General features: G+C 40.3%; 3 protein-coding genes and 2 pseudogenes across 6 annotated transcripts; 4 read left to right on the top strand and 1 right to left on the bottom strand.

The window, feature by feature from the left end:
* Window positions 1–8,852: 8,852 nt before the first annotated feature.
* On the top strand, window positions 8,853–10,059 carry LOC308236686 (RNA-binding motif, single-stranded-interacting protein 2-like; annotated as a pseudogene). The gene has a single exon. The product of its transcript is annotated as an RNA-binding motif, single-stranded-interacting protein 2-like (transcript).
* An 18,389-nt stretch (window positions 10,060–28,448) lies between these two features.
* XKR9 (XK related 9) lies at window positions 28,449–42,618 on the bottom strand (the record flags this gene model as incomplete). Its single annotated transcript, XM_080646369.1, has 3 exons — window positions 28,449–29,141; window positions 36,257–36,477; window positions 42,347–42,618. The coding sequence occupies 3 exons, from the start codon at window positions 42,616–42,618 to the stop codon at window positions 28,513–28,515; spliced, it is 1,122 nt and encodes a 373-aa protein (XP_080502495.1). The 3' UTR covers window positions 28,449–28,512.
* Window positions 42,619–47,252: 4,634 nt separating this feature from the next.
* LACTB2 (lactamase beta 2) lies at window positions 47,253–92,292 on the top strand. The gene is made up of 7 exons (XM_080646872.1): window positions 47,253–47,521; window positions 68,527–68,690; window positions 75,314–75,440; window positions 80,822–81,000; window positions 85,784–85,932; window positions 89,583–89,664; window positions 90,317–92,292. Exons 1-7 carry the CDS (start codon window positions 47,400–47,402, stop codon window positions 90,358–90,360), a joined length of 867 nt encoding a protein of 288 aa, XP_080502998.1. The 5' UTR covers window positions 47,253–47,399; the 3' UTR covers window positions 90,361–92,292.
* Window positions 92,293–108,135: 15,843 nt separating this feature from the next.
* LOC308236673 (large ribosomal subunit protein uL22-like) lies at window positions 108,136–108,819 on the top strand (annotated as a pseudogene). The gene has a single exon. The product of its transcript is annotated as a large ribosomal subunit protein uL22-like (transcript).
* A 2,464-nt stretch (window positions 108,820–111,283) lies between these two features.
* On the top strand, window positions 111,284–138,545 carry TRAM1 (translocation associated membrane protein 1). 2 transcript variants are annotated; one of them, XM_080646348.1, is made up of 11 exons: window positions 111,284–111,615; window positions 119,464–119,527; window positions 120,939–121,060; window positions 121,173–121,289; window positions 122,728–122,786; window positions 124,634–124,718; window positions 130,719–130,789; window positions 130,896–131,000; window positions 131,786–131,929; window positions 132,227–132,384; window positions 136,961–138,545. In XM_080646348.1, exons 1-11 carry the CDS (start codon window positions 111,493–111,495, stop codon window positions 137,032–137,034), a joined length of 1,122 nt encoding a protein of 373 aa, XP_080502474.1. In that variant the 5' UTR covers window positions 111,284–111,492; the 3' UTR covers window positions 137,035–138,545. The 2 variants fall into 2 exon arrangements, with proteins under 2 accessions (XP_080502474.1, XP_080502475.1); XM_080646349.1 differs by having other exon boundaries at window positions 111,357–111,615; window positions 120,942–121,060.
* The last annotated feature ends 5,634 nt before the right edge of the window (window positions 138,546–144,179 follow it).

The raw sequence follows: 144,179 nt of genomic DNA, 5'->3' as shown, positions 1-144,179 counted from the left end.
AAAATTAATTATAAAGTAGCCATTATTATTAATATAGTCATTAAAATGTTACTGACTGTTCTCTTTATTTCATATCCTATGCTCGTTATTTTATTTACTTGACTTTATAGATTATTTATAAGAACTTTTATAGGATCCTAAAAACTTGAATCTCTCTAACTCTATTTTTCTGATAATGTTTTATAAATTTTAACTACGAATTTTCCTACCAAAGAGTTTTTCAGAAACTTGGCCCTTTCAGAGAGAGAATTAGTGGGGTAAAGGCTTTTTTCCTGTTTGCATTTTCAGAGTGGGTAAAGTCTAAATCTGGGGTGGAGAACAGGGATGGAAAGAAACAAATCACATTTGCTACTAAAGCACCTTACTACTCAGAACCAACTTTTGCTGAGCACTGAAGTGTTCATTTCACCACCCTAGGGCAATCATTAAGTTAAATTGATTATCTAAACTACCGCCAGAAGATTAACCTAGTCCCCTTTTCTTTTCTTAAATTATGTTATTTATTATTATGAAATTAATTATTATAAAATATAATCAGTGAATTATATTTATATGTTTTGAGGCAAATGCAAGTAGTACAATAGTTTAAGGGGAAATTATCAGATTGAAATATAAAGAAAAGAGTCCTTCATGTCTACTTGTATAACTCATGACCACGAATATTCCAGTTCTTCCCAAATGACCTGAAGTAATTTTGACAAGATCTCCTTCTATGACAAATGATAAATGAACAAAATCTGTAATTAAACAAATAATATCTGTACTGATAAAATTTATAGAAGAAAAATAAGATTGTCTTTATTTTTATTTTTTCAATCCTCACCTGAGGATATTTTTTCCATTGATTTTTTAGAGAGTGGAAGGGAGGCAGGAGGGGGAGAGAGAGAAACATCAATGTGAGAGAGACACATCGATTTGCCTCCCGCATGGCCCAAACCGGGCTGGAGATCAAACCTGCAATTGAGGTATGTGCCCTTGACCTGGAATCAAATTTGTGACCCTTCGGTCTGCAGGCCAGCACTCTAACCACTGAGCAAAACTGGCCAGGACAAGATTGCTTTTCATCAAAATACTGTTGCTTAGGAAAAAACATTTTAAAATGTTATGCAAGACAATGAATTAAAATGATTGGTTCTGATTTTCTTTACAATGTGTTGAGTCTTTAAATTAAGGCATCTATAGCCCCCCTTAATAAATACTAACAATATTCATCCAGACATTCAAAAAAGGCATATCAGACAAAAGAAATAGTGACTTCATATGTTTACTCTCCCCTAAGGCCTTGGAATGTCTCCAGTGACATTTCCCTATCGCAATTTAGTGAAAACAAAAGTCCCAGACCATCCAACTACATGCTATCAGAAGCTTGTACTTCCAAAGGGGCCTTGTTACAAAGAGATATGACAAGGAAAAGAGTTTTATATGATCCAGCCTGTCTTTGAAGGTTAGCAGGCTGGAAGGTCACTTAAAAGACTCTAGGGTTTCTTTTCCACTTTCCTCCAAATCTCATCACACAGCCTGACACCTGTTCTGTCCACAAAATAAAACTGGGCCCTAGAGAAATGATTAACTAATGGTTGGAGAATGTCAACCTTTTCTTTAAAGAAAAGGTAGAAAAAAACTTGGCAAGAACAATAGTACTTTACATTTGCAAAGAGCTTCATGGGATACAAAGCACCTTCACATCCAGTATTTTACTCACTTCTTCAAACAGCTCTATAAGCTAGGTAGAGCAGCTGTTATTTCTATTTTACATAAGGAAATTGAGGCTCAGAAATATTAAGTGATTTTCCTAAAGTCCTCAAGTTGTTAAGCAACAGAGTCTTAATTCGAACCCTTCTTTAAATTCCAGGAACAATACTCTTAATCACCACTCAGGAAAGACTGAATACCATAACCAGTGGACAACTTCCTGTAAATATAGTCCAGTCTCTCAAAAAGAAAAGAATGGCAACTATTCATATGTTAATGTCATACTGAAGACTTCTAAGAGGTATGATTCTTTTTCTCAATTTTCCTAAAATTTCACTAAATATTTTCTTTCAAGAAAGCAACGGAGAAACAGGGTTATCTCAACTTTGAATCTCAAAGTGGAAAACTCTGAGCCATCTATAGGCATCTTATCAATAAGTCAGACACAGAGAGAAAACTGGAGGTGTTAAGAGACAAACCAGGAAATCTGTTTCCATGCAGAGCCGAACAAACAGCTCAAGGGAGTAAGAGAACAGATCCAGGCTGCCGTTCCTGGGCAGCCAGCTCTCTTTCTTCACAGCTTCCTGGTGTACGTCTCTGCCTGTAAGCAGTTATGAAATAGTGTGATTTTAATCAGCTTTGACTGTACCTTGCTCTAAAGGTTTATTCAGTGCAGTCCTTAGAGGCACATTACCATTCGGCCCTATTCCAGGGAAGAAGTCTGTTCTTCATCAGCTGTAGAAAGACAGGAGTGCTTTTGTCTCAACATTCCAGAGCAAGAGAAGGACCTAGGACACAGGCCTTGCCAAACTACAACCACACTGTAAATAGGCCAGTGTGTAACCCAATTCTCTAGTAATGACTTAGCAAAAGTATGTCAAAATGACACAGTCTCTAAGACCACTCAATCCCCAGTGACATTTCCCTATAGCAATTTAGTGAAAACAAAAGTCCCAGACTATCAAATATATTCTGCAAAACCCAGCACAAATGTTGTCTAATGCTACCAATGCGTATGGCCACTTGCTCCCAGATTTTATAGATATCTCCAGAATATCTGAGGACCTTTAGATATATTCATTCACTCATTCAACAAATAGTGCTAGACACTAGTTATATGGTCAAAAACACTCATAGTTTGTTGGTTATATTATAATAAATGAAAGTCATATCTCTATACCCATGAAGATTATAGTAAGAGATAGTCAATAAACAAGTAAGTTAGTAAATAAACAGATTGTAATTACAAAGTAAGAAAAGTGATATAAAAAATTTTAAATAAGTAAGACACTGTAGTAGGAAGTAACAGTGACTGGATGGGAAATGATTTTTAGAAAGGATGACTAGGGAAAGATGTTCTGAGGATTTAAGCTGAATTTTGAAGGATAAAAAAGAACTAATTACCTGGGGAAAATCACATTAAAAAGCACTCCAAGCAAATGACCTGAACAAAAATGCTAAAGCATAAAAGAGCATGGTATCTAAACACATGAGAGGAAATCATGGTGGATGAAGTATAATAAGCAAAGACAAGAACATTAAGATTAGTAAGGCAAGTATCATAGTGTAGAATATGTAAAACCTTATAGTCCATGACACAAAGTTTTAATTTTATTTATAAATACAATGGGAAATCTGTCAAGTATTTAAAGCTGAGAATTAACATAAACCTACCTATATTTTTATTTTTTTAATTTAATAAATCTTTATTGTTCAGATTATTACAATTGTTCCTCTTTTTTTTCCCCCCATAGCTCCCCTCCACCAGGTTCCTACCCCACCCTCTGCCCTTACCTCCCCCCCCCACTGACTTTATCCATAGATGTATGCTTTTTGTCCAGTCTCTTCCTGCACCCCCCACACCCCTTCTCCCCTGAGAATTGTCAGTCCACTCCCTTTCTATGCCCCTGATTCTATTATATTCACCAGTTAATACTGTTCATCAGATTTTTTATTCCCTTGGTTTTTAGATTCACTTGTTGATAGATACGTATTTGTTGCTCATAATTTTTATCTTTATCTTTTTCTTCTTCCTCCTCTTCTTAAAGAATACCTTTCAGCATTTCATATAATTCTGTTTTGGTGGTGATGAACTCCTTTAGCTTTTTCTTATCTGTGAAGCTCTTTATCTGACCTTCAATTCTGAATGATAGCTTTGCTGGGTAGAGTAATCTTGGTTGTAGTTTCTTGCTATTCATCACTTTGAATATTTTTTGCCACTCCCGTCTGGCCTGCATAGTTTCTGTTGAGAAATCAGCTGACAATCGTATGGGTGCTCCCTTGTAGGTAACTGTTTTTCTCTTGCTGCTTTTAATATTCTCTCTTTGTCTTCTGCTCTTGGCATTTTAATTATGATGTGCCTTGGTATGGTCCTCTTTGGATTCCTTTTGTTTGGGGTTCTGTGCGCTTCCTGGACTTATAAGTCTATTTCTTTCACCAAGTGGGGGAAGTTTTCAGTCACTATTTCTTCAAATAGGTTTTCAGTATCTTGCTCTCTCTCTTCTTCTGGCACCCCCATAATTCTGATGTTGGTACGCTTGAAGTTGTCCCAGAGGCTTCTTACACTATCTTCAACTTTTTGGATTCTTTTTTCTTTTTGCTTTTCCAGTTGAGTGTTTTATGCTTCTTTGTATTCCAAATCTTTGACTTGGTTCTTGCAATCCTCTAGTCTGCTTTTAGGTCTCTGTATAATATTTTTTATTTCAGTCAGTGTATGCTTAATTTCTAGTTGGTCCTTTTTCATATCCTTGAGGGTCTCATTAAATTTATTGGCCTTTTCTAGGAAATTCTTGAAAAACCTTATAACCGTGGTTTTGAACTCTATATCCAGTCATTTACTTTCCTCCATTTCCTTCATTTGTGACCTGCCTCTTTGTCTCTGCATTTTGGCTGCTTCCCTGAGTTGATGGAGTGGCTTTGTGTGCTAGGTGTCCTAGCAGGGCCCAGTGGCTCAGCCTCCCCAGTTACCTGAAGTGGACACTCTTGGTGCACCCCTTTGTGGGCTGTGTGTGCAGTCTTGTTGTAGTTAAGCCTAGATTGTTGTTAGTATCACTGGGAGTTGACCTCCAGGCCAATTGGCTGTGAGGATCAGCTGTTTCTCCACTGGGAGAGCTTCTGTGCTCAGCTTGGATGGGGCGGAGTCTCAGGGTGGAGCAGACAGCCTTGGTTTCCCATCAGCCCCGCCCTACCAGGCGGGTGTCTCAGTGTCCCGTGGCAATGGCTGCGCGCACCTCTGAGAGAAGGCTGCCCTCGAGCTTCACCCGCTGCCAGACAGTCCAGTTTCTCCCCGAATGAGTCTGGGTACCCAAAGTCTCACCCGGAACTGGATTTCAGTGCAGTCGGGAGGTTTTGTTTCCCTCCCAAACGTGACAGCTAGCCACGTGCTTGCTGCCCGCCCTCTCCGCGCGCTGCGAGTAAGCCAGCCGCGTATTCAGCCACCCGCCCTTTCCGCACGCGGGTCTCCGCACCTCTGTCCTCCACAGCTCCTCTGGGTCTCAGTGTCCTTTGATCTTTCCTTCTAGTTATAGAATTTCCACTCAGCCAGCTTTCCGGTGGTTCTGGACGATGTCCGCTCTGTCTTCCAGTTGCAGTTTTGAAATTGTTGTGCGAGGCAGCAGTATAGGTGTCTACCTATGCCGCCATCTTGGTTTCTCCCCTACCTATATTTTTAAAAGACCATTCACTCTCACTGATATTTGGAAATGGACTGGAAGAAGATAAGACAAGAAGAAAAATACCAGTTTGATGCCACTGTTGCAGTTTATGCAAAAAAAATGATGGTAGATTGATTAAGATAATGTCAGCAAAGATAGAGAAATGCAAACAAATTCAAAATATATTTTAGAAATAAACTTTGAAAGTCTTATTGATGGACTAAAGGAATGGAGTGAAAGTTGAGGGAGAGAAAAAAACACAGATGACTCCTAGGTTTCTGGCTTGAATGATGTAAATTACTTAGAATTACTTAGAAGAAGATTAAAGGTAGAACAGGTATTAGCAAGAATGGTCAAATGGGGATGCGGATTAAAATTTATGTTTGGGGCATATTAATTTGGCAATACCTGTGAAACATTCAAGAGGAGATATCAAGTAGGCAGCTATTTGTGTCAGAGAAGAAACTATGCTAAAGACATAAATCTCAGAATCATCAACATATAGCATATATAAAGTTATGGGACTAAATGATATCACCCAGGAAGAAAATATCTAGACACAGAATTGGACCTATGACCAAAACCTGAGGAACCCAAACACTTAGAATCTATATATATAAAAGCCTAAGCAACCAGCCAACCAGCCAACCAGGCCAACCAGCTGGTAGCTATGATGCGCACTGACCACCAGGGGGCAGACGCTCAACACAGGAGTGGAAACCACAGGCATGAAAACATGGAACAGACTGATGAATCTCAGAGGGAAGAGGGGAGGGGGGAGGGCAGGAAGAGATTAACCAAAGATCTTATATGCATACTAGAGGCCCGGTGCAAGGATTCGTGCACCGGTGGGGTCCCTCAATCTGGTCTGTGGGGCTCAGGCTAAAACCGATTCTCCGACATCCCTCAAGAGGTCCTGGATTGCAAGAGGGCCAGGCCAAAGGACCCCACCAGTGCACGAATCCATGCACTGGACCTCTAGTTCAAGAATAAAAAAACTGTCAAGGGATAGTTTTGCAGAACATTTGGTCCTATCTAAAATGTCCCTGGAGACATTTGGTCCATGCCAAAAAGTCCTTAAGATTTGGTCCTGCCCTAACCGGTTTGGCTCAGTGGATAGAGCGTCGGCCTGCGGACTGAAGGGTCCCAGGTTCTATTCCGGTCAAGGGCATGTACCTTGGTTGCGGGCACATCCCCAGTGGGGGGTGTGCAGGAGGCAGCTGATCGATGTTTCTCTCTCATCGATGTTTCTGACTCTCTATCCCTCTCCCTTCCTCTCTGTAAAAAATCAATAAAATATATTAAAAAAAAAAAAGATTTGGTCCTATACCAAAACATTCATGGAGAGATTTGGTCCATGTCAAAGCTTCTACCTCACTGTGTGCCATTACCAGCTAGGCTACAGAGGCAAGAAGGGTTATTATTGGCAATACAGCCACAGCTCAATTATTTAAAACTAGAGGACCGATGCACGAAATTCATGCAAGAGTAGGCCTTCCTTCCCCTGGCTGCTGGCACCAGCTTCCCTCTGGCTCCCAGGACCTGGGCTTCCTTCGCAGCCCCAGCTTTGTCCAGAAGGTCGTCCGGAAAGACATCTGGAAGGATGTCCGGTCTAATTAGCTTATTATGCTTCTATTATTATAGATTATTATAGATGAGGATATTTCTTATGTAGACATTCTATAAGCCAAAAGTACAAATAAACATTATGGGCACTTTGAACCCAGCGGTGTTTTCTAAGAATGGATGTTTTGGACAGAACCAAACTTTAAATACCTTTGGCATGGGTCAAATGTCTTCATGGACATTTTAAAAAGAAGCAAATGTCCACTTATCAAGGATAAAGAAAACAGAAGTCCAAGTAGAGGTTAAGTCATTTGGTCAATCTCAGACAGTCCCTTTGTAATAGCCGAGTTATATCTTATTGATATTGATCCTTATTATTCTCTTAGAAATTCTTCATATTTTTAAGACCAACTGGTTTCTAGAGATTTCCAGAGTAGATATCTTTCAGCCCCCCCACCCCCTTCTATCACAAACACCTCTCCACTACCCAAATACCTGGCCTGGGATTTAAGCATGCAGAATAGATGCTTACATGGAGCCATACTTGCATACACCTTCAAAAGAAACTAAGACTTCTGAATCTAATATAGATTTGTCTCATCCACATTCCTCCTTTTTTTCACTCTCAACACCCAGCCTCCCTCAGCATTGTCACAGTCACCTTTCCAATTCCTTGCCAAGAGTACCCCAACAGACGGAGCTCCTGCACTTTTCCTTCACCAAACATTTTATTTTTTTTTCATGTTTTTATTTGGGGGGGTGGGCAGATTGTGGGGGAGGGGGTTGTTCTTATTTTGTTTGATCTTTTTGTTTGTTTTTTTCACCACTTCACGGATTCATTAGTTGCTCAAATTGAAATCAGAAAAACTAGTTCATATGATTTGATGAGCCAATGTGTTTAGCTTCTATACCAGTTTGCTAGGCAATCACACATATTAGATCCAGCTACTATATAAAAACTCTTACTATAAAACATTTTTTAGAGAAAATCTTTATACCTTAGTACAAAACTCTTAGTGTAATTCCTTGGCCCCATTTGTTACTCATGGAAAATGTATCTACCACTTGCCTTTACAATATCCTGTATTTCCACGTTGTTTCCTAATGGTTATCTAACAACACCAGCAGTATGCCAGGTGTATGTTATACCATGTGTATGCTAAGACCTTTACATGCACAATGTCATTTAATTTCACTTAACGATAGTCCCATTTTGCAGATAAAACCACTCATAGCAAACATTTTTAAACTCCTTTCAGTGTCATAAATTTTATAGGATTCCTGACTTGTTAGGAATTCAAAGTTATTTCAGGGTCAGCACAAGGTGAAATTCAAATCATTAGGTTATTTTGTCATGAAGTATTGTCCCAAGCATACAACACTAAAAAGAAATGTACGTCATTTCCTTTGTGTTCTGTTTCACATGTATTTTGTTCAGAGATCAGCAAAGATCTACACTGACAGCAAACAGGTTAACATTTACAACATTCCAATTATCATAGTAAAGTCTGGGATTACATAAAGTGAGTAAGACATAGTCTTGGTCTCAGTTGCTTATAGTGTAGTAACGAAAACATACTTTAATTATGCAAAAATAGAGACAGTCTCATTGTGTTATGGTATTAACTTTCCATTGTATAATATAAGTTTGGTACTTGGCTGGACCATCTTAAATAAAGTCTAACTATAAAAGTGTTCAACAATACATTATACACAGCATACAAAACATTTTTGTTTTCTATATTCTGTTTCTCTAAAACCCATTTAGAAATTTTTCTTGTTTTTTTTTCATAAACCAATCAATGTTTTTTACTTTAAAAAAGTGATTCTTGAGCTCTCCCTTTCTCTTCTTTCCTTCCCTCTCTCTGTCTATCTCTCCCCCTCCCTCACTCATACCTCCCTGTCCCTCTCCTCTCTTAGCTCCCTAATATTAAAGAGAAAATGCTGCTATCAGTGACTTCCAGACCTGGGATTTCAACTTTTGGCTATAACAAGAACAACAAAAAGGCATATGTCTCAGCAGATGGCACCACCTAGTCCAAGCAACAGTACACCTAACAGCAGCAGAAAATGACCAGCTGAGCAAAACCAACCTCTACATCTGGGGTTTGCAACCAGGTACTACTGACCAGGACCTTGTCAAGTTGTGTCACTCATATGGCAAGATTGTCTCCACTAAGGCTATATTGGACAAGACCATAAACAAATGCAAAGGCTATGGCTTTGTGGAGTTTGACAGTCCTTCAGCCACACAGAAGGCTGTAACAGCACTGAAAACCAGTGGTGTCCAGACACAGATGGCAAAGCAACAGGAGCAGGACCCCACAAATTTATACATATCAAACCTCCCACTGTCAATGGATGAGCAAGAACTGGAGGGAATGCTGAAGCCCTTTGGACAATTTATCTCCACTCGAATCCTTCGAGACACCAGTGGGACCAGCTGAGGGGTTGGCTTTGCAAGGATGGAGTCCACAGAGAAGTGTGAAGCCATCATCACCCACTTTAATGGAAAATATATTAAGACGCCCTCTGGAGTACCAGCCCCATCAGATCCATTGCTTTGCAAATTTGCTGACAGTGGTCCAAAGAAATGACAGAACCAAGGAAAATTTTTGAAAAATTGATGGGCCTGGCCAAGGAATGGACATCGGTGGTATGGCCTTGACCTATGACCCCTCCACAGCTCTTCAGAATGGGTTTTACCCAGCTCCTTATAACATCACTCCCAACAGGATGCTCACTCAGTCTGCACTCTCCCCATATCTTCCATCTCCCATGTCTTTGTATCTGACAATAACTCAGACATCTCCCCTACAAGTACTTAAGTAATCCATCGTGGATGTACCACCAGTCATACCTCATACAGCCTTCAGGTTCAGTTCTGACACCAGGGATGGATCAGCCCTTTCTCTCCAGCCTGCCTCCATGATGGGACCTCTTACTCAGCAACTGGGCCACCTCTCCCTCAGCACCATAAGCGCGTATATGCCAATAGCTGCCACTATGCAAGGAGCTTACATCTCCCAGTACACCCCTGTGCCTTTTTCCAACATTTCAGTTGAGGAAAACAGCGGCCAGCAAAATCAGGTGACTATGGATGCTGCCTCAGACTATGGGGGTCTATTCTTTCCAGTTCAACAAGTAACAGTAGACTCCCCTCCCCATCTTTGTTGAATACAAATGAATTCTTGGAGATGCTGATGCTCCCAGACTCCAGATGGCTAACCAGGAATACAGATCATCTGTGGGCCCTGCTAACACCTAACACTTGGCCATCATTTTGCACAGGCCTGGGTCTGAGAAAGAAATCTCTGCTATTCCTCCATTCCTGTTGGAGCCTTGGGGAACCAGGGAACTGGCACTTTTTGTGTGCTACATTCAAAGAAATCAAAAAAACCTTTTTCTCTTTCTTTTGCAAATAAAGTTTTATGTGTTGCTGTTTGTCTTTTAAAGTGATTCTTGAAAAGATCTGTCCAAAATTATCTTTTTATAGCCAAAATTACCTTTTTGCCAGGTCTTAAAAGATTCATGCTACAGTCAAATTGGACCATCTATCTGCTTTACCCAAATCTCAGGAAATCAGAAACAGGGCTTGGCAAGTGAGAATGGATTCTTTGAAGGTCAGTCCACAAGAAATCATTAGTGAACACAGTCAAGGAACATTTCAGTTACTATCACCTTACCTATCAATGGATATAGACCATATTTTCTTCTGAGTTCATCTAACCCTATCTTCACTTATATGCTAAAGTCATATGGAAACCAAATTAACTAAAACAGGCACTTGATCCATAGAAATCAAGCAAAGTATTTTTGAAATATTTTGCTTTCCTCTTTTTTTATAGCATATAGACATCCATCTTCCTTGGGCAGTGGGGTGAGATTAGAACTGTTGCATAAAGGGAAATAATAGGTATGATCACTTGTTGAATTTTCAAGTAAATAGGACAAGAAATAGTCTTAAAAGTCAGGCTTTATATGAGAGAAAATTATTTTCTAAATTTCTTTATCTTACTGTTTAACAAATGAAGAGTCAGATCTGGCTGACTTAATCATAGATTTTTACATAAAGGGGTCCCTGATAAGGTAGCAAGAAATGTGAAAACCTATTCCTTCCTTTGCAGATGAATTTGGGGAAGAGGAAAAATGACAGGGGGTGGGTAGCAAAAGAAACAAGTATTTTCACACTTACATTCTCTAGGCTGAAGTCTCAGAGTAAAGAAACTTTTAGATAAGAGAAAAGAAATGTTGAGGGCAAATGGGGCTCTTTGGGACTCAAGAATGAAACTGCTATGCAAGGCAATCCTATGCTAATACAGTACATCCCAACAGAGTAAAGAAGGCAGAAAAGGGTAGTCAAGCAAAAAGAGGGCCTGATTATCATTCCTAATCTGTCACTTGGTGGAGTAATCCCAAAGGTTTCCACATACCCATGAGGAAAGAATGGAGAAGGTAACAGGATAGCAGTCATGATGTTGGGCCTTCTATAGTGAGGATCAAGGAGCCCCAAAGAAGAAGCTATATAGGAGGCAGCCAGCGTTATTTGCAGTACCTGGCAGAGACTTGAGACAAAGGCAACATGAGTGAGAGCCAAGGTAAAGCCATGCCACACAAAATGGACCACCATGTTGTGACAAAGTTAAGTATAAAGTTTCATCAGGAGTGATATCAGTTGTAGACTTCAGGAGCAGATGCCAATATAATATCTAGAAATGGAGGCCACTATATCTAGTTCACCAGTTATCAGCCAGTGTATACTAAAGGACCAGCACAAGGCCAGAGTTTAAGTCCCCATCCCCCATGCACTTGAATGCTAATTCAAAGAGGAGCAATGCCATTGTTTGCATTTGTACTTCAAATAGGAGGCAGAGAGAGCTCACTGGCCTTGTAGCTATACTAATAAAAGGGTAATACGCTAATTAGGGCAGATGTCCATCAGAATAAAGCCACAGCAGCTGCCTGAGGCTCAAGCAAGCTGCAGATGGTGGCTGCCGCTGCCCAGGGCCGGCCCAAGGATCAGGCAGCCATGGTGGCCACCAGTGGCAGTAGCAGCAGGGTGATGGGGGCAGTGCCTTCCCCTGATCTGCCAGGTCTCCTCTGGCACAGGGAGGTCAGACTGCAGCTTAGGCTGGGGGCCGAGGCAGAGGTGGTTAGGGGTGATCAGGCCGGCAGGAGGGCAAGGTAGGGATGATCAGGCCAGCAGGGGGGCAAGGTAGGGGCAATCAGGCTGGCAGGGGGTCAAGATAGGGGTGATCAGGCTGGCAGGGGGGCAGTTAGAGGTAATCAGGCAGGCAGGCAGAGGGGTTAGGGGCAATCAGGTAAGCAGGCAGGCAGGCAGGAAGAAAAGTTAGGGGAGATCAGGTAGGCAGGCAGAGGGGTTAGGGGCAATCGGGCAGGCAGGCAGGTGAGAGGTTAGGAGGCAGCGATCCCGAATTGTGAGGGATGTCCAACTGCCGTCACAGGGATCGGGCCTAAACCGGCAGTCAGACATCCTCTGAGGAGTCCCAAATTGGAGAGGGTGCAGGCTAGGCTGAGGGACCCCGCCCCCCCCCCCCTCCGCCTCCTGTGTACTAATTTCGTGCACCGGTCCTCTAGTCTACTATAAGATGACAAAGAAAAAAGAATTTTTTTCTTCAAAAATGAGTGCTAGATCTGATTTTTAATCTGAATATTTTCATTTGGTCTAAAAAGTTTAAACACCTATAAACTGAATATATACATTATAAAATATATACTTATGAAAATGATATATGTTATATGTAGAAGGAAAATATTACTGAGATCTCCCAAGAGCCAGAGCAGCCAGCTATGAATTCTCAAATTCTATTTCAAGTGAGGCCTGTAGGGGGATTCTGACTTCATACCCAACTCTGTAGAGATGCTTGAAATACAAACTGACAAAATATCCATTGGTATATTTTGAACTTTAGCTGGATGATCCCTGCTCTACCTTGCAAAAAGCCTCAGAAGGTCCCATGAACAAGTGGACTAAGTAAGGAAGACCACTGCCTCTCAACCTTTTTCAAAATTAATTACCATTTTTCTGAAGTAATGGTGAACCTTGTTTTACCCCTACATTTATTATGCTTTCACTCAAATTCTAGGCAGAGAATATACAGTAGGAATCCCTCAGTCCACTTTAGAGTGACCATAATTATCCCTCTCTATTTCTCATAGACCCCAGGCTGAGATTCTTTCTTATTCAGATCACGAAAGTAGTAGGAATTACTATACAATTATAATCTCCTTTTAGATCTTAAATCACAAAATTATTCAGATTCAACCTTTCTTTATCAAAAATCTACCACATATACTTCATAATTTCAATAGTGATTTCTATAGTTTTTTGTTGAAGGCTAAGAAGACTATAAAAAAAAACCTTATTTCTGCTTCTTAACTCAAATAAGTAAAGCTCACCAAGTTTTACAGCAGACTTGAGTCTATCACGAGTGACCGAATTTTCCTAAGACTTGGAGACTATAAGGGTCCTTTTTTAAAAAAAAAAAAAAGTTGTTTATTTATTTTTTTAAATATATTTTTATTGATTTCAGAGAGGAAGGGAGAGGGAGAGAGAGATAGAAACATTAATGGTGAGAGAATCATTGATCAGCTGCCTCCTGCACACCCCCAACTGGGGATCTAGCAGGCAACATGTACATGTACCCTTGACTGGAATCGAACCTGGGACCCTTCAGTCCGCTCCGACGCTCTGTCCACTGAACCAAACCGACTAGGGCGAGAAGCCTTACCATTTTACAAACTAGTTTGAGGTAAGTATACATTTTGCTCTTACTTAGAAGTAAACGAAATAAGAATGGATGAAAAATATGTTGTCATGTGAATTTAAAATAGCTCCAGAATGACAGCTGCTTGTTATGCTAGTTTCATAATTAAAATTGTTTAAAGTCACTAGAGTCGTTCTGTAACAAGTACCTTAACAAGTTAATATTAAAATACACATCATTTGAATGTAAAATATAAACGAATAAGGTGAAAACAAGCAAGTTAGAACACTATGTACTCCAAAGAGTTAAAACAAGCTGTAGCCTTTGAGTGTTCACCCTCTAGAACCATGTCTTCATAAATTTGATTCGTTTATAGAGTGTTTTTGATGATAGGCAATTCTTTGTTGAAAGTTAAGTGCTCTTTTATATGAATAAATAAAAACGGCTTTGGTTTGAACTAATATATTATTTTGACAAATGTTTATTAGAAACCCAATTATGGGTTCATAAATCAGGGTTATTTGTGGTCCATCAGGTGAGCTCACCAGTGTCATCAGATGTCACGGTGCATACCGATAGGGTAATTAAAACAACTCCATGGAATGCTGTCCCTCTCCTATACAGTGACAGTAGACAAAAAGGAGAAAAAAATGGCTTATCTTTAACTCACTGAAAATGCTATTGTAAGGTGTGCTGACCATTCCCTCAAGAAAAAGATATTGTTTTCTATTTAGTTGAATTAGAATGGCAAGGTCAAGAATGATGCATGATATGTCAGACAGATGATCTTCAAACATTCCTCACAATAAAAAAGGGGGGTGAGAGAGGGAATGCATATTCATATATCCCATGATTGAATTATGTCCTTAGAAGAATTATTTCTTTTTCTTTATTTCCTCCCATTCCCTTCCTTTTCCTCCACTCTGCTTTTTAAATAGCTATTATTTCCTGAAGAAGCAAGTCCTATCATTAATGGCTAGTGTACCTGGGCCAGTACACATTCAGCTGCATATTGCATGGACTGAGTTGTATGAAAAATTCCATCATAAAAGCTTACATTCTTCATTACCAAAAAGAGAACAATTGGCAAGACATTTCTTAAACTTAACATTGGAAACACTTTTTACTCTTAAGACCTTTGGAAGTCCCTATTTAACCCAAATGTACAAAAGGGAGGGGAATGAACCCCCTGGCAATGGGCAAGGAGACACCTGATGGGTGGTGTTGCTCTTATATCAATCAGGGGCAAAACAGATGTACAGTCCTTAGTTCATCCTAGCTTGATGCCTGTGTCAGTGGCCAGAGCTATTTCATGCCTGAGGCACATTAAAAAAAAAAAAAAAAAAAAAAAAAAAGGAGGGGAATGAGGTATTAAATGAAAGCATATATTTGCATATTATAGCCCAAAGTGAAAAATTTTCTTGACATTAGATTGTCTAAACCACAGTGGAAGATGTAAAAAGAAAATCAGATCTGAGTGATTAGCATGATATATAAAATAAAACCTAAGAATTCTGTCTCATCAATATTGCCAAATTTGTTATAACTCTAACTATTTTCAATCTTTCCTTGTTGTAAAATATCTCTTCCTTTATGGAGAGAATGATATGTATGATTTAAGATATTTAAGTATATTCTGTGGGAAACAGAAATTTTATGCTTTCTTATACCATATAGCTAAAAGTGGCTTCTTACCCTTTTTGTTTATGCATCACTATTTAGCAGTGGAAACTGAAGGATCTCTGCCTTTCACAGATTGCTAGACAGACTTCTGCATAATTCATCCCAAACAATTGTAAGTAACACAGGCCAGAACATAAAGAGATTTGCCTCCAGACCAGCCAGGCAGCTCCACATGAAGTGCCAGTAGGGTAAGGCCACACATGCAGAGCTCTGCTATTGCTCTATAACTGCACTGCCCAAGCCTTCTGGCTTGGCTATTGGTGATAATGTAAACAAGAGGGTGAATGACAACTTAAAATGCTAGCTGTTGATCTACTTTAATCTTAACCCATGAAATCATGTCGTCAAGACTGACTTAAAAAGGACAGTGTCTAAATACAGCTGTTATTTGTGAAAGAAAAAACAATGTTAGCATTGTATCAAAGAAAAGTATTTAGAAAGAACTGAACTTGGAACTGAGTCTCCTAGAGTGTCTTTGATTTGGGATTATCTGGGCAGCCTCCGATAAAGAAGAGTTCTGTTTAAATGGGTACTTGAAGAGCCCAATTCTATTTAATGAATCAAGAGACTCTCTTACTGGGCTGAGTTGTATGAATCTGTATAATGTCAGCTTAGTGGACAGTTGTCAAGAACAACAGACAGCTATGAATATTGGCATAGCAGCAGGAAGAGTTCCACACACGCACTCCCTAGTGAAACTGGTGAGAATTGTTAAAAAGCAAGCAATTAAAGCCTTTGGAAATGGTCCTAAGTGTAAACAGCAAATGAAGAAACATCTAGTCAAGGAAACCTAAGAAATTTTCTATAACGTGAAAGTCTGCAGTATTTGAATCAAGACCACTCCCCCTACCCCACACCCAGCACAGTGAGTCTGACACTCCACTGGAGACTGCTGCAGCCAGGAACACAGGGCTCCCTGTCCCCCAGTTCCTAGAGGGAGGGCTTTCTTCCTGGGAGTCAACGGGATTTCAGTGTTTCTCATCTAGCCCCCAGCTGCTTGTTTCTGGGAATAAGTCCCAGGCAAGTGCAGTCAAGAAATGGGGGCTCCCTTCTCTCTCCCAACTCTTACAGAGGCTCCTACTGTGGAGCGTCACCCAGAGAAAAGCTTGCCATTGTCCCTACCCCCAGCTCCCGAGATTTTTGCCTGGGGGAGAAGCAGTCATAAAACAGATAGCTCCTAACCTCTTCCAAAAAAAAACTGATTTCATTTGCAAAAGAGCTTGGAAAAGTTTAACCTAAGAGCACTCTCAAGTGGTTGGAGGTTGTGGTCAAAGGCAATTGGGAGGCGATTTGTATACCTAATAAAGAAAAAGCTGTGGCTGGCTAGTTTACAGGAGCGAACTGGGAATAAGACAGCTGGGAGGAGCCTTCCTGGGGTCAAAACAAATATCAAACACTGATCTCAGAACGTTTGGATTCATATATAGAAGAATTTATGCCCTGGGGCTTTTTTGTAAAAATAGAAAAATAAACTGATCGTCCAGCAATTAGGAAAATTTTAACAGCTGAGTGAGGTCAGAATGAAAGAGCCCTACCAAGTGCTGCTGTCATCTCAAAGTGACTGTGGGCACACCTAAAGCTGTGCCTCCCTGAAGAGCAACATCAGAGGCTTAACACTGGGGGGAGCGGATGAGGGGTTGGGAGAATAGAGACTTTACTAAAATAATTCAGACAATCACTAAACAAACATGTAAATAAGGGCCCAGTGCCCAGAATTGCTACAATATATTACCTAAAATGTTCAATTACCAAAAAAATTATAAAGCATGCAAAGAAACAGGGAACATGACCCATACTTCAGAAAACAAAAGCAGGCAACAGAAATTTCCTGTGAGAGTAACCAGATGTCTAATTTAACAGAAAAAAAAATACTTCGAGAGAGGAACCAAGATGGCGGCATAGGTAAATGCCGGTGCTTGCCACCTCCCAAAACCACATCAAAATTACAACTAAAATATAGAACAACCATCATTCAGAAAGTTGGCTGAGTGAAAGTCCTACAGCTAGAGAAGTAAAGAAAAAAAGCACACCGAGACTGGAAGGAGGGACAGAGGTACTGAATGGGCTGGTCTGACACACACGTGCAGCATGTTTTTATTCAGGAGAGATATCTAGGCTGCAGAGGCTTCCAGTGAGAAGAAAGGGGTCCCAGCCCCACACCAGACCCCTCAGCCCAGGGTTCCAGTGCTGGGAAGAAAAGTCCCTGTAACTTCAGACAGTAAAAACCAGTAAGGATGGTGACTAAGTGTCACAGAGGCTGCTGGAGACCCAGGCAGTCCCTCTTAAAGGGACAGAGTACAAACTTACTCAGACTCACTCCCTCTGAGCTCCAGCACTGAGGCAACATTGTTGAGGGATCTAGGGACATACGGGAAGGAACCAGATTGTCTGGCATTGGAGCAAGAACTCGGGGGCAGCTTTCTCTCAGACAGGGGTGTTCACAGGGGTCATTGTTCCTATGCCAAGACCTCCCCTGACACAGAGCTGACATGCAGCCATATCTGAGTTTCCATAAGCCTGCCTCACACTGTTTGCTCCACTCTAGTGATTCCCTGAGACCCCACCCCACCCAATTTGCAGCTCCACCCAAGCTTTTTGCAGCAGCTTTTCCATATAAATGGCCTGTACTGGCTCAGGCTTCAGAGATTTCCTAAAATCTCTCAAACAAGCAGCAGATGGCATCAGCATGCCCCTTATCTATCAATAAGAGGCCCAAGACAGCTTGGCCTTACCTAGGCATTTCCAAGCCCAACACAAGTAGCAGCCATCTGCAGATCGCTCTATAGCTCCTGCCAGGTGGCTCCAGGCAGTGGCTGACATTGCATCTCCAAGGAGGCTCCAGAGCCAGTGCACCCTATGGACAGCTTTAGACCATACCAGATTACAACACTACACATCCATCGTCAATACACTCAAGGGGAAGACTCAGTGAGCACCAAAGCCCCACTGAAGCAAGTCCTGCTCCATTGGGGTGTCTCCTGCACAGCAGCTCTTCCACAGTTGGTCCTCACAGCCAATGGACCTGAAGGTCAACTCCTCCCAGTGACACCAACAGTAATCAAGGCTCAACTACAACAAGACTGTGCACACAGCCCATACAGGAGTGCACCTAGAGTGCCACCTAGAGCTCAGGTGACTGGGGAGGCTGAGCCACTGGGCCCTACAGGACACCTATTACACAAGACTAGTCTACCAATTCCAGGAGATATAGCAACTTTACCTAATACATAGAAACAAACACAGGGAAGTAGCCAAAATGCAGAGACAAAGAAACATGTCACAAATGAAAGAACAGGAGAAATCTCCAGGAAAAGATCTAAATGAAATGGAAGCAAGCAAACTAATAGATACAGAGTTCAAAACAATGGTTATAAGGTTGCTCAAGGATCTTAATGAGAGCTTCAAGGGACTTATTGAGAATTTCAAGGATCTTAGTGAGAATTTCAAGAACCTTGATGAGAACATCAAAGACATGAAAAAGCATACACTAACTAAAATAAAGAATAATTTATAGGGACTCAAAAGTAGAGTAGAGGATTCTGAGGGTCAAATCCACAATTTGGAATATGAGGAAGCAAAAACACCCAAAAAGAAAAAAAAAAAGAATCCAAAAATATGAAAATAGTGTATGGAGCCTTTGGGACAACTTCAAGGGTACCAACATTCACATTATGGGGGTACGAGAAGGAGAAGAGAGAGAGCAAGATATTGAAAACCTATTTGAAGAATAAATGACAGAAAACTTCCCCTACCTGGTGAAAGAAATAGACTTACAAGTGCATGAAGCACAGAGAGTCCAAAACAAGAGGAACCCAAAGGGGCCCACACCAGGACACATCATAATTAAAATGCCAAAGGTTAAAGACAAAGAGAGAATCTTAAAAGTAGCAAGAGAAAAGCAGTTAGTTACAAGGGAGTGCCATATGACTGTCAGCTGATTTCTCAACAGAAACTTTGCAGGCCAAAAGAAAAAGAAAAAGAAACTTTGCAGGGCAGAAGGGAGTGGCAAGAAATATTCAAAATAATGAATAGCAAGGACCTACAACCAAGATTACTCTACCCAACAAAGCTATCAAGAAAAACGTAAAGGAGTTCATCACCACCAAAGCAGTATTACATGAAATGTTGAATGGTATTCTTTAAGAAGAGGAAGAAGTAGAAAGAGGAGGAGGAGGAGGAGGAGGAGAAAGAGAAGAATATGAACAATAAAATGGCAATGAATAAATATCTATCAAGAATTGAATCTAAAAATCAAAATAAACGAACAAGGAATTTCATGAACAAAATAAACTAATGAATAAAATAGAACCAGAGGCATGGAAACATGGAACAGACTGACAAATCTCAGAGGGAAGCGGGTAGGGCAGACGGGAAGAGATTAACCAAAGAACTTAAATGCTTTTATGCATTGCCTATGGACACAAACAATAGGGTGGTGAAAACCTGAGGCAGGACAGGAACTGGGTGAGCGGGGACATTGGGGGGGTGGTCATCTGTAATACTCTCAACAATAAAGATTTTTTTAAAAAGCACCTTACAAATCAGTAATAAAAGGACAAGTAAACCCAATTTAAAAAATGAGCAAAGGATCTGAATAGACATTTCCCCAAAGAAGATATACAAATGGCCATTAGTGAGTATATAAACTGATGCCTAACATCATTAATCATCAGGTAAATGCAAATCAAAATTACAATAAGATAACACTTCTTACCCACTAGGGTGGATAGAATCAAAAAGTCAGATAATTACAGTATTAGTGAAGATGTGGATCAATTGGAACGCTCATACACTACTGATAGGAATGTAAAATGATGCAGATGCTTTGGAAAACAATCTGGCAGTTCTTCAAATGATTAAATGCAGAGTTACCATATGGCCCAGCAATTCTACTCCCGACTATTTATTTACCCAAGTGAAATGAAAACATAAGTCTATACAGAAACTTGCATCAAATGTTTATTTTATATCAACATTATTCATAATAGCCAAATAGGGGAAACACCCAAATGGCTATTAACAGACAACTAGTGGTTTATTCATATAATGGAATATTATTCTGTATAAATAGAAATGAATACCAAAACATGCTACAACATAAATGAACCTTGAAAACAGTATCTTAAGTAAAAGAAGCCAGTCACAAAAGATGACATCCTATATAACTCCATTCATATGGAAGTCCAAATAGGGAAATCTATAAGCTTACATAGAAAGAGTATTAGAGATTGCTTAGGGCTGACAGTAGTGGAAGGGAAGATTGGGGGTTGTATTAGTGTTTTCCAGAGAACCAGAACCAATAAGATGTGTATATAGTTTAAAAAAAAAAAAAAAGACTTAAGGAATTGATACACAATTATGGAGGCTGGTAAGTAAAAAGTCTATAGTGTGGGCAGGCAGATTGAAGACCCATGATAATCTGATGTTTCAGATCAAGTCCAAGGGCCAGAATTCCTGCTTGCTCAGGAGACATAAGTGTTTTGTTCTATTCAAGTCTTTAACTGATTGGGTGAGGCCCACCCATGTTATGGAGGACAATCTGTTTTACTCAAAGTTCACCTATCTAAATGTTAATTTCATCTAAAAACACCTTCATAGAAACACTCAGATAGTGTTTGACCCCATATCTGGGCACTATGGCCCAGCCAACTTGACACACAAGTTAACCATAACAGAAGTGATAGATAAAAGTACAGGGTTTCTTTTTCTTTTTCTTTAATACTAGAGGCCCGCTGCATGAAAATTTGTGCACTCGGGGGGGTCCCTCAGCCTGGCCTGCACCCTCTCACAGTCCAGGAGCCCTCGGGGGTTGTCTGACTGACAGCTTAGGCCTGCTTCCCACGGGCCTACGCCCGCAGTCAGATATCCTTACCGCTGCCGTGGAGGTGGGACAGGCTCCTGCCACTGCCGCTGCACTTGCCAGCTGTGGGCCCAGCTCAGGGCTTCTGGCTGAGTGGCGCTCCCCCTGTGGGAGCACACTGACCACCAGGGGGCAGCTCCTGTGTTGAGTGTCTGCCCCCTGGTGGTCAGTGCACATCATAGCAACTGGTCGTTCTGCCGTTTGGTCAATTTGCATATTAGCCTTTTATAATATAGGATATTTTCATTGATTTCAGAGAGGAAGGGAGAGAGAGAAAGAGATAGGAACATCAGTGATGAGAGAGAATTATTGATCAGCTGACTTTTGCATGCCCCTCACTGGGGATCAAGCCCGCAACCCTGGCATGCACCCTGACCAGGAATCGAACCATGATCTTCTGGTTCATAGGTTGACGCTCAAACTCTGAGCCACCACGGCTGGCCAGGGTTTCTTTTTAAGATGATAAAAATACTCTAATATTGACTGTGGTAATGGTTGAACATGCCTGTGAATACACAAAAAAAAAAACACATTGAAATGTACACTTGAAATAGGTGAGTTGTATGCAAATTGTATCTCAATAAATCTGTTTGTTTGTTTTTAAAGAACAGACTATCACAGTAATCTTCATAAAATTTTTTAAAGCTCTTTCATCCACAGACCACCAGGAAAACACAAATTACTCTCTGGAGTGGTGATCAATTAATTAAGCAATAATTATTTACAAAGCCTTGTCATAGCACAGCAGTAAACACACAGATAGCCCTCAGAAGCACACATTGATGGATTGATTCGTTGCCCAAAGATGAATCAGATGATTTTCTAAATGGTCTCTGGAATAAAATACTCTTTTCACTTTCCAGGGGTTCAAAAAAAAAAAAAACAAAAAAGAACAGTACTCCGCTGCTATAGGAAGTCCCTGGAATCTCTATGCAAAGTTCTCTGAGGGACACACAGAAATACAATTCCTGGTCTATGTAAGCTTATAGTCTAGTTAGCAAGATATACTACTGGACACAAAATAAAAACAATAAGAAAAACCATTGTTTAATCTTAAAAGCAACCATAGCTAAGGGATTCTGTGGCCCAGAAAAAAAATAAGAGAAATAATACTTACCAATAAATATTTAATGAAATCCTACCATTCATAAATGTGCATGCACATTTATACACAGTGATTCATGCATACTTCCAATGGTCAGAAAATTATTTGCAATATAAGCCTTTATCCTGACCTCATTACTAACTAGTTGTATTTAGCAGAAAATATAATGATTATATTTTCTACACATGAGGAACAATACATACCACACAAGAGTCTAATGAAAAACTAAGATGTTATATGCAAAAGGATTAAACTTCTTTGCCAAATAATTCTAAATTTTTATGTGTATTGCTATTTTATACATATGGAAACAATTTTACAAAAATAATGACATCAAGACCAAGTCAAAATATACCACATATTGGAGAAAGAATGTAAAAAATAAAAAATTTCAGGAATAGTTATAATCTATAAAACACTATCACATATAATGTCTTACTGATTTTTCACAACAGCCCAGGAGATAGTTGTTGTTATTATGTAATGCTCACTCTACATATAGAGAAACTGAGATTTAGAGAGATTAAATGACTCATCAAGGTCTTCCAGGAAATAGTATCAGTCAATCAAACTCAGATCTTTGAGTTTTCATATCAAAATTTCTACAATACAATATGTTAGGATACAAAACTAGTCTCAATAATATTAAGAAGACTGAAAGCATATCAAGTATCTTCTCTGACCATAAGGCTATGAAACTTGAAATCAATCACAAGAAGAAAACATGGAGGCTAAATAACATGTTACTAAATAACAAAATGAAAAGATAATCTACTAAATGGGAGAACATATTCACTGATACATCTGATAAGGGGTTAATATCCAAAATTTATAAAGAACTTATAAAAATCAACCCTAAAAAAAACCCCAATCCAATTTAAAAATGGGCAAAGCACCCAAAAAGACACTTCTCCAAAGAGGGCATACAGATGGCCAATAGACATATGAAAAGATGTTCAATGTCACGAGTCATCAGAGAAATGCAAATTAAAACCACACCTGTCAGAATAGCTATCCTATATAATAAAAGCTTAGTATGCAAATTGTTCGACCAGGAATTCGACCAAAAGTTCAACCACTCGCTATGACATGCGCTGACCATCAGGGGGCAGCACAGAACATGGCGAGCGTCGGCAATGCGGCGCTGGCAGTGGGTGGCAGTGGAGGCGCTGCGGCCCCAATGAGCCCCGACGAGAGCAGGACTGCGGTGGGATGGTGGATCAGGTGAGCAGGCGGCACCAGGCCAAGGCGGGTGCAAGCAGGAGCCTGATCGCCCTGCTGATCGCCCCGCAGACTGCAACCAGGAGCAGCGGCAGGGGGCAGGGCCGCCACCCAGCACCCAGGCACTGAGGGAGCCAGGCGGGGGGGGGGGGGGGGGCCTGTCCCCAATCGATCACCCCGCAGGTGGGATGGTGGAGCATGTGAGGGGACAGTGCCAGGCCATGGCAGGGTGCCAGGTGGGGCTGCAGGGCTGCAAGGCTTGGGGTGCGAGCTGGGGCACAATCCCCACAGGCCACCCCAAGGAACCCCATCCGTGCACGAATTCGTGCACCAGGCCTCTAGTCATCAATAAATCAACAAACAACACATGATCTCACTCATTTGTGGATAATAAAAAACATTATAAACTGATGAACAAAAAGATAGATACAGAGGCAGTAAAGCATCAAGCAGACTGTCAAATTACAGTGGGAAGGTTAGGGGGAGGTGGGGAAATAAGAGATCAACCGAAGGACTTATATGCATGCATGTAAGAATAACCAACGGATGCAAAACATTGGGGGGTGAGGGCATGTGTGGGAGTCGGGGGGGGGGGGCCAATGGTAAGATATGTACACATATAATACCTTAATAAAAAAAATTAAAATAAATAAATAAATAAAAATAAATTAACAAACAACAAGTGTTGGAGAGGATGCGGAGAAAAGGGAATCCTTGTGCACTGTTGGTGGGAATACAGATTGGTGCACCACTGTGGAAAGCAGTATGGAGTTACCTCAAAAGATTAAAAATGGAACTGCCTTGTGACCCAGTGATTCCACATCTGGGAATTTATCCAAAGAAACCTGAAACACTAATTTGAAAGAATGTATGCACCCCTATTTCATTGCAGCATTATTTACAATAGCCAAGATTTAGAAACAGCTCAAGTGCCCATCAGTAGATGAGTGGATAAAAAAAGCTATGGTACATTTACATAATGGAATACCTCTCAGCCATAAAAGGGAAGAAAATTTTACCCTTTGTGACAGCATGGGTGGACCTGGGGAATGTTATGCTAAGTGAAATAAGCCATTCAGAGAAAGACAAGTACCATATAATTTTACTCATATGTGAAATTTAATGAACAAACTGGACTAATAATAAGCAAAAGAGAGACAGACTCAGATAGAGAGCAGGCAGGCAGCTCTAGTGGAGGGATATTGGGGGTGGGATTGAGAAGAAAAGAAAAAAGAAAGAACTCATGGACACGACAATAGTGTGATGATTGCAGGAGTCCGGGGGGAGGGGGGTGGGTGGAGGTGGAAAGGGTTAGGGGAGGATAAACGGTGATGAAAAATACTAAAATAAAATAAATAGAAAAATAATTTTCTACAATACCATGAAAAGCAATTGCTGATTCCAGCCAAGAACTAGGACTATTCAGAGAGGTGTATATGTCTATACACTAGATGTTAAAAGAAAAATTTTAAAGAGCAATTACTATAGCAGTAAAACTTTCAAGTTCCAGGTTAGGCAAAACGGAAATATAACAACATCCCTAAAAACTATATATTTTTCTTTTTTTCTGTAGTCATTTTCTACCATCAAAGCAATATTTCTAGGAGAAAGAAATTACAAATTCCCTATACTCTGTGGATCTTTATGTTCTATGAATTGAGGTTTAATACATACTAAGTTTAATATTTTTTAAACGTACTTTGGTCTCACTTTCACAAAATAAGACGTGCATGTCTTAAAACTAATAAATACAGCTAAAATGCAGAATTTTCTCCATAAGAAACTGAACCTATTATCAAAATGTAGTCTCTTCCCAATATATTGTGATCATGAAATGGGCATCGGCCAGAGTTAGAGTTCATTATACATCTCTGATTCCCACAACCGTAAGGACAAGCTTTGATTTCTATTACAATCGAGAATGAGCCTGAAGATACTTCTACAGGAAATTAACATTTGGCTTTGGTATTTTCCTGGCTTGTAGCAACAGTAGCATAAACTAGGGAACCTATTAAGCAGCACATCCAATTTGTCTGTGCCTTCATTGCCCTCTAGCGGCTATTTTGAAATTAGTTATCAAAAGTGGTATTAGCTTTCAAAAGTCAGTAGAGGTCCTCAAAGCAGATGGGCAGACCAGCAGCATCAACAACATCCAGGAACTTCTTAGACATACAAATTTCATGCTCCACCTAAGATCTACTAAAAAAATTGTGGATGGAAATCTAATAGATCCTCCAGATGTTTCTCATGTACACTAATGTTTAAGAACCACTAGTCACTAGTGTAAGGGAAGCCTTCTACTCATATTTCAAGTAGATATGAAAGTATGTAAGTGTATGGCAGTGGTCGGCAAACTCATTAGTCAACAGAGCCAAATATCAACAGTACAACGATTGAAATTTCTTTTGAGAGCCAAATTTTTTAAACTTAAACTTCTTCTAACGCCACTTCTTCAAAATAGACTCGCCCAGGCCGTGGTATTTTGTGGAAGAGCCACACTCAAGGGGCCAAAGAGCCGCATGTGGCTCGCGAGCCACAGTTTGCCGACCACTGGTGTATGGGAATGTGAATTTTATGTGTTAACTTGACTGGGCTAAGGGATGCTCAAATAGCTGGTAAAACATTATTTCTGTGTGTGTCTGTGAGGGTGTTTTTTCCTCAAATTAGCATTTGAATTGGTGAAGTGAGTGAAGCAAATGCTGTCCCCAGTGTGGGTGGTATCATCAATCTGTTGAGGGTCTAAATAGAACTGAAAAAGCGCAGGAAGAGCAAAATCACTCTGTCTGCCTGAGCTAAGATATCCATCTTCCCCTTCCCTCCGACACGGGTGCTCCTGGTTCTCTGGCTTTCAGGCTCAGATCAGGACATACACCATTGGCCCCACAATTCCTAGGCCTTCAGACTTGGACTCAATTACACCACGGGTTTTCATGGTTCTCCAACTTGCCAACAGAAATTGTGGCCTTCACAACCACCTGAGTTCCTATAACAAATATCCTCATATATATCTATATATATCCTATTGGTTCTGTTTCTCTGGAGAACCCTGAGAACCTCTGGAGTAGTACAATGCATATGACTGTTCTTTTATGAGAGTATTGCTCATAATTATTCCCATGCTTTTTCTACATTTCAAAATGCCTTTGATATGTGCAGAATAATCTAAAGAAGTATATAATTAGTTGGGAAGATTTAAAAGTGCTGCATATCCATGACTGAATGATATAAAAAAAATAGAATAAAATAAGTAAAAGTAAATCCATTAGATATTAAATATTCACTTTAAGAACTTGCTACCTAGCCAAGACATCTGACCAGGATCTACCCATTTGTTTCTTGGCTATAAAAATCAATGGGAAAATGTTGATGAAATGATCATTCAATCCATGTTTGTGTGGGGCATTTAATATTCAAGTTCATTAGTAGATATATATTGTTTTATAACCATTTTTCCATTACATAAATTGCTATGTCCAATATTCATGATAGCACTATTCATGATAGCCAAGAGGTAGAAGCAACCCAGTGATGGATAAGCAGAGAAAATGTGACATATACATAGACTATAATATTATTCAGCCTTAAAGAAGAAATTCCTGCCCAGAAGTGTGGCTCAGTGAACCTATGAACCATGAGTTCATGGTTCAATTCCTGGTCAGGGCACATGCCCGGGTTGCACGCTCAATCCCCAGTAGAGGGTGTGCAAGAGGCAGCTGATCCATGATTCTCTCTCATCATTGATGTTTCTATCTCTCTTTCCCTCTCTCTTCCTCTCTGAAATCAATCCTATATAATAAAAGCCTAATGTGCTAAGTGTCCAGTCATCCAGTCGTTCAACCAATCAAAGCATAATATGATAATAATATGCTAAGGCCACTCAACCACTCACTATGATGTGCACTGACCACCAGGGGGCTGACGCTCAATGCAGGAGCTATCCCCTGGTGGTCAGTGCACTCCCACAGGGGGAGCACTGCTCAGCCAGAAGCCCTTATCCAGGCTCACGGCTGGCGAGCACAGCGGCAGTGGCAGGAGCCTCTCCTGCCTCCATGGCAGCGCTAAGGATGTTCGACTGCCGGCTTGGGGAGTGGGCCTAAGCCATCAGTCGGACATCCCCCAAGGGCTCCTGGACAGCAAGAGGGTGCAGGCCAGGCTGAGGGACCCCCCCACCCCCGCCACCACCACCACCACCAAGTGCACAAATTTTGTGCACCGGCCTCTAGTACATATATATAAAATGCTGTCACACATGCTACAATATAAATGAATCTGAGGACATTATGCTAAGTGAAATAAGCCAGTCACAAAAATACAAATACTGTATAATTCCACTTACATGTGCTATCTGAAGTAGTTAAATTCATCAAAACAAAATAGAATTGCAATTGCCAGGAGCTGGAAAGATAGGGAAATGGGAAGTTGTTGTTCAGTAGGAACAGAGTCTATTTTGTAAGATGAAAAAGTTACAGAGATGTAAATATAATTAACACTACTGAACTATACACTAAAAATGGTTAAGATGGTAAATTTTATGTCTTGTTTTCTTCCTCTTCCCTTCCTTTTCCTTTTTCTTAACTCAATCCGTTCCCAACTCAATATATGCACTGAATCAAGAAAATGCAGGTGAGAACAAGTGTTCTGCTCTCTTCTTCCCTTTGCAGTTCTCCACAACAGGGGCATCAGTTTTAGCTCAGGAAAAATGAGGGGAAAGTTGGAGAGAAGCTCAATTCCAGCCTTCAAATTATGGGAAGCAGACCATTTCTTCCAATTCAGGCCCAACAACAGGCAAATATATCTAAGTTCTTAAGGTCTTCAAAACCAAATGAGAAATTAATTTAAATAATAAAAATATTAATATACTCACTCTCACATTCATAAATAATGTACCAGAACTGATCTCAAATTAAAGAAAGCAAAACTAAGAAATAACACACACATAGACACACATTTTCTTTACTAACCAATGAAACATAAAATAAGAAAATACATCTCATAAATGATAGCTTATTCCATTAGGAAATACTTCATTCTACATTCTATTTGCACTGATTTCCCATCAATTTCATCAGGTTTTGTTTCTTTACTTCTGTTTGGGTGCAAAGTCCCATAATAAACAATAAGAAAAATAATTCCAAGGAAAAGAGCAAGAGCTATAATAATACTAATAGGTACAAAATAGTCTGAATTAAAAATAGAAAGTGGGCAAACCCACAACACAATCAATATCCCCAGTGTGGCCAGTACCCTTACAATATAATAACAAGACATTGGACATTTGGTATTCTGACCCTGAATATTAAAAAATGTAAAAATAAGAACAAATCCAACAACAATCCTGTATAACAACTCCATACTTATGGAAGCACAAAACTTAGTTTGATTTTTAAATGCCCACAATATACCTAAAAACCAAAGAAATGACAACAGACATAAAGCAATCTTCACATTTAAGAATAAAAGAAGTACAACACTCAGCATCCAAGATAATAATGTAAAAAACTTGTAAAAGAGATATGTGAGTTTTCGACAGGGCCCAGTAAGGACATTTTTATCAGGTAAGGATTTTCTTAAAGATATTTGATAATCAACAGTCGACCAAGAAATAGCACAGCAAGAGACCATGAGGGCTGCATCTACAAAACAAAAAAAATTTAAAAGGTATATTGTTACAGGAATAAAATTTGCAATATTAAATTACCATATGCCATACATGCTTTATCTGTATTTACACATACCCACAAACACATGTCAGGTACTTTATATACTCATGTCATCTAATCCTTCGAGACAGATATTACTATTCCCATATTACATATGAAGGATTAATGCTTACAGAATATATATTATTTAACCCAAGTCATACAGCTAGCAAGTTGCAGTTAAGATTTGACTCTAAAGCTACCCAGTTCCAAAGATGGTGTACTTAACCACTGCATTAGACTGCTTTACAAGATTCTGAACTATACAAACTTTGGACACGTTTTATTGAGCAACTGATATAGTGAAAACTACATACTATACTCTGGAAATTCTCTAAGACATTACTGTTATAAACCTAGCTATTCCAGTCTTTGGCTTTGACCCTGGGCATATATCTAATTCACTAAGACACAGCATCATGCGAGAGAGGTAAGTGGGAAGGAAGGAAGGAATAAAGGAAGGATGGAAGGAAGGGAGGGAGGAGGGAGGGAAGGAGGAAGGAAAATTTAACTTAAGTATGAGTTGGATGTCAGCAAGCTCAATTTCCCTTCCTATATAATAAAAGCCTAATATGCTAAGTGTCCGACTGTTCGTCTGACCGTTTGACCAGTCACTATGATGCGCACTGACCACCAGGGGGCAGACGCTCCAACCAGTAGGTTAGCTTGCTGCTGGGGTCCGGCCGTAAGGACTGGGTGAGATGGCCAGACACACCCTGGAGCCCTCTTGCGGTCCCTCCCCGGCCCCAATCATGCACCTGTGGGGTCCCTCAGCCTAGCCTGAGCCCTCTCACAATCTGGGACCCCTTGGGGGATGTCGGAGAGCCAATATTAGCCCAATCCCTGCAGGCCAGGCCGAGGGACCCCACCAGTGCACTAATCCGTGCACCGGGCCTCTAGTCTATATATATTTTTATTAATTGCAGAGAGAGAGAAAGATAGAAACATCAATGGTGACAGAGAAGCATTGATCAGCTGCCTCTTGCATGCCCCACACTGGGGATTGAGCCCACAACCTGGGCATGTGCCCTGACCGGAAATCAAACTGTGACCTCCTGGTTCATAGGTCGATGCTCAACCACTGAGCCACACCAGCCAGGCTATCCAGTAGTCTTAGATATTTTCAGAGGGAGAGTAGCTTCAAATAATTTAGTCTGTGGTGGTAGAGCTGATTTACATAACCTAAGTTTTTCATCTGCTTTCCATCTTCTAAATACTTGTTGATATTTCTAATCTGCTATTCTACTCTGTATTCTATTTGTTCTTGTGGGTTTATATTATTTTTAATCCTTTACTCTCCTTATTAGTGTGGTTCAGGAAAGAGCAAAAATAAAAGAATATGTTCAATCTTCTGAAATACTTCTATAAGTAACCTGATTTTTTTTTTAACATTCTGAGTTATTCTTCCTGATTCTCAAAACAATACCTGGTTACTTTAGAATATTTGGAAATTCAGAGAAAAATGTAAAGAAGATTAAATAAATTCATTCATAATCTCACTACCCATAAGCAGCTACAGTTAACATTTTTCGTATTTTCTTCCAGATACTGTTCTATATAATAATTTCTTTGTATCCTTAAAAGTATGCTCATAGAAAATTTTATAAACTGTTTTTGTCTAAATTTTATTTTAGAATTTCTTCCCTGTGTCATTAAAAGTTATCACTATTTCCTGTGGCTAACAGTTTTTATAGTAACACTAGTAGCCCTGCGCACGAATCCGTGTGCCAGTAGCTCGCCGCCGCCCTCCAGTAGCTCTCCGCCCACTGCACTGCCCTCCTGTAGCTCCCTCTGCCCCCCCCGCCCCCCCCTCATAGCTTGCTGCCCCGTTCCCTCCTGCTGATCCGAGATCTGGTCGTTACATGGTCAGTCGTTACGCTTCATGGTGTAACAACCATTTGCATATTACATCTTTATTATATAGGATTGTACAGTAACTTATTTACTAATTCTTCTATTGTTAGACAATTGGCATTTATTTATTTATTTATTTATTTATTTATTTATTTATTTTGCTATTTTTAGTTAATACCTCAACTTCTTACTTCAAGGAGAAACTAAAGAATGAGGATAAAACCTCATAATATGAAGATAGTCACTAGATCCCATTGTGATCCAGATGCTATGTACTACTTGGAGTCATCAGCAGATCTACCATATGGTAGGCTATAAACTCTAAATGTTGAACTTCTAGTTTCAGTAACTATATGGCACAGAACATGTAAGTACCAACCCACAAATTATTTGCATCACAAGGAAAAAGAGAGAGAGAAACCAAGATGGCGGCATAGGTAAACACCTAAACTGCTGCCTCGCACAACAATTTCAAAACTACAACTAAAAGACAGAACGGACACCATCCAGAACCGCAGGAAAGCTGACTGAGTGAAAATTCTACAACTAGAAGGAAGGAGAAAAGCTCACAGAGAATTGGAGGTACGGCAAAGGGTCTTGGTGCGCGCAGAGAGGAAGGGCGGCGGAGTGCCTGGCTGGCTTTCTCTGGCGGAAGGGGGAAGGGAGCCCCCGACCGCATTGAACCCCAGTTCTGACTGCACTGAACACCTATTCTGGGCGAGCCCCTGGGGACCCACGCTCTTGTGGGGGGAGTCTGGACTCTCGGGCGGAGACTCGGGAGCCGGGGAAGGCGGAAGACTGAAAGTCTGCTCGCGCCAGTGCGCACAAAGGCTGCGGGAGGCTGCCACAGGCTTTCCCTAGCGGAAGGGAGTGAGAGGCTCCTGACGGCACAAAACCCCAGTTCTGACTGAAGTGAGCCCCAGTTCTGACTGCAGTGAACCCCAGTTCCAGGCGAGCCCCCGGGGACCCACGCTCTTGTGGGGGGAGTCTGGACTCTCGGGCGGAGACTCGGGAGCCGGGGAAGGCGGAAGACTGAAAGTCCGCTCGCGCCAGTGCGCACAAAGGCTGCGGGAGGCTGCCACAGGCTTTCCCTAGCGGAAGGGAGTGAGAGGCTCCTGACGGCACTGAACACCAGTTCTGACTGAAGTGAGCCCCAGTTCTGACTGCAGTGAACCCCAGTTCCAGGCGAGCCCCCGGAGACCCACGCTCTTGTGGGGGGAGTCTGGACTCTCGGGCGGAGAATCGGGAGCCGGGAAGGCAGAGGACTGAAGGCACACACGTGCTAGCAAGGGCAAGGCTGATGGGAAGCCAAGACTGAGACTCCACCCCATCCAAGCTGAGCACAGAGGCTATTGCAATTTGGCAAGTCTAATCCTATAAGGCTGTCTCCAGCACCGGACTTCTCCCAGCATAGACACAGCTGATCCTTACAGCCAACTGGCCTGGAGGTCAATTCTTCCCAGTGATACCAACAACAATAAAGACTTAATTACAACAAGGCTGTACACACAGTCCACAAAGGTGTGCACCAAGAGTGTCCACCTCAGGTTAACTGGGGAGGCAGACCCACTGGGCCAAATTGGAAACCTAGCACACAAATCTAACAACTCAGGGAAGCAGTGAAAATGCGGCGTCTAAGAATCAGATCACAAACGAAAGAAATGGAGGAAAACAAACGACTGGATATAGAATTCAAAACCACGGTTATAAGGCTTTTTAAGAATATCCTAGAAAAGGCCGATAAATATAACGAGACCCTCGAAGAGATGAAAAAGGACCAACTAGAAATTAAACATACACTGACTGAAATAAAAAATATTATACAGAGACCCAAAAACAGACAAGGGGAACACAAAAATCAAGTCAAAGAATTGAAATACAAAGAAGCAAAAAACACTCAACCGAAAAAGCAAAAAGCAAAAAAAAAAATCCAAAAAGTTGAAGATAATGTAAGAAGACTCTGGGACAACTTCAAGCGTACCAACATCAGAATTATGGGGGTGCCAGAAGAAGAGAGAGAGCAAAATACTGAAAACCTATTTGAAGAAATAATGACCGAAAACTTCCCCCACCTGGTGAAAGAAATAGACTTACAAGTCCAGGAAGCCCACAGAACCCCAAACAAAAGGAATCCAAAGAGGACTACACCAAGACACATCATAATTAAAATGCCAAGAGCAAAAGACAAAGAGAGAATATTAAAAGCAGCAAGAGAAAAACAGTTAATTACCTACAAGGGAGCACCCATACGACTGTCAGCTGACTTTTCAACAGAAACTATGCAGGCCAGACGGGAGTGGCAAGAAATTTTCAATGTGATGAATAGCAAGAACCTACAACCAAGATTACTCTACCCAGCAAAGCTATCATTCAGAATTGAAGGGCAGATAAAGAGTTTCACAGACAAGAAAAAGCTAAAGGAGTTCATCACCACCAAACCAGTATTATATGAAATGCTGAAAGGCATTCTTAAAGAAGAGGAAGAAGAAAAAAGGAAAGATAAAAATTATGAACAACAAATACATATCTATCAACAAGTGAACCTAAAAATCAAGTGAATTAAAAACCTGAGGAACAGAATAATCTGGTGAATACAATAGAATCAGGGGCATAGAAAGGGAGTGGACTGATAATTCTCAGGGGGAAAGGGGTATGGGGGCGTTCATAAAGAGACTGGACAAAAATCATACACCTATGGATGAGGACAGTGGGGGGTAGGTAAGGGCAGAAGGTGGGGTGGGAAATGGCTGGAGGGGAACTATGGGGGAAAAAAGGAGAAATAATTGTAATAATCTGAATAAAGATTTATTTAAAAAAAAAAAAGAATCAAGAAAAAATTATTGCATAATCAACCTATTGCTATCTTTTTTCATTTTAAAAATAAAACCCCTCAATAAACTATTAAAAAAAAAAAAAACAAGGAAAAAGAGGTCTTATACACAATAGGTTCATTTTAGTGTCTTATTAACAAGCAAGGTAAAAATAATATTAGAAGGGACCACAACATTGAAGTTTATGGGAAATTGGGAACAGAAATACTTAGGGAAAGAAACTGATCTCACAGGTGAGTCTAGCATAGAGGGAACACCAGGAAAGATGACAATCTGGTACTCTGAGATTAATCCAAGTCTGCATGAAACCTTAGTCATTACTATTTTTTAACATCTCAAATTAAACAACTATTAAATGGTGTGTTTTTTTAATGGAATTGTCAAACTGTCCTTTAAAATTGAATATTTTACCCTAACAATGAAATATCTCTATAATAAAGAGCCAGGGTGTAAGGACTGATCATGACCAAAGGCTGACCATCTGGAAGCGCTGGGTTGCCATGGCGACCCAGCACTGACTACTGCTGCTGCAGGCCAGGTGACCCAGCAGTGACTGCTGAGGGGGCTTTGAATCAGGCCCAGAAAGAGAACTAAAAAGAGAAGCAGGGGCTGATCTGTAGCATCTGAGGCAGCTTTTGACCAGCACTTGCCTCTCTCTTTCCCTCCGAGCCTGGCCAGTAGTCCCACATCCATTTCTCTCCAGGCCTCCATCGGGGCTGCTGATCAGCCCTGCCTTTCTGATCAGGCCCTGTTGATAGGCCCAGAGACGTAGACTGGCATAGAAACTGGCCAATCAGAACCAAATCTGGGTCAACTGTGAGGAGCCAATGGCTACCTAGGAGGTGGAGCTTTTGATGCTGACTGGCATAGAAACTGACCAATTAGAACCAAATCTGGGTCAACTGTGAGGAGCCAATAGCTGCCTAAGAGGTGGAGCTTTTGACACTGACTGGCATAGAAACTGACCAATTAGAACCAAATTGGCCAGCAGAGGAGGGCAGTTGGGGGCAAGATCAGGCTGGTAGGGGAGGGTACTTGGGGGCAACCAGTCTGGCAAAGGGAGGGCAGTTAGGGATGAGATCAGGCCAGCAGGAGAGGGCAGTTGGGGGCAACCAGGCTGGCAGGGGAGGGCAGTTGGCAGCAACCAGGCTGGCAGGGGAGGGCAGTTGGGGGTGATCAGGCAGGCAGAGGCATTAGGGGCGATCAGACAGGCAGGCAGGTGAGCGGTTAGGAGCCAGCAGTCCCAGATTGTGAGAGGGATGTCCGACTGCCGGTTTAGGCCCAATCGGGATTGGGCTTAAACCGGCAGTTCGACATCCCCCAAGGGGTCCCAGATTGGAGAGGGTGCAGGCTAGGCTGAGGGAACTGCACCCTCCATGCACGAATTTCGTGCACCGGGCCACTAGTGCTATAATAAAACAACATATTAGTCAACTTTCATGAGTTCTGTAGCATTTGCACTTTCATCTAATGATTGCAATTCTGAAAATTTACCCTATGGATATACTTTACACATGCATAAGATTATTTACAGCAGCATTTTTTGCCACAGTAAAATATTAGAAACAACCTAACAACATAAACTGGAGCTTGTTAAATAAATCATGGTATATCTATAATTTGTAATACTATTCAGATAATAAAAATGAATGAGGGAGCTCTTTCTGTACTGATATGAATAGATCTCCAAGACATACTGTTAAATACTGCAAAAAAAAAAAAAAAAAAAAAAAAAAGACTGTTTTTATTTTAAGTTACTATTTCTATAAAAAAAGGGGAAAGAAGAGAGAAAGGGAGAGACACAGACAAAGAGATAATTAATATAGGCCTTTTAAATTATTTTCTAAAAGAGTCACTGAAAACTGACAAGTTTCACCCTAACAGGTTTGGCTCAGTGGATAGAGCATCAGCTTATGGACTGAAGGGTCCCAGGTTCAATTCCAGCAAGGCCATGTACCTTGGTTGTGGGCACATCCCCAGTAGGGGGTGTGCAGGAGGCAGCTGATTGATGTTTCTCTCTCATCAATGTTTCTAACTCTCTATCCTTCTCCCTTCCTCTCTGTAAAAAATCAATAAAATATATTTTTTTAAAAAAGAAAATGTCTTCATTACAAAACATTTAAAAAAAAAGAAAAACTGACAAGTTTCCTTTCTGGGCAGACAAAAGAGGGAATGGGAATAAGAGGGAGGGAGGCTACATATCTTTATATACTTTTAAATATTTAAACCATGTTCTTCTTCTTAAAACTTAAACAATTCTATAAAGAAAAACAATAAAAAATTCTAAAACCTGCTCAAAAGTTATGTAGTTAACATAAGATCTCAGAGGCATCCATCTAACAAAAGGTGTTAAGAAAGACTTACACTGACTGATATTTGCTTGACCATGTTCCAGACAGGTGTAGAGCTGAAGAACAAGTTGTGGGCAGCCTTCCAGGTAGGTCTCAAATAGCCTGAGCATGCTCAAATCAGTCACTCCATCTATAACTTCTTTATGTGGATCAATTTGTTCTTCTATGAAGTTATCAGTTTTGCAGCTATATTTGAAAGCCACATGATAACCCTTTTTCAAGGCAAACCAATACCTGTAAACAAGAACATTTGTCTTGTGTAATATATACTTTATAACATGTATATTAATATACACAATAATTTGAAAAAAGTAGCATATGTTTAAGTACAGATTTTTCCCACAAACTTTCTCTACTACAAATTTTTTATGGTGGCTTTATTGAGATTCGAATTCCATTACCTTTTTTTTCATGTTTGATGTGCCATTTTGTGCTAGCACTGTTAAATATACATTACCCATTTCATCCTCACAATAATTGAGATGAGTAGGTATTATTCCCATTTTACAGATGGGGAAACTAAGGCTGAAAAACAGTAAGGTGATTCACTGACAGTTACACAGAGAATAAGGGGCAGACCTAAAGTCCAAACTGAGATCTTATGATTCCTAGTCTGAACCACTACTTTCTGAAAGACAAACTGCAATTTTCAATTCATGCAACTTATCTTTTTTTAAAAATTGATTTTAGAGAGAGGAACGGAGGGACGGAGAAAGTGAGAGAGAGAGAGAGAGAGAGAGAGAGAGAGAGAGAGAACAATGATGTGAGAAACATCGATCAGTTGCCTCCTTACAGGCCCAGAACCAGGGATCAAATCCACAACCTGAGTATGTGCCCTGACTGGGAATCTAACCCACCAACTTTTGGTGTATAAAACAACGATTCTACCAACTGAGCCACAGCACATGTGCACTAGGCTGCCCAACCCAGGCCCTGCTCCAGTCACAGACAACCAAATTAACAAGGAGCTGCCACACACATGTGCACACTGGGCCACCCCACACCCAACATAGGAGCCCCTAAACATATATAGCAAAAATTAACAGACAATATTACAATAATAGTGAGGGACTTTAATACCTAACTTACATCAATGGATATATCATGAGACAAGAAAATAAATAAGGAAACAAAGACCTTAATGTCACATTAGACCAAACTGACTCAATAGATTATTTATAGAATATTTCATCCAAAAACTGCAGGATATACATTTTTTTAATGTATTTTATTAATTTTTTACAGAGAGGAAGGGAGAGAGATAGAGAGTTAGAAACATCGATGAGAGAGAAACATCGATCAGCTGCCTCCTGCACACCTCCTACTGGGGTTGTGCCCGCAACCAAGGTACATGCCCTTGACCGGAATCGAACCTGGGACCTTCCAGTCTGCAGGCTGACGCTCTATCCACTGAGCCAAACCGGTTTCAGCAGGATATACATTTTTTTCAAGTGCACATAGAACATTCTCTAAGACTGATCACACATTAGACCACAAAACAAGTCTCAATAAATTCAAGAAGACTGAGCCGAAACTGGTTTGGCTCAGTGGATAGAGCGTCAGCCTGTGGACTGAAGGGTCCCAGGTTCGATTCCGGTCAAGGGCATGTACCTTGGTTGCGGGCACATCCCCAGTGGGGGGTGTGCAGGAGGCGGCTGATCGATGTTTCTCTCTCATCGATGTTTCTAACTCTCTATCCCTCTCCCTTCCTCTCTGTAAAAAATCAATAAAATATGTTTAAAACAACAACAACAACAAAAATATGTATTTAAAAAAAAAAAAAAATTCAAGAAGACTGAAATCATATCAAGCATTTTTTCAACCATATTATGAAACTAGAAATCAACTACAAGAATAAAACTGGAAAAATCAGAAACACGTGGAGATAAACAACATGCTATTAAACAACCAATTGATCAAAAAGGAAATCAAAAAATACCTGGAGACAAATTAAAATGAAAATACAACTTTCCAAAACCTATGGGATGCCCCAAAAGCAGTTTTAAGAGGGAAGTTCATAGCTATACAGGCCTATCTGGGTTGCAAGTTTCCTGCCCCAGTTGGGGTTTGTTTGGGAGGCAACCAATTAATGTGGCTCTCTTGCCTAGATATTTCTCTCTCACTCTCTCTCTCTCTCTCTGTCTTTCTCCTTCCCTCCTCCCTTCCATTGTCTCTAAAACCAACGGGAAAAATATCCTCCAGTGAGTATTAATCATAAAAAATTAAAAATTTAAAAATAAAATGAAAGAGAAGTTACAACTGATAACATCCTATATAATAAAAGCCTAGGTGACATCAGGCATGATGTCATCACAAGATGGCCTCCACAAGATGGCTGGCAGGGGAGGGCAGTTGTGGCCAATCAGGCCAGCAGGGGAGGGCAGTTGGGGCAACCAGGCTGGCAGGGGAGGGAAGTTGGGGGCCATCAGGCCAGCAGGAGAGGGCAGTTGGGGGTGATCAGGCTGGCAGGGGAGGGCAGTTGGGGGCGATTGGGCTGGCAGGCAGAAGCAGTTAGGGGCAATCAGGCAGGCCGGCAGGGGAGTGGTTAGGAGCCAGGAGTCCCAGATTGTGAGAAGGATGTCCGACTGCCAGTTTAGGCCCACAGGGATTGTGGACATCCACAAGGGGTCCCATTTTAGAGAGGGTGCAGGCCGGGCTGAGGGACACCTCTTCCCCCGCCCTTGCACGAATTTCGTGCACTGGGCCTCAGTAGAAATATAAAGGATCATTATATGCCAACCAATTGAACAGCCTAGAAGAAATGCACAAATTTCTAGAAAGATACAACCTTTCAAGACTGAATCAGGCTCACTGACTGAGCATCTACCTATGAACCAGAAGGTCACAGTTCGATTCCCAGTCAGTGCATATGCCCAGGTTGCAGGCTCAGTTCCAACTGTGGGGCGTGCAGGAGGCAGCTGATCAATGATTCTCTCTAATCATTGATATTTCTATCTCTCTCTTCTTCTCCTTTTCTCTATGAAATCAATAAAAAATATTTTTTAAAAAGACTGAATCAAGAAGCACCTCAAGACATGAATTTAAGTGTAGACCACATCTTACAGACACTATAGACATCTCCTAAGAATAAAATCAAAGTCTCTAGAGAGGACTTGGTGAAGGCCTCACAATTTTTTCAGGGGCAATCACCAGAACATAATCATGGATACTAGCCTAGGCATGCAAGAAACAAGGCAATATGAGTATCCAATAGTAGAAGCAGAGCCAGTAGTAACAAACTTGTAAAAGCTTCAGATATTGAAATTGTAAATAGAAAAGCTATGCTATGTTTAAAGATATAAATGGCAAGTCTGAAATATCTGCAGTGAACAGGAAACTACAAAAGGTGACATAGCAGACTTTTGAAAAGAACCAAATACAGCTTCTGTTGTAACAGTCTGTTAGATATAGTGAGAATATCTAACTTATATTTGCTTGCAGTCCCAGAAGGCAAAGAGACAAAAAATGTTAGAATGACTAAGAATTGTGCAAAAGTAATGGAAGTTTCAAAGAATCATGAGAACTAGCAAATCTCAAGCAAGAGACATAAATCTATACATAGATATATCATAATTAAACTGTAGAAAACCAAAGGTAAAGGAAAATATCATAAGAGCAACCAGAGGAAAAAAAGACTGTCACCTAACACTTCAAGAGAAACAATAAAAACCAAAAGACAAGAGAATGTAATATGAAAAGATAACTAACTACTCATCTCAAATTCTATAGCCACTAAAATGTCTCTCAAGAAAGCTAATGAAATACCGACATTTCTAGACAACCAAAAACTGAAAAATGATGTCACCAACAGACTCACAATAGATGCAATTCTGGACCTCAGGCAGGCAGAAGAAAAGTGATCCATAGTGGAAAGTCTGAGATTCAAGAAGGAATAAAAAATAAAGAGAATAGTAAATATATAGGTAAATATAAATAAAATGTAACTATATAAAACAGAAATAATAACACAATAATATGGTCTAGTGAGATTAAACACAAGAATTAAAATGCCAGCAATATTAATGTACAGTATATGTTAGGAATATGGTACATGGAATTCAAGTGTTTTGAGGTCTTTATATTATTTTTGAGAACAATAAAGGTTCTGTTCAACTTTAGACCTGGGATAATTTAAGACAGCACATTATGGGATAACTCAAGATTGCACTTTACGGACTATACTTCTATATAGGATGTAGTATACTGGAGCAGACCAATGCTCCTGCCAAAACAACTAAAGAAACTGGAAACTGAGCTGATGTTTCTGCAGATACTTGTTGCCTGGAGGTACAAGGGCAAGATGTTAAAAATATGGATTTTTCTCAGGTAGAGGGTTATTGTTAGAACAAAAAAAATAGCAGAGGTTTTAAAGATCTTGTAGGTCTAAAGATAGGGACCTCAAAAGCTCAGCCAGTTTTCCCCCAGGACATTTAACAAATTTTGAAACTATAAGATAAAGGCCAAACCCTAAGCAGAAAGTCTTGAAAAAGCAAAGCAGAATTTTTCTGACAGTCTTGTGGTGCCAAGGAGATAAGGACCTAGTAGTATTCAGGACATGCGGGAGGGAGCATGACTACACCAGACTCTCAGTGCCCTAGAAGGCTGTACCCTAGGAGCAAACCAAGAGTAGACGGAACCTCACTCTAAATGTCCAGGAGAGAAAATGAAAATAGTATTATCTGGAGCCTCTATAATTTTTATATATAATGTCTAGCATTCAATAAAAAATTACTAGGTATGTCAAAAGACAATGAAAATCAAGGCAATTTTGCCTTTCTTTTATAATACAATTTATAATTTATAACACAATGTCCTGCAGTACCTTCAAGCCATTATTTGAAATACCAAGGAAAATAGTTCTGTATATATGAAAATTTTACATTTATAGAATGGCAAATAAAGAATTTACCATATTTCTAAACTCTCAGCAAGGTAAATGTTATCCTTCTCTAAATATTATAACTACATAATTCTCATTATTGCTCATGCAAAATATTCATTAAATCTTATTTATTACACATTAAAAAGTTATCAGCACTTTTACTCCATCCCTTTAAACATTTTCATCTTATTGAAAACATACAGTTTCAAAACTAAACTCCAATATCTACACCTAAAGTACTTTCCAACTTCCCTAAAACCTGTACTTTTTTCTCATTGCATATTTTGTTTCTCTTACATGATATAACCTTACTAACTCTAGCTTTAAAAAGACAAAGTATGTGAAAATACTTTGAAAACTATAAATCTCCACACAAATTTAATGGCATTTATTATTACTATCAATTAACATATAAAAAGCCTGAAAATTTTTAATACTTTCAACTAGTCGCCATGAATATGTTGCTTTTTAACAGGAAAGAATCAGAAATTAACCTTTATGTAAGCTATTAAAATGGTCCAAATTCCAAAATTAAATGTAACAAAACAGTATGTTATCCTCTTAATGTGCTTTTAATTTTTCTCTTTTAAGATATACAGGTATCTTAAAAGTAAAGAGAAAAATTACTTTTAACAGAATTAAATCCCTTAAGGTGATATTGAAAAGGTCATATGAAATTAGATATACAGAGAATCATGAAATTCTTAAGGCCTATTTAGATATTAAGTTTCTTTAACTATTAGTTAAAGTTTTTGAGCATGATTCTTAAAGCTGTTTCTAGTTCTGTGCATGATTCTGTACCAGCTTACCACATGGCTACTACATTATTGCAGTAAATTTTTCATTTGGTTAAATCAATGGTACAATTAACTTAAAAATTAAGTGCTCTAGCAGAGTTGCAAGTGATAGACATGTTTGCACTATTGGGCTTTGAATATAAAACATAAGATCACAAAACATAGAAATTAGTCTTTTTTCTTCCCATAAAAAGTAAGCACATATCAGAAAAAGTAACTTAATTAGGTAAACTAAAACATAATAAACCTGGAAAATTCTGACAGTACAGCAATGACTCATACAAACAGCAACAATAAGGAGCAAGTAACCTTTGTGCTACATGCAAATAGGGGACCTTTGTACATTTGACAACCTAGATACAGAAAGGCAGTTTCTGTTCGAATAAAAGAAAAATTGTGTTAATGATCAAAAGTGTATGCTCACCTTGTAAAAATTCCTCCTTGCAAGCAGTGAAGTAGAAGAAAACGATGCTGACTTTCTTGGCCTGCTTTCTTTAAATCGGCCTTGTACCAAGAATAACTAAAACACTGGACCACAAGTGTTCCAACGAGCATAAAACTTACTGTTAAAACACCAAAAACATATTGTCCTTCATAGAAAAACCTAACAGATACCCAGATGTCCACAATTAAATCAGTTATATAGATTATAATGCCAGCAACTGACATCATAAAATTCGATTTAGTATATTTCATTATGAATCACTATAGCTTAGTTGTCTACTTTCTTTCTGATACAAACAGAAAAAAAAAACAGCTTTTGTATAGCACTGAATTTTATTTTCTACTCTCTAAATCTATTTAGAAGAATAAATATTATGAAATTGGAACACTTAAATCAAAATGACTAATTTTAACTTTCTTTTCTAAATCTCTAATCTAGGTTTAATGTTACAAGGCTTTATTCAATCTTCTGTTTCACAATGATCTTCATTACCGATGACAATACCTAAAATAAAACATATTTATATATATAAGATTCTTAAACTCTTGAGTATAATATTAAAAACCCTAGGTCATGAGTTTATCAAAGCTCTATTTAAATATATATATTTATATATAACCACTAAGTATACTAGTTATAATAGCTTTGGGAAAGTAAAGTCTCAACAAAACAATATACTAACAAATTGAAAACTTCCTCTCAAACTATTTACCCTTATTTTTTTTCCAGACCATTTACCTTTTAAGAAGGTTAACCTAGGTCTCTCTGCTCTTCACATGAGAAAATAGCCATCTGCAAACCAGGAAGTGGGCCTTTACCAGACACTGGATCTGTTTTTCACCTTGATCTTGGACTTCCTGCCTCTAAACCTTTCTTCTCAGATATGCTTCTCCTGGAAAAGGCTTCTCTACCCTAATTCTCATCTACTTGCCAACTAGAGAGCCTGAAACTCTCCACTAGAGATGGAATCCTCCAGGTTAAACATTCTCCTCTATTAAAATAAACATTGCACATATAGTGGAAGAGTAAATAGTAATAAAAGTAGCTACCATTTCTGAGTGTTTACTTCATGTGAAGTGTTTTACATATATTATTTCATTTAATCCTTACAAATCCTTATGAGAAGAATATAAGTGGCCCCATTTTACAACTGAGTTTAGAGAGATATTGGGCGTTTAGGTGAATTATCTCTAAAGAGCAAACCGTTTAATAGTAGATGATTCCTTTAAAATTACAAACTATAATACCTAAGCACTCCATACGGGCATTTCTTAATCACTCACCCCACACAGATAGCTTCCTTTACCTGGGATGGATATGAAAAACACTAGCAGTTTTGAATCAAGTTTTATAAGATGGGAAACTAATTTCTAAGAAACTTATTAATTGCATTATTGGTAGAATATCAGATTCAATAAACTAATCCAATATGACATCTTCCATATTCCTAATTAAGTGAGGCAGGGACATACCGCCAACTGGAGAGAAACCTACACGGCAAGGTAATAAATATAGCAGCTCTCATAAAGAAATCTCCAGCTCTTTCAGTAACCACGTATTTGTCTAACTTGCATGAAGGACAGTTCATCTCTATCCCTACAGTTGATCACTATTCCAATACCACCTTATGAGAAAAAATGCCACCTATAAAATTTGACTTCCTAGGAAACTCGTGGCATTAACTTAATACAACAGTTCCAATCCAAGTTTATTCAGAAGTCAACCCAGCTGTGTGGCTTCCTGGCTGTCAGCCAAAATATGTAACCTCTGCCCACTGTACATGATCTCTTTGCAATAAAGCAGATATTTAAAAAGTAAAAACTAGCAACCTTTCACTTGTCGACCAAATTTAACACACATAAAATACAGACTAGACTTACTTGTCAAATATAAAAAGCCTTCTTTAACTCAGTCTCTTCCAGAAAATCTTCGTTTCTTTTATTTCTTCTTCACTGTAAACAAGTATCATTAAAGAGTTTGTAAGCCTATAAGATCGAAGGCTAAAATGAAACTGAAATCACCTGTTAGTCATATATGGGATTTTTCTAATCTAGTGATAACAGAGTGATTCATTCTGACTACGATATAACCTTTTATAACCATCACTTTGGGAATAGGAATAACATGCCTTCTTTTATAGGTTGACTAGGTTACAAGCTTTCATTGTATTTATCAACTAAGTTTTAAGAAAATACAATTTGCCTCACAGCATATCCAAGTGAACAGATATGTAAGAAAAAGATTCTTGAATTTGAAATACTCTGAGAATTTACAACGCATTAAGTTAGCCCTATTTACCTTTTTAAACTGTATACCTTCTCAAACCCTATGATTATTGGTTTCTGTTCCCAAAAACATCCACTAAATGTCTTCTATTTCCAAGCCTATCTATAATGCCCTTCTACCTCCACCTATCTGATGAAATTCTATCAATCCTTTAAGAATAAGCTCAAAACCCATAATATTTAAGCTTTCCTAGATCTTCCCAGTCATTTTGATGCTCCCCTTCCTCCTTGCAATCCCATCACTTTAGCTTCTCCTCTAGGATTTACCCAAGTATGTTAAAATAAGACCATGTGTAACTGCTTTCTGGTTGTGTCTGGAAAGGGCCTACTATCTTTCATTTTTAATACCCTCCACAATATATCTACAAGACATACTTCGCATGTTGTAGGCAGATGATAAATGACTACAAATGTGAGTAGATAGAATGGAAAAATCTTTGGTCTTATTTCTTGGAGAGGAGGTCAACCTTCAAGTCACATTGCTAAACACATCAACAAAGACTCAATTTTGTATCTGTAGCTTAGATCCCTCTTCTGAATTCAACTCACATATCCAAACTATCTATAGGTATTATCAAGATATCCCACAATCACCTCAATTGCAACTTCTCTAAACCAAGTTTACTATCTACCCTCTGTTTCTGCTCTTCTGCTAGTGTCTCCTTGTATGACTCTACTTGTCATTTAACTTTTTTTTTAATCCTCACCTGAGGATATGCTTTCACTGATTTTTGAGAAAGAGAGAGAGAGAAATATTGATCAGTTGTCTGCCCTACATGCCTGATAAAGGATCAAACCTGAAACCTAGGTATATGCCCTGACCGGGAATTGAACCCACAACCTTTTGCTTTAGAGGACAACTTTCCAATGAAGTGAGCCACCCAGCCAGGGCAAGTCACTTAACTTTTAAATTATTTGTTGGGTCCATTTCTTCGTCTCTCAAATGAAGAGCTTAGTAGTGAACAAATGAAATCAAGATGGTAGGCACAAAGGAAATTCTAATGTAAAAAAAAAAAAGCTAAGGGATAAGAGCCGGGAGCTGTCCCTGAGTCTCAGGAAGAGCACTGTGGTGCAGAAATGCCTGTCCCACCCTCTTCTCAAAGGGTCTGCTGACTTTCCAGCCGAGTTCTTATGGTGAGGGAAGAGGGAGGTAACTTCCTGCCTGAATAGCCATTAATTCATGGCCACAAATACATACATATTGATGAGTTGATATTCCTAACCTAGGGAATTCTGATGGTTATTACAAGCATTTTTTAAAGGCATATTGCTTGGCTCTGGCCAGTTTGCTCAGTGATTAGAGCGTTGGCCCTCACGAGTTCCATTCCCAGTCAAGGGCATTAGCCTGGTTGCACAGTTGCCAGTTGCAAGCTCAAACCCAGCCCAGTCCGCCCCCCGCGGAAGACAACCAATGGATGTGTCTGTCTCACATGGATGTTTCTTCCCCCCCACCCACCCAATCCCCGCTTCAACGCTATCTAAAAGCAATGGAAAAATATCCTCAGGTGGGGATTATAAATAAATACTAAAAATAAAAGGCATATTGCCTGCCTTCCCTTTGCAAAGAGGATCGTTTACATGACTTCACTGAAGGTTTTTGAAACAGCGCTATTAAAAGGGCATCTTTGCCACACAAGGCAAAGAAATGTGTCACACACAATAAAAGTGTGTCTTTCAAGAAATCTGGAATATTCCACTGCTGGTTTGTAAAATAAACACTTTGTAAATTAATAGGAAATTGTCTTTTTCTTCAGAAGTACCTGCACAAGCAACGTTAAAATACTTGTACTAAATTTTAGAACTGCAAGCATCTCATGTGTCCATTTTTGGAGACGAGTTGAGCTGGGATGGTGGGTGTGTTCTGGAGAGAGAGAGAGAGAGAGAGAGAGAGAGAGAGAGGCACTTCTTGCAATTGTCCAAACTCGATGAAACCGATCATAGGATCTGTGCTTTTTTTTTTTCAGTAAACTGTGACTCAATTCTTTTAAAAAGGGAGCGGTAGTGAACATTGGGGCGGTTAATCTGCTAAACCCAGTTCTCCCGTCAAGGCCCACCTAGCGCTCTGGGCACAGGGAGGAACGGTGCTGCGAGGGTTAAATGAGATCATGTTTATAAAAAGCGCTTAGCAGATGGAAAGCGCTTGGTACACATTACTTACAACTGTTTATTATGAAAGATAAACAGGTTACTCCACACACACACACACACTCTCTCTCTCCAGTGCCCACAAACCTGACGAGCCCTGCTCCCGGATTTAGAACACAGTCACTACCCCCAACCTGCCTGCTGCCCTCTGCTCCAGCCCAAGATTCCCCAGGTTAAAACGTCTCTTGTCCACTGGGATGAACTCGCCCACCAGAACATAAACTCCTAGGAAGGCGCCTGGTTCGGTGACAAGAAGTAGCTCTCAAAACCAGCTTCGCCTCAGGCGCCTCACGCTTCCCTCGCGCCGCCATACTCGAGGCCCAGGCAGCGTCACGTGGCCTCTGGCCCCGCCCCCAGCTCGGCGGCTGATCCCGCCCCGCTCGGCTCGCGCTCCGGACACGTGGCCTCTGGCCCCGCCCCCAGCTCCTAGGCTGATCCCTCCCCGCTCGGCTCGCGCGGCGACACGTGAACTCTGGCCCCGCCCGCAGCGTAGAGGCGGATCCCTCTGCGCCCCGGTCAGGTGACTGCTGGCTCCGGCCTATATACGGTTCCGTGCTGCGGTCGCACCGTAAGCTACGTGCCCACAGGTGGCTTAAGCGGAGATGGCAGCCACGCTGCAGCGCATCGAGCGGCTGTCCAGTCGGGTGGTGCGCGTCCTGGGCTGTAACCCGGGCCCCATGACCCTGCAGGGCACCAACACCTACCTGGTAGGGACCGGCCCCAGGTAAACGCCCCTCGCCTCCCTCCTGCCCTCCTCACGCCCGCCACCTAAACACTGGCCTGCGGAACTTGTGGGCACAATTGCGACGTCCTACCCCGGCCAGGCGGGCCCACCAGAACCGTCCTCAGTTGCCCTGATCCTAGACCTCCCCTAAATCACGACCACCCGGGGTGGTAATCTCTCTTAAAAGTGGCTGGGAGATAAATTTTTTTTAACTTCCTGTTTCTGAAACCCAGCTTACTTTGCTTGATGTTGAATGCCAGAGTGAGTGTGTTTAAGTGGTTGAGAAATTACTATCGCCGGAGTTTTTAAGAATCCAGGAAAATGCTGACTTGGTTCACCTTCTGACTTTCACTCAAAATGTTTTGCCAGGAGTGTAACTTCCCCTTCACAAAAGCGGTTAATTGTGCCGAGACCTTTCTTTTAACTCAGCAGCAGGGGGCAGGGTTGTCTTGCTTCCAAATTCCTGGAGTCTGAAATCCAAAAAAGCACGCCCCCTCCCCCCTCCAGCCCTCGGGAAGGAAGAGCCTACTACTTTTGTTTTTGTTTGCTATTATTGTGTGAGTTTATTTAGGTTAATTTGTGGATGGAATAACCTATCTCTAAAAAAAAAAATTTCTCTTCGGCTACATTCTGTTTTATGCAGATGTGGTTTATTGCATCATACCTACATTGGACAACTTTTCTGTACTTAGTATAACCTAGATAATTCAAAATAGAAATAAGATAAGATATGCTTCTCCATGCCCTGGCTGGTTTGGCTCAGTGGATAGAGCATAGGCCTGCAGACTGAAGGGTCCCAGGTTCGGTTCCGGTCAAGGGCATGCACCTTGGTTGCGGGCACATCCCCAGTGGGGGGTGTGCAGGAGGCAGCTGATCAATGTTTCTCTGTCATCAATGTTTCTAACTCTCTATCCCTTCCCCTTCCTCTCTGTAAAAAAAAAATCAATAAAGTAAATTTTTTTAAAAAAAGGATATACTTCTCCTTGAGCCTGGAATTTAATTGTATAGTCAAAACGTGTTACAATTAATACAATACACTTGAATACTAAATACAGTTTAATACGTATAGTTTATTGAAGTATTTGCCTTTTCCAGCAAATCAGAATTTCGGAAGCAGCAGGATGGAGGAACTGAAGTATTGCAAGTGAAGCAGGCAAAAGGTGAAGTCCAGAGCAAACAAGGCAGGGTACGTTAGGTACAACGGCTTTAGGCTGCCTCCCAAATCTAGGAGGATAGAGAATTAGGCAGGAAAAAATACCTGATATCTAGGGTAGAGTCTCTCTTGGCTGGTACTCACTCACCCCATGAAGCCCATAGGCATTTTCATCTCTCGTCAGTGTATCATTTTAAATTAGTTCTAAAGTCAGTTCCTAACATGAAAATTGCAAGTAGTCCAAATTACCCTAGAAAGTCTCTATGTCAGAGATCAATATACTGTTTCTCAAGTTCATTGTGGCCTACTTTTCTCTCAACAATGAAACAGATGGCTGGTTCCATTTGAAAATCAGAGAAAGAAGTTGGCTTAAATGTTTAGGGGCCATGTTGTATGAAAAGTACATACTGTATCTTTTTTTTAAATATTTATTTCAGAGAGGGAGGGAGAGAGAGAAACATCAATGATGAGAGAGAATCATTGAATGGCTGTCTCCCGCACGCCTTCTACTGTGGATCAAGCTCAAGCCCACAACCCAGGCATGTGCCCTTGACCAGAATCGAACCCGGAACCCGATGCTCTGTCCACTATGTCAAACCGGCTAGGGCTACATACTACATCTTTTAAAACAACAGAATCACACTCAATGTAGCAAAGGGCGTGTGCTAAAAGAGACATAAAGAATCTGAAACTGAATGAGAAAAGACTAGATTCATAGTCTCCCATCTTAACTGTTTACACTATTACTCAGGTAAACTCATGGAGTGGAATGGCCAGTGGAATCACTCATATATGAGAGAGATGATGATGAGTCCATATATTGAGCAAGGATAACTCAATGTACAGCTGATGCTGCTCTGTAAAGTAGAAGTTAGGTGGCTCGAAATGATTATTGAGTCCAAGTAAGAGGTTCTGATACTGGTAGCCACTTGTTCCACTGCACAAAACAGTTCTAGGGTCACAGATGGCTTCTATATCACTAAACCCAAAGAATTTTTCCATTCCCATTGTATTTGAATTTCAGTATCTCTTGATACTGTTGACTACTCCTTCTTGATTTTTTTTTCTTTTTTTTTTTTTTTTTTTTTACTAAGGTATTATATGTGTACATATCTTACCATTGCCCCCCCACCCCACTCCCATACATGCCTCACCCCCCAATGTTTTGCATCCGTTGGTTACTCTTATATACATGCATATAAGTCCTTCAGTTGATCTCTTATTTCCCCCAACTCTTCCTAAACTTACTGCTGTAATTTGACAGTCTGTTTTATGCTTTACTGCCTCTGTATCTATCTTTTTCTTCATCAGTTTATAATGTTTTTCATTATCCCCAAATGAGTGAGATCATGTGGTATTTTTCTTTCATTGACTGGCTTATTTCACTTAGCATAATGTTCTCTAATTCCATCCAGGTGCCTACAAATGGTAGTAATACCTTCTTTTTTATGGCAGCATAGTATTCCATTGTGTAGATGTACCATAGTTTTCTGATCCAGTCATCTGCTGACGGGCACTTAGGCTGTTTCCAAATCTTAGCTATGGTAAATTGTGCTGCTATGAACATAGGGGTGCATATATCCTTTCTGATTGGTGTTTCTAGTTTCTTAGGATATATTCCCAGGAGTGGGATTACTGGGTCAAATGGGAGTTTCATTTTCAGTTTTTTGAGGAAACTCCATACTGTTCTCCACAGTGGCTGCACCAGTCTGCATTCCCACCAGCAGTGCACGAGGGTTCCTTTTTCTCCGCATCCTCGCCAACACTTGTCGTTTGTTGATTTGTTGATGATAGCCATTCTGACAGGTGTGAGATGGTATCGCATTGTCATTTTGATTTGCATCTCTCGGATAATTAGTGACTTTGAGCATGTTTTCATGTGTCTCTTGGCCTTCCTTCTGTCTTCTTTCGAAAAGATTCTATTTAGGTCTGTTGCCCATTTTTTTATTGGATCATTTATCTTCCTTTTATTAAGTTGTATAAGCTGCCTGTAGATGTTGGAGATTAAACCTTTATCAGTGATAACATTTGCAAATATGTTCTCCCATACAGTGGGGTTTCTTGTTGTTTTGTTGATGGTTTCTTTTGCTGTGCAAAAGCTTTTTATTTTGATGTAGTCCCATTTGTTTATTTTCTCTTTGGCTTCCAATGCCCTAGGGGCAGTATCAGTGAAAAAGTTCTTTTGGCATATGTCTGAGATTTTGCTGCCTGTGGATTCCTCCAGTATTTTTATGGTTTCACGTTTTATATTTAAGTCCTGTACCCATTTTGAGTTTATTTTTGTGTATGGTGTAAGTTGGTGATCTAGTTTCATTTTTTTGCATGTATCTGTCCAATTTTCCCAACACCATTTATTAAAGAGACTGTCTTGACTCCATTGTATGCTCATGCCTCCTTTGTCAAATATTAAATGCGCATATTGGTTTGGGTCGATATCTGGATTCTCTATTCTGTTCCATTGATCTATATGTCTGTTCTTGTGCCAGTACCAGGCTGTTTTGAGGACAGTGGCTTTGTAATACAGCTTGAAATCTGGTATTGAGATCCCTCCTACTTTATTCTTCTTTCTCAGGATTGCTGTGGCTATTCGGGGTCTTTTTTTATTCCAGATGAATTTTTGGAGAGTTCTTTCTAGGTCTGTGAAATACGCTGTTGGTATTTTAATGGGGAGTGCATTGAATCTATAATTGCTTTGGGTAGTATGGACATTTTAATGATATTGATTCTACCAATCCATGAACATGGTATGTTCTTCCATCTGTTTACATCTTCCTCTATCTCTTTTTTCAGTGTCCTGTAGTTTTCCGCATATAGGTCTTTTACCTCCTTGGTTAGGTTTATTCCTAAGTATCTTAATTTTTTTGGTGCAATGGAAAATGGGATTGCTTTTTTAGTCTCTCTTTCTGTAAGTTCACTGTTGGTGTATAGAAATGCCATAGATTTCTTGGTGTTAATTTTGTATCCTGCTACATTGCCGAATTCATTTATTAAGTCTGTTAGTTTTTTGATACAGTCTTTCGGGTTTTTTATGTACAATATCATGTCATCTGCAAATAAGGACAGCTTTACTTCTTCTTTTCCAATTTGGATGCCTTTTATTTCTTCTTCTTGTCTAATTGCAGTGGCTAATACTTCCAGTACTATGTCAAACAGGAGTGGTGAGAGTGGGCATCCCTGTCTTGTTCCTGTTCTTAGGGGAAATGGTTTTAGTTTTTGCCCATTGAGTATGATGTTAGCTGTGGGTTTATCATATATAGCTTTTATTATGTTGAGGTATGATCCTTCTATTCCCACCTTGTTGAGAGTTTTTATCAAGAAAGGGTGTTGGATTTTGTCAAATGCTTTTTCTGCATCAATTGATATGACTATGTGATTTTTATCTCTCAATTTGTTTATGTGATGTATCACATTTATTGATTTGCGGATATTGAACCATCCTTGCATTCCTGGGAAAAACCCTACTTGGTCATGGTGTATGATCTTTCTGATGTACTGCTGGATCCTATTTGCTAGAATTTTGTTGAGGATTTTGGCATCTACATTCATGAGGGATATTGGCCTGTAATTCTCCTTCATTGTGTTGTCTTTATCTGGTTTTGGTATTAGGGTGATGCTGGCTTCATAGAAGGAGCTTGGAAGTGTTCCTTCCACTTGAATTTTTTGGAATAGTCTGAGGAGGATAGGTTTTAGTTCTTCCTTGAATGTTTGGTAGAACTCTCCTGTGAAGCCATCTGGCCCCAGGCTTTTGTTTGCCGGAAGCTCTTTGATGACTGCTTCAATTTCTTCCATAGTTACTGGCATGTTGAGCTGTTTAGATTCTTCCTGATTGAGTTTTGGAAGGTTATATTTTTCTAGGAATATGTCCATTTCCTCCAGGTTGTCCAGTTTGTTGGAATAGAGTTGTTCGTAGTATTTTTTAACAATCCTTTGTATTTCGGCGGGATCTGTTGTTATTTCTCCTCTTTCATTTCTGATCTTGTTTATTTGGGTCCTCTCTCTTTGCTTCTTGGTGAGCCTGGGTAGAGGTTCATCAATCTTGTTTATCCTTTCAAAGAACCAGCTCTTGGTTTTGTTGATCTTTTGTATTGTTTCTTTGGTCTCTATGTTGTTTATCTGTGCTCTGATCTTTATTATTTCCTTCCTTCTGCTTACACTGGGCTTTTCTTGTTGCTCTTTTTCTAACTCTTTGAGTTGTTGGGTTAGGTAATTTATTACCCCTGTTTCTTGTTTTTTGCAGTAGGCTTGTAGAGCTATGAACTTCCCTCTCAAGACTGCTTTCGCTGTGTCCCATAGATTTTGGATTGTAGTGTTTTCATTGTCATTTGTTGTCATGATGTTTTTTATTTCTTCTTTGATCTCTCTGGTAACCCAGTCATGGTTTAATAGCATGCTGTTTAGTCTCCATGTGTTTGATTTCTTTGGGTTGTTTTTATTGTAGTTGATTTCCAGTTTTATGCCACTGTGGTCTGAGAAGATGCTTGATATGATTTCTATCTTCTTGAATTTGAAGAGACTTTGCCTATGTCCCAACATATGGTCTATCTTTGAAAATGACCCATGTGCACTTGAGAAGAATGTATATTCTGTGGCTTTGAGGTGAAATGTTCTGAAGATGTCAATTAATTCCATCTGGTCTAGTGAGTCATTTAGGATTGATGTTTATTTGCTGATGTTTTGTTTAGAGGATTTGTCCAATGGTGATAGTGGGGTATTAAAGTTCCTACTATGATTGTATTGCTGTCAATCTCTCCCTTGATATCCTCCAGGAGTTTTTTTATGTATTTGGGTGCTCCTGTATTGGGTGCATATATGTTTACCAGAGTTATTTCTTCTTGTTGGATTGCTCCCTTTAGTATTATGAAAAGGCCTTCCTTATCTCTTGTTATGTCCTTCAGTTTGAGATCTAATTTGTCAGAAATAAGTATTGCTACCCCAGCTTTTTTTTCAGTTCCATTTGCCTGGAAAACCTTTTTCCATCCCTTCACCCTCAGTCTGTGTGCGTCTTTTTTTCTGAGGTGGGTTTCTTGTAGACAGCAGATATATGGGTCGTGTTTTCTTATCCAATCCGTTACCCTATGTCTTTTGATTGGGGCATTTAATCCATTTACATTTAAAGTTATTATTGATAGGTACTTATTTGTCGCCATTCCTATTCTTTACCCCTGTGTTACTTCTTTGCTTCCTGTTTCTTTCTTTCTTTCTTTCTTTCTTTTTTTTTTTTTTTTTACAGCAGAGCCTTTAGCATTTCTTGCATTGCTGGTTTGGTGGTAATAAATTCCCTTAGTCCTTTTTTGTCTGTGAAGCTACTGATTTCACCTTCAATTTTGATTGACAGCCTTGCTGGGTACAGTATTCTTGGATTCAGACCCTTCCTTTGCATGACTGTATATTTCATTCCATTCCCTTCTGGCCTGATGAGTTTCTGTTGAGAAATCAGTTGCTAGTCTGATGTGGGTTTTTTTGTATGTAACTTTCTGTCTCTCTCTTGCTGCTTTTAAGATTCTTACTTTGTCATTGGTGTTTGCCAATTTAATTATAATGTACCTTGGCGTCGGTCTTTTGGGGTTCATTTTGCTTGGGACTCTGTGAGCTTCTTGGATTTGTGTGGGTTTTTTCTTCCCTATATCAGGGAAATTTTCTGTCATTATTTCTTCAAAGAGGTTTTCTATTCCTTGCTCAGCTTCCTTTCCTTCTGGAACCCCTATTATGCGGATGTTGTTTTGTTTCGTGTTGTCCCAAAGTTCCCTTAGACTCTCCTCCTGCCTTTTAATTTTTTTTCTAGAAGTTGCTCTACTTGGGTATTTTTTTCCATCTTGTCTTCTAGCTCACTGATGCGGTCCTCTGCTTCTTCTAGTCTACTCTTGATGCTTTCTATTGAGTTCTTTACAGCAGCAATGTCATTTTTCATTTCTTCTTGGTTCTTCTTCATTTCCTCTTGGTTCTTGCTCATATTGTCGAATTTGTCTTCCATTCTTTTCAGCCACCTTATGACCATTTCTCTGAATTCTTTTTCTGGAAGGTTGCTTGCCTCCATATCGTTTACTTCCTTTTCTGGTGATGCCTGCTTTTCTTTCATATGCGGGCTGTGTCTTTGTCTTCCCATGATCTCTCTTCTCTGGGTGTCTGGTTATGTAGTTCTCTCTCTCCTGGGTTGATTTAAAGGCACAAAATACAGCACTACCAGGTACAACTCACAAGGCACTGAACAGGAATGTATTCACGATATTAATAAACTCCAATAAAGGTGACCACCAGAGAAAGGCAAATTAGGTGATAGGAGAGAAAGAAGAAGAGGAAAAAAGAAAGAAAGAAAGAAAAAAGGAAAAAAGGAGTGTGAAAATGAAATTGGGAAAAGGGAAAGTAAAGAGAAAAAAAAAAGTAAGAGAGACAAGAAAGTTACTAAGAGAGAAAGGGGAACAGACTATATATATTGGGGATAAAATTCCAATAGAACAATCACTAATCCCAGCAAATGCCAGCAACAAGTGCCTGGGGATTAGTACAAACTACAACACCAACTAATATGGAGTGAGGCAAGGGAAAGCTGAAGCACAAAACAAACAAAAAAATAAAAGAAGAATAAGCAAAACAATCTCACAAAAAAAGCATAAAAATTCGATATAATCTACATTCAAGCAAACAACAAGAAAAGGACAGAGAGAAGAACAAGTTTATGGATAGCTCGGACAGCGAAGGGAGAGGTGTATGTGGACTTGGAGCAGGGGATTGGAGATTAGATATGTAAGTAGGGTGAAATTTTAACGAGGGGTAAACAGAAAGAATAGGGAAAATCTAAAGCATTAAAAGGGTAAGATAAACAGGACACTGAAAAGGGGGAGGTTAGGAAGAGAGTGATGGCCTAAAGGTAGAGTTGAGATAGAGTAGAACGATGCTAAAGGAAAGATAAAAATAGAATGTAGAACCCTAATCCCAAAATAAAATGAAGAGAAAATAAAATGACACTTTAAAAAAAAAAAAAAAGATAAAATAGCAGTAGTAATAATACGGATTGAAAATAAAAATGTAATAATTAAAAAGGTAAAATCAAGTGATGAAAAAAGAAAAAAAGTTTCTTGATTAAAAGATGCAAAAAAATGAAAATAAAAAAAATAAAAAAATAAAAAAATAAAAGGTAAAAATAAAATGTGAAGTAGTGAAGGTCATTCACTTCCTCTGTTTTTCTGTTTGGCACGCCTGTTTCTCAGTCCAGACAGTATTGCAGTTCCCTGCGATCCACTGCTCTTCAGTGTTGTAAGCCAGTCCTGATTTTAAGCAGGCGGTGTGTCTTAATTTCTCGTATTCCTTTATTTTTGATTACACAAGAGTCAATTTGTGATTCAGCCCCTGGGTGGCAGTGTTTCTGGATTGACTTCTGGGTCTATCTATGGCCTCTCTAGGGAGTGTTAGAGCCTTCTTTCCCTGTGGCACTCACTGCCGGTTTGTGGGAGTGGGCTGCCTCAGAGCTGACTCTCTGATGGTCATTCCCTGCTCCGATCCCCAGGTTCCAGAAAAACAACTTTCCCCTGCAGTCTCCCAGGGTGTCCCCAACTGGGTGATCCTATGTATTGGGCTTAGTAATCAGAAGCAAGAATTTCAAGAGGAAAAAGCCCAGTTGTGCGAACTCCGGGACTGCGCGTAAGCCCAGGCACCCAGGCAACGCAGGGGCTGCGCGTAAGTCTGGACTGCCTGAAATTCTTAGGGTGTCCCTGCACTTCAGATCAAAATGGGTTGCTTTTTAGAGTGCCCTTCTCTTAGCAGCTCTGAGGACCCCTTTCCACAATCACAGATCACGCCAGCCCCTACAGCCACGGATTTTTCTAGGCACAGACTTCCCTGGTCCTCCAGCTCCCGCAAAACGCGCGTTCCTCTCTCCCGCCGGGACCAGAGACCTCACCTTATCCCAGGCGAAATCTGATCTTTCCGTGGTGGAGTGTAGAGCTCCTCTGAACCCGTGTGTTTGCGCCAATTGGGGAGCGTTGTTCTGGGGCTTGCAGTCGTTCCTTGGGTGCCGCAGTTGTGGATTCTCAGGCTTCCGATAAGCTCCACTTTCCGGATCAAGATGGCGCAGACTCCGCGTCCAAGCCCACAGCTCCGGGAGGGGACCCAGCCGCAGTTGGTGCTGCCTGGTCAGGGGAACCCCGTTTAGCAGTCCCCCACCTCCTTCTGGAATTCAGCTGTCTCCCAACCAGCCAACAAACACTCCTTGTGCGACCCTCAGCTGTTCTTTCTTTCTGCTCCGGGACAAGGCTCGGAACACGTCTGTCTATTCCGCCGCCATTATTCCCTCTCTCCTTCTTGATTTAACACCAATTTCTCCTGGCTTCCTCTTACCTCTCTAGCTGCTCTTTCACAGTCTCCTTTATAGAGTCATCCTCTTTACCTTTTAAGGGTTTGAGTCCCTCAAGGTGCAATCCTCATCTTATGTTCTCGTGCTATATTCTCTACCTAAGTGATCTTGTCTACTTCCTTGGTTTGAACTGTTATCTGTTCATTAATAACTCCCAAATTTATTAGCACTCCAATTCACACAATATCCAAACTTGATCATCAGACCAAGGTAGCCAACTGCTTTCTTAAATCTACTTGGATGACTTGAAACTCGTTGTTACCCAAACTGAATTTATGGATTTTCCCACTAAACTTGATCCTCTTCCAGACACTCGTCCATATCTTGATAAACAGAATCACCCTCACATTTGATCAAGGCCAAATACTTAAGTATACTCCTCGACATTTTTTCTTTGCTTCTTGTACACACATCCAAGCCATTAGGAAGATCTCCCCAATTTCCACTGCTATCACCCTGTCCAAGCCAATACAACTTTTGCTTAGGCTTCTAAAATCGCCTCTAATCGACTCCTCTCCATCTACTTTTGTTCTGCTTCAATCCATCCTTCATCCTCCTTTATGTAGCCAGAGTAGAATTTTTTTTTAATGAAAATTAGAAAGCCGTGCATAGTCCAGCCCCACGCATCTCATCAACCTAATCTCAAACCTTTCCCATCACAGCCAGGTGAGTTGTATCCATTCTGGCTCAGGACATTCATGCATGCTTTCCTCTCTGTCTCCCATGTATAGCCTCTTTACCCAAGTAACCTCACTCATCCTTTAGAATTCAGTTAAAATGTCATTTTTCTCAAGAAAGCCTCCCTTCATCCCTTAGACTATGTTAGTTTAATGTAATACACTGCTTTAGCACTCCATACTTTTCATGGCCCTTGATAATAAAATGATTTTTGTATATTGTGTAAAACGAAGCTTAGCACATTTCTACTCCCCACTACAATATAAGTTCAATGAAGGCTTATTATTACTATTCCCCCACCACTAGCAAAGAGCCTTCTACACAGTACAAGTATTATTAGGAAATATTTGCTGAATGAGTGTGTTCTCTACATTTTTTCTTCATTTTCTCTGTTATGATTTCAGGACTGCTGAATAACTGCAATTTTAGCTAGTCTTCCAGCCTCATTCTGATCAGCCCGTGGATGCCAAATGAATTTCCCTAAAGCCCTCACTACTAGACCTACTGTGATGCCTAATACATAGGTCTCAATAAACACTTGAATGGACAAATAATAACCAAACTTTCCAAAGAGTATGTCCAGGTTCCTTGTCTGCCTAAGAACCTCTAGAAAGCTGCAATTTTAACCTTTGCTATCAAAATTGTAAATACCTTGAGAGCAAAAGCAGTCTAATGAAGTAGAGTTAAGACTCTGGACTCTGATTACCTAGATCCCAGTCCTGGCTTAAGATTTTGGAGAAGGCAGTTGATTCTCTAAGCTTCAGATTCCTTATACAATAAGGTTTGTATAGTATCTGTCTCCTAGGATGTTATGAGGGTTCGGTGAAATTTAAATGGAAAATCATATCAAAAGCACTTAACAAATTCTAGCATGTGGGAAGTATACAATGTTAGCTATTACTTTTATCACTTCTGCTTCCTTCATAGCATCCAGACAATTCTAGGTTCATAGTAGGTGCTCAGAAAATTCCTAATGATTTTGTAAGAGTGACAGCAAATTGACAGAGTGACCATTTAATAGCTATCTTAAAATTAATATAAAATACCTAAAAGAAGAAGTTGATTTTACTAACTTTCATCAGTTGAATTTTTTCTGTATTCACATAGCAGATTGTTACTATATGTCAAGCACTGTACTCTAGTGAGTAAATGGTAACAGACCTGTACAGATTCTCCTGCACTCTTGTTCCCTTTATTAGTAAACTTGTATTTGTAAAATGACCTCCTACAGTAGAGTATTTATTGCCTGTGGCCATGAAGAACAAAGTCAACCAGCCCAAATAGAGATAACTCTATCTAATCCTCTGCAATATTCACAGACATCATTGAAAGAATTGCTATTTGAGAACATTGTTTTTCTAATTTACAGCTGAAGTTTCATTTAGGTCACATGAAGAATGATTCTAGGTGCTTGCTAAGTAGTACCCCCCCGCTGGAGAGGCAGTATGTCTTTTTTTATTTATTTGTTTGTTTTTTAACACTAAATTAGAAGACATAACTGCTTTTAATAACTCAGATATACCCCAGTCTATAGTGTCCAGAAATTACTGCAGGGTTACTGGGATGTTTATTAAAAATAGTAGGATATCTGATGTCTTCTGAGTAGACAAGGTATTAAGTCTTGAATAGAGAAGTCATTGGACTTCGTATCTGAGTGTCTAGTGCTTCCCAGCACCACCTATTGCTGGGGCCTGGAGCAAATCACTTAGCCTTTCTGAAGACTAGTTTCCTCTGCTGTAAATAAAATAATAATAAATAATAGTACCTTCCTAGAGTTGATCTGAGGGTCAAAGAGATAATAAATATGTGAAAACGCCAAATGTTAGTTTAAATTGCTATGTTGGTCAATGTAAGATGTTACATTGTTACCCCATTCTGTAGGTTCCCTTTTCATTTTGTTGATAGTTTTCATTTTGTTGTTGGTTTCCTTTGCTGTGCAAAACTTTTTGGTTTTATGTTGTCCCGTTTCTTTATTTTCACTTTTGTTGGCATTGCCTGAGCAGACAGTTCCAAAAAATATTGCTAAGACTGGTGTCAAAAGAGTTTACTGCCTATGTTTTCTTCTATGAATTTTATGGTTTGGGGGGTCTTACATTTAAGTGTAATCCATTTTGAGTTTATTTTAGTATATGTTATAAAAAAAGTCCCATTTTCATTCTTCTACATATAGATGTTCAGTTTTCCCAATACTACTTGTTGAAAAGACTGTCTTTTCCTATTGTATATTCTTGCCTCCTTTATTTGTACATTAATTGAATACACACACACACACACATATATATGTATATGTATATGTATATGTATACACACACACACACACACATATATATATATACATGCATACATACACACACCAAGGGTTTATTTCTGAGATCTCTATTCTGTTCCATTGACCTGTTTGTCAGTTATTGATGAATTAATAAATGAATGAATGATCAGTCTTTTCATAAAGACTAAATCTTCTCTCCCGAAGCCTGAACTAGGGAAGTTCTACTATGAAACAACATGAATTACAAAGTTAATTACTTGGTTCTTGAGGAGGAAATGTCACCCTTATTTCTTTAGTTCAGGAAAACTTCTTAGAGAAAGACCATCATTCCAAAAAATAGTGATGAAGGGCAAAGTATATGAAGGTTCAGAACCAAAAGCAGAAATAAAATAATAGGGTTGTCTAAATAAAGAAACAAAGCAACTCAGACATTTCTCCCATGCTTTTCTACTGATTTCATTTTCATGTGTAAGGGAGCCAATGTAAAGCTTCAGGGATAAGTTTTGTATGTAGTGCAAAAGAGTAGGTTTCTTTAGGGGTGCCATTGAGTCAGATTCTTTCATGTCTCTGAGACATTTGAGGATATTGTAAAAGAACTCAAAGGCAGCCCAGCCAATGTGGCTCAGTGGTTGAGCATCAACGTATGAACCAGGAGGTCACGGTTTGATACCTGGTCAGGGCACATGCTCAGGTTTTGAGCTCAGTTCCCAGTAGGGAGCATGCAGGAGGCAGCCAATCAATGATTCTCTCTCATCATTGATGTTTCTATCTCTCCCTGTATCTTCCTCTCTGAAATCAATAACATATTTTTTTTAAAAAGAACTCAAAGGCAGAATAAATAAAAGCACATATTTTATGCCCCAGAATACCTGGGTTTGAATACCTGTTCTGCCATTTATTTGCAGAGTAATCTTGGGCGTGTTACTTAATTTCTGCATATAATAATGAAATACCTACCTTAAATAGTTACGAGGAATACAATTGTTAAAGTAAGGTTTTTGGAACAGTGCCATATTTAAAGTGCTAGGTTTAGTGTTCAATATTATTGCTACTGGAGGCCTGGTCATGCATTTGTGCACCGGTGGGGTCCCTCAGCCTGGCTTGCACCCTCTCACAATCCAGGTCCCCTCAGGGGATGTCAGAAGCCTGGTGCACAGATTCGGCCTGATCCCCACAGGCCAGGCTGAGGAACCCCACTGATGCACGAATCCATGTACTGGGCATGTTCTAGTATGCATATAAGATCTTTGGTTAATCTTTTCCCACCCTCCCCCTGCCACTCTTCCCTCTGAGATTCATCAGTCTGTTCCATGTTTCCATGCCTGTGCATTGAGGATCTGTGCATTGAGGATCTGCACCCTTGCGTGTCATAGCTACCAGTCGAATGGTCGCGTAGACTTTTATATATATACTAGAGGCCCAATGCACAAAGATTCGTGCAAGAATGGGCCTTCCTGCCCTAAACGGTTTGGCTCAGTGGATAAACCATTGGCCTGTGGACTCAAGGGTCCCAGGTTCGATTCTGGTCAAGGGCATGTACCTTGGTTGCGGGCACGTACCTAGTAGGGAGTGTGCAGGAGGCAGCTGATTGATGTTTCTCTCTCATCAATGTTTCTAACTCTCTATCCCTCTCCCTTCCTCTCTGTAAAAAATCAATAAAATATATTTAAAAAAGAAATTTAAAAAGAATGGGCCTTCCTTCCCTTGGCTGCCGACACCGCCTTCGCTCCAGCCCAGAGCCACCTTTCCGCTCCGGTCCGGAACTGCCTTTCCTCTTTGGCCTGGAGCCGCCTTTCCGCCTTCCTATGCTGTTCAGAGGCCTGGAGCGGCTAGGGTGGTGTGGAACGCCTGCAGGGTGGTGCGGAACGCCCCCCGTCACTCAGCGCCTGCATATGCAAATTAACCCACCATCTTTGTTGGGTTAATTTGCATACTCCTGATTGGCTGGTGGGCATAGCAAAAGTATGCTCAATCAGCATGTTACAATTTTATTAGGTAGAAGATACAGATTATTCCTTATTCAGACTTACATTTCACCATAAGAACTTTCTTAAAGTGAGATTTGTCTAGTTAAGCTGAAGTAACATATATCTGGTTTTTAAAGCAAAGCATTTTATGCAGTTTCTTAAATGTAAATTACCTGTGTGAGAAATATGCTAATAATGAGAGGAAAAAAATGGTGGCGGAATAGACAGACATGTCCCAAGCCTTGTCCCAGAATAGATAGAAAGAACAGCTAAGGGTCGCACGGGGAGTGTTTGTTGGTGAGTTGAGGAACGGCTATACTCCAGGAGACGGTGGGGGACTGCTGGACGGGGCTCCCCTGACTGGGCAGCCCCCACTGCTGCTGGGTTCCCTCCCGGAGCGACCGGCTCGGACACGGAGACTGCGCCATCTTGAAGGGGAAAGTGGGTGTTATTGGAAGCCTGAAAATCTACAACTGATTTTCACAGCACCCACCGAACAGCTGTCAATCCAGAGCACTGGTCCCCAATTAGCACAAACATGCGGATTCAGAGGAGCTCTACACTCCACCACGGAAAGGAGAGAGAGAACTACATAACCAGACACCCGGAGAAGAAAGACCATGGGGAGACAAAGAAACAGCCCGCATATGAAAGAAAAGCAGGCCTCACCGGAAAGGGAAGTAAATGAAATGGAGGCAAGCAACCTGCCAGAAAAAGAATTCAGAGAAATAGTCATAAGGTGGCTTAAAAGAATGGAAGACAAATTCGACAATATGAGCAAGAACCAAGAGGAAATGACGAAGAACCAAAAAGAAATGAAAAATGACATTGCTGCTGTAAAGAACTCAATAGAAAGCATCAAGAGTAGACTAGAAGATGCAGCGGACCACATCAGCGAGCTAGAAGACAGGGTAGGAAAAAATACCCAAGTAGAGCAGCTTCTAGAAAAAAACATTAAAAAGCAGGAGGAGAGCCTAAGGGAACTTTGGGACAGCACGAAACAAAACAACATCCACATAATAGGGGCTCCAGAAGGAGAGGAAATTGAGCAAAGAATAGAAAACCTGTTTGAAGAAATAATGACAGAAAACTTCCCTGATATAGGGAAGAAAAAACCCACACAAATCCAAGAAGCTCACAAAGTCCCAAGCAAAATGAACCCCAAAAGACTGACGCAAAGCACATTATAATTAAATTGGCAAACACCAACGACAAAGTAAGAATCTTAAAAGCGGCCAGAGAGAGACAGAAAGTTACCTACAAAGGAACCCCCATCAGACTAGCGACTGATTTCTCAACAGGAATTCATCAGGCCAGAAGGGAATGGAATGAAATATACAGTCATGCAAAGGAAGGGTCTGAATCCAAGAATACTGTACGCAGCAAGGCTATCAATCAAAATTGAAGGTGAAATCAGTAGCTTCACAGACAAAAAAGGACTATGGGAACTTATTACCACCAAACCAGCAATGCAAGAAATGCTAAAGGCTCTGCTGTAAAAAAAAAAAAAAAAAGAAAGAAAGAAAGAGGAAGCGAAGAAGGAACACAGGGGTAAAGAATAAAAATGGCGACAAATAAGCACCTATCAATAATAACTTTAAATGTAAATGGATTAAATGCCCCAATCAAAAGACATAGGGTAACGGATTGGATAAGAAAACACGACCCATATATCTGCTGTCTACAAGAAACCCACCTCAGTAAAAAAGATGCATACAGACTGAGGGTGAAGGGATGGAAAAAGGTTTTTCGGGCGAATGGAAGTGAAACAAAAAAAGCTGGGGTAGCAATGCTTATATCTGACAACTAGATCTCAAAGTGAAGGACATAACAAGAGATAAGGAAGGCCACTTCATAATACTAAAGGGAGCAATCCAACAAGAAGAAATAACTCTGGTAAGCATATACGCACCCAATACAGGAGCACCCAAATACATAAAAAAAACTCCTGGAGGATATCAAAGGAGAGATTGACAGCAATACAATCATAGTAGGAGACTTTAATACTCCACTATCACCATTGGACAAATCCTCTAAACAAAAAATCAGCAAATAAACATCAATCCTAAATGACTCACTAGACCAGATGGAATTAATTGACATCTTCAGAACATTTCACCTCAAAGCCACAGAATATACATTCTTCTCAAGTGCACATGGGTCATTTTCAAAGATAGACCATTTGTTGGGTTATAGGCAAAGTCTCTTCAAATTCAATAAGACAGAAATCATATCAAGTATCTTCTCAGATCACAGTAGCATAAAACTGGAAATCAACTACAATAAAAACAATCCAAAAAAAATCAAACACATGGAGACTAAACAGCATGCTATTAAACAATGACTGGGTTACCAGAGAGATCAAGGAAGAAATAAAAAAACATAATGGCAACAAATGACAATGAAAACACAACAATCCAAAATCTAATGGACACAGCGAAAGCAATCTTGAGAGGGAAGTTCATAGCTCTACAAGCCTACTGCAAAAAACAAGAAACATTGGTAATACATTACCTAACCCTACAACTCAAAGAGTTAGAAAGAGAGCAACAAGAAAATCCCAGTGTAAGTAGAAGGAAGGAAATAATAAAGATCAGAGTGGAGATAAACGACATTGAGACAAAAAAAAAAAAAAAAAACACAATACAAAAGATCAACAAAACCAAGAGCTGGTTCTTTGAAAGGATAAACAAGATTGATGAACCTCTAGCCAGGCTCACCAAGAAGCAAAGAGAGAGGACCCAAATAAACAAAATCAGAAATGAAAGAGGAGAGCCGAAACCAGTTTGGCTCAGTGGTAGAGCATCGGCCTGCGGACTGAAAGGTCCCAGGTTCGATTCCGGTCAAGAGCATGTACCTTGGTTGCGGGCATGTCCCCAGTGGGGGGTGTGCAGGAGGCAGCTGATCGATGTTTCTCTGTCATCGATGTTTCTAACTCTCTATCCCTCTCCCTTCCTCTCTGTAAAAAATCAATAAAATATATTTAAAAAAAAAAAGAAAAAAAAAGAAATGAAAGAGGAGAAATAACAACAGACCCCACCGAAATAGAAAGGATTGTTAAAAAATACTATGAACAACTCTATTCCAACAAACTAGACAAGCTGGAGGAAATGGACATATTTCTAGGAAAATATAACCATCCAAAACTCAATCAGGAAGAATCTAAACATCTCAATAGGCCTATAACTATGGAAGAAATTGAAGCAGTCATCAAAAAGCTTCCAGCAAACAAAAGCCCGAGGCCAGACAGCTTCACAGGGGAGTTTTACCAAACATTCAAGAAAGAACTAAAATCTATCCTCCTCAGACTATTCCAAAAAATTCAAGAGGAAGGAACACTTCCAAGCTCATTCTATGAAGCCAGGATCACCCTAATACCAAAACCAGATAAAGACAACACAATGAAAGAGAATTACAGGCAAATATCCCTCATGAACATAGATGCCAAAATCCTCAACAAAATTCTAGCAAATAGGATCCAACAGTACATCAGAAAGATCATACACCATGACCAAGTAGGATTTATCCCAGGGATGCAAGGATGGTACAAATCCGCAAATCAATAAATGTGATACATCACATAAACAAATTGAGAGATAAAAATCACATAGTCATATCAATTGATGCAGAAAAAGCATTTGACAAAATCCAAAACCCATTTTTGATAAAAACTCTCAGCAAGGTGGGAATAGAAGGATCATGCCTCAACATAATAAAAGCCATATATGACAAATCCACAGCCAACATCATACTCAATAGGGAAAAACTAAAACTATTTCCCCTAAGAACAGGAACAAGACAGAGATGCCTACTCTCACCACTCCTGTTCCACATAGTACTGGAAGTATTAGCCATTGCAATTAGACAAGAAGAAGAAATAAAAGGCATCCAAATTGGAAAAGAAGAAGTAAAGCTGTCCTTATCTGCAGATGACATGATATTGTACATAAAAAACCCGAAAGACTCCATCAAAAAACTAATAGACTTAATAAATGAATTCGGCAATGTAGCAGGATACAAAATTAATGCCACAAAATCTATGGCATTTCTATACACCAATAGTGAACTTACAGAAAGAGAGACTAAAAAAGCAATCCCATTTACCATCACACCAAAAAAATTAAGATACCTAGGAATAAACTTAACTAAGGAGGTAAAAGACCTATATGCGGAAAACTACACGACACTGAAAAAAGAGATAGAGGAAGACGTAAACAGATGGAAGAACATACCATGTTCATGGATTGGTACAATCAACATCATTTAAATGTCCATACTACCCAAAGCAATCTATAGATTCAGTGCACTCCCCATTAAAATACCAATGGCATATATCACAGACCTAGAAAGAACTCTCCAAAAATTCATCTGGAATTTAAAAAAAACGAATAGCCACAGCAATACTGAGAAAGAAGAACAAAGTAGGTGGAATCTCAATACCAGATTTCAAGCTGTACTTCAAAGCTACTGTTCTCAAAACAGCCTGGTACTGGCACAAGAACAGACATATTGACGAATGGAATAGAATAGAAAATCCAGATATCGACCCAAGCCCCTATGCTCAATTAATATTTGACAAAGGAGGCATGAACATACAATGGAGTCAAGACAGTCTCTTCAATAAATGGTGTTGGGAAAATTGGACAGATACATGCAAAAAAAATGAAACTAGACCACCAACTTACACCATACACAAAAATAAACTCAAAATGGATACAGGACTTAAACATAAGACGGGAAACCATAAAAATACTAGAGGAATCCACAGGCAGAGAAATCTCAGACATATGCCGAAGCAATTTCTTCACCGATACCGCTCCTAGGGCAATGGAAGCTAAGGAGAAAATAAACAAATGTGACTACATCAAAATAAAAAGCTTTTGCACAGCAAAAGAAACCATCAACAAAATAAGAAAGTCCACTGTATGGGAGAACATATTTGCAAATGTTATCACTGATAAAGGTTTAATCTCCAACATCTACAGGGAACTTATACAACTCAATAAAAGGAAAATAAATGATCCAATAAAAAAATGGGCCCTAACCGGTTTGCCTCAGTGGATAGAGCGTCGGCCTGCGGACTCAAGGGTCCCAGGTTCGATTCCGGTTAAGGGCATGTACCTTGGTTGCAGGCACATCCCCAGTAGGGGGCGTGCAGGATGCAGCTGATTGATGTTTCTCTCTCATTGATGTTTCTAACTCTATCCCTCTCCCTTCCTCTCTGTAAAAAAAATCAATAAATCGTATTTTTTAAAAATAATGGGCAACAGACCTAAATAGAATCTTTTCGAAAGAAGACAGAAGGAAGGCCAAGAGACATAAGAAAACATGCTCAAAGTCACTAATTATCCAAGAGTTGCAAATCAAAATGACAATGCGGTACCATCTCACACCTTTCAAAATGGCAATCATCAACAAAACAAAGGACAAGTACTGGCAAGGATGTGGAGAAAAGGAACCCTCGTGCACTGCTGGTGGGAATGCAGACTGGTGCAGCCACTATAGAGAACAGTATGGAGTTTCCTCAGAAAACTAAAAATGGAACTGCCATTTGACCCAGTAATCCCACTTCTAGGAATATATCCCAAGAAACTAGAAACACCAATCAGAAAGGATATATATACCCCTATGTTCATAGCAGCACAATTCACCATAGCTAAGATTTGGAAACAGCCTAAATGCCCATCAGCAGATGAGTGGATTAGAAACCTATGGTACATCTACACAATGGAATACTATGCTGCTATAAAAAAGAAGGAATTCTTACCATTTGCAGCAGCATGGATGGACCTGGAGAGCATTATGTTGAGTGAAATAAGCCAGGCAATGAAAGAAAAATACCACATGATCTCACTCATTTATGGAAAATAAAGAACATTATAACCTGGTGAATAAAAAGATAGATACAGAGGCAGTAAAGCACCGAACAGACTGTCAGATTACAGCGGGAAGGCTGGGGAGTGTTGGGGAGGGAGGGAAATAGATCAACCAAAGGACTTGTATGCATGCATATAAGCACACCAATGGACACAAGACACGGGGGGGGGGATGGGGGCATTCAACGGGGTAGAGGAAGCTGGGGGAAGGTTAATGGGGGAAAAAAAGGAGATATATGCACAAACATATGTAATATTTTAAACAATAAAAAAAATGAAGGAAGAGGCATTTGTGAAAAAGACTGGGATGGATATATATATTATATACACACACACACACACACATATTTATTATTAAAAATCCAGGAATATGTTAAGTTAAAAAGTAAGCTTTGCATCATATGAAAACAATTTTATTATTTTAAAATTATGTATCTATAGAGTTGGGGTCATATTTTGAGATGGAGTTAGGTTCAAAAGTCATCAAGAAAGACAATAATTGACTTGTCAAATTAATCCTTGAGCAACCCTCTACCCATCAATTGGCCTAAATATAATTTTGTGTTTATATATATATTATGCATACATATGTATTTGTGTAATAATCCTATATGTGTATGTATGTATGTATAAATATACCATTTAAGTACAAAAAAAAGAAATATGCTAATATTAACTGTTCTAATGGTGTGATCATCATCTATTTAACTTTCAGGAGAATCCTCATTGACACTGGAGAACCAGCAATTCCAGAATATATCATCTGTTTAAAGCAGGCTCTGAACGAATTTAACACAGCAATCCAGGAAATCATTGTGACTCACTGGCATCGTGATCATACTGGAGGCATAGGAGATATTTGTAAAAACATAGATAATGGTAAGCAGAATATACTCATTAAGCTCATGAGGAAACCTATGTTTTCAGAATAATTTGTTTCCATTACAGAGCTAAGTAAGCTAATGAATAATTTACTGAATACCTTATATTTAAATGGTACTTTTATATATTAATATAACTTGAATACTGTGACTATTTTTAACAAAGGAAAAAAATAGAAATCCTATTAATCTATTTCAAATCTCTTCTCCCCCTTATTTTTCCCCTTTGTCCAGTCATCAGTTTTAATTTAGTTTGTGTGACATTTACTACTTCAGATTTCATAATAACTAACCATTGTTGAGTATATACTGTGTGCCAGGCACTGCTGAAGTAGTTGCTGTTAATTGTCCACATTCTAAATATGATCTCAGGTCTTCCATAACTTTCAGACAGTTATCTGTATACTGTATAATACTGATGAAAGATCTTTGTTCTTGAAGTTTTTACACTACTAACACTTTGCCATCTCCTTATTCTTTCATCCCACCCTCACAAACATAGTTTCATCCATTCATTCATTCCTTTAACAAATACTCAAGTTGCTGCTATGTCCAAGCACTGTTCTTGGCACAAAGGATGTAGCAGTGATTAAAACAATGATTCCACTTTCATTCTAGTAGGGAAGGGTAAATGGTAAATAAGTAATAGATCAGATGGTGATAGGTGCTATGAAGAAAACTAAACTACACTATGAAGAAAAGAGGGAGAGAGAATAAAGTGGAAGAGAGCAGTGGCTGTTATATGTAGGGTAGACAGGGAGAGAGAGTAAGCTTTTTATGTGTCAGAGCAGGGCATTACCAGGCAAAGGACATTGCAGGAGCAGATATTAGAATGGGGGTGTGCTTGACATGTTCAAGGCAGATAAAGAACATGGAAGTAATGAATGTTCATTCACAACTAAAAATTTTAAATATTTTTAAGTATCTTCTTTTTAGGCCTTAAGACTGCAATTGGGATGGAAAGATATTCTCAGCTACAGCAGCCAATATCACCAGGCTGCTCATTATAAAAAATTGTCTAACCTAACTCTCTTACCCTCTTTCCTCCTTTTTTCCAATCCAGGGGAACTGTATGCCACAGGAAACCATTCTCGCCCACTCTGACTTTTCCTCTCCCTTCTTTCTCTTGTCTATCTACCCATAAAATTTTGTCAATTAAAAAACTATGCTGAGGATCCTTAATTAGCTTTGGTCAACTCTTTTAGCATGAGGGTCAATTTGAAAAATTAAAATGTTTATGGCCTGCTTCTTTTCCTTCACAAGTCAATTTTACTGAGCTTGAATTTACATACATAAAATGTACCTATTTTTTAAGTGTGTAGTTTATCAAAAACTATGTGACCAATCCCTTCAAGGTAAAGAACACTTACCCAGAAAGAGGTCCCTTTCTTACCCTGCAGATTCCCCTCGCAGTGATTCCCCTCCACATCCAGCACCCACTCATCTGCTTTATTTCACTATGGGTTAGTTTTGCCTGTCTGAAGTGTCACATAATGAAAGCATACAGGATCACTCTCTGGCTTCTTTCACACAGCATCACATCTTTGAGATTCACCCATGTTTCACGTATCAATAGTTTGTTCCTTTTTATTGCCAAATAGTAATCGATGGTAGAAATACACCACAATTTGTTTATCCATTCACCTGTTAATGGACATTTGACTTAACTTTCTTTAACTTAAAAATTGAAATAGTTTTGGGTTCCATTAAAATAATGAATCCTAATAATAAAAGCCCAGGGTTGTAACGACCGTTCACGACCAAAGGCTAACTAACTGAAAGTTAGTCCTGCAGTCAGCGCTGGGTTGCCCTGGCACCCTTCACAGCCGCTGCCACATGCTGTGGTATAAAACACAATGTGCAAGTGATCAGAAGTGCAGGCACCACCTCCATGTTACCCCCACACTTCCATCAGTCCCACCGGGCCTGAGATGCCCTCCCCATTTCTCTCCAGGCCTCCACCGGGGCTGCTAATCAGCCCCACCTTTCTGATCAGGCCCAATTGATAGGCCCAGAGATGCTGACTGGCATAGAAACTGACCAGTCAGAACCAAATCTGGATGAATGTAAGAAGCCAATGGCTGCCTCGGAGGCAGAGCTTTTGAGGCTGACTGGCATAGAAACTGACCTATCAGAACCAAATTGGCTTGCAGAGGAGGGCAGTTGGGGGCGAGATCAGGCCAGCAGGGGGTGCAGTTAGGGGTGATCAGGCAGGCAGAGGCAGTTAGGGGTGATCAGGCCAGCAGGGGAGAGCAGTTAGGGGCAAGATCAGGCCTGCAGGGGAGGGCAGTTGGTGAGATCAGGCTGGCAGGGGAGGGCAGTTGGGGGCGATCAGGCTGGCAGGGGAGGGCAGTTGGGGGCGATCAGGCAGGCAGGCAGAGACAGTTAGGGGCAATCAGGCAGGCAGGCAGAGGGGTTAGCGGCAATCAGGCAGGCAGGCAGGTGAGTGGTTAGGAGCCAGCGGTCCCAGATTGTGAGAGGGGTCCCTGATTGGAGTGGGTGCAGGCTGGGCTGAGGGAAACCCGCCCCCCCCCCAGCTGTGCACAAATTTCATGTTCCGGGCCTCTAGTATTTACATAAAAGATTACCCATGAGATTAATTTAAAGAAAATCAAGGAGAAATTTGATACTGCTTTATAGCCACTAAACTTTTAATGCTTTATTTGAAAAGTGGCTTGATGTCTTTCATTCTGAACTTTATTGAAGCTAGACCAGCTGCAATGTAGACTGAGTTGCTCAGCACTGAAATTGTACAGAGGTACCTTTCAGAATCTTCCCCCAAAAGTCCCATGTATTTCTTCATTCCCTAAATCCTTAACCACTACCATTCTTGTTCATTTTGTTTTATTATCATTTCCTTTGTTCCACATTGTTTTACTGTTGTTGTTTTTTAATTATTAGTATGGCTACTTTACAGTGTTAACAATCTGTAATTTTTACAGGCCACACCAAAATTATGAATGCCATTTATAAGATTTCTGTGGAAAGATAGAGTAATTCTGAAGCAACCTGCTTATAAATTTTTTAAATAAAATCAGTGTTTCATTTCGAAATTCGTGGCTTACAGGGAGCCAGAAGTTTACTAGACGTGAGAACTATATAGACCCAAGCTGCTTGAGTGTTTTGTTTCTGGTTTGTTTTTGAGTATTCTTATAAAATATATTTTGTTATCTGACAATTACTATTTTGCAGCTGAAGTTGGGTCACTGCCATGTATTTCACATCCAGGTCCTAGAGTCAAATATTTGCTTCTATGCTATTCAGTTAGAATGTGTTTCTATTAGAAAGCATTACACATAAATAATATCACATGCTTGTATCTGCTGAAATAGTTAGCCTTAGCAATGATGTTATAATCCATTATTCAGACCTTAGCAAATGACTGAGGGTTTCCTCCTGTTAAAATAATTATGTAAGTAGTTGCCAGGGGCTGGAAAGAGAGAATAGAGAGTGGCTACCATTACGTATGAGGTGTCTGTGAGGGGTTTTGAAAATGTCCTAAAATAAGATGCTGGTGGTTGAACAATTCTTTGAATAAACTAAAGAAACCACTGAATTTTATACTTTAAAAGGGTGAATTTTATTGTATGTGAATTATATCTGAATAAGCTTTGACTAAAAATAATAATTAATACTATGCTAGAGGCCCAGTACATGAAATTCTTGCACTCCAGGGTGTCCCTCAGCCTGGCCTGCGCCTTCTCGCAGTCCGGGAGCCCACGGGGGATGTCTGACTGCCACGGAAGTGGGAGAGGCTCCCGCCATCGCCGCTGCACTCGCCAGCTGTGAGCCCGGCTTCTGGCTGAGGGGGAGCACACTGACCACCATGGGGGCAGCTCCTGCATTGAGCGTTTGCCCCCTGGTGGTCAGTGCATGTCATAGTGACCGGTCATTCCACTGTCAGGCTAAAACCGGCTCTCCAACATCCCATGAGGGTTCCTGGATTGCGAGAGGGTGCAGGCCAGGCCGAGGGACCCCACAGGTGCACAATCAGGGCCGGGCAGGGATGCAGGAGGTTGGCCAGCCAGGGAGGGACTGCAGGAGAGCTCCAGGGCGTGTCCGGCCCGTCTTGCTCCGAATCAGCCGGACCCCAGCAGCAAGCTAACCTACTGGTCGGAGCGTCTGACCCCTGGTGGTCATTGCACATCATAGCGACCAGTCAGCTCTCTGCCCCCTGGTGGTCAGTGCACATCATAGCAAGCGGTTGAGCAGCCTTAGCATATCATTAGCGAATTATGCTTTGATTGGTTGAATGGATGACTGAACACTTAGCATATTAGTCTTTTATTATATAGGATGATTGTTTTCAGCATACCCTTCTACATCCTGTTTGTATAGATTGCTATTGAGAATAGCATGCATGCTTTTCTATTTACATACTAGAAGCCCGGTGCACGAAATTCGTGCACGGGGGGGGGGGGTGTCCCTCAGCCCAGCCTGCACCCTCTCCAATCTGGGACCCCTCTCACAATCCAGGACTGCTGGCTCCCAACTGCTCGCCTGCCTGCCTTCCTGATTGCCCCTCACTGCTTCTGCCTGCCAGCCTGATTGCCCCTAACCACTCCCCTGCCAGCCTGATTGATGCCTTACTGCTCCCCTGCCAGCCCAATTACCTCTAACTGCCCTCCCCTGCAGGTCTGGTCACCCCTAACTGCCTTCCCTGCAGGCCTGGTCACCCCTAACTGCCCTCCCCTGCAGGCCTGGTCCCCCCAACTGCTCTCCCCTGCAGGCCTGGGTCCCCCCCCCCCCCACAACTGCCCTTCCCTGCAGGCTTGATCGCCCCCAACTCCCCTCCCATGCGGGCCTGGTCCCTTCCAACTGCCCTCCCCTGCTGGCCTGATCACCCACAACTGCCCTCCCTTGCAGACCTGGTCCCTCACCTGCTGGCCATCTTGTGGCGGCCATCTTGTGTCCACATGGGGGCAGGATCTTTGACCACATAGGGGCAGCCATCTTGTGTGTTGGAGTAATGGTCGATTTGCATATTACTCTTTTATTAGATAGGATAATTTCTAAAGATGACACAAAATTATTTTATAGTATGGCATGTGTTTTGTAATTTTGATGTGATTGTGAGTTTTTTTGGACATATTGTCTGTCAAAGGTCTCATAACTAGAAATATACTTCCACTTCTTTACTACAAGACAAAATTATACAGATTAAAAATAAAAACAAACCAAAAAAACCTCACCATATCACTCCATAATAGAGACAGTTCCCAGAATAGCATATTATTTCTTGCTTCAGCCTCAAAGATACAAAAATAATGGAGTTTGAGGCTGGATAGAGAAACTCCAGTTGCTGTTGGTTTATTTTATTTTTATTATATTGCAGTATTTCTATCTTCTTTGTCCTCCATACTTAGCCAGATTTCTATGCATTGTTAGTTTTTCTCGGAATGTCTTTTTCTCCCTCTGCATTTCCATTGCTAACACCCTTGCCCTAATATTCATTACCTTCCAGCTGGGTTATTACAGTCATCCCCTCCTGGTCTTTCGATCTCTCCCCCTTCAGGTTCCCCACCTGCAGCTGCCATATTGATCACTACAGCTGCCATATTGATCGACCTGTTAACGCTAAAATGCATACATAGACCACATACAGCAAAGTGTAAATTCCTCTATTCTGTGAAAGGCAATTTAGGGCCCTCCAGGATCTGAGCTCACCTTACTAATTCCTCTTATCTCTACTCTTTCCAGCCAGTATTTTGTGTTAGACAAATTGGTAGTGTTCTGCTGTTGCCCATATGCCGTGTTCATTCTCATTTCTATGGCTTTACTAATCCTGTTCCCTTTACCTGTCTGAACCTTTTTCTCATCCTGCTCATCCTGTAAGCCACACCTCAAGTTTTATCATATTTATGAATTCTTTCCTAATTGTTTCTCCTTTCTCCAACCTCATTTTGCTTTTATTAGCTGAATTGTCCATTTAGTATTCATTAAGTGGTACTGTGTATAGTTGTTTAATTCTTTCCTGTTTGTAAGTTTTAGTTCCCCAACTATGACAGTTTTTAAGCACTTTGATGTCATGGTGCTTACATTCACTATACTGGTTAAATAACTGGCAATCAGCTATTGATTGGTTAATTGATAGATTTTCTTTGCATTGATGACAGGTAGTATGGGTTAAATTTATTTTAATGTTTTAATATCTTAGCCCTGGGTTTGGGACTTCCTCTCAGCATTCCAGAAAGAGCTTTATATTATCATTCTTTTATTATTAACTAATGCCATGATGCCAAGCCTTCTTTTACTGTATGTTAGGCACCTAGACAGAGAAAAGTTCCTACGTTTTGTATTACCCCCTCTTCAACACCCATCTTGATATCAAAGCTAGCTGAGATTATGAAGAACTTTTGTATAAAATAGGCGTGACTAGAAAAACACAAAGGCTTCTATGTAGAGCTAGGAGGGCATTAGAGAGTAAAAAGCTCTTTTGTTGAGATAGAAGAAACAGTTACCATCCCAGAGATAAGTGGCTATAATTCACCTCATTTTCTGTTGTCTCTAATGTTAATATTTTTTTGCAGCTACTCACAGGTATTCTATGAAAATTGGCCTCCTAAAAGGCTGGATGTCATTTAAAGTGTGACTTAAATATTTTACATGTTTTGTCACTAGACACTCCATATTGCATTAAAAAACTCCCACGGAATCCTCAGATAGAAGAAATTATAGGAGATGGAGAGCAACGATATGTTTATCTAAAAGATGGAGATTTGGTTAAGACTGAGGGTGCCACTCTAAGGTATGTAAATGACAGTTGGCCAGGGAAGGTGGTGGGGGGATGGGGGAGTTTATGTATATCTATAATAATAAAAGTGTAATATGCTAATTAGAACGGACATCCTTCTGGACGAAGCCAGCCAGGGCTGTGAGGGAAGCCCGGGTCCCAGGTGCCAGAGGAAAGCCGGTGCTGGCAGCTGGGGGAAGGAAGGCCTACTCTTGCACGAATTTCGTGCTTCGGGTCTCTAGTGTGTTACAAAAGACGGGGAGAGGAAGATTTCCACATATTTGCTTGTATGACTGAAGACTATCTCAGGAAGAAGGATATAAGAGATCTGATAACATTGGTTATTCTGGGAAGAGATAATGGGTTGCTTGAGAAACATAGAAAAAGAAAGACCTCTATCTACCCTTTTATAATTATTTGTTTGAATTATATGATTACCACTTCTTAATGAATAAAATTTAAATTACAAAATAGATTAGAATTTCCTCCTGGAAAATTTAAGGCTTTCTCCTATTCTCACTTCCAAAAATGACCCATACCTAAAGTAAATACATTTTAGGCCAGACCCATAATCCCCCATGACCTGTTTAAGGGACTCAAAAAGGTATTTCCAACTCAGTAATTTTAAAACTCAAGTAATTATGATGATTCTCCTCTCTCTCCACCATCTGTCTCAACTTCCTGATTTCAGAACACCTACTTCTCTCAGTACTTAAGATTTTTTTTTCTTCTATGATACAAGCTAACTCCTCTTCACCTTTATCCCCTCCCCTTGCCCAAGACATCTAATCACATTAGTTTATTAATTGATTTTTTTTAGAGGGAGAGAGAGAGAGAAACATCAGTGTGAGAGCAAAACATCAATCAGCTGCCTCCTGCTTGCCCCCTCCCAGGGATCAAGCCCACAACCCAGGCATGTGCCCCGACCAGGAATCAAATTGGCAACCTTTCAGTGCACAGGATGACACCCAACCAACTGAGCCACACTGGCCAGGGCTAATCACATTAGTTCTTACCTCAAAAATATTTGTCCCTGCTGTCCCTTTTTCTTTGTGTTCACTACCACTACTTCTAAGCCAGGAATCTCCAGGCTCTCCCCTTTCCAGTTTACCCTTGGTATGCTCTGTCACTTGAAACCTTGAATAACTCTCATTGCATACAAAATCATGTTTATTCTCCTTACCACAGCCTTGCCCCAAACCACTTTTCTAGTCTTAGCTCCTACCACTCCCCTCACAAACACAATTAGCCATATCCAAATACTATTGAGCACATCCTGTCTGTTCATGCCTTTGCTCATACCTTCCCCTTTACTATGCCTCAGCCCTTTCTCTCCACCGTGTCCCCCTGATAAATTAACCATTTAGTCTTCAAACCTCAGTTTACATGTTACTTCAAGAACCCCTCCTGGGCCCTAGCCGGTTTGGCTCAGTGGATAGAGCGTAGGCCTGCGGACTGAAGGATCCCAGGTTCAATTCTGGTCAAGGGCATGTACCTTGGTTGCGGGCACATCCCCAGTAGGGGGTGTGCAGGAGGCAGCTGATCAATGTTTTTCTCTCATCGATGTTTCTAACTATCTCTCTCCCTTCCTCTCTGTAAAAAACCAATAAAGTAAAATAAAAATAAAAAAAAGAACCCTTCCTGGAAAGAATTAAACTGCTTTCTCCTCCAACTTTTATGTAATTTTTATTATTTTATTATAGCACTTATTAAATTAGAATTTTTTGGTGTGTAAGTAGGTATCTCCTTAAAAGGTAATCAGTTCCTTAGGTTCACAATCCTCCTATATAATAAAAGCATAGTATGCAAATTGTCCCCTCAACCGGAGTTTTTCCGAGAGTTCGACCAGGGGGTGGGCTGGCCAGGTGGAGGGAGGCCCCGGCCAGCAGCGGCAGGCAGGCAGGCGAAGGGAGGGAGGCCCCGACCGGCAGCTGCTAGGGACCCTACCAGTGCACAAATTTCATGCACTGGGCCTCTAGTATTAGTTAATGTCAGTTGCTATAGCAAACCAACCCAGAAATGTATAATAGCTCAAACATAAAATAAGTTTAATTTTCAGTCAGATAAAGTCCAAAAACGGTTCCTGATTAGCAAGTGGCCCTCCTGCATTAATGTTCCAGGATTCTTGTAGATTCCTCCATCCTCAATACTTGTCCTTCAAGATTGCCATGCTCGTCATAGTCAGTCCAGTGGGTGGAGGAGAGTGGAAGAGATGTTGCATGGGAGGTTTTCATGGACCAGGCCTTCTGTTGCATTGCCTATCAATTCAGTCATGTGTCACTCCTGACTGTGGGGAGGCTGGGAAATATAGTATCATATATTGATGATACCACAGAAAATCAAAACACTGCATTACTACTTCAAAAAGTATTCTTGACAATGCTGAATGCCCCCCTTCACACACCAGCCCTAGCCCAAGTTAAAGAAGGGAGTAGAGACAGGAGGAGGTAACTCATCAAGTCTCCTGTCTCAGGTGTGGGAACCACAGTACTGGTTTATCACTTATCACAGAAGCATGGATATTAGATCTGTACCTAAAATGCAGATTAAGACTATTGAACTCTTGGAAGTTAACTACCTACCACCCATCTGCTGTGAACAGAACATGTATATTAAGCTTTTAAAGTATACAAACAGAAAAGTGTGTATATCATCAGTGTGCAAGGCGGTGAATTGTTAAAAACGGAATAAACCATATGAGCAGTTTGCAGATGAGAAACGAAATCAGTGCCCTAGAGCCACCCACGAACTTGCTTCCTGTCACTACCCCACCCCCTCAGTTGAATACTATTTTGTTTCGTGGGTGAATTGATGCCCAGGATCTCAATATTATGTGAATTCCATTTAATTTTTGTTGTACTGCATTCTGATTAAGTATGGGTTATCTTTTTTAAGATATGAGGGGAAAACTAACACAAAGAATCAAAAAAAAGCAGACACTTTTTTTTTTTTAAATATATTTTATTGATATTTCACAGAGAGGAAGGGAGAGGGACAGAGAGCCAGAAACATCGATGAGAGAGAAACATCGATCAGCCGCCTCCCGCACACCCCCCACTGGGGATGTGCCCGCAACCAAGGCACACGCCCCCGACCGGAACCGAACCCGGGACCCCTCAGTCCGCAGGCCAACGCTCTATCCACCGAGCCAAACCGGTCTCGGCCAGACACTTTTTTATGATCTAGCTAGTAAATAATCTTTTCTCAAAATGTAAATTCCAATTATGCTAAAATCTGAATAAAACATTTAATATACTGTTGATGTGGTTTCCAGTTTCCATGTTTATAGTCAGTAAAATCCAGTAGTTTTAAATATTAACACAAAGGCTCGTTCTTACGCAAAAGTTCCATAAACAGAAGGTTAAAATTTACTTAAGTCCCAAATATTTGACATCCAGGTGATCTTGTCTACCTGCCAATTTTGAAAATAAAAAAAAAAAATACAATAGATAGTACCCACCAAGAACCCATTAGTAAAAAAAGAGAAAGTTATCAAGGTTTTCAGTAAGGATTCTAGATGTAACGCTCAGGAATTTTCTAGTGAACTAAGTTTAAGTTCTCAAAGTTAATCTGACAGTTTTTGTTGACTGTTTTAAATTTTCTAAGAGAGCCGTTCTAATAAAGTCTCCTGTGTCACAGAACTAGATAAATGCTCTACCTGATGAATGGGAGGCACAGCTGCAGTTCCTCTGATCTTTAGCAAAGCACCTCTGATGTCATTTCCTTTTCTCCTCCGCCTACGTGAAGTAAATTTTAACACAGTTTTTATGCAAATTAAAGCATTAGCCACCCTAGGTGACTGGAGGGTTGGAAGTTCTGATCCCCTAATTTAAGAAATATTATTGCCTTCAGCCTAGAAATTATCAAAGAAAACCATTACTGAGTTCTAGCATGGGGAATAGGAGGGGAATAATTAAGGAGGCATTGCAAGCACATTGATGGATAAGGCAGTTTGCAGACCCTGAAAGAATGGTTCTCCAAATGAGTATATGTAGATTAAAAAAAAAGGTTAAGGTTCCATTTGTAAACACCTTCTATGTGTGACTGTTCATAAGATAAAACAGATACCCATACCACATATTTTTATAGTTGCTGGAAATGTATCTCCTGTAATTATTTTCACATAACATGGAATACTTTCATTAACTGGTTGCAGCAGGTTTAATCAGACAAAAGAAATGATTTTAACATCTCTTTAATACCTCACCATTACTAAATATAGTAATCATTTGCCATATGTAAAGCACATACTTAGAAACCATAAAAGCATAATAGTTCGTAAAATCAGTTCTTAATGTCTCTCAAAAATAATTGCTCCCATTACACAAGTATCTCATGTTCTTATACCTTATAGCCCTTACAGTGTTAGCAGACTCTTTTAAAAAGCTTTACAGTTGCAATATTTAACATTAAGGATTTGATTGGATTTTTTGGCAAATGAGAAACTCTTCTAAGTTATAGTCGCTTCAGTTTCCTTAAGAGTTGAATTTTGTCAAATGTCTTTGCAGTGTCTAGGAGATGACCTTACTTGTTTTCTCCATAGCTTTATTATGATCTGCAGGGATCTCCTAAAATTGAAACACCCTGACATTTTTTGAATAAATTGTACTTGATCATGATATTATTTTTAAATATGTTCTATTTGTTAATATTTTAGTTAAGATTTTTATAACTATTCATCAGTGAGATCAGGCAGTAGTTTTCTTTTTGTGCAACCTTTGTCAGGTTTGGGATTCATAACTTTTCCTTCTTTTTCTATGCTCTGGGATAGGGTAAGTAGTAGTGCAGTTATCTGACTTTAAGTGTTCGGCAGAGCTATCCACTGAAAATACTGAGCCTTTAGTTGCTAATGAGGAGGAAGGAGAGAAGCATTGATATGTGAGAGAGACACATAGATTGGTTGTCTCCTACACATGCCCCAATGAGGCTAGGGAGCGAATGTGGCCTTGACTGGGAATTGAACCCGCAAACCTTCAGTGTGCGGGCCGGCATTCTAACCACTGAGAAGCAACGGCCAAGGCAAAAAATACATATGTTCGCAAAAAATAAAAGCACTGTCTCTAAGTAGTAGAAAGATTGGTGATTTTTATCTACTATAAGTACTTTCCTTTTTTTTTTTTTTTCCAAACTTGTTGTAAGCCGTATTCATTACTTATAAAATAAGAAAAAAATGTGGGAAAGTATTAAATTTGCACTTCAGAGTGAGAAATTTGATTTTATTAAAGGGAGAAAATATCTGGTGATAATTTTCAGTGAGCAACAAGAGAAAAAGTAGCTTTTAACTTACTGACATTATTTGTGTCTTGTTCAGAGGTAAGGATAGAGAATAATTTGCTTCTCAAAATTTCTTCTAAGCTTAAGAGTTCATAATTGTTTCTATTTCTTCTTTCAACCAGAGTTATATACACACCTGGCCACACTGATGATCATATGGCTCTACTTTTAGAGGAGGAAAATGCTCTCTTTTCTGGAGATTGCATCCTAGGGGAAGGAACAACTGTATTTGAAGACCTCTATGATTATATGAACTCCCTAAAAATGTTATTGAAAATCAAAGCTGGTATTATATATCCAGGTGGGTAATTTTTTTTCTTTTTTTTTTTATTGTTTGAAGTATTACAAATAGTAGTACATATGTCTCCTTTTTTTTTCCCCATTGACCTCCCCCCCGGCCTCCCCTACCCCCCAGTACATGCCTTTACCTGCGCCCCCACCCCCAGGTGGGTAATTTTTAAATCTGGTAAACCATTTGTAGCAGATGATGAGAAAGGTTCATTTTGGTGTGGGGGTGGGGGAGGCGGTCTTTGTGTTTTTGGCCTTGAAGTCAGACATGTAAACTGCTTCTTTAAATTATTAACCAGGGCTCCTGTCTAGCCATGCAATTTTTTTTAAAGCCACAATTTATATTAATAACTTTTTATAAACATATGAGGGTTATTTTTTAATGTCTAAACAGCTATTAATGGAATTATTAAACAAGGAAATAACTTACAGTGGAACAAGAAAATTTTTTCATTCCATAAGTGATCTTCAATTTTGTTAACCTGATTTCTGTCATGGACCACATTTTAGCCATGTAACCATGGATAACATTTGGATAACAAAGTCTGAGCTTTTAGTTGTTTTAACTCACACTATTACAATAGTATCTTCCATATGAACTGTAAAATCATATATTTATCTTGATTATCCAGAAAAAGAAACCTGTCATTAGTATCTCAGGTGTCACTGCACTGCTCTGCAATATGAATTTCCACTCCATCCTGAAAGCTAAGAAACACACAGGACCCAACAGTAGGGCCCAGAAGGGAAAAAAAGACTAGATTACTTAACTTTTTTAAGCCCTTCTAACTTGTTCCTAACCAAAGAGCCATAGAAATATCTGAAAATACAGTATCTTTACTACCCTCCTATTCTCTCATGGGTTTCTACTGCTGATGAGGTAGAAAACCTACCCTGGGGATTTGGATTAATCTGTAATAATAAAAGTGTAATATGCAAATCGACCAAATGGCCAAACAGCACAACAACCATCCAGACAACCACGCTATGACACACACTGGCGCCAGGCCAGCCAAGGCAGGTACAATACGATTGGTCCGGGGCAGGGGGGAAGGGGGCTGCCATCGCCCCACAATTGCCCACAGAGGGAGGCCCAGGTCACTGGCCAGTGGGGTTATCAGTGGGGGCGGGTGGGGAGGGGGTTCCACAATTGATCACCCCGAAGAGGGAGGCCCAGTTCCCGGACTGCGAGAGGGCACGGGCTGGGCTGAGGGACACCCCCCCCCAGTGCACAAATTTCGTGCACTGGGCCTCTAGTATTATGACATAAAAGGAATGGAAGCTGACAGCTATTTTTAAAGTGAAGAGAATTGGTGCACTTACATTCAAGCAAAGCTAATGAGAGGCTGCCTAGGAAAGGCCCTTAGAGTGTTAGTTTTGGTGAATCCAGTGAACTGGCTTATTAGCACAGCAGGAGCTTATATGTAAATTATGTTCCGTAGCCATAGCTACCATATATTGAAGCCTGCTCCCCATCAGGTACCTGCAGGGACCTTTCCAGCTAGCTGTGGTCCTCACAAAAACCCAGGGAAGTAGGTAGTGGTGTCCTAATTGCACAGCTAAAGAAACAGTTCAGAGACTTTCGCGGCCAGGCAGCTAGTAAATGGTGGTCAGTCTTCTAACAACACCTGTGGTGCTCGTGCTTGTTACATGATAATAGGTTAGCCTGCTTCTGCATTTTTTTCTTCACATATTTTAAACATCCCTCTGGCAGACTTGTGTAATATATTAATTTGCACTGTGTTAAAAGAGCATGTAAATTTCAATATAACTTTATCCGGGTAATCAACATTTCTGAATTACAAGCCTATACAAAAGATTCTTAAATTTCTACTGTGATTCCTGTGAGTTTTTAATAGTGTCACTTCCATGAAGCTACTTTTATATTCCCCTTTTCAATCTTCTATAGTTAAGTATAGCACAATGGTAAGAGACTGGAGTGGGTGAAAGCTCCTGGGTCAGAATCCCAGCTCCACTCCTTAGCTGTGTGACTGTGGGCAGGTTAGATACCCTCCTTATGCCTCAGTTTCTGCTACCAACAAGGGATAATAATAGTACCCACCTCTTGGGATTCTTGTAAAAAATAATATATAGCGTTTAGAGCTGGCCTGGCAAATAATAAGAACTTGTAGGTGGGTGGGAAGAGATCAACCAATATGCATAACCTATGCACACAGACAATGGGGTGGTGAGGGCCTGGAGAGGAAAGGGGGGACAGGAGAGGGTTGAAAGAGGTTAATGGGGGGGAAAAGGAGGACCTATGTAATACTTTCACCAATAAAGATTAAAAGGAAAAAAAATAAGTACTCTATAAATATTATCTCTCATTACTATTGTTCCTGTTATTATTGCTATATTTTTATTTTATACTTTTTAATGTACACAGTACCATTTTATATGGTTTTGATATAATTGTCTAATGTTTTGTGGCATTGTAGGTAATTTTTAAGTCTTGTATCTATATAGTTTTCCAAATAATTCTTATTTGTTGTGTATTTATTTATTTTTTTTAATAAATCTTTATTCAGATTATTATAATTGTTTCTCTTTTTTCCCCCCATAGCTCCCCTCCACCTGGATCCCACCCCACCTTCTGCCCTTACCTCCCCCCACTGTCCTCATTCATAGGTGTATGATTTTTGTCCAGTCTCTTTCTGAACCCCCCATACCCCTTTCCCCCTGAGAATTATCAGTCCACTCCCTTTCTATGCCCCTGATTCTATTATATTCACCAGATTATTCTGTTCCTCAGGTTTTTAATTCACTTGATTTTTAGGTTCACTTGTTGATTGATAGGTATTTGTTGTTCATAATTTTTATCTTTACTTTTTTCTTCTTCCTCTTCTTTAAGAATACCTTTCAGCATTTCATATAATACTGGTTTGGTGGTGATGAACTCCTTCAGCTTTTTCTTATCTGTGAAGCTCTTTATCTGCCCTTCAATTCTGAATGATAGCTTTGCTGGGTAGAGTAATCTTGGTTGTAGGTTCTTGCTATTCATCACATTGAAAATTTCTTGCCACTCCCGTCTGGCCTGCATAGTTTCTGTTGAGAAATCAGCTGACAGTCATATGGGTGCTCCCTTATAGGTAACTAACTGTTTTTCTCTTGCTGCTTTTAGTATTCTCTCTTTGTCTTTTGCTCTTGGCATTTTAATTATGATGTGTCTTGGTGTGGTCCTCTTTGGGTTCCTTTTGTTTGGGGTTCTGTGCGCTTCCTGGACTTGTAAGTCTATTTCTGTCACCAGGTGGGGGAAGTTTTCTGTCATTATTTCTTCCAATAGGTTTTCAGTATCTTGCTCTCTCTCTTCTTCTGGCACCCCCATAATTCTGATGTTGGTATGCTTGAAGTTGTCCCAGCGTCTTCTTACACTATCTTCAACTTTCTGGATTTTTTTTTTTTTTTTGCTGTTTGCTTTTTCGGTTGAGTGTTTTTTGCTTCTTTGTATTTCAATTCTTTGACTTGATTCTTGTGTTCCTCTAGTCTGTTTTTTGGGTCTCTGTATAATATTTTTTATTTCAGTCAGTGTATGTTTAATTTCTAGTTGGTCCTTTTTCATATCTTCAAGGGTCTCGTTATATTTATCGGCCTTTTCTAGGATATTCTTGAAAAGTCTTATAACCGTGGTTTTGAATTCTATATCCAGTCGTTTGTTTTCCTCCATTTCTTTCGTTTGTGATCTGTTTCTTTGACGCTGCATTTTCACTGCTTCCCTGGGTTGGTAGGGTAGATTTGTGTGCTAGGTTTCCTATATGGCCCAGTGGGTCGGCCTCCCCAGTTAACCTGAGGTGGACACTCTTGGTGCACCCCTTTGTGGACTGTGTGTACAGCCTTGTTGTAGTTAAGTCTTGATTGTTGTTGGTATCACTGGGAGGAATTGACCTCCAGGCCAGTTGGCTGTGAGGATCAGCTGTGTCTGCGCTGGGAGAAGTTCGGTGCTGGAGACAGCCTTATAGGATTAGACTTGCCAAATTGCAATAGCCTCTGTGCTCAGCTTGGATGGGGTGGAGTCTCAGGGCGGAGCAGACAGTCTTGGCTTCCAGTCAGCCTTGCTCTTGCGCGTGTGCGCGCCTGCAGACCTTTGCCTTCCCCGGCTCCCGAGTCTCCGCCCGAGAGTCCAGATTCCCCCCACAAGAGCGTGGGTCCCCAGGGGCTCGCCTGGAACTGGGGTTCAGTGCAGTCAGAACTGGGGCTCAGTGCAGTCAAGAGCTTCTGACTCCCTTCCACTAGGGAAAGCCTGTGGCAACCTCCAGAGCCTTTGTGTGCACTGGCGCGCGCGCCTTCAGACCTCTGCCTTCCTGGCTCCCAAGTCTCTGCCCAAGAGTCCAGATTCCCCCCGTAAGAGCATGGGTCCCCAGGGGCTCGCCTGGAACTGGGGTTCAGTGCAGTCATAACTGGGGTTCAGTGCGGTCGGGGGCTTCCTTCCCCCTTCCACCAGAGAAAGTCAGCCAGGCTCTCAGCCGCCCTTCCTCTCTGTGCGCACAAAGACCCTTTGCCGTACCTCCAATTCTCTGTGAGCTTTTCTCTTTCCTTCTAGTTGTAGAATTTTCACTCAGCCAGCTTTCCTGTGGTTCTGGATGGTGTCCGTTCTGTCTTTTAGTTGTAGTTTTGAAATTGTTGTGCGAGGCAGCAGTTTAGGTGCTTACCTATGCCGCCATCCTGGTTTCTCCTGTTGTGTATTTAGTATGCTGTTTCAATACATCATATGAATTCTTTTTAAATAAAATGAATGAATTCCAGTTATACTTAATATTTTTTATCTGGTTGAAATAATTTTTATAATTATTCTAATTCAGGACATGGCCCCGTAATCCATAATGCTGAAGCTAAAATTCAACAATACATTTCTCACAGAAATATTCGAGAACAGCAGATTCTTCAAGTATTTCATGAAAATTTTGATAAATCATTTACAGTAATGGAGCTTGTAAAAATTATTTACAAGGTAATTTTTTAATCTTATTTGTACATAGTCATAATTTTATTAGAATAATCTAATAAACTATAGGTATAAAAATCTTATCACCTCCCAGAACAGAATAAGTCTGTTAATTTTGTAAATGCTACTTGTATAGTTTTGAAACCTCAACTTTCTAGAACAGAGAAGTTAAACAAAACCTGGAGAACAAAAATAACCATTCTGAGCCACCATTAAACCATACACTTCATTCTGTATGAGATGGTTCCCAACAGCATGATGATGAAGTTTTGGAATAACTTGTGTGTTGTTCTAGCCATCTTGATTACCTGCTGTAAGTGAGAAGAGGCAATCTGCTAGATACAGATACTGGGATACTAGCAATGAGGATAGCTGCGATGCCTGACATTGGAGAAAGTACATGTAAGGAACATGAGTAGAGAAGTTTAGTGCATAGAGAGAACCCCTCACTGCGGTGGCCTTTGAGCACATCACTGTATGGCAGCCCTCCTAGTATGTGGCAGTCAATTAGTGTAATTCAGTTTTTCATTGAATGTTTATTAGATACCGCTGTATAGTTAATATAGCTTAGAGTTTAAGCATGTAGGCTTTGGTGTTAGACTATCTGGGTTTAAAAACTCCCACCACCACAATGTACAGCCAGAAGATACATGAAATTGTATCTGAAGATGAGCTGGGGCCAATTACATTAGGCAGGGGCCTTAATATCCTAAAGGCCCAAATTATCAAAAAAAGATCATCACTCAGTGTGCTTTGTTTTAAAAAGGGAGGGATGTTAGAAAGAAAGAAAGAAAGGAAAGAAAGAAAGAAAGAAAAAGAAAGAAAGAAAGAAAGAAAGAAAGGAAAGAAAGAAAGAAAGAAAGAAAGAAAGAAAGAAAGAAAGAAAGAAAGAAAGAAAGAAAGAGAAAGAAAGAAGGGATGGATTAAGGGTTACAATGGCTAAGGATAAAAGACTGCCATTGGCAAAAGGGTAATGTAAATATTTAAATTCTGTGAAAGAGTGCATTTCCTCATAATGCTAGACTAGAGTCACTTGAGACTATTCATTGGTACATTGGGGGAGATATATATATATATATATATATATATATATATATTTGATTTCAGACAGGAAAGGAGAAAGAGAAACATCAATGATGAGAGAGAAACATTGATCGGCTGCCTCCTGCATGCCCCCTATTGGGGATGGAGCCCAAAACCCAGACATGTGCCCTCGATCAGAATCGAACCTTGGACCCTTCAGTCTGCAGGCTGATGCTCTATCCACTGAGCCAAACCAGCTAGGGCTATTGGGGGTATTTTTCTATTGTAAGTACAGACAGAACTCTCTGATAACTCTCACAGATGAGTCATCATCAAGTACCTGTCCATGCCTAAATACTGGTTTAGCATTCAGAATTGTATTCAGTTGTGTATTCACTGTGTTTATATGTGAAATACCTGTTGCAAATAGAATGGCATTAAGTATTGCAAAGGATTTATTCATTCAACAAACATTTATTGACTACCTTCCATGTGCCATACACTGACTAAAACAGAGATTTAAAGATGGCTATAGATCCCTGCCCTCAAAGGACTCAGTTCATGTTCAACACAAAGTTGTATTGATGGAAAGGAAAAGTACACTCATTTAAAAAAAACAAAACAGCCCAGCCGGCTTGGCTCAGTGGTTGAGCATCGACCTATGAACCAAGAGGTCATGGTGTGATTCCCAGTCAGGGCACATGCCCAGGTTGTGGGCTAGATCCCCGGTGAGGGGCTTGCAGGAGGCAGCTGATCAATCATTCTCTTTCATCATTGATGGTTCTATCTCTTTCCACTCCCTTCCTCTCTGAAATCAATAAAATATATTTAAAACAACACATACTTGTAATACTATCATAATAGCTCCCATTTTTTAGCACATTTTTGTGTGCTAGTTGCTCTATTTAAATGCTTTACCTTTACAAATGTGATTTGAGGCACTTAATTCAAATATCTCAAATTTTTACTGCATAAAGATATAATTATTCCAATTTAATAGATTAAAAAACCAACACAGGTCTGACCAGTGTCGCTTAGTGGTTGAGAGTCGACCTATGAACCAGGAGGTCATGGTTCGATTCCTCGTCAGGGTACATGCCAAGGTTTCGAGCTCTATCCCCAATGGAGGGCATGCAGGAGGCAGCCAATCAATGATTCTCTCTCATCATTGATGTTTCTCTCTCTCTCTCTTCCTCTTCCTCTCAAATCAATAAAAATATTTTTAAACTGACTCAGAAAGTGTAAGCTAAGTAGCTTTTTCAAGGGCACAAAACTAGCAGATGTCACATACTCAAATGTCAGATGTCAGATATTCAAATCTTGTTTCTATCACACCAGGCTTCCTCCAAGGCCTATGTATAGTATGTCAGGGCATAAGGAAAGGGATAAATTCTGCCTGATGAAGATGTAAGATAATGAGGCTTCTCTGGAAAAGCTTCAGAAACTTAAATCATTTAATTGGATCTAAATAGAAGGAAAGATGTGTTTAAACACTGGGAGTAATAAAAGAGCATTGTGTGTGTTTGAAATCCCACAAAGAAACCACATATGAATGCATAGATGGTCAGGAAGGGAGGCCCAGGAAATGAGTTGGGAAAGACAAGCATGATGAGGTCATGAGAAGCCTTGATTGCCATGCTAGCAAATTTGAACTTTAGCCAGAAACCTGGGAATGACACTCAAAGATCTTGGGCAAGGGAGTCACATAATGTGTTCTAGATCACACTGGTGGAAATAGGATATGGTACTGGAGCTTAAAGGGGAGTTTAGGGTTGGAGGTTTATATTTGGGAATTAACAATGCATGATAGTGCTGTGGCAAGTTGGGTTAGTAAAAAGAGAAGAGCCTTGGCCACTGTGGCTCCATGGTTAGAGCATCAGTCCCCGCATTGAAGGGTCTTGGGTTTGATTCCTGGTCACAGGCATTGAACTGGTTGCAGGTTCAGTCCCCAGCCCTGGTTGGGGCGCATGCGGGAGGCAACCAATTAATGTGTCTCTTTCACATTGATGTTTCTCTCTCTCTACCCCTCCCTCCCTCCTTTCCACTCTCTCTAAAATCAATGGAGAAAATATCCTCAGGTGAGTATTAACAAAAAGAAAGAGAGAGAAGAGAGTCAATGATACAACGCACTGTAAACATCAATGTTTAAGAGAAGTCCAAAGAAAAGTATCCAGGATGAAAACTAAATGTGAAAAGTTATCATCATATAATCTAATAAACAAACCATAGGGCCAATGTTTGTAGCATCATCAAAGCTATCTAGAATAATTTTTACATTTATTCATTATTTATAAAATATTTAGGTCCTACTGTGTGCCATTATGCTAAGCTCTGATGTTCAGTAGTGAACAAACCATACTGTTACTATCTTTATGGAACTTACAATCTATTTTATCTATAGGAATATAAATAAGAATACGGTGCCTGAAGCAAGACATGTACAAGCTGAAATAGTTTTGGCTATTATTATATAAAAATGAATTTAATGGGAGACATTTGTAATAGTGTCAACATTAAAATAAAAATTTTTTAATAAATTTAAGTTAAAATTTTCTTTTTGTTGCATTTTTTCAGTTTCAAAAGGATTAACTCTGTCCCTTTTTAAGAAAAATGTTTTCTTTCTCTTTTTTAAGAATACTCCTGAGAATTTACATATCGTGGCTGAACGTAATCTCTTGCTTCATTTGAAAAAATTAGAAAAAGATGGAATGATATGTAAGTGTACTTCCGAATTTTAATTCTTTTACTGCCGGCATTTAAATTTTTTTTTTACAAATGAACTCGTTCCTTTTAGGAAAAATAACACCCAGTAGAGTCCTCCCTTGAATATCACTATAAGTTAGAGACAGGCACTAGAAAGGGTCAATAATGAAAGGCCAGTGGACCACACATGGGAAGCAAACACTCGCACAGGAATTAGAATCTTGCTTAGAGGTTCCAGACCTCACCCACCAGAATGACAGTTAAAGGCATGTAGTGGAAAATAGCTTCTCTTCTCCTAGACCACAAGATCTACGAAGAATTTTACATGTAGAAGATTTGGGAACAGCTATAGGTTTTAGTAGTCCTAAAGGTAGTAAACTCAAAGATACTAAAGCAGTCATTCTACACTTGTTTACTAGTGTTAGGTTAATTTGTCAAATTAAGAATCTTTATAAAAGTTTAATCCTTAAAATCAACTGGTTCAAAGATTGAATTTTGTGTAGAAGCTTCATCATTGTTCTCAAATATACAAAAAAATACCAAATTTATATTGAGCAACAAAATTATTTTAGGAATGAATGCTTTTTTTAGCCAGAAAATAATTTAAAATCCAGTGAATTTGCTTACCCACTGTTAAAATTTTAATCTATTTTTCTTTCCACAGTTAGCAACACGGATCCTGACAAGAAATGGAAAGCTCATCTTTAGTTTCGTATTAGTGAAAGTTCTGTTGTTTTGTTTTAGAGAATGGTATGTTTTCTTAACTATTAATTATTTATGGAGATTATAGAGTACATAACATTAAAAATAACCCTGGAGATACTTTAAAATAATGTCATGTTTTCAAATATATAAATTATACTTTAAATCTATAATATAGAATATCTAACCTAGGTCATGTAACATTTTACCAATAGTTTATCCACTTTCAATCAATTAAGTTAAATGTTTACTTTAAAAATAATAAAACTTATATAATTTAAACTGGATATTATTCTTGGAAGTTGGTTACCTATTACCAGCGGCCAGTAGTACTGTGTTCGCTAGCTGCTTCACTAATTTCTATGTAATCCTTCCTTTTCTGCAACCCTTGTCTGTATCTTCAGATGATAGGTTTGTTTTCATGTTTCTATCGATTATGTCATGATTATGTATTCTGTAGCCCTTTATCATGTTTACTTTCTTATAATGGTACTAGAGGCCCAATGCACGAAAGTCGTGCAAGGGGCTCAGCCATCGTAGCCCCAGCTTCGTCTGGAAGGTCGTCCAGCTGTCTGGTCTAATTAGCATATTATGCTTTTATTGTTATAGATTCCACAAGTGATTTATGTATATCAACTTTGGGTAATTAAAAAATATTACATTATATTCTCAGTTAAAACCATTATATAATAATTATATAATAATTCTTTTTGTTATCCATGAGTATAACCAACTTACTTTCCAAGTTTAGGTTTTAGTATAGAAATAGTCATAAACATATACAATATATGAATTATATACCAATTCTTTTTTTTTCTTTATTGATTAAGGTATTACATGTGTGTCCTTATACCCCTTTGCCCCCCCTGCCCCCCTGCTCATGCCCTCACCCCCCTGGTGTCTTTTCCTTTTTATAGCAGCGTAATATTCCACTTATACCAATTCTTTTAATTAGAGGATTATAAGACAGTGCATTTTTATATAAGTAATGTTGTTGTTTTTTAATATATTTCATCAATCTTTTACAGAGAGGAAGGGAGAGGGATAGAGAGCTAGAAACATCAATGAGAGAGAAATACTGATCAGCCGCCTCCTGCACACTCCCCACTGGGCATGTGCCTGCAACCAAGGTACATGACCTTGATTGGAATTGAACCTGGGACCCTTGAGTCTGCAGGCCAACGCTCTTTCCACTGAGCCAAACCAGTTAGGGCAGTAATGTTCTTAAATAGTGGTTAGGTTCTCAGTGTGGCCACCAATGCTTATTTAACTCACAAGGTTACCAAACTACATTACTAAAATCAGCTCAGAATCCTGGGAAGGTATTTTCTGTACTCTTTCCTTCCTAAGATAAGACTTTTAATATTTTTTAACTCCCTCTTTCTGCCTTTTCCCCAAGACCCTAGCATTTACATACTATTCTGAACACTTACTCTCATGCCCTAGAGACCTGTTGTGTCCCTGGAACCTTCCAATTTTACAAAGTAATTGTGAACTCAACAACAAAAAACAAGCTACCCAATTCAAAACTGGGCAAAGGACTTGAATAGAAACTTCTCCAAAGAAGGTATACAAATGGCCAATAAACACATGCACAGTTGCTCAGCATCACAAATGATTAGGGAAATGCAGATTAAAACCACAATGAGGTACCTCTTCATGCCCATTAGGATGGCTATTATTTAAAAAAGAAAATAGGTGTTAGGAAGGATATGGAGAAATTGGAACTCTTGTGCATTTCTGGTGGGAATGTAAAATGCTGTGGCTTCCATGGAAACAATATAGTGGTTGCTCAAAAACTTAAACATAGAACTGCCATATGATCCAGCAATTCCATTTCTGGGTATATACCCAAAAGAATTGAAAACAGGGACTCGGGCAGGTATTTGTACACCCAGGTTCATGGCAGCATCCTATATAATAAAAGCCTAATATGCTACCTGTCTGGTTGTCCAGTCGTCCATTCAACCAATCAAAGTGTAATATGCTAATGGCACACTAAGGCCGCTCAACCGCTCAATGTGATGTGCACTGACCACCAAGAGGCAGACAGTTGACCGGTCGACCAGGCACTATGATGTGCACTGACCACCAGGGGGCAGATGCTCCGACTGGTAGGTTAGCTTGCTGCTTGGGTCCGGCCGATCAGAACTGAGCGAGATAGGCCAGACACACCCTGGAGCCCTCCCGCAGTCCCTCCTCGGCTGGCCAACCTCCCCAGTCCCTCTCGGGTCTCGATTGTGGGGTCCCTCAGCCTGGCCTGCACCCTCTCACAATCCGGGACTCCTTGGGGGATGTGAGAGGGCCAGGCTGAGGGACCCCACTGGTGCACGAATTTGTGCACTGGGCCTCTAGTAATTAATAATAGCCAAATAGTGGAAGCAACCCAAGTGTCCATTGAAGGATGAGTGAATAAATAAAATGTTGTGTATACATACACTGGAATAGTATTAAGCCTTAAAATGGAAGGAAATTCTGACATATGCTACAACATAAATGAAACTTGAGACATTACCCTAAGTCAGTGGTCAGCAAACTCATTAGTCAACAGAGCCAAATATCAACAGTACAACGATTGAAATTTCTTTTGAGAGCCAAATTTTTTAAACTTAAACTTCTTCTAACGCCACTTCTTCAAAATAGACTGGCCCAGGCCGTGGTATTTTGTGGAAGAGCCACACTCAAGGGGCCAAAGAGTCGCATGTGGCTCGTGAGCTGCAGTTTGCTGACCACAGCCCTAAGTGATAATGAGCCGATCACAAAAGAAAAAATACTATATGATTCCACATGTATAAGGTACCCAGAGTAGTCAAATTCATAGAGACAGTAAAATGGTAGATACCAGGGACTGGGGGAAGGGAGAAGTGGGGAATTATTGTTTAGTAGGTAAGGAATTTCAGTTTGGCAGGATGAAAAAAATTCTAGAGTTAGATGGGGGTAATGATTGTACACAAACAACTGAATGTACTTCATGCCACTGAATGGTATACTTTAAATGGTTAAAATAGAAAATTAAAAAGTAATAACTATAAATATAAACCCAACACCAGCACCAAAAAAGAAAAAAATCACTATTCCCATTCCTTAAGTATTGCACATATTAGCAAAATCTAGACACGAAATCTGATTATATAGAAATCTGAATGTTTAGTTACCTCGTACGAGTAACTTGCTTCTCCATTCTTTCTGATCAAACCAAAAAACCTAATTGTCATTGTTATGCCCCCTCCCTCATCTCATACCCAATTCTTTACCAAGTACTGACTGTTCCACCTCTAGAACTGATCACTCCCTCTAACTCCACCAGCGCTCCTTAGTCCAAGCCATCATCATCTCTTTCCTGGACTACTGCAGCAACCCTTAACTCTGGTCTTCCTGCTTCCATTCTTGGAGGGAGTTAGGGAACAGGAATGAGAAGGGCATTCAGAACTGAGGAAATCTCATGCACAAAGCCGTGATTCCATATCACTGTCTGAAGTACCATGGCACACTTCAAGCTGCAAGTAGACCTATTGGGAGTGATAATGAAAGGCTATCAAATGTATTGGTTATTGAAAATGTCAAGGCAATGGAACTTTAACAAAAACAATGGCATTAAGTATCCACTTTGTGCTGGGGACTGGATCAGGCACTGGAGATAAAAAAGGGAACAAAACAGCATCTCTGCTCTCTAAAGAAACTCATATTCTAGTTGTGGGGACACACAATTACAATATGCAGTGCCATGTTTGGAATAAAGGAAGAGTCTAACGTGGTTGGGTTGTAGAAAGCTGCAAGAAGCCTGAGCTCAGTCTTAAATGATGAGCAAGTGGTAGCCAGAAGTTAGGGGTATTGGGAGATGAGAATTGTTCCACTTGGAATAGTATATGCACATAAACAGATATGGCAGAACATCACGTGGTTGGGAAACTAATTTATGTGGCCAGACTATATAGTGTTTGTGGGCTGAGGTTTTAGGAATAAGAAGAATCTCATGGGAACACACAAAGCTTACAGGAACCAATCTACTGACACCCAGCCATGCTTCACACATGCTGGAGTACACACATAATTTAGGAATCGTTTTGTTGCCTCCTCAACAGCAAGAGTTTGTCCCCAACCATTATGGGGATTTCATTCCTGTTTGTTTCTGTCACTCCGGCCTTTATCTCCCATTCAATACATGGAGTAGGTTTGGACTAGTCATAGCTTCCTGCTTACCCATTTTCTGTTTACTCAAAAGTATCTACATTGTCATCACTCCTGTCTTCTCTGCATATCTTCATCTTCTGTTTTGCAACAACTGAGTAGCCTTCTGTGTCTCAGATTCAGATATCCTCATAGAAGAGGATCTGATTGGTGTCACTGATCATTTGGGACCAGAAGGGTTGCCGAAAATTTTATTAGGAGAGGACTCCATTCAGCAGGCAGTGGGCAGGGTAAGCATTCGGAGATTTGGCCTTTTCAGTACAGTGAGGAAAGGGAAAAAGAAGCAGAGGGGGTGTCTAAGGTAGAAGACAGGGTAACAGATAGGAGAAATACTGTAGAAAAGGAATAACACTTAGAAACTGATTAGATCTTGAAGGGTGGGGATCAGGTAGAAAGGGAGTCTGGTAGAGCTGTAGATTTCTGGCTTACACGGTTGGGTAGATATTGTGAGAAAATACAGGAACTGGGTAGGTAGAGTGGGGAAGGGAGGAAAGATGAATTGTACTATAGATGTGAGTTTGGAGTACCAAGGAGCATCCAAAGAGAGACACCTAGTAGGCACTTAGAAAGATGGAGCTAAATAGATGTGTTTTGTTGCAGGTAACAGAAACTTAGTTTCAACTAGCTGAAGCAAAGGGGGATGTAACCCATGTGAGAGGATGAAGGTGGAGCCAGGCTTGAACAGGATCAAGGATTTGGAGCCCATCAATACAGCCCTAAACCTCTCACCTCAATTTTTTGGAGTAGAGAACCCCAAACACTGGTTTTTGCACACGGCAGAAGATACTGCTACAGGTAGCTTTGGGCACATATCCTAACCACTCCATAACCAGCAGGGAAAGCTGGTTCTTCCAGCTTCGGTTTGCAAAATCCTAGGAGAAGAACTCAACAATTTATATTAACTCATTATCATTCCTTAGGCCAGTCCCTGGAGTCAAGGAAACATGAAGTGCTGTATTTGGCCCAGCTTTGGTCACATGCCTATTCCTGTGGCCAGAGTAGGTGAGGTCTGTTCTCAGATGAAGCAGAGTATCATAGGAAGATCCTCCACTAATATTAATTCCTCACTGATTAGCTTTTCTTTCTTTCCAATGTTCATAAAACAGAATTCTCTGCAGTAGCTCACAGAATGACTGGGCCAACTTGATGCCACCTGAACCTTTTCTGAGTGTTTCCAGGAGACTTTTAAGTTACCTAGGAGTATTTTTCTATCTCCAGATCATCACTTCTAGAAAAGTCAGTGAAGTTGACTGACTTTCAGGGAAGCTGAAAGGAATCCTGGGGGAAATGAGAAAAGATTCAAGTGCAGTTGTTCCTTTATTCTGCCAGGACTATACATCAGTGTCCCTTCCCTTGCAAGTGTCTCTGTGCTCACCAGAGCAATGGATCAGCATGAATACCAATTTCCAGGCATTGTTGGAGCAGAAAAACTCATCATTATCAGTCTTTTGCCCCTATTTTCTCTTTAGGAAATTTCTGGATAATGTACTCCAGATAAACAAGAAAAAGGAAGGCACATTATTAAAGTAGTAAATACAACAGAAAAGTGTCCAATGGAAGTTCTGAGACAAAGGTGTGCCCAAAGCCCGCCCCAGTTAGGGGAAGGAGGAAGTGGGGCTTCAGCCAGAGATCTCCAGTGTGGGAACAGAACTGAGATTACCTGTATGTTTGAGCCTCGGGGAGTGGCAATGCTGGCAGTCATACAACAGCTCTAGCTGAGCAATTGAAACAATGATCAGTTAATAGAAAATTATACTGGTGAAAAAAAATGAGGCAAATGCTGATTCCAAAAAATAAAAGCAATGCAATGAAGGAAATTGTTATGAAATACTATCTGCTTCTCTCTTTTTACATAATAATGTAAACACTGACTAAAAATTGTGTTCTAATAGAGGAAAGGAAGTAGGAGATTGAGAATATCAAATCACCTATAATAATGCAAAGTCAATAACATTAACAAATCCTATATAATAAAAGCGTAGGTAGTGCAACACCCTCGCGAACGTCATCACAAGATGGCCGCCACAAGATGGCTGGCAGGGGAGGGCAGTTGGGGGCGACCGGGCCTGCAGGGGAGGGCAGTTGTGGGGGGACCAGGCCTACAGGGGAGGGCAGTTGGGGGCGACCGGGCCTGCAGGGGAGGGCAGTTGTGGGCAGTCAGGCAGGCAGGCAAGCGAGTGGTTAGGAGCCAGCAGTCCCAGATTGTAAGAGGGATGTCCGACTGCAAGTTTAGGGATCGGGCCTAAACCGGCAATCGGACATCCCTCAAGGTGTCCCAGATTGGAGAGAGTGCAGGCCAGGCTGAGGGACACCCCCACCCCATGCAGGAATTTTGTGCACCGGGCCTCTAGTCTATAAATATATATAAAAGCATAAGCAACCAAATGACTGGTTGACTGGTTGCTATGATGTGCACTGACCACCAGGGGGCAGACGCTCAACACAGGAGCTGCTCCCTGGTGGTCAGTGCACCCCCACAGCCAACCTCACATGGCTGGCCAACCTCCCGCGGTCCCTCTCCCTGGCGGACCGGCCCCCAGTCACCTTGATGGGGACTAGGCGAGAAGGCCTTGATCAGCCCCGATCGATCGCAGGCCAGGCCGAGGGACTCCACCCATGCACGAATCGTGCACCGGGCCACTAGTCTAGAAATAAAAGTATATGCATCTTATTGGTTAATACCAGGGGGAAAAATTTAAAAAGAGAAACATGATGGGGAAATGTTTTTTTCCTGTTCATAGTATTTTTTAAACTGGTACGTTTATTAGATTGATATAAACTAAACATTTTAATGTAAAAATACTGATATTATGCAATGAGTGGGTTCCCACTCTTTAGTCCAGTGAAGGCAAGCGGTATTTTTTTTATTATTGGTGTGTTTTTTTAATCTTTATTGTTCAGATTATTACAGTTGTTCCTCCTTTTTCCCCCCATAGCTCCCCTCCACCCAGTTCCCACCCCACCCTCTGCCCTTACCTCCCCCGCACTGTCCTCATCCATAGGTGTATGATTTTTGTCCAGTCTCTTCCCGTACCCCCCACACCCCTTTCCCCCCGAAGATTGTCAGTCCACTCCCTATTTATGCCCCTGATTCTATTATATTCACCAGTTTATTCTGCTCATCAGATTTTTTGTTCACTTGATTTTTTAGATTCACTTGTTGATAGATACGTATTTGTTGTTCATAATTTTTATCTTTGCCTTTTTCTTCTTCTTCCTCTTCTTAAAGAATACCTTTCAGCATTTCATATAATACTGGTTTGGCGGTGATGAACTCCTTTATCTTTTTCTTATCTGTGAAGCTCTTTATCTGACCTTCAATTATGAATGATAGCTTTGCTGGGTAGAGTAATCTTGGTTGTAGGTTCTTGCTATTCATCACTTTGAATATTTCTTGCCACTCCCGTCTGGCCTGCATAGTTTCTGTTGAGAAATCAGCTGACAGTCGTATGGGTGCTCCCTTGTAGGTAACTAACTGTTTTTTTTGTTTGTTTGTTTTTAACATCCTTATGCCTTCTTTTTTTTTTAATAAATCTTTATTGTTCAGATTATTACAGGTGTTCCTCTTTTTTTCCCCCATAGCTTCCCTCCACCTGATTCCCCACCCCACCCCATGCCCTTACCCCCCGCCACTGTCTTCATCCATAGGTGTAAGATTTTTGTCCAATCTCTTCCCGCACCCCTCATACCCCCTCCCCACTGAGAATTGTCAGTCCACTCCCTTTCTATGTCCCTGATTCTATTATATTCACCAGTCCATTCTGTTCTTCAGATTTTTTATTCACTTGATTTTTAGATTCACTTGTTGGTAGGTATGTATTTGATGTCACTTTGTTGTTCATAATTTTTAACTTTACCTTTTTCTTCTTCTTCCTCTTCTTAAAGAACACCCTTCAGCATTTCATGTAATCCTGGTTTGGTGGTGATGAACTCCTTTAGCTTTTTCTTGTCTGTGAAGCTCTTTATCTGACCTTCAACTCTGAATGATAGCTTTGCTGGGTAGAGTAATCTTGGTTGTAGGTTCTTGCTGTTCATCACTTTGAATATTTCTTGCCACTCCCTTCTGGCCTGCATAGTTTCTGTTGAGAAATCAGCTGACAGTCGTATGGGTGCTCCCTTATAGGTAACTAACTGTTTTTCTCTTGCTGCTTTTAATATTCTCTCTTTGTCTTTGGCTCTTGGAATTTTAATTATGATGTGTCTTGATGTGGTCCTTTTTAGATTCCTTTTGTTTAGGGTTCTCTGCACTTCCTGGACTTGTAAGTCTGTTTCTTTCACCAGGTGGGGGAAGTTTTCTGTCATTATTTCTTCAAATAGGTTTTCAGTATTTTGCTCTCTCTCTTCTTCTGGCACCCCCATAATTTGGATGTTGGTATGCTTGAGGTTGTCCCAGAGGCTCCTTACACTATCTTCATATTTTTGGATTCTTTTTTCTTTGTGCTTTTCCTGTTGGGTGTTTTTTGCTTCTTTGTATTTCAAATCTTTGACTTGATTCTTGCGATCCTCTAGTCTGCTGTTGGATCTCTGTATAATATTTTTTATTTCAGTCAGTGTATGCTTAATTTCTAGTTGGTCCTTTTTCATATTCTCGAGGGTCTCGCTAAATTTATTGGCCTTTTCTAGAAAATTCTTGAAAAACTTTATAACCGTGGGTTTGAACGGTTATATATATATCCAGTCGTTTGCTTTCCTCCATTTCTTTCATTTGTGACCTGTTTGTCTCCACATTTTGGCTGCTTTCCTGAGTTAATAGAGTGGCTTTGTGTGCTATGTGTCCTCTAGGGCCCAGTGGCTCAGCCTCCCTAGTTACCTGAGGTGAACACTCTTAGTGCACCCCTTTGTGGGCTGTGTGCACAGTCTTGTTGTAGTTAAGCCTTGATTGTTGTTGGTATCACTGGGAGGAATTGACCTCCAGTCCAATTGGCTGTGAGGATCAGCTGTGTCTACGATGTGAGAACTTCTGTGCTGGAGACACTCTTATGGGGCAAGACTTGCTTCAGTGGGGCTTTGGTGCTCACTGAGTCTGCCCCCTGAGTGTGTCCCTTATGGATCTGAGGAGTTGTAATCTGGATGGTCCTACTCTGACCTTTGGGTCCTCTGGCTCTTGGATCTCCAAGGAGGTGCTAATTTAGCCTCTTCCTGAGGCCACCCAGCAGGAACTACAAAGAGATCTGCAGATTCCTCTTCTTTGTTTGGGTTTTGGAGGTGCCCAGATGAGGCCCAGCTGTGAAGCAATGCAAGCTACTGCGGGGCCTTGGGCCTTCTTTTGGATGTTCTGGGTCTCACTGACTCAGCTTCAGTTTGTTAGGTAATTTTAGATTTCCAAGGACCAGGCCATTCATATGCAAAAGCTTCTGCGCACATCTGGGGTGGGGTGGAGTCTCAGGGCAGAGCAAACAGCAATGGCTTCCCGTCAGCCCTGCCCAAAGAGGCCCCCGGATCTCAGTGTCCCCCGGTAATCACTGCAAAAACCTCTGAGAGAAAGCAGCCCTCAAGTTCTGCCCGCTGCCAGACAGTCCAGTTTCTCCCCTTATGAGTCTGGGTCCCCAGAGTCTCGCCCAGAACTGGAGTTCAGAGCAGTAGGGAGCGCACGCGCTTCCGTACCTCTGCCTTTACTTCTGCAGCTCCTCTGAGTCTCAGTGTGCTTTCTCTTTCCTTCTAGTTGTAGAATTTCCACTCAGCCAGCCTTCCTGTGGTTCTGGATGATGTCGGTTTTGTCTTTTAGTTGTAGTTTTGAAGTTGTGCGAGGCAGCAGTTCAGGTGTTTACCTATGCCGCCATCTTGGTTTCTCCCGAAGCAAGTGTTTTTATACTAGAATTTTCTCCTGAAAAATTATCAGGAATGGGGAAAAATAAGAAGTACTTGCTTATTTAATGTTCTCTTAGACCTAAGGATAAGAATCTTTAAGTTCATATTTCTTAATGGATACAATTCTCAAGCATAAAATTTTCTCTAAGAGGAAGTCCTGTACCTAGTATCTGGACTGAAGGACCTAGAGAATTAAGGTGAACTGGAGACTTTTGTGACATTTAAAGTTTTAATGTAGGAGAAACCAAGATGGCGGCATAGGTAAACACCTAAACTGCTGCCTCGCACAACAATTTCAAAACTACAACTAAAAGACAGAACGGACACCATCCAGAACCACAGGAAAGCTGGCTGAGTGAAAATTCTACAACTAGAAGGAAAGAGAAAAGCTCACAGAGAATTGGAGGTACGGCAAAGGGTCTTTGTGCGCGCAGAGAGGAAAGGCGGCTGAGAGCCTGGCTGACTTTCTCTGGCGGAAGGGGGAAGGAAGCCCCCGACCGCACTGAACCCCAGTTATGACTGCACTGAACTCCAGTTCCGGGCGAGCTCCTGGGGACCCACACTCTTACAGGGGGAGTCTGGACTCTCGGGCGGAGACTCGGGAGCCGGGGAAGGCGGAGGACTGAAAGCGCGCACGTGCCAGTGCACACAAAGGCTCTGGAGGTTGCCACAGGCTTTCCCTAGTGGAAGGGAGTCAGAGGCTCCTGACTGCACTGAGCCCCAGTTCTGACATTTAAAGTTTTAATGTAGGAGAAACCAAGATGGCAGCATAGGTAAACATCTAAACTGCTGCCTCGCACAACAATATCAAAACTACAACTAAAAGACAAAACGGACACCATCCAGAACCACAGGAAAGCTGGCTGAGTGGAAATTCTACAACTAGAAGAAAAGAGGAAAGCACATTGAGACTCAGAGGAGCTGCAAAAAGCTGAGGTACGGAGACTCGCATGCGGAGAGGACGGGCAGCTGTGTGCACGGGCGGCTGAGTGCGTGGCTGGCTTTCTAAAGCGGGAGAGAGAAGGAATCTCCCGACTGCACTGAACTCTAGTCCCGGGCGAGACGCTGGGAAACCCGACTCAGTAGGGGAGAATCTGGACTGTCACGAAAAGAGAAAGCACACTGAGACCCACGAGCTGCGGAAGGCAGAGGTCAGGTGGCGTGTGCGCGCAGAGAGGACTGACTGCTGAATGCACGGGCGGCTGAGTGCGCGGCTGGCTTTCTAAAGCGGGAGAAAGACGGAAGCTCCTGACTGCGCTGAACTCCAGTTCCGGGCAAGTTTCTGGGAACCCTGACTCATTCAGGGAGAAACTGGACTGTCTGGCAGTGGGCGAAACTCGAGAGCAGCTTTCTCTCAGAGGTGCTTGCAGCAATTACCGAGGGACACTGAGACCCAGTGGCCTCATAGGGCAGGGCTGACGGGAAACCAAGGCTGTCTGCTCTGCCCTGAAACCCCGCCCCATCCAAGCTGAGCACAGAGGCTTTTGCAATTTTGCAAGTCTTGTCTCATAAGAGTGTCTCCAGCACAGAAGTGTTCCCAGCGTAGACACAGCTGATCCTCACAGCCAATTGGCCTGGAGGTCAATTCCTCCCAGTGATACCAACAACAATCAAGGCTTAACTACAACAAGGCTGTGCACACAGTCTACAAAGGGGTGCACCAAGAGTGTCCACCTCATACCTGGGGAAGCTGAGCCACTGTGCCCTAGAGGACACCTACCACACAAAGCTACTCTACCAACTCAGGGAAGCAACTAAAATGCGGAGACAAAGAAACAGGTCACAAATGAAAGAAATGGAGGAAAGCAAACGACTGGATATAGAGTTCAAAACCATGGTTATAAGGTTTTTCCAGAATTTCCGAGAAAAGGCCTATAGATTTAGTGAGACCTTCGAGGATATGAAAAAGGACCAACTAGCCCTAACTGGTTTGGCTCAGTGGGTAGAGCGTCGGCCTGCAGACTCAAGGGTCCCAGGTTTGATTCTGGTCAAGGGCATGTACTTTGGTTGCGGGCACATACCCAGTAGGGAGTGTGCAAGAGGCAGCAGATCGATGTTTCTCTCTCATTAATGTTTCTAACTATCCCTCTCCCTTCCTCTCTTTAAAAATCAATAAAATATACTTTTTTAAAAAAAGAAAAGAAAAAGGACCAACTAGAAATTAAACATACACTGACTGAAGTAAAAAAATATTATACAGAGACCTAACAGCAGACTAGAGGACCGCAAGAATCAAGTCAAAGAGTTGAAATACAAAGAAGCAAAAAACACTCAGCCAGAAAAGCAAAAAGAAAAAAGAATCCAAAAATTTGAAGATAGTGTAAGGAGCCTCTGGGACAACCTCAAGCATACCAACATCCAAATTATGGGGGTGCCAGAAGAAGAGAGAGAGCAAAATACTGAAAACCTATTTGAAGAAATAATGACAGAAAACTTCCCCCACCTGGTGAAAGAAATAGACTTACAAGTCCAGGAAGTGCACAGAACCCCAAACAAAAGGAATCCAAAGAGGACCACATCAAGACACATCATAATTAAAATGCCAAGAGCAAAAGACAAAGAATATTAAAAGCAGCAAGAGAAAAACAGTTACCTACAAGGGAGCACCCATATGACTGTCAGCTGATTTCTCAACAGAAACTATGCAGGCCAGATGGGAATGGCAAGAAATATTCAAAGTGATGAATAGCAAGAACCTACAACCAAGATTACTCTACCCAGCAAAGCTATCATTCATAATTGAAGGTCAGATAAAGAGCTTCACAGATAAGAAAAAGATAAAGGAGTTCATCACCGCCAAACCAGTATTATATGAAATGCTGAAAGGTATTCTTTAAGAAGAGGAAGAAGAAGAAAAAGTTAAAGATAAAAATTATGAACAACAAATACATGTCTATCAACAAGTGAATCTAAAAATCAAGTGAACAAAAAATCTGATGAACAGAATAAACTGGTGAATATAATAGAATCAGGGGCATAAATAGGGAGTGGACTGGCAATTCTCGGGGGGAGAGGGGTATGGGAGGTGTGGGAAGAGACTGGACAAAAATCGTACACCTATGGATGAGGACAGTGGGGGGAGGTAAGGGCAGAGGGTGGGGTGGGAACTGGGTGGAGGGGAGCTATGACGGGGGGCGGGAAGAGGAACAATTGTAATAATCTGAACAATGAAGATTTATTAAATTAAAAAAATAAAGTTTTGCCCTGACTGGTTTGGCTCAGTGGATAGAGTGTCGGCCTTCGGACTAAAGGGTCCCAGGTTCGATTCTGGTCAAGGGCATGTACCTTGGTTGTGGGCGCATCCCCAGTTGGGGGTGTGCAGGAGGCAGCTGATCGATGTTTCTCTCTCATCGATGTTTCTAACTCTCTGTCCCTCTCCCTTCCTCTCTGTAAAAAAATCAATAAAATATATTTTTTAAAAAAATTAAAAAAATAAAGTTTTAATGTAGTAACCTAAAGAGTATTAGACCCAAGGTTACTGTATGTAGCAAATAGCTCTGTGTGAGATCCCAACCTCATTTTCCAGTCACAATATGGTAGAGTATTAAAGATCTATCATAGTTTATTTATCTTGTTGAGATCTAAGCTGAATTTAGGAGTTAATAACTAACCAATATAAAGAGAAGAGGGAGGCCGAAACCGGTTTGGCTCGGTGGATAGAGCGTCGACCTGTGGACTGAAGGTCCCAGGTTCGATTCCGGTCAAGGACATGTACCTTGGTTGCGGGCACATCCCCAGTGTGGGGTGTGCAGGAGGCAGCTGATCGATGTTTCTCTCTCATCGATGTTTCTAACTCTCTATCCCTCTCTCTTCCTCTCTGTAAAAAAATCAATAAAATATATTTAAAAAAAAAAGAGAGAGAGAGAAGAGGGAGGACTTGGCCACTATTAGAGTCTTCAGCCACCACCATTTTCCATCTAAGGTTGGTCAAGTTACCCACTTCAAATTCTGCAGGATAGCTGACACTTTTATGACAGATTGCCTCACACCTATTTTTACTAATGTTTTTAAGACGTTTGGGGTGGTTAATGACCATGAAGAACTTAAGAAGTATACCTGGAAGGAAAATAACTTTTTTCCTGATACACTTAAAATGAAGACCAGTCTGGAAAAACATGTGTTGCTATCAATCAGAGGTTTCCAAATATGTTAGGTTGGAGCAATTCAGGGTACAAGTACATGACCCTATTTTGTACATGATTATATTAATACCATGGTATTTTTGATACTTAAGTGTTTGGAGTAAAATGAATCTCTACCAGCCCAGCTGGTATTGCTCAGTGGTTAAGCATTAACCCTGGGTTCCATTCCTAGTCAGGGCACATGCCCGGGTTTCGGGCTCAATCCCTAGTAGGGGGTGTGCAGGAGGCTGATGTCTCTCTCTCTCATTGATGTTCCTATCTATCTCTCTCCCTCTCTCAAAATCAGTAAAAACAAAATACCTTTTTAAAAAGAATCCCTATGAGAAGACTACTAGTCAATTAGTTTTCCCAAGTTTTTTTTCCCATGATTCTTTAAGATTTGAATCCATTGAGTATCAATTTTTTTCCTCTTAAGGTGAGACTAACATCTATTCTCTTGGCATGTGACGCAACCTACACTTTAGATTTTTCCAAGGATTGAAGAAAATTTTTCACTAGAAGAAGTTCTCTGTCTTACACCACAGAAGTTCTCCCAGCCTACTTTGTGGAAATAGATTGATCGTGCTTCCTTCTCCTGCTTCATTTTTTTAAAAAATGCCTATCACAAGTGGGGTATCTCAAGATTTTATATCTAAACCTGAAACTGAGAAATACTGTCAGCCATTCATTCTCTCAGAGCAGAAATGTGGTCTTGGACCACTTTTATGGCACTTATTACAAATGCAAATTTCTGGTCCCTACCCAGATTTACTGAATCAGAATGTCTGAAGAGGACCAAGGAATGTAATTTTTCCATCGGTTCTTTTCCTACATCAATTATAATTAGTATTGTGTTGGTTTTTCTTTATCCAAGGTTAGAATGAGGTACGTACATCTAAAACCTCTTCCTGTTTTTTCTTAATGCTATTGAGGACAGCTCTGTCTTGCTATTTGATGTTCAGTGTCCATGGCACAAAATCTCAGATTGAAGAGCTAGAACAAAACTTTTTCTGTCCTGTGAACTGGTCAGTATGTTTCCTTTGTTAGACTAGTGCTTGTCAAATTGGACTAATTCTCAGAATCACTTAAAGAACTTTCAAAACACACACTACTTACCAGACCTCATACAAGACTCATTCATCAGAATCTCCAGGTTAGGGAGGATCCATGTGAGAGTGATAATTACCCTGTTTCAAAATCCCTACGTGGAACAATATCTAGTTAATTCACCATGTTCACTTTTTGCTTGGCTTCCTAGAAGCTAGTCTTGCAACATTTTTTCTTGGAATTCAGTTCTTTAATATAATTATTCTCCTTTTTCTTTCCCATTTTATTGTCTCACTTAGTATGTTTTTAATGAATTTCAACTTCAAAGGAATAACTATCCTTTGAACCATCACATTTCATGCAATAGCATTTAAACCTAAAATAAATCAGTTATTAGGATTACAGACTGAAAGGATATTGTGAGCATAAAAGTCTCATCATTCAGATTTTATGGAGACTTCATGGAAATTATTGTTTGAAAAGCACACTGAAAACCATTGCTATTAAATGCCATATACATAAGTTCTCAGTCCCCCTTTATTCCCTTCGCCATTGGAACCCCCAAGACTGAGTACACTGATCTCCTTTCTTGTTATTCACCACCTCAAAGATCTAACCCATGTAAGTGGTGGTAACCATTACCACCATGCTGAATAATTTCCAGATGTGTGCTTGAGTTGCAACCACTCACCAAAACCCCAGGCCTAAATATTTTTCTATCTGCAGGAATTCTTCATTTGGCTGTCTCCCAAAGTCCAGACATCAATGTGAAGAAAGTCAATACATCTAAAACCAAACTATTTTCTTATTCCACAGTTTTATATTCCTAATTACCACGCTTCCCAACTCACCATTTGGATAAATAGCATCACCATTATCCCATGCCCCAAGCTGCATTGGTCCTTAATCACTCCTTTTTCTTTTAATCCGCACTCCACTTAGCAGAGCAATATTTACACTATAGTTTGAGGATGTGGATTCAATTTGACGACCAAAGAAAATGCTGGTGGGTATGAGTGATGCTCAGAAGGACTGATAAATTGCCTAGGAAATGTGAGTGGCTTGCTTCACAGGGACAAAGGCTATCAGTTGTCTTAGTCTCGGGGACTTATCCCTTTCTCTTTCCTTCCCTGAGCTAGTGCTCATTTCCCCAATTAAAATAAATTACTAGTAATTGAATTCCATGTACATGGTCTATTCCTGTTTCCATCTGTCATGGTGGTGGTGATAGCAACAGTTTAGTAATAATATTCCTCATCTGTAGAAAAGAAATGATAGTAATTCAATTTGTTGTTATGAGTATTAAACATCCATAGTGTTTAGTACAACCCTTTGCACCCAGTAAATACTAGTTGCTCTTATTTTGTCATTGTCGTTAACAATATATTCACATATTCTTCTATGATTATTTCACTTTGACTTGTACCATTTAAGCTCCAAAAAATACCATCTTTATTCTTTAGTAAATTCTTACCATAACTTTATAAGATAAAATTCACATTCTTCACCTTGGGAGTTAAAATTCAATAGTTGTAAAATCCTGAACAAGTTATTTTACAGAGCCTCTGTTTTCTTATTTGAAATAGGGATCACATTATGTTCCAGGTTAATATAAGGTTGAAATTACTAATATATATCAACAGTGCTTGGGGGACTGCAAAGAATTTTCTACATTTTAGCTGTTTTCATTTGTGCTGTAAGCTTTGTATTGGGCTGATGCAATCAAGAAAACAGCTCCAAAGAATCTTTGGCCACCACCCCAAGACCTTGGTTCTACTAGGCAATGAGCCATACATCATTTTTTGATGGCTACAAGATACCAGCTCAGTTCAACCAGTTACAAATTCCCTGAGGCATAAGACCTTCTAATTATAGAAGCCATTTACGAAAGCATTTTGCACAGAATGATGCAAAAAGAATGATTCATTCTCCTCAGGTGAAAGTGATGTACTGTGTGCTTCCTGGCAGCTGTAAGTACCCAGCTGCCTTTTGAAGCATCCCCAAATAAGCTGCTGTGTCCATCATGTGCCAACACCCAGGAAATGCTGACCCATTTTAGGGCCCTCTTGAAAGCATAACAAATTCAAACTAAGACCCCTTCCTCCCTCTGTGTCTGCTGAGGTTATTTCAGATATCCTCCCCACCATACATCTCCATAGCTCTTGGTTGTTGCCTCAAATACAAGTCATTCCACCCATCTATTATTCTCATTCACTTGTATTCATGCTACTATTGATTTTTTTCCTGCTCTAATCTAACCACCTCTTGCTATTCCTCTACATCCAGAACCTTTCTACCAGATGGTTCATGTTCTTATTTGCCCCAAACCCCTTCCTCCACAACTTCTGATAATAGACTCATCCTACCCATAGGGAAAAGCATGTGACTAAAGTGGGCCACAAAAGTTACCCAGAAATGATCAAGCAACCAAGCCAGCCTAGTCTAAGTCTTTCCTTGGTATTGTTCTGATAGACCTTCAAGTGACCATATTCTCTGCCATGTAAATAACATCTATTTACAATAGGGAAAAATGACACCAAACTGAAACAAAGCAACAAGAGGGATGAAGAAATAGAGTCCTACTCTTCCTGTAAGTGGCCTGAGGCGACCTCTGAAAATGGTTCGCTATTCACTTGACCCAGAAAACCCCACAAACATGCAAATCAAGAGGTTCAAATCTTCATGTTCACTTTACAGACACTCATGAAGCTACCCAGGCCATCAAGGGTATGCATATCCAAAAAGCCACCAATTATCTGAAGGATGTCACTTTACAGAAGCATTGTGTGCCCGTCTGTCATTACAGTGGTGGAGTTGGTAGGTGTGCCCAGGCCAAACAGTGGAGCTGGACGTGGGGTCACTGGCCCAAAAAGAGTGCTGAATTTTTGCTGCCCATGCTTAAAAATGCAGACAATCATGCTGGACTTAAGGGTATAGATGTAGACTCTCTGGTCATTGAGCACATCCAGGTGAACAAAGCTCCCAAGATGCCGTGTAGAACCTGTACAGAGCTCATGGGCCAATTACCCGTACCCGAGCTCGCCCTGCCACATTGAGATCATCCTTACTGCAAAAAGAACACATTGTTCCCAAACCAAGAGTGGTTACCAGAGCCCAAGAGAGAGCTATGGAGATAGTGCCTAACGGAAGCTGCGACCTTCTCTGGAAGAGGCCAAGCGTGCAGGGTAAAAGCTTGCAGTGCCTGACTGAGCAGCACATCAGCAGTACAAAGGCTCACCGTTTCTGCCCAGTGTGCTATAGCTCCCCCCTGGGCCGGCCAAAACTTTGCTACTCAGTCTGAAGCTCTTCCTGCCCAGTCCTCCTTCCTTCCTTTCACGGATGTCAGACCTGTGCTATAATCTGAAGGCTTTCCCTGCTGACTCCTCTTCCCTTTATATTTCACAAATGTTATTGTCAATAAACCTCTTATGATTCTAAGTCTGTTTTGGCATCTGTTTCCTGCGAAACCCAATTAGACAACCACACATCCTCTGTCCACCTCAGGTCCTAGTACTGACCAGACAGAGTATGGTAGGTTTATGCGGCTCAAAGACCAGTGAGGATATTTTCTCATAAAAGAGTGAAAAATAATTAAATTTTAAGATATGGAAAAGTCAATTTCAGTTTAAAAACTCAACTTCAATGGAACAATTAACTTCCAAGTGACCTAGAACCCTTCCATTGCACCCTTCACCAAGCAAGTCTTGAAAACACCCATCACGTCAGTGATTGTCTATTATCTGTCTTTCATTCCAGGCATATGAGTTTCAAGAAAAAAGACTTTCCTTTGGGGATAATAAAAATGTTCTAAAGTTAGATTATTGTGATGGCTGCACAACTTTGTAATACACGAAAAACCATCAAATTGTGCACCTGAAATAGGCGAACTATGTGATATAAATTACATCTCAAAGCTATTAAAACATATAATTGAATTATAAGAGATAGTCAGTCGGTGAAGGTTTCAAAGAAGTCACACATGAATGAGATTTAGAGGAACGGTAGCAGTGTCCTGGGGGGAAGAGGAGGAAACATTCTGGACAGAAGCAGTAGACACATAGCCAGGGGAGAGGACATGCTATAAAGTGTACAGTGTGACGTCAGTAAGGCTGGTACTAGGAGATTGGGGCCTATCCAGGCAGGGTTTGAGCCTGTCTGAGTAAGCAGGGGCCAAATCATCATGGGCTAGTCATGGGGGAAACCACTAAAATCTTTGAGCTTATTTGAAGCATCATTCTAATGTAAAAACTGGAAGGCCATTTGGAGGGGAGTGAAACCAGTAATCATTTGACCAGAAAGGAGGAACACAATAATCCTATCTAAAAAAAGAGTAATATGCAAATTGACCATCACTCCAACACACAAGATGGCTGCCCCCATTTGGACACAAGATGGCCACCACAAGATGGCCAGCAGGGGAGGGCAGTTGGGAGGGACCAGGCCTGCAAGGGAGAGCAGTTGGGAGCGATCAAGCTTGCAGGGGAGGGCAGTAGGGGGGGGAACCAGGCCTGCAGGGGAGAGCAGTTGGGGGAAATCAGGCTGGCAGGGGAATGGTTAGGGGGTGATCAGGCTGGCAGGCAGAAGCAGTTAGGGGCAATCAGGAAGGAAGGCAGGCAGGCGAACAGTTGGAAGCCAGCAGTCCTGGATTGTGAGAGGGATGTCCGACTGCCCGGTAGGATCGGGCCTAAATGGGCAGTCAGACATCCCTCGAGGGGTCCCAGATTGGAGAGGGTGCAGGCTGGGCTGAGGAACAGCCCCCCCCCCCCCCCCGCCCCGTGCACGAATTTTGTGCACCGGGCCTCTACTAGCTAGTATTTATAGAGCTAACCCTCTACTGAGCACTTTCCTTGAATCATCTATTCAGTTGCTAAAGTAGGTACTTACAGTAATATTTTTATAGATGATATCCAGGTGGCTTGCTCCCTCACCTCCTTGAGGTCTTCAGGCAAATGCAACTTCCCAAAACTGTCTCTATTCCCTTGCTTTATTTTTCTCTGGGACCCTCAGCTCAGTTTAACGTGTTCTACTTTTTAAATCTTGTTTAAAGATTCCCCACTGCTAGACTGAAAGCCCAACAGAACAGGTTAATTTGTATTTTTCATTCAGTTCTGTATCCCCAGTGCCTAGCTACCCAATAAATATTCTTTGAATAAATGAATACATAAATGAATGAGTCAATCAAGACTCACAGAGTTAAGTAACTTGTTCATGATCACACAGATAATAAGTGGCAGAATTCTGATTTAAAACCCCGCATTCTTTGCCCAGCCAATGTGGCTCAGTGGTTGAGGGCCAACCTATGAACCAGGAGGAGGTCACCCTTGGATTCCTGGTCAGGGCACATGCCCTGGTTGTAGCGGTGATTCCCTCTCATATCTCTCTCTCTCTCTCCCTATCTCTGAAATAAAATAAATAAATAAATAAAAATAATTATTTTTTAAAGAAGTGATACTCAACAAGGAAGCAGACACTGACACCCAGCCCAAGGTAGCCAGGAGGGCAGGAAAGCATGCTTGCGGCACTGCACGCTACAACACGTGGCGGTCAGCGACCGGGCTGGGGATTTAGCCTGTTAGCTCTGCTCAGGAAGTTTGTGCCTCAACCCTTGGCCTGGGGCGGAGCAGGGGGTACGTTGCTTGGCTCAGGCTTCTGCCCCCGCCGGCCGGTACTGTCGGCCTCCGGTCGCCAGGCGGCGCTGTGGGCTGCCAGGGCGACCGCGGCACAAGCGAGCGCCGCCTCCCTGCTGCGCATGCTCGTCCCGCCGTGGGCTCGCTTTTTTTTTTTTTTTTTTTTTTCCCGGGCGGCCCCGGCGGCTGCGTACTGGCTGTGGGATGGGAAGTGAAGCCCCAGCGAGCGGCGGCGGCGGGGCTGTGAGGAGCAGCCAGGGGAAGGCGGCGGCGGCGGTGGCTGGTTGGTGAGCAGCGGGAAGACAGGAGCCGGGCGGAGCACCTGCAGCGCGGGCGGCGGCTTCACCATGGCGATTCGCAGGAAGAGCACCAAGAGTCCCCCGATCCTGAGCCACGAATTCATCCTGCAGAATCACGCGGACATCGTCTCCTGTGTGGCGATGGTCTTCCTGCTGGGGCTCATGTTCGAGGTGAGCCCGCCCCGCGCTCCGGGCGCCTGGGGTCGGGGGGAGGTGCCGGCCCCCCAAGGTGCGGGCCTGGGGCTGCGGGGCCTGGCCGGGGACCGCCGCGTCGCCCCCCGCCGCGGACGCGCTGCCCTCCCTCCCCTCCCTCCCCTCCCTCCCCTCCCTCCCCTCCCCTCTAGCCGCCGCCGCCGCCGCCCCCTCCTGCGCCGCGCAGTTCCTGGTTCCCGCGGAGGGTTACGTGGCAGCCGGCGTGGGGCCGAGGCGGCGGGGGCGGCCCTGAGCTGCCGAGCTGGCTGCGGCGGGGGACGGGGGGCGGGCTCGGGGATGGCCGGCCTGGCGGCGGGCGCGTCCCGGGCGAGGGCTGGGGTGACGTGGAGGCCAGGCCAGGGGGGCCGGAGACCGCGCGTGCCGCGGGTGCGGGTGGGGGTCCCGGCAGCCTCGAGTTTGGGGGTGAATGAGAACAAACGGAGCCTGGTGTGTGCTGCCCACTGCCTGGTCGGCGGCCGCGGGGCAGCGAGGAGCGCACGGGCTGGGCACACGGGGCCACACCGATTGTTTCCGTTCTCGACTCCCAGGCTGGTAGTATCCCCAGCCAGTTACCCAACTTTTTTCCCTGACGCTTGCTTTTTCCTTAAAGAAACAACAGCTGATACCTACATCGAGGTTCTGAACAGCACTGCCAAGGAGTCAAGTGATTTCTGTTATTGTTCCTTGAAGTAGGAAAGGCTGGAAATGTCAGGAGTGTGTAAATTCTCTTCCCACGTTTCCAGTATTTGGATGACTTGCTTAACAGCGGTTGAATGTGGGTGATAAACTTTGCGAGGTAACATCCTACGGTTTTCTTTCCCTCGCTCCCCAATATACATGCCCAATCCTTACCTTCTTTCCCTTTTTTACTTTTCTCGAAACTCCCTACGCCCTGTCCAATGTACTTACTTTACTTATTTACCGCCTTTACCCCCTCCTGGAATGTAAGGGCAGACGGTCTGTAATACTAGTATTTCCAGTGCCTAGATTAGTGCCTGAGTGTAGGAGCTGCTTACCTATTGTTGAATGAGGGACGTTACGAATTCTTGAAAAAAACTAGCGGAATGAGACCGCCAATGACCAAAGGATGAGTAAAATTTTTAAATGTAGTCCATAAAGGCTTTTTAATGTTATCAGGTAGCTTAATACGTATTTTAGTTTATTTTTGCTTTTCTTCAAATGGGCTATTCTGAGTCTAAATATAGATTTTTATATTCCTGGTAGTGTCATTTATTTCCACTTAGTCTATTGTGAAGGAGGGAGTAGGTGTAGAGGAAGGAAAGGTAGAAGGGAACTAATATATGGGAACTCACTTCACTTTAGGCTGGGCCTGTGCTGATGACCTACTCCTGACTGAAGGCTAAGCCTCGGGGTTTTGCTCCAAGTAAGGAAATACCATCACCTGTGCTGTTCTCACAGCGGTGATGCAGGGATCCGGTAATATGGTGTGAAGGCACCATATGAGTACTATGTGAATGTATGATATCCTTAAAAGTGCAGGTGCTAAACATTTGTACTCCCTTTCTGGATTTTCTATTTATTTATACTTTCTATTTTGTTATTAGAAGTAATACTTTTGTGGTCTGGCCAGGTAAGCTTAGTTGGTTAGAGCTTTGTCCCAAAACGCCAAGGTTGCCAATACTATCCCGTCAGGGCACATACAAGAATCAACCAAGGAATGTATAAATAAATGCAACAACAAATCGATATTTCTCTCTCTCTCTCTCTCTCTCTCTCTCTCTCTCTCTTCTTCTTCTTCTTCTTCCACTCTCTCCTAAAATCAATAAATAGAAATATTTTTTCAAAAAAAGAAATAATACTTTGTATAAATTTGTCATAATCCATCTCCATATGGTAAGAATTCCTGACTTTAAAGATATAATTTAGGAGTACTGTTACAATGCTTTGAATGAAAGGGAATATAAATCAGGAATACTGACCCTTAGAAAAGGCTAACTTTGCTTTTATGTAAGATATTTCACATTGTCTTATCACAATTCTAGGGAAATTCACCATCTGTACCTTGTCTCATGTGTTAATGATTTTTTTAACAATGAGTGGATTTTTGCCTTTATGTAAATATGTAAAGTTTGTAAAGCTAAATAGATATAACAACGATCAAAAAAGTTTTTAGGGTCAGTTCAAAAGAACATTAAAGTAGTATACAGGAAAGGGAAGTTTGCAAGTTGTACATTTTTCTTACCATATGTTTTAGGATTTGAAAGCATGTTATCTACATACAGGGAAAAATTGACCAGGTTAATTTTGCTATTTTAAAATAATTGCTTATAGCCCTGGCTAGGTAGCTCAGTTGGTTAGAACTTTGACCCATCATCCATCAAGGCTTTGGGTTCCATCGCTGATGAGGGCACATACACACATACAAGGAGAAACCAATGAATGCATAAGTAAGTGGAACAACAAACCAATGTTTCTCTTCCTCCCTTTCCCTCTCCCTCTTTCTTTCTAAAAATCAATAAATTGAAAATAAGTAAATAAAATAACTGCAGATAAATCTCAAAGTTAACATAATTATAGAATGACAGTAATTGTGCTTGAATAATAGAAAAGTCGATGTTTTTGCAGTAGAGCTAAGCCTTTTGTGTGACTGTATTGAGGACATGTCAGGATTTATGGTGAAGTTGACAAAGCAATAATAGATACTATATTTCTAGCCAAAATGAAGAATCGATATAGAAATACCATTGAAGCATAGATGCTAGAGCTTAAGGGTTCCATGTTCAAGTTAGAGCTTTACATCTTGCAAACTGGATGACCTAAGGCATGTTGTTTAACTTCTCAGAATTATTTCCTTCTCTGTAAAATGGGGCTCATTGACAAACTCAGAGAATAAAATTACTATATATAATGCCTGTCTAGTTCAGTGGCATACAAGAGATATGCCATAAGTGGTAGCTGTTGTTATTCCTTAGATATTTATCAAAGTGGGAAAATACAAGACAGCATTTTTTTGTGAGAGAAGGGTCCAACCATTAGTATTTAAAGAGATTATACAGGGTGGGGCAAAAGTAGGTTTACAGTTGTTCTTATGGAAAATAATACAAGAATAAACTGTGTTTTATGTCTCACAACTGCAAACCTACTTTTGCCCCTCCCTGTGTATACTGAAAAGATTGATGAAGTAGTAGTATGTTTGGGGGAAATATAAGACTAATTTCCAGGAAACTTGGTGATATCAAAAATTGCTTATGAAATTTGAAATCATGTTTTTAGTATAGTCAGCATCTGTTCACATAATGCAAATTATGGTCTATAATTAGTGGCTTCGTATTTGAGTTAGGAAAGTTTGAGCAGTCGAAAAATGTAAGGATACTTGGGAAGCTTTCTGAAAGTGAAGCTAGAGAGGAGTTGTGGGTTTCCAAGAGGAGTATTTTCTTCTGGAAGGGAGTTACTTCCCAGGTATTCAGGAGTCTAGGTTGTGTGGGCTGTGCAGGTTTGGGGGACATTTACAATTACAACCACCTTGGAATAGTTTTTGGAGGTTTGTTTTTAAGCATGACTTGTCTTAATACCAACATTTTCTTTCTTTCTTTTTTTTTTTTTAAGAACCTAATTTTATATAAACTGGTGGGAAAGTGGAATTTGGTATTCAGAAATTGTCCTTTTATCTTTCAGGCACCTGGTCAATGTAATAGTCACACCAACCTCTAACAAGTACAAAATACTAACCCCTGTGTATAACAAAAAGAAAAAAATACTAAGCTCCACTGGCAGCTACTTAAATGTATGATAGTCTTGATGTTGCATCCAACATGGAATTAAACAATTCATTAGAGTTTGTGGTAACCTATTTAAGATATATCTGAATAAGTCATTTTTTCTTGTAAATGGAGAACGGTGCTGTAAATGTCCAGAACTGCCATAAATGCAGTAATTTTACTTTTTAATGCATTATATATTTCTGTAGTATGTTTTATTCCAGGCTAATTTGTCTTACTATTAATTAATTGTAAAATTAGTTTAAAGAATTGCTGGCTGTAGTGTGTGGCTTAGGGGGCCTAGAAATGGTTCAGAATGTGATGACTGGTTTAATTTTCTAGAAACTTTTTGGGGGTATATAGTTTGTATTTTTTCTGTTATTCTACTTTAAAAATATAGATAGATAGATAGATAGATAGATAGATTGATTTTCGAGAGGAAGGGAGAGGGAGAGAGAAACATCAATGATGAGAGAGAATTATTGATTGGCCCCCACTGGGGATCAAGCCCTCAACCCAGGTATGTGCCCTGACCAGGAGTAAACCGTAACCTCCTGGTTCATAGGTTGACACTCAACCACTGAGCCACACTGGCCAGGCTTCTTCTTCTTCTCCTTGATGTCACATGATAAACCAGCTGAAGGCCAGACTTTAATTTTATTTGGAAGCCTAGCATAAAAGGATAATCTAATTTGTTTTTGCTTTTGGTATTTGATATTCAAGTAATCTTTGAAGAAGTTCACTTGTCATTTGTAAGGGGCTCTTAAAAAGTTGTCTTGTCTATGTAGCCGTGACCTCATATGCTAAACTAGAAACGGGGGTGTGAGTGTGTGTTATATGTGTTTATGTTTATATATATGAAGTCTAAACAAAGATATTAAAAAACGAAGTTTAGTAATCAATTAACTTGATTAAAAAGAATTGCATGAAAGCTGTGTTACCCAGGAAATTCATACCATCATTCTGCTCTAATGCATCCATGTGAATGATTCAAATTATAACAAGCCTTACTGGCTTTTTCTATTCAAGTGACCTTTATATATCTACCAGAGTTAAGTGACTCACTTTAGTGTCATATCCTGGGCTTTATCACACAGACCTGCTTATTTCCAGATCCTGAATTCTAGTGTAGCAGAGTCTCAGCCACAACTTACCTGTTCACCTCCTTCATCCTACGTCTCATTTGCCTGCTCCCCAGCTAGTGCAAGCTTTCATGGTCCCTTGACCCCCTTTCGCTTTCTCCAGTATGTTAGCCCCCTCATTGCTTTGCTTTCTCTGCAGACTTGAACTACTTATCCACACTCTCCCTCAGCTTTGTTTCCCTCTTGGTCTTTCTCTCCATTCATCCTGCAAATAGCCAGCCATCTTCCCAGCCTGCCATCTGCCTTTCCTGTGCCTCCCCATTCGTGGATTGCTAAAAATTGCCAGAGAAAGGCATACACTCAATGTTGCCCCCACACAAGCCCAGTCTCTCCCATCATAAAAACAACATAAATCCTGACCTGGCATCTGTCACTAGGTACCACTTTGTTCCTCTTCTGTTCCTCAGTCCGTTGTGATTGGCTTTCGCTCTCATTACTTTGTTGAAACGACTCAAGCCGTGACCATGACTTCTAAGATTGTCGTTCCATTGCACTCTTCCCGCCACGTGTTCTTTGAAACTTTGACTTTATTAACCACGCCTTTTTGAAATGTTTCCCCCTTGGCTTTTGGGGCATCAAGCTCTCTTCATTCTCTTTCTGTGTCTCTGATCATTTCTTATTTTGCCACCAGCTTTTTCTGTGCCCACTCCACAGTCTGATGTCCTATTTGTCTACGAATACTGTACCCTGTCCATAGATGATTTACGTACTTTCAACAGCTTCAGTTACTGCCTGTAAATAGAGATGCCCAGGTCTTTAAGCTAGCGTCTCCCTGCAGAGTTCCAGGCTTAGGCTTTAGCTACCTACAGAAATCTAAGTGTGTCTGGAACTCAGTTTCTTCTTTTTTTCCTCAAACCTGCTGTTCCTTCTGTATCCCACATTTTTATTAATAACATTACTTTTCACTTAGGCTATAAGCATCAATACATAATCATTGACTCTTGCTTCCCAAGCCTTATTCTGCCTTGAAAGTCCCACTTCTATCCCACTACTACTGCCTTTGTTTCGGGCCTTATTATCTTTCATGTACTCTCTTGCAGAAGTTTTATACTTGACTTTCATACTTACTCCAGATTACATTTTATCTAGTATTTATCTATATATATAAAAGCCTAAGTGACGGTTCGACCATCCGACCGGTAGCTATGACGTGCACTGACCACCAGGGGGCAGACGCTCAACGCAGGAGCTGCTGAGCTGTGGTGACTTGGCAGCTGCAGTTCTCAGGTGATGCACCCAGAACCAGAGAGGAGGGAGCTCGATTCTGGGGTGCGTCACCCAAGAACTGCCCTCTCACAATCTGGGACCCTTTGTGGGGGTGTCGGAGAGCCAGTTTTGGCCTGATCCCTGCAGGCCAGGCCGAGGGACCCCACCGGTGCACGGATGCATCGGGCCTCTAGTTCAGTAATATTGAGCCATCACCTCATATGTGCCAGGCCTCATGCTAGTCTCTAGCATATGGTGATGAGCAGAAACATGCATGGTCCCAGCTCTTACAGGGCTTACTTTCTAATGACTGAGACAGAAGTTATTAATATAATCACACCAAGAGTATGTGTTTTGAAAGGAAGACATTCTCTGAGATAATCTCACAAAGGAGATGACCTGCTCTAAGGGACAGGACAGACTTACTTGAAAAGGTGTGACTAAACCAGGATCTGAAGGCCGAAGGTTTCCTAGCAGTTTTAGGTAGAGCTGCACAGACCCTGGGATAGGAGGAATCCACAGGCAAGAGAACAGGCGGAAATGGTCAGAGATGAGGCTGGATGGAGGCCGCGGGGAGGGGTCAGACCATGGATTGTTGTTTGGGGCACATTGGAGATTTTGTTCTTCATCTGAGAAAGAACAAGAATCTAGCAATGGATTTGGGGGCTGAGGGTGCGCATGGGGAGATGTATTTACGTGATCAGAAGATGATTCTGGTTATAGTGTGGAGTCTGGGTCTGAGGAGACTTGAGAAACTACTTAGTAAGCCACAGCCAGCTACTAAAAAGCACATGTGAACTTCCCTCTCCTCAAAATTCTCTGGTGTAAAATAAAATCTAAACTTACTTAGATCAAGAAACAAGGTCCTTTCTAGCACTGAAAGCTTGTCTAGGTTTTTCTGCCACTTCTGATGTGTGCCCATGCCAGGCCTGTGTTTATTGCTATTTGACTTTTGCACTTTCTGTCTCTGCTGCCTACACTGCCCTCTTCATCCCCCTCGTCAACTTCTTTTTCAACGAGATAGCTCCCTCACCACATCCTCTCAGAAGTCTTTCCAGAACATGCCTCATTCCCCACCCAAGAAAAAAAACAGAAACACAAACAGTTTGTTTATCCTGAATACCCACTGGCACTGATTCTATAGTAGTATAGTAATTTTGTCTTCCTGGCCCAACTAAACTCGTAGTCATCAAGGATTGTATCATTCACCTTCGTTCTATTTTCTTGTCTGGAACCTATAAATATTCAGGAAGCATTCAATATTTCTCTTCTGCCCACTTTACTTTTACCAGTAGTTGGGTCAGTTAAATGTTTATTGACCACTTAGCTATGCCAGGTGTGTGGGAGATCAACACACATACACTACAGACCCTTTGATCCATTTTTTGTCATGGCTACTGTGTTCCCATTTCTTTTAATTTACATTAACATGCTTTTTCTCACTAGGACCTGTGTTCATTAGTCTAGAGGAGAGAAACTATCTTTCAAATCACCATTTAGTGGAACTGCAGAGAGTATTTCTTTTGAAATCTTTAAGTTTAGGAGTGAATTATACATTCTCATGTGAACTGCAGAATGCTCTTATGTGAACTCCCATTCTCAGTTCCTTGGTGATCGAGAATTTCATTTGTGCCTGTCAGGGTGCCGCAGGAACTAGGGTGCCCTTGGTTCTTAGACTTGGGGACAGAAGCTGTAATATTTTCCCTCTGATCAACTATTGGTAGGTCACAAATTGACTTGATCTTTTTTTTCCTTTCTAGATATCAGCAAAAGCTTCTATCATTTTTGTTACTCTTCAGTACAATGTTACCCTCCCTGCAACAGGTAAGTAGTTTTCTTTTAGAGTTGTCTATTTAAGTGGAAAGGTTCACTTGGACAAACTGGGAAATTTCCATGAACACTAGGTTTTTCATTAATTTTTCACAAATCTCATTCATGATGAGACTGGATATTATTTTGATATTTTTGTAATGTAAGATCTGATGTTTTTGGTTGACTTCACCCTATGTATTATATGGAAATCAGTTTTTATGTGTTTAGTGTTTGTTGTACATTTTTGTAAATGAGCTTGAAATCCTGTCAAAGAACTTTTTTTTTTTGCCTTCTCTTCCCTTTAGCATAGATATTTTACATTTGTTTAAAGTATCATTGTTCAACCAAGGTTTCTGAAGGCACAATGTTTAGGTTCAGTTTTTCCAACCAGTGAGTTATGATTTAGACCTATAATAACAATCCTTTTAAGCCTATTTTATTTTAAGTTTTTTTGTCATGCTCTACCTATGACATTATTTCCATTAAGATGTCAGTAAACTCTAGGGGTAATTTGGTAATAGCACCCAAACTGTACTTTTCGGTTTCATTTCAAAAAGGTTTTCTAAATTATGCTATGTGAAAATCAAGTTGTTACAGGAAGTTGATTATAGTTGAATACAGTAATATAATTAACTAGCACAGGGGAGGAATGGGGTATTCGGTTCATAAAATATTAACATATTCAGGCAGTAAACTTGCCCTGGATTTCTCTATTTAAAATGTAAGATGAATTATGTAACATTGAGTTGGATTTTGCCCATTATATATAGTTTTGTAAATATTTGATTTAGTGATTTAGATATCAGATAACTGAGAACCATAAAGTTGTTTTGGAATTTGAATATGCCAGAGAAAAATGAAGCACTTAACCAACTCCTAAGTATTTGATTAAGCTTTGTTCTAAACAATTACAGCAATTTCAAGGATTAAAAATAATTTTAAGAAGCAGTTGCCTTTATCTCTACAATGATCAAAACTAAATCAAATACAGGTTAAATCTCTTTTTCCTTCAGAATCATAATGAGATGTCTAGTTGGAAAGTAGAGGTAGAAAGTAGAAAATTTTCTAAAGTTCTTTAAAAATACAGGCAAGTGGGTGCCTGGGATAATGTCAATTTTACAATTACATTAAATTGTGGCCACCCCCCTCCTGTTTTTTGGTTTTTGATGGCTGTGACTAACATAACATGTGTCAAGTCTTTGTAAGTAATTTCTGGAGCTTTCAGTTCCTAGATAGTCTCCTCAATTTTCATTGTTGCCATGACTCAAGATGTCCAAAAGCAAATTACCATGATGTTTCTGTAATACTTATTTATTAGGTTAGTCATCTTTGTTTGTTTCCATAACTATGTTGTACTTAGTGCTGTTTTTATAATCTCATGTATATTTTTGTGTATGTGTGTCCTGTCCTTTTTGGCCTTCAGAAGAACAAGCTACTGAATCAGCATCTTTTTATTACTATGGTATCAAAGATTTGGCTACAATTTTCTTCTACATGCTAGTGGCGATAATTGTTCATGCCATAATTCAAGAGTATGTGTTGGATGTAAGTATACAATCTTAGAAATCTATACTTTGTAAAATACTAGCTCTCCATACTATGATTGTCATATTAAATATATTTTATAATATTAATTATTGATTGTTTTTATTTTTAGAAAATTAACAGGCGTATGCACTTCTCCAAAACGAAACACAGCAAGTTTAATGAATCTGGTCAGCTTAGTGCATTCTACCTATTTTCTTGTATTTGGGGCACTTTCATTCTAGTTTCTGTAAGTATATACTATGCTTAAATTTTCATTTCTTAAAGTATTTACATTATATACCCAGAACAGAAAATGAAATCCTATTCTATTTTTTAATGTAAGCAAACCCTGAACCTTAGAAAATCCCTCTTCTATTGCTATATAAGATTAGGTATTCTACTAGTGAACTAATGTAAAGCAAGTTTCATGGATAAGTCTCCCTTAGTTTTTATACAGTAAAAATTCTAAACTATGTTTAATGCTTGAGAAAGCCTTATTTGTAGTCAGTTGAATGTTATTTTATATCTTGCAGTCATTTTCAGGCATCTCTGTATTAGCACAAAGGGTAAGATGTCAGTGATACCTATGCTGGGTTACATGAGTTGTAATGTTTCTAGCCATTTCCCCCTTTAAAAACAGTTCAGATATTTTCCAAGCATCTTAAAATGTTGATTAACTTTGCAGTTAAGGTAATCTAAACCTTTAAATGTATCATTCTAACTAATGAGGGGGAAGGCAGTATCAACCTTAGTATTAGTACTCCAGAGTTAACATAGTTTCTAGTTTGTCAGGACACATAATTTTTTTAACTACCATGTTAGAGATGAATAGGCCAAGTGAATTTTATCTTAAAGATTTGTTTTAAAAACTAAAAGTGTTTAAAAAAAGTGTTATAGCCCTAACTGGTTTGGCTCAGTGGATAGAGCGTCGGCCTGCGGACTGAAGGGTCCCAGGTTCGATTCCGGTCAAGGGCATGTACCTTGGTTGCGGGCACATCCACAGTAGGGAGTGTGCAAGAGGCAGCTGAATCGATGTTTCTCTCTCATCGATGTTTCTAACTCTCTATACCTCTCCTTTCCTCTCTGTAAAAAATCAATAAAATATATTTAAAAAAATTTTTTTTAAAATTTAAAAAGTGTTATATTTCATTGGGAAAATATTAAAGATGTGTCACTTTAGATTTTTTTTCCTTATGCAAGAATTCTCACTGAGTAGATATGGTTATCTAAGAAAAAGATTTGGTGGCTAGGTGGACATAATCTGTGAAACTTGGCAGCACCTTGGTCTTCCATCTCCTGGCTACCTCTTTCCCAAAACCCTCTGATTACCCAACGTATAATCCATCTCCTGCAGCTATTGTACCTCTGTTGTGGAGCATTTCTATTTTTTTGGTTTGTTGATATTTGTTTGCATGCGTGTATTTTTTACTCTACTGGACTGAAAGAATTTAGAAGGCCAGGAATTACGTCTTATTTGACTTCGAACATCCATTGATTTTTCACTTCACTAAAGTAAGCAATTCAGCTGAGTTGACAATAACTAAAATAACTGAAGAGTTTGACTTTGGGGGCTCTTTGGAACTTGACGTGGGGAGTTGTAAATGTGCAAGAAATGAAAATACTGTCTTATTTTCCAAGAAGTTTGCATTATACTAATAGACTAATTTTTATATCTTCTTTCTTAGGAAAACTACATCTCAGACCCAACTATCTTGTGGAGGGCTTATCCCCCTAACCTGATGACGTAAGTTATTTCTGGCAGGCTTTTCTTAATTAAGAACCATGGTCATGTCACTTTTAAGCAGAATTCATTCTTAATCTCTTTAAAACTTTAGGCAAATGCATACAATGGTATATCTTTGGCAGGCCTGTTGCCCTAGGAAAAAAAATCCTGTGTGCTTTTTTCATGAATGTAATCTTTTCAGTATGTTAGCTTGAGAATTCTGATTATAACAATCTCTAATTTAGTAGTCATGTCCCTTTCTTCTCCCTCATCCTTTCTCCTCTTTCCTGCTCCTTCTCCATACGTTTGCTTTTTCTTTGCCTCAGACTCTTCAGTCTTTCACTCTTTTATTCTCTTATACTATAAGCTTGAGGGTGGGAATTGTTTCTTTCTAGCCCCCAAGGTTTCTATATGCTGTTGTAAGAAGCTTATTGGCTACAAAAGCATTCAACTATATTATTCATTCTTCAAGCTGAGCTCTAGTACAACTATTCCAGTTTTTCTTGTACTTAGCCTGTATTATTTTTTGCTTTTCTGAATTTGTCATTTGATGTATAATATTTTATGTAGTATCCATATATTGTTGTGCATTTATGTAAGTCTTATATTGTGCCCATGCCCACCAAGACTGTGCCTTGACAGCAGTTGAAACTGTTTATTCTGTATCCTCTGTCATGCCGGGCTGTTGGTGCTTATCACCTAGACATTGGAGAAAAGATGTGAAGGGAGTGCCCTGGCCATACATGTCTTCAGTATCTTCAAGGCCAGCAGTAATGTCCACTCTGCTGAATCAGTGTACCTTTTTAAAGTTATATCAATTCAATGAACTTGTATAGAATGGGTTATAAACACCATATTTATGTGGGACTGTATTTCTTCCCTCCCTCCTCCCTGGAAATTATTTCACATTGGCTTTGAGGTATCTATTTTAGACTCTGGAGGAGAAGGAGAAGGGAGAATAAAGAGAGCAGAAGGACTGGAGGGTACAGTGTAAAGAGGAGACCAGTGATTCCAGACTGATGAGGATATATCTCTCGGGGAATCTTTTTGCCTTATTACTCTCTTTAACCCTGGTTGGCCTCCACTTATTTGGGGCTCTCAGTGTTCCATCCTGGTAGAGTTACCATATTTCACTAAGAAAAAAGCCAGGGGATATTTAAAATTGGGATTATTCCAGTTTCAGATAATTTTTAATCTGTGTGCCTTTGCTTTTATCTCAGTCTTGTGCCTTTCCCACTTCCCTTTTAATTTTATTCATTTCAGAGAGGAAGGAAGAGGGAGGGAGAAATAGAAACATCAATGATAAGAGAGAATCATTGATTGGCTGCCTCCTGCATGCCTCCTCCTGGGGATCGAGCCCACAACCCAGGCAAGTGTGTCCTAACTAGGAATCTGAGCCATGACCTCCTGGTTCATAGGTCGCCGCTCAACCACTGAGCCATGCTGGCCCAGCTCCCGCTTCCCTTTTGATGAAACTTTCTAGATCTGTGGTTTGAGTCCCTCGGTCATGATCCGTATGTGTTCAGTAACTAACATGACACACGAATCAGTATTAATTATCTAATGGACTCAGGGCTCTGGTTCCTTCCAGCTAGCTTGCATGTTTACAGGGTTCTTCAGATGATGTCTTTGCTTCTGCTGTTTAAGCCAGAGGAATTGACTGGTGGTGGAAATATTCCAGGGAGACAGGGGAAGTGGCTGAGGGAGCGTTGTTGAAAGGTGCACAGAGTATTAATTGTAAGGGCACCTGAAATGATAGTGCAAACATAACTACTTAGTATATCCTCAGTTCCAGTGTTCATTTTTAACTTTAGTCTTTAAAAACACCAGGCTTTAAAATGTATTTTTTACTTCCTTGTGTTACACAGATTTCAGGTGAAGTTTTTCTACATATTACAGTTGGCTTACTGGTTTCATGCTTTTCCTGAGCTCTACTTCCAGAAAACCAAAAAAGTAAGCTGGGATTTTGTGATTTTAAAATTATCTGTCATTTTTTTCTTTTCGTGTCATTAACCTCCCTCTTACCTCAAGTCTTCCCCCATTCTTCTCCCAGCTCCCGTCTTTCCACAAAGACTAGGTATCCTTAAGTATTTATTGCGGGGTGGGGGTGGGGGATTTTAGTTTTAACTCAGAGGGGGACCTTTTACATTAGACATGCTAATTGCTTGTTTTAAAATTGTTACTAGTAATTTAAAATAAATTAAATTTTGAAATGAAATATTAATTTCATATTATTGATATAAGGATTAATCAGATTTACCACAACTAACGGTTCTGTGTGTAATTCCCAAAGAAAAGTTCAGTATTGAAACAAGTAAACCATAGTTAAATATTCACCAGTGAGGCTTTTCCTGACCTGGGTGGAGCATTCCCTTTTTAGCATGTGGGAGAGGTGTTTGTTTTATCTGGACAAATAAACTCCTGGGCACTGCAGTTTTCTTTTTTCTAGCTTTACCCTCAGTACTTCTGAAGTCAGACTTCGTGATATTACAAAGCAACTTGATTTCCTTTATTGAATGCTTTCTCCTCTAAAATCTACGCTAGCTCCCTATTACTTTAAACTAAAATAGAACTACTGACCTGTGCTCTAAGGGTCCCTCATCTGGGCTTCCCCACACCGGTCCCTATCTCTTCTGCTCTCTCCTGTGCTTCATTCCCATTAATCTCTAATTTTATAACCCCAGCACATCAGTTCTTTTTCCTGGAATACCTTTTTCCTATGATAAATTAATGAATCACTTTTTTCCCTTTGGGGGGAGAGATTATTTTAAAATTCCCATATATGAAATTGTACATGGATGAAGATAAGGATGAAGCAAGTTTGCTCATGAGTTAACAACTATTGAAGCTGGGTTATGGTTACGTGGGGATTCATTTAACCCCCTATTTGTTTTATATGTACATATATATACGTTTTCCACATTTAAAATATTTTTAGTTGTCTTTAAGAAGCTTTCCCAAATAGAAATGTAACAACCCTTCCAATGACCAGTTTATCTCTGCCTTCTCAATCACCACAGTCACTTCTTTCTTTATGTGTTACAAGTAGTTCTTGAGTATAGTGTCTTGATTTACTACTGTTTTGTGTTTGTGTTTTTTGTGTGTGTTCTATGTGTTTGTCATATTGATGTGTCTGCTACGATGAAAAAACAGCACCACATTAGAGTCTTACGTTGATTTATAAAGTAGAATGTTCTCTAGTTAAGTTGATTGTAAGGATTAGGATGACGATCCATAAAACCTTTGATCTTGAATTGTCTGAAGATAAAATTTGTAGACTCCTAATTTCCAGTAGCCCTTCCATATTCAGTAAGCTCACTTTCTTGGTCACACGAGGCCTATCTCAGGTTCTCATTAGCTGCATGTGGCTACACTGCCATTTTGGGTAGCAAAGATGGAGAGCATTTCCATCCTTGCAGTAAGTGCTTTACGACAGCGCTGTTGGAAATAGCGTAGTTTCTTGATGTCTTAGTACCAGGGCTCAAATATTGAAAGCTTTCTTCATATACTTTTATACCCATGGACATAATACGTACATAATACCTCTGGGTTTTACTATTAATCCATATTTTAAGTTTGTTCATTGATCATGTAAGTAAAGAGGGATCTTTCAAAGTAATTGTTCATTTTAGTTCTTATCAATTCCTGCCAGATGGTATTTTTCCAGAAATGCAATCTAATTTTTATGGACTAATTTGCATAACTTAGAACTTAACCGAAACTATTTTTAACACCTACATATTACAGTCAAAAGTAACTGTTTCAAGTAATTAACATAATTTGAAAGTAACAGCTGTATATGTGTTAAACAGTTTCTTAAAATTTACTCAAAATTGTTTTGGGAAGAAATCTTTACTGGAAGAAACTAGCATAGTGATAGTTTTGGAACAATCCTACAGAGAAGTGAAGAAAGAACGGAACACTGTTGGTAACAGTTCAAGAGGTGTGTTAGTCATGAATAACTCAGTTTGTCTTAAGGAGAATATTTTAATTACATATAATATATGTGCTTCAATATACACAACAATCTTCCATTTTGCCTATGAAAAGATTCAAAATATAATTTCCTTTTTTTAAAATATATTTTCATTTATTTCAGACAGGAAGGGAGAGGGAGATAGAAACATCAGTGAGAGAGAATCATTGATTGGCTGCCTCCTGCATGCCCCCTACCGGGGATTGAGCCTGAAACCTGGGAAATGTGCCCTGACCAGGAATCCAGCTGTGACCTCCTGGTTCATAGGTTGATGCTCAAACACTGAGCCACACCAGCCAGGCCAAAATGTAATTTCTTAGCTAAATTGAATATATGAAGTTTCAGGGAAGTATGGATGAAATAACCAAATGTTTTATTTATGATATTTAGTTTATCTAATTTAATTATACATACATATAATTGGGTATAATAGAAAGTATATTAAATTAGAATAATGCTTTTTTCCCCATTCCTGCTTCATGAAAATTATATTCACACTTTTCAAATGCAAACTTGTTAATATGTCATTCATCATTAGAGCCACTTTTTGAATCATCTAGTTCAGTGTTTCAAACTATATTATCTTTACTTCTGTCTTACTGATTCCTCCATTAAACCTCTTATAAGCATTTAGAAATTAATATTGACTAAGGTTTCGTGTTTTTTTTTTTAATGTCTTTATTGATTTCAGAGAGGAAGGGAGAGGGAGAGAGAGATAGAAACATCAATGATGAGAGAGAATCATTGATTGGCTACCTCTTGTATGCCCCACACTGGGGATCGAGCCCACACCCAAGGCATGTGCCCTTGACCGGAATTGAACCTGGGACCCTTCAGTCCGCAGGCCGACGCTCTATCCACTGAGCAAAACTGGCTAGGGCTTGACTAAGGTTTTTAAGGCTGTTATCAGTATAGATTACTATACTGTGAGAGCTTTGGAAAGACTTAAATATGAGCTGGCTCCATCTGTGGTTTAAGGAGAGAGCTTTGCCTTATATTTGCGCATATATGTAATGCTCAGTTTAAAGTAAAGTTTGTTTTTAGTATGGTATAGTTAAGAAAAGCAATTTTTTAGAAAAATAGAAATTCACTAAAGTATATGGCTGATCTTTTTAATAAAAAGTTAGAATAACAACCAAAAATGTCACTTGAAGTTATTTATAATTTTAGAATTTGTTTTGATTTAATGTTCTATATTTATTAGATTTTCCTTGAAAAATTAGAATCAGAATTTTAAGTCATCATTTCATTATTTCATTCTTATGTAAACTACATGACCATTAGCATTAAGAATATATAAACAATTCACAAAGCTTTTCTAACTCATTATATATATTTCCATTCGAGTATAAAAAAGTTTAATTTTTTTTTCTTTTTATCTTCACCCAAGGATGTGTTTGTTGATTTTAGGGAGAGAGGAACATCGATTGGTTACTTTGTACTCGTCCCAACCTGGGATCAAACCCACAACCTATGTATATGCTCTGACTGGGAATCGAACCCACAACCTTTTTGGTGTACGGGACAATACTCTAATCACCTGAGCCATTCAACTAGGGCATAAATGTTTGTTAATCTCTCAACAAACAAATAAGTAAAACCTCATTTCTGATTCCTGATAAGAAAAGTTTATTTACATAACAAAATCATATATAGCATATCATGAATCAAGCATGTATATAGCATATCAAATTACATTTATAACACTATAACTGAGCTGTTCTGAAGTGATTATGACAGAAGAAAGAGGCTCTTTCCTTTGGTAAGGAGAAATATTATCAGAAGTTTGAAAATTATTTGGAAAGGACCTTAAGACTGCTTATTCTTAAAGATACTTCTCTCTCCAGTTGTATAAACCACTGTAAACCTGGAATTATGTCTGGGAATTGTCCCTGAAAGTTCCCAAACATAGTTATGTCTATAGGACCATTAGACTGTCTTATGTTCCACCTTTAACACTTGATCTTTGTACCATTCTTGCTAGAGGAGAGTTTTCAAGTTCCAAACTACACTTATAAAATCTCTACTCTTTCTCAGAAGACTCGATGAATAACTCTACTGAAATGACTAACATAGCCACGCACGCACGCACGCACACACACACACACACACACACACACCCCGTTTCCCCCACTATCCAAAAATAGAGTGCTCCATTGCTTTCATAAAAACAAATACCGTAAAGCAAAGAAGCAATTACCTTGCTAATGGCTGCACAAAGTAACTCAAGATAAAGCACAGATGCTCTTAGACATAGTTGAAAGCCATGGTGGCTCCATGCTGAGATGCTGGATGCAGTTCCTGGGGAAGGACCTTAAGGGACTACCTGCTCTTCTCTAAGGCTCACTGCCAGACATGCTAAACGCTCTTCACTTGTGGCCATTTTTTATACAATCCTGTTGGGATTTCTTTCAGTTATAAAAGCAGATGCTAATGTAGGGCTTCCATAAACTCCATAAAGTGGTGTAAGTGAACTTTGGAAATGCTGAGGGATACCTGTATAGGGAAAACTGCCAAAATCAATAGAGTAGAAGTGCAAGGTACAGGTATTTCATAAATGAACAAGTATTTATTGGGCCCATCACTGTATTTTGCAAATATTTCTTACTGCAACCCAAAATGAAAACTAGATTTTACGTCATGATTCTGTGTGTGTATATGTGTTTGTGTTTGTGTTTGTGTGTGTGTGTGTGTGTGTGTGTGTGTGTGTGTGTATGTACGTACGTACGTACAATCTGGAATAAAATTTTCATGAAACAATACAGTGTGCTTACTCTACACTCTAGCATTTTCTATTCTATTTCATTTTTTTTTTATTCTTATAGGTGTTTTTTTAAACCATTTGTTCTTTTTTTAATATTTTTTATTGATTTCAGAGAGGGAGAGAGAGAGAGAAACATCAATGATGAGAAAGAATCATTGATCAGCCTCCTCCTGCACATCCTCCTCTCGGGATCGAGCCTGCAACCCGGGCATGTGTCCTTGACCAGAATCGAACCCGGGACCCTTTAGTCCGCAGGCTGATGCTCTATCCACTGAGCCAAACCAGCTAGGGCTCTATTTCATATTTTAAAAGAGGTTAGTGTGACTCCCTAAATTTTATGATCTACTAGTATGTCTTAACATTTTTATTTATTTATTATATATTTTTATTGATTTCAGAGAGGAAGGGAGAGGGGGAGAGAGATGGAAACATCAGTGATGAGAGAATTATTGATCGGCTACCTCTTGCATGCCCCTACTCGAACCAAGCATGCAACCTGGGCATGTGTCCTTGACTGGAATTGAACCTGGCACCCTTCAGTCCGTAGGCTGGCGCTCTATCCACTGAGCCAGGCCTGCTAGAGCTAGACTTAGATTTTTAAAAAACACTTTGTAAGATAACTAGGCTTCTAGGGACTATGGGAGAATAAAAGAGAACCAGAACTAAAATGTGGATACATGGCTTAGAGGGTTATTAAGAAAAGAAGGAAAAATAAACAATTAGATGGTATTGTAAGTGAGAAGATAAAATTTTAACCTTTGGTTTTAGTGACTATAACTGATAGTGAAAGGAATTAAAAGCATGAACTAAAAAATGTAAATACTGTTTTAGGTAAAACAAAAGCCTCTCTACCTCTAACCATAGCAATTTTAATATTAGAAGGACATTATCATGGGTATTAATAGTGTGTCATCTAGTAAATGTTTATAATCAAAAGAACTATAGATCTTAGCATGCAAGGGATTTTGAGTTCATCTGACTCAGGCAAACCCAAGTATTAGTCACACATTACAGATGAGGTAGCGGAAGCCAAATGAAATTAAATGACTTGCTAAAGCCATGCTGCTGATTGGGATGAGCAGTTGGGGTAGGGTGCAGTGGCAGAATACCCTCAGGTCCTCTGTAATAGTACATTTTTCACCCTACCACAGTGCTCCTAAGGAACAGAAATATGTCGGCACGTTTCACCTACAATGCAGTTTTCTGTTTACAGGAGGATATTCCTCGGCAGCTTGTCTACATAGGTCTTTACCTCTTTCACATTGCCGGAGCTTATCTTTTGAAGTAAGTTAGGATTTTTCTTGGGTGTGTGTATGGACTGCACAGATAGTATGCTAATCTGTCTTAGTTGATAAGTAACCTTTACATTTTAAATTTGTTCTTTTAACAGCTTGAATCATCTAGGACTTGTTCTTTTGGTGCCACATTATTTTGTTGAATTTCTTTTCCACATTTCCCGCCTGTTTTATTTCACTGATGAAAAGTATCAGAAAGGGTAAGTTGGTTAGCCATTCTGTTTCTGCTGTAATTAAAGCCAGTTGCTAAGGCCCACAATGTGGGCAATTATATTACTTTATACGTTGTTAGTAGCAGCTTTAAATAAAATGAAACTAATAGCAACTCAGGTGGGTATTTTCTCTAAAGGGAGTCTTTTTTTAGCTAGAGAGATATTATGTGAGAACTTATAATCCTGAAGGTTTTTTGAGTTTACTTTTCTAACTTCTCCAATCTTGCTTAATGCATGTTTTTCTTTTGGACAAGAGATTATAGGAAAGTGAACTTTCAGAAGAAAATGAAATAATAAATTATATAACCTTAAAAATATTAAAATATTCTGATGGGAAAATTGAACTGAAAACAGAATTGAAGCAGTATTGTAAAGAGTATAAAGTCTTTAAAGAAAAGTAGAACTCGGACTCTTAAATGAGAATTGGGGTCCTACTTACAGCACAGCTTTTGTTGTGTTTTCTCCAGGAGTTTTCAAAATTACTATATATACCAGGAGTTGTGAAGGTCATTCTATGGAGTAAAAAGAGGATTAGCCAAACAAAAAATAAAACGTTTCTTTACTGGACCTCCTAGAACCTTAAATATGCTAATGTTACCTCTGAGGGTATGATACAATGCGGCATCTTCCAAACATTTTACTTGCAGAATTATTTTTGCAGGAAAATAACAAATGTTTTAATATGCATTTACTTAATAGAAACTGATTCCTACTAGAATATTTTCTTATTGCTGCAATTTTAATGAATTTGACTTACGACCTTTTTCTTCCAGCTTTTCTCTGTGGGCAGTTCTGTTTGTTTTGGGAAGACTTCTGACTTTAATTCTTTCTGTACTAACTGTTGGCTTTGGCCTTGCAAGAGCAGAGAACCAGAAGCTAGATTTCAGTACTGGAAACTTCAATGTGTTGGGCGTAAGGTACAGTCCATTTAACATCTTTCTCACTTTGTACACCTGTATAGTATGTATTATCAATTTATGCCATGAAATACCTAAAAAATATGGAGGTTAGGGAAAATACTCATTTCATACCTGTTTCATATGTCTAAATTTAAATGCCAAAACATTTATTTAACTTCTGGGATTAATTATTAATGGAATAATTATTTGGGAATTTAGCACTAAATTAATACTATCAAAACAAGATAGACCACTTTTTAAAGTAGCATTGTTTTGATGCACTCTGATATTTTGTTTATTTTTTCATATTCTCAGAATTGCTGTTCTGGCATCGATTTGCATTACCCAAGCATTCATGATGTGGAAGTTCATTAATTTTCAGCTTCGCAGGTGGAGAGAACATTCTACTTTTCAGGCACCAACTGTGAAGAAGAAGCCAACAGTGACAAAGGGCAGATCTAGAAAAGGAACAGGTTTGTATTCAGTAAGCAATGAAAAACCTGGAGTAGAAACCCGCCCCCCCCCCCCCACACACACACACACACAAAAAAATGTTTTGGCGCTTTGTTACTAAGATTTAAAATCCTATAGAAAAAATTGTATTCTACTTTTAAGCAAAATTAGAGGCAAGGTAATCTTGCCCCATTCTACAGTTTGGTGGTTTCCTAAGGTCAGTTATTTCCCTCAAAAGCTGTCTATTCAGTTTCTCTCTCGCAAGCTTTCCCCACTTGATTATTTCGAACCACTATAGTCCAATGTATATGGGCAGTTTCAGTGATAGTTTGTGCTTTCAAGCATCTTACTCATATTTAAAAAAAAAAAAAACCTCTTTACAGCTCTTTCCCATCTGCCCTTGCGTTCCAAGTGGAATAGTTTGTGTGTCTTATTTAATAACATCTGATTGCTTGATCCTGTCCTGGACATTTCATATAAATTGAATCATACAATATGTGATCTTTTGCAGCTGGTTTCTTTCAGTTAGTATGTTTTTAAGGTTCATTCATGTTTTAGCATGTACTGCTACTCATTCCTTTTTATGGCCAAACTAGTGACCTGGTGCATGAAATTCATGCACATTAAAAGGGGATTAATTAGAGGAAATAATTTAATATTGCTATTTGCCCTTTCTCTATAACAGAAGTGTCAGAGATGAAAGAAAATTAGTAAAATGTATATGAAAACCTTCCTCCTGTCAGAGTCTGGGGCTCACCACGGGACTCAGAGTCAAGTCCCTGCCCACCCACATGCACCTAAAATCACATGAGACCCAGACCCGGCCGCCCCCCCCCCCCCCCAAATTGGGCTAGATCCAGACCCGGCCAGTCCAACCCCTGTCAAGCCCTGCTGGGCAGAGGGCGTAGCCTCAGGTCCCCTGGCCTGGCGCCAGGACAGGAGGTGTGGCCTGAGGTCCCCCAGCCCAGACCGGGGTGGGGGGCATGCCTTGAGGTCCTCCGTCAAGCCCCACTGGGTGGGGGGCATGGCCTGAAGTCCCCCATCAAGCCCCGCCAGGCAGGGGGGCTCAGCCTCAGGTCCCCTGGCCCAGCACCGGGAGGGGAGCGCAGCCTCAGGTCCCCTGTCAAGCCCCGCTGGGTGGGGGGGCACAGCCTGAGGTACCCTGTCAAGCCCAGCCAGGCAGGGGGGTGCAGCTTCAGGTCCCCTGGCCTGGTGCTGGGGCGGGGGGCGCGGCCTAAGGTCCCCTGTCAAGTCCCACCTGGTGGGGGCGCGGCCTGAGGTCCCCCGGCCTGGTGCTGGGGCGGGCGGAGCAGCCTGAGGTCCCCTAGCCCAGCACCAGGACGGGAAGCGCACCTCAAGGTCCCCTGTCAAGCCCTGCCGGGTGGGGGGCACAGCCTGAGGTCCCCTGTCAAGCCCTGCCAGGTGGGGGACATGGCCTGAGGTCCCCTGTCAAGCCCCACGGGGGCAGGGGAGGACATAGCTTCAGGTCCCTGCTGATTGCTTGTTAAGGCTCCTTTTGGGAACTTGGCCTCAGCTGTGGGTGCATCCATCTTTGTGCTGGAGTGATGGTCAATTAACATATTCCCTTTTTATTAGATAGGATATTTCATTGTATAGATATACAGTGTTTTGTTTATAAGTTGATGAATAAATATCTGGGTGGTTCCCACTTTTTGGCTATTACGAGTAATGCAGTAAACATTTGTGTACATGTTGTTGTCTGATGACCTGTTTTTCATTCTCTTGGGTATATACCTGTGAGTGTAATTGCTGGGTCATATGGTAAATACAGATTTACCGTGTGGGGGGCCTGCTAAACTGTTTTTCAAAGTGGCTGAACCATTTTACAATCATTGTGTTGCATATCCACCTTTTATTGAAAAGACTAATCTATTGAATCGTCTTGATGCTCTTATAGAAAATCAGTTAATTTTAAATGTAAGAATTTATTTCTGGATTCTCAATTGTGTTTCCTTAATCTGTATGTCTATCCTTAGGCCAGTACCACACTGTGTTAATTACTGTAGCTTTATAGTAAGTTTTGAAATTAGGAAATGTGAATCATCCACTTTTATTCTTTTTTATGTTCTTTGCATTTTCATATGAATTTTATGATCACCTTGTCAATTTCTGCAAACAAGCTAACTGAGCTTTTGATGTGGACTACCTTGCATCCGGAGACTGCCTTGGGGAATATGAACCAAATATCTTCCATTTGGGGGTTGGGAGGGATCTTTGATTTCTTTCAGCTAAATTTTGTAGTTCTCATTGTTTGTCTTGTGCTTCTGTTAAATTTATTCTAAGCATTTTATTCTTTTTTTATGCTATTGCAAATAGAACTATCTTTTTAATATCAGTCTTGGACTTTTCATTGCCAGTATGTAGAAATACAATTGATTTTTGCGTATTGATCTTATATCCTGCAACATTGTTGAACTTATTATTTTATTATTTTAGTAGTTTTTGCATTTTTAGTATACAGGATCATGTCATCTACAAATAGAGGATGTTTTACTATTTCTTGTCTAATCTGGATGCATTTTATTTCATTTTTTCACCAAATACCCTGGCTAGGACCTCCAGAAATTTTTTAAATAGAAGTGGCAAGAGCAGACAAACTTCTTCCCCTGTTCTTGATGTTAAGGGGAAAGCATCCAGTCTTTTACCATTAAGTATGTTACCTGTGAGTTTTTCCTAAATGGTCTTTATCGGGTTGAGAAAGTTCCCTTCTATGCAATTATATTTTTTATTATGAAAGACTTTTAGATTTTGTCACTTGCATTTTCTTCATCTACTGGTATAATCAAATGATTTTTGTCTTTTATTCTATTGATGTCATAGATTATACTAATTGATTTTTGAATGTTAAGTCATTGCCTTCCTGGGATAAATCTCACTTGGTCATGGTATATAATACTCCTAAGATGTTGCTTGATTTGGTTTTCTAGTATTTTTTTTAGCATTTTCACATCTGTATTCATAAGGGATAATGGTGTGTATTTTTTAATGTATTAATTATCAAATATAAATTCAATCTTGCATTCCTGGCATAAATCCAAGTTGATGATAACATCATTTTTGCTAGATTGATTTCTTTCAATATATTATTAGGATTTTTACATTTGTGTTCATGTAAAAGATTGGCCTGTAATTCTCTCTTTTTTTTTCTTTTGGTAAAATAGTCTTGTCAGATTTTGGTATCAGGGTTACCCTAGCTTTACAGAAAATCTTGGGCAATTTGCCCTTTGTGTAACATTAGCATTATTTTTAAATGTTTGGAAGGATTCACCAGTAAAGCTGTCTAATCCAGAGTGATCTTTATTTTTATATTTTTACTTTTTTATTGAATTTATTGAGGCGACTTTGGTTAATAAAATTGCATAGTGTACAATTTCAGTGTACAACTCAATACCACATCATCTATATATTGTATTGTGTGTTCACTACCCCAAGCCACGTCTCCTTCCATTACCTAGAGCAGCCGTGGGCAAACTACGGCCCGCGGGCCGGATCCGGCTGTTCTATTCGGTTCTCTTGCTCTCCCCTCCGCTCCTTTACTTTGAATTTATATTAGTTCACACAAACACTCCATCCATGCTTTTGTTCCAGCTCTCCAGTCCAGTTTAAGAACCCATTGTGGCCCTCGAGTCAAAAAGTTTGCCCACCCCTGACCTAGAGTGTTGTTGTTTTTTCAGAAAGGGAGAAAGAGATTAACATCTCTCTCTCTCTCTCTCTCTCTCTCCATATATATATATATATGGCTAATATGTAAATTGTCCCCACGAGAGTTCGACCGGGAGCTTGATTGCTCACTATGATGTTCGCTGACCACCAGGGGGTGGTGCAGAACGAAGAAGGCCCCAGCTAGCAGCCGGAAGGAAGGCACTGGCCAGCAGCTGGAAGGCCGGGATCAGCCCTTACCACTGGCCAGGCCTAGGGACCCTACCTATGCACGAATTTTGTGCATCGGGCCATAGTCAATGATGAGAGTGAATCATTGATTGGCTGCCTCCTGCACACCCCTCTTGGGGAATCGAGCCCACAACCCAGGCATGTGCTCTGACCGGGAATCCAACCGTGACCTCCTGGTTCATAGATCGACACTCAACCACTGAGCCATGCAGGCCAGGCCATGATACACTCTTAAACATAAGAGTTATCCTAAATGCCAACTTTTAGTATGTTATAAGGAAACATAATCCCAAGAACTTCATCTGCTACCAAATGTGAAAGGGTTTTATTTCTACCAAAAGCACTGCTCTAAGGAGTACTTAAAAGTTCTTACAAGTGTTTTTCAGAGTTTATCTTTAGTCACTTTTTTTCTGCTTTCAACAGTAGTTATTTTTTTTTATTATTGAGATCTAATAACATTATAGTTACTTTCCCTTTAATTTGCTTCTTTCAATTCAGTGTTTAAATCAGGTTTTATGATTGGTTAAATGCTAGTAAAGATTACGCACTGGTGATTACGTTTTATCTAAGGCCATCAAAGTATATATTGGATTTTCAATTTTCTTCTCTGAAGGTATGTTTATGTGTAAAGATACTTGTGTTTCTTCATAAAGTAGGGTAACACTGATTCTTTTTTCTTTTTAGAAAATGGCGTAAATGGAACAGTAACTTCAAATGGAGCAGACTCTCCTCGTAATAGAAAAGAGAAATCTTCATAATGAATTACAATCCAGTTGATTAATGTCCCCAAAGAAATCTGCTTTGTACTATATCTTTCAGCACTAGAGATTTTTTTTTCCTGTTCTTGAAAATGCAGTTTGTGCTCTTTGATTCTCGCTATTGTACTGTTTCATGTATTTTTAAAGGGCAATTGAGGGGAGGATAATTACTTTGAGTGAGAAAAATATTTTAGCTTAGACTAAGCTACTTGCCTTTAAAATAGTTTAGGGACCACCACCATATTTTACTTTATTTTTTATCTTTGAGCATTTTCTAATGATTTGGAGAGATAACTATTTGCAAAAATTCTACATATCAATGATACAGTTTCTTGGTCTCACTGATTTTTTATATTAGCAAGATGGCCTCTTCCAGCCAGGTCATATTTTTTAAGTTATCTTTCAGAGTAAAATGGAAATAATATAAAGTTGGATGTCAAACTTTTAATATGTTTTCAGTGTTCTCTAATTTGTAGGACTTTTTGTAGCCTTTACACCAGGGAAAAAAGATTTGTAAATTCGCCAAAATAATAGTGTGCTTTATTTTTTAGATAGTGGTTGTTAGTGTTACATCTCTCTTTTTTTTTTTTTTAAGAAAAAAAATACTATTGGTTACAGTATGGAGATTTTTGCCATATTTGTTGAAGCAAAATATCTTTTATTAACATAAAAGTACTTGTGAAGTAAAATCTTTCTTGTGCATTTTCAACACTTGTAAATGGGAAATCAGAAAATTAAATATTTACTACAAAGAAGAAAATCTGACATAGCCCTTTTTGATATGTTTATTAATAATGATTCTTAATGGGGCTTGTTATAAGTTCAGTATGCACAGCATCTTAGAAGAACATTGTTTAACCTGCAGACCCTTTCTAAAAATAATGCCTATTTGATTTATATCTATAAAAAGAATGTCAGGTAATTCTATTTGGAAAACACTTAATACACTAACCTTAAAAAAATTGAAAATTCAGGTGGCTAAATAGTCTTAAAAGGAAATAGTGCTTTATGTTACAACTGTAGCTTTGGGCCCATCTTTAATTGAGAAGCATTTATCTGTATAAAACATATTTTTGGATAAAAAAAGATATATATTTGTATCTCTACAGAAAGTCTCTAAAAAACATTTGAGTAAAATATTTGGTTCTCTTTTCTATAATTATCCTTTAAAATCCTTAGAGTATTTGCATTTTTGTTGTCTTTACGTACATGTATTGCTCCTTTCTGTGTTCATATCTTGTTCCCCACTTCTCACTTTTGTCACCAGCTCATCTTTGTGCCGTTTAGAGTATAGAAGGTGCAGGCTATTGGGTCTGCAGGTAAGAAGTTGCCATGCTGTTAGGAAGTCGTGCTTTCTGTTTCCAGCTGTTTACCTACTTCCTGGGAAAAGTAGTAGCTCTCTGTAGCATCATGGAGTTTGGAACCAAATTTTTGCCATTAAAAACTGGCATTATATTGAACCATACATTGAGAAATGAATCAAAATAAAAAATTTTTACTTTTACAACCTATATCCTGGATGTTTTCTTCATTGTTAGCAAGTTTTCATGCTATTTCAGAATATAAACTTTTTAAAATGTACCACATTTACAGAATGCACTCTTGATAAACATTTAGAAAACCCTTTCCCAAAAAATCCTATCTAATAAAAGAGTAATATACAAATTGACCATACCTCCACCACACCCACAAGCCACGCCCACCAGCCAATCAGGAGGGAATATGCAAATCCAACCAAGAAGGCTGCAGCCACAGAGAGCAGGAGGGCGGCTTGGGTTTCCCTGGCAATGGAGGAAGCCAAGCTTTCCGCCTGCCCTTGCCTGCCCAGGCCTCCACTCAATGCTACAAAGTTTCAATTATAGAAAATAAATAAAGCCCAACAGAAATGGCAGCAGCCACGGAGCTGGAGAGAGCAGGAGGCTAGGGTTGCCTGCGTGATGGAGGAAGCCAAGCTTCTGCAGCCCTGGCCTGCTTTGGCCTCCGCTTAAGGCTACAAAGTTTCAATTATAGAAGATACATAAATCCCAATAGAAATGGCTGCCGCCATGGAGTGAGCAGAAGGTTTGGCTCCACTCCAGGCTACAAAGTTTCAATTGTAGAAGATAGATAAATCCCAGATCTCAGGGCCTCCGCTTGGGTCGCCGGAGGGCGTGGCTGGCCTGCAAACCACCACAGTCCCCTCGCCCAGGCCGCCCCACACCCCAAGGGAACCCCCACCCTGATCCGGGACACCCTTCAGGGCAAACCAGCTGGCCCCCACCCATGCACCAGGCCTCTATCCTATCTAATAAAAGAGTAATCCAACACACAAGATGGCTCCCCCCATGTGGACACAAGATGGCCAGCAGGGGAGGGCAGTTGGGAGGAACCAGGCCTGCAAGCGAGGGCAGTTGGGGGCAATCAAGCCTTCTGGGGAAGGCAGTTAGGGGTGACCCAGCCGGCAGAGGAGGGAAGTTGGGGTGACTGGGTCTGCAGGGAAGGGCAGTTGGGGGGGACCCAGGCCTGCAGGGGAGGGCAGTTAGGGGTGACCAGGCCTGCAGGGGAAGGCAGGGGAAAACAGGTTGGCAGGGGAGCAGTTAGGCATCAATCAGGCTGGCAGGGGAGTGGTTAGGGGGTGATCAGGCTGGCAGGCAGAAGCGGTTAGGGGCAATCAGGAAGGCAAGCAGGCGAGCAGTTGGGAGCCAGCAGTCCTGGATTGTGAGAGGGATGTCTGACTGCCCATTTAGGCCCAATCTCAGTGGGCAGTCGGACATCCCTCGAGGGGTCCCAGATTGGAGAGGGTGCAGCCTGGGCTGAGGGACACCCCCGCCCCCCCCCCCCGCCCGTGCATGAATTTTGTGCACTGGGCCTCTAGTTGTCCTATAAAACATGATTAGAGGCTACTGTGGGGGGAAATGCTTCATAACCAAACAAATTAAGGGACTAAGTACTGGATTAAATAAACTTAAGATGTTTCTTTACTACAGGGCTGTTCAGTCCTTTATATGCAGGTGTGTTTTCTGATGCACCAAGGATGTTGGCAATAGATATAAAATGCAGTTTTCCAACTCATTTAATTGTGGAAACTTCTTTGCATGGAATTACTTATAGCACTTGTGTTCTACAGCATATGCTATGGGTTTAGGGGAAGAAGAAAAAAGCCCTTGATTTGTAGTTAAACTTTACAAGATACTAAAATACGTAAGTGTAACTGTAAATCATACTTCTTCACCCAAATGCTCTGAGCAAAGTCTGTCTTTCCTGGTCTCCAGATCCAGCAGAGGCTGCCACTGTCGCCTGGCCTCAGGTCAAACATTAAAACCTGGTGGGAAGCATTAGGGTTGCACCCTGAACCCTGACAGCTGTCCTAGACTCATGGAGTGACCTTCTTGCCTGTATTTTAGAATATAGTTGTGAGTGGAACAAACAAATTAACTGCATTCACTAAAATTAAGTAATCCACCACAGTCCATAAATTCAGAACTAATCCTGGAGCAAAGCTTGTGTAGATGAGGAAAGGGGAGAGAAATATTTTGCGAAGATGTTGTTAGCAATAGTCAACTGCACCCTCTATCTCCAAGGTGTTGCCAAGTGTTCTCACTGAAAACTAGGACTGCTCCCCCGCCCCCAGACGGGTAGCTCAGTTGCTTAGAGAATCATCTCGATATGCCAAGGTTGTGGGTTTGATCCCTAGTCAGGACACATGCAAGAATCAACCAATGGATGCATAAATAAGTGGAACAAAAAATGTTTCCCTCTCTCCCTTCTCTCTGAAATAAATTTTAAAACAACTAGTATTGCTACTTGGCTACCCATGGATAATAATAGAAACTTTTCAAGAAGTGATGATATTGCCGAAACCGGTTTGGCTCAGTGGATAGAGCGTCGGCCTGCGGACTGAAGGGTCCCAGGTTCGATTCCGGTCAAGGGCATGTACCTTGGTTGCGGGCACATCCCCAGTGGGGGGTGTGCAGGAGGCAGCTGATCGATGTTTCTAGCTTTCTATCCCTCTGCTTTCCTCTCTGTAAAATACCAATAAAATATATTTAAAACAAAAAAAAAACACAATTATTTAAAAAAAAAAAGAAGTGATGATATTGATCACCTGTTTGCATTTTTTAAGAGTGGCTTTAAAAGTAACTGGAACAAAATTCTAGGTAATAATGTTTTTCCCTCGAAGTCCACCCTGGGTGTGATAGGTGATTCAGTTAAGAGTCATTATAAAACCAACACAGGACAAGTTTGGGAATTTCAAAGTTGACATTAGCAAGTGTCAGGAGGAAGAATTAGGCTAGTCCAGAGCTTGCAGGGAGTGCAGGGGTTGGACTGAGTCTCTAGGTGCTTTGGAAGCGCTGGGTGTACAGCCCAATCCACTAGGTTGAAATGAGGGGCAGCAGGTCAAACTCAGAATACTGGGACTTTGTTAATCTGGTTACTGAACACTTTTTAAAAGCTATTAGCCATTTACAGAAGGCAACACACCTCCATGGCTCAGTTCTACCTAATGAAGGCAGCAGGGCCCAGTAATTAAAGTACACAGCGGCCCTGCATTTACCTAAGCACGATGTGCTTTTCACAACGCTGCCCTAGGAATCTATGCCCTGCATTTGCCTTGCTTGACTATTTTTCATAAAAAAGGTTATGTATTTGTTTAAGGCTGAAATCAAACATTTGGGGTGTCCTGAAAACAAGCAAATCAGAAAAAAATCCAGAGGCTTAGGTCTAATTCATGACTATTAGTAACTTAACGGACCTTAAGTTGACTGAAGAGGGAAAAAACTTTCTTTTTGAAGATCCAAACTTCAGCCAATTCAGGTGATAACTAGCCTTGTTGATTTCATTAATATAAATAGGTACACAGACTAGCAGACCAGAGTTCTAATCCTGACTCCCGTTAATCGGCTCTGGGTAATCTAATGTCTGTGCCTCAGTTTCCTGAGAAAAGTATTAGCACCTACCCCACAAGATAGTTCTGAGAACTGAGAAATCGAACCTAGGATTAAAAGTCATCTCATAAGGTTGTGACCAATAGCACAGGGAATGGCTAATGGTATTAAGTCCTTTTAGTTGCTGCTTTTCTCTATAAGACACCATATGGAAAGTTCTTGAGCACTCACTCTCTGATGCAAGCACCGTGCTCTATGGAAACTTCCCTGGAGCAGGTGGACCATAAAGTAGTGGGAGATGTTCAAGCCAACATTACTGCCATTTAATCATGGGAATGTTCACCCAGCACAGAAGTTCACAAACATCCAAGTCTGAACTGAATCATTTACACTTGGAAAAAAGCAAATGGTATGTTTAGTTTCTAAAGGACAATAGTTTAAAAATTAGATACCTATGACTTAGGAAACTAGAGTTTCATTTAGATGGTGTGTACAACTTGTAGAGAATTTTTAACTGTTTAGAGTTGCCTTACCTTCTATATTGGGAAGAATCAAACTCCATCAAGTAAATGGGAATATTTACCAGGGACAGGAAAATGGTGTATTACAGTGGTTCTCAACCTTTTAATTTATTTATTTATTTATTTAATATATTTTTATTGATTTTTTTACAGAGAGGAAGGGAGAGGGACAGAAACATCGATCAGAGAGAAACATCAATCAGCTGCCTCCTGCACACCCCCTACTGGGGATGTGCCCACAGCCAAGGTATATGCCCTTGACTGGAATCGAACCTGGGAGCCTTCAGTCCGCAGGCCGACGCTCTATCCACTGAGCCAAACGAGTTAGGGCAGTTCTCACAACCCTTTAATACAATTCCTCATGTTGTGGTGACCCTGAACCATAAAATTATTTTCGTTGCTACTTCATAACTGTAATTTTGCTACTGTTATGAATCGTAATGTAAATATCTGTGTTTTCCGATGGTCTTAGGCGACCCTGCTAGCGGTTCTCAACCTGTGGGTCACGACCCACAGGTTGAGAACCACTGCTGTAGAGCCTAAGACCATCGGAAGGGGAAAATTAGATCAGAAGGGGAAAATTTCTAGACTGTATATACTAAGTATATGAAAAACGAAAAATCAAGTGTGGTTGTAAAATGTGAATTCAATGTTGTAGATCAAGGCCTAGAGAACTACCGGGAATATGTTAGAAGTTTGGTGACTTACCTAAATCCTAATACACATAGGAAGCTTTGAAAAATTCAAAAGAAAATATGCAAGGCTTGGTTCAACTTATCTTCAAAAAGAACTTCCATTACTGCACTATTATTCTCACTGAATAGAAAGCCCCAGTTCAAACCTAGAAGTCATTTCTCTGGATAGTAGGGGATGGTGGGTCAACTCTGTCTCAAAGCAGAAACAGTGGTACAGGGAAATAAGATCAGGTGATAACCATTTAGCAAAAAACAAATCTGTTTCTGAAGAGAACTACTCTGCAGCAATTTCCACTGAAATAATAAAACATCTCTAAATGCTGATCGTTATACAGAAAGCTCAGGCTCATTTCATGTACTCTATTATATAGCATCTTAATTGTGCGCAGCCTGTGGTTTTAGGGCTTGTTGTTGTTGTTCCTAATGATCACTAAAACAGAATGAAGAATTTGAAAAGCAAAGCCATCTTGCGGAATGTAGCTTCAGGTTTAAGTAAGCACTGCTCGCTCTCTCCCGTTTTGCTGCCTTTTGATGAGCGCCAACATCCTAATTGCAGTCCAGCATCTCTTGTTTGGCAGGCAGTGCCAATCACCCCCCATTATGCCTCCCTGTGGGTAAGTGCTGGGTAGGGGCTACAGCAATCACCACCCTCATTTTCCACCCATGCTCCTTCCACGTCAGCGCTCTAGTCTCCAGAAGTAAGAGCAGCTGTACTCGCTGTACTCATTAGCCCAGCCATCCTTGACATTGGTTCCTTTTTTTTCTTTTAACCTAATGTCACAAATCTACTAAAGGAAGCACTTTTGACTTGTGATTTTTTTTTTTCCTTGATTATTTCAGCTGTTTTCTTTGTGCAGGGTCTGAACTTCCATCTAAAATAGTACTCCCACAAGCCCTAGCCGAGTCGCTCAGTTTGTTAGAGCATCATTCCATACGCCAACATTGGGGGTTCGATCCCCCGTCAGTGCACACACAAGAACCAACCAGTGAACGCATGAGGAAGTGGAGCAAACTATCGACGTGAAGACAAGTAACATACAGCGATTGTAAGTGCTACCAAGGGC

The sequence above is a fragment of the Plecotus auritus genome, assembly GCF_963455305.1.
Source record: "Plecotus auritus genome assembly, chromosome: 11".
NCBI classification, from domain to species: Eukaryota; Metazoa; Chordata; class Mammalia; order Chiroptera; family Vespertilionidae; genus Plecotus; species Plecotus auritus.
This window is presented reverse-complemented; position numbering and strand designations above follow the sequence as displayed.

Bases quoted from the DNA above. Each gene is read 5' to 3' on its own strand.
- TRAM1 (XM_080646348.1), top strand. From the start codon at position 111,493: ATGGCGATTCGCAGGAAGAGCACCAAGAGTCCCCCGATCCTGAGCCAC. The intron at 121,061-121,172 runs GTAAGTATACAA...TTTTATTTTTAG, and splicing joins TTCAAGAGTATGTGTTGGAT to AAAATTAACAGGCGTATGCA. The intron at 132,385-136,960 runs GTTTGTATTCAG...TTTTCTTTTTAG, and splicing joins CAGATCTAGAAAAGGAACAG to AAAATGGCGTAAATGGAACA.
- LACTB2 (XM_080646872.1), top strand. From the start codon at position 47,400: ATGGCAGCCACGCTGCAGCGCATCGAGCGGCTGTCCAGTCGGGTGGTG. The intron at 75,441-80,821 runs GTATGTAAATGA...TCTTTCAACCAG, and splicing joins ACTGAGGGTGCCACTCTAAG to AGTTATATACACACCTGGCC. The intron at 81,001-85,783 runs GTGGGTAATTTT...ATTCTAATTCAG, and splicing joins AGCTGGTATTATATATCCAG to GACATGGCCCCGTAATCCAT.